The 123,234-nt window shown below is 48.7% G+C and overlaps 11 protein-coding genes across 19 annotated transcripts; 5 read left to right on the forward strand and 6 right to left on the reverse strand.

Annotated features, from left to right (window-relative positions):
- Nucleotides 1–8,433: 8,433 nt before the first annotated feature.
- LOC113176454 (sulfotransferase 1A1) lies at nt 8,434–12,289 on the reverse strand. Of its 3 annotated transcripts, none has more exons than XM_026380930.2 (10): nt 12,201–12,269; nt 11,725–11,826; nt 11,481–11,599; nt 10,785–10,976; nt 10,552–10,677; nt 10,374–10,471; nt 9,736–9,862; nt 9,408–9,502; nt 8,738–8,918; nt 8,434–8,647 (listed from the first exon to the last, which is right to left on the reverse strand). In XM_026380930.2, exons 4-10 carry the CDS (start codon nt 10,930–10,932, stop codon nt 8,535–8,537), a joined length of 888 nt encoding a protein of 295 aa, XP_026236715.2. In that variant the 5' UTR covers nt 10,933–10,976; nt 11,481–11,599; nt 11,725–11,826; nt 12,201–12,269; the 3' UTR covers nt 8,434–8,534. The 3 variants fall into 3 exon arrangements, with proteins under 3 accessions (XP_026236715.2, XP_026236716.2, XP_026236717.2); XM_026380931.2 differs by having other exon boundaries at nt 11,725–11,815; nt 12,201–12,251; XM_026380932.2 differs by lacking the exon at nt 11,725–11,826 and having other exon boundaries at nt 12,201–12,289.
- A 1,899-nt stretch (nt 12,290–14,188) lies between these two features.
- Nucleotides 14,189–17,485, reverse strand: Slx1a (structure-specific endonuclease subunit SLX1A). The gene is made up of 6 exons (XM_026380943.2): nt 16,953–17,485; nt 16,248–16,299; nt 15,807–16,145; nt 14,652–14,779; nt 14,399–14,486; nt 14,189–14,317 (listed from the first exon to the last, which is right to left on the reverse strand). Exons 1-6 carry the CDS (start codon nt 17,138–17,140, stop codon nt 14,288–14,290), a joined length of 825 nt encoding a protein of 274 aa, XP_026236728.2. The 5' UTR covers nt 17,141–17,485; the 3' UTR covers nt 14,189–14,287.
- Nucleotides 17,486–17,512: 27 nt separating this feature from the next.
- Bola2b (bolA family member 2B) lies at nt 17,513–18,155 on the forward strand. Its single transcript, XM_026380944.2, has 3 exons — nt 17,513–17,660; nt 17,748–17,845; nt 18,014–18,155. Exons 1-3 carry the CDS (start codon nt 17,598–17,600, stop codon nt 18,111–18,113), a joined length of 261 nt encoding a protein of 86 aa, XP_026236729.1. The 5' UTR covers nt 17,513–17,597; the 3' UTR covers nt 18,114–18,155.
- Nucleotides 18,156–18,157: 2 nt separating this feature from the next.
- On the reverse strand, nt 18,158–85,720 carry Coro1a (coronin 1A). Of its 2 annotated transcripts, XM_026380941.2 has the most exons (12): nt 85,576–85,720; nt 26,341–26,437; nt 24,607–24,805; nt 23,386–23,508; nt 23,161–23,290; nt 22,869–23,053; nt 22,590–22,709; nt 22,256–22,360; nt 21,998–22,143; nt 21,850–21,907; nt 21,523–21,738; nt 18,158–20,997 (listed from the first exon to the last, which is right to left on the reverse strand). In XM_026380941.2, the coding sequence occupies exons 1-12, from the start codon at nt 85,718–85,720 to the stop codon at nt 20,893–20,895; spliced, it is 1,629 nt and encodes a 542-aa protein (XP_026236726.2). In that variant the 3' UTR covers nt 18,158–20,892. The 2 variants fall into 2 exon arrangements, with proteins under 2 accessions (XP_026236726.2, XP_026236727.2); XM_026380942.2 differs by lacking the exons at nt 26,341–26,437; nt 85,576–85,720 and adding an exon at nt 25,729–25,777.
- Mapk3 (mitogen-activated protein kinase 3) lies at nt 70,122–76,542 on the forward strand. Its single transcript, XM_077802537.1, has 9 exons — nt 70,122–70,294; nt 71,333–71,515; nt 73,270–73,459; nt 73,622–73,738; nt 73,964–74,078; nt 74,447–74,578; nt 74,744–74,853; nt 74,952–75,106; nt 75,943–76,542. Exons 1-8 carry the CDS (start codon nt 70,122–70,124, stop codon nt 75,072–75,074), a joined length of 1,143 nt encoding a protein of 380 aa, XP_077658663.1. The 3' UTR covers nt 75,075–75,106; nt 75,943–76,542.
- Nucleotides 77,205–83,885, forward strand: Gdpd3 (glycerophosphodiester phosphodiesterase domain containing 3). Its single transcript, XM_026380927.2, has 10 exons — nt 77,205–77,343; nt 77,624–77,666; nt 77,936–78,071; nt 78,148–78,193; nt 78,305–78,423; nt 78,506–78,595; nt 78,928–79,061; nt 80,767–80,826; nt 80,931–80,982; nt 83,616–83,885. The coding sequence occupies exons 1-10, from the start codon at nt 77,205–77,207 to the stop codon at nt 83,751–83,753; spliced, it is 957 nt and encodes a 318-aa protein (XP_026236712.2). The 3' UTR covers nt 83,754–83,885.
- Nucleotides 84,959–88,272, forward strand: Ypel3 (yippee like 3). 3 transcript variants are annotated; one of them, XM_026380929.2, is made up of 5 exons: nt 84,959–85,123; nt 85,787–85,969; nt 86,073–86,116; nt 86,328–86,436; nt 87,788–88,272. In XM_026380929.2, exons 2-5 carry the CDS (start codon nt 85,853–85,855, stop codon nt 87,875–87,877), a joined length of 360 nt encoding a protein of 119 aa, XP_026236714.1. In that variant the 5' UTR covers nt 84,959–85,123; nt 85,787–85,852; the 3' UTR covers nt 87,878–88,272. The 3 variants fall into 3 exon arrangements, with proteins under 3 accessions (XP_026236714.1, XP_026236713.1, XP_077659189.1); XM_026380928.2 differs by lacking the exon at nt 84,959–85,123 and having other exon boundaries at nt 85,724–85,969; XM_077803063.1 differs by lacking the exons at nt 84,959–85,123; nt 86,073–86,116 and having other exon boundaries at nt 85,798–85,969.
- Nucleotides 88,273–88,641: 369 nt separating this feature from the next.
- On the forward strand, nt 88,642–93,437 carry Tbx6 (T-box transcription factor 6). Of its 2 annotated transcripts, none has more exons than XM_026380955.2 (8): nt 88,642–88,805; nt 89,554–89,788; nt 90,677–90,944; nt 91,050–91,196; nt 91,273–91,343; nt 92,468–92,541; nt 92,622–92,805; nt 92,890–93,437. In XM_026380955.2, exons 1-8 carry the CDS (start codon nt 88,757–88,759, stop codon nt 93,101–93,103), a joined length of 1,242 nt encoding a protein of 413 aa, XP_026236740.1. In that variant the 5' UTR covers nt 88,642–88,756; the 3' UTR covers nt 93,104–93,437. The 2 variants fall into 2 exon arrangements, with proteins under 2 accessions (XP_026236740.1, XP_026236739.1); XM_026380954.2 differs by lacking the exon at nt 88,642–88,805 and adding an exon at nt 89,354–89,471.
- Nucleotides 93,438–93,925: 488 nt separating this feature from the next.
- Ppp4c (protein phosphatase 4 catalytic subunit) lies at nt 93,926–102,039 on the reverse strand. Its single transcript, XM_026380936.2, has 9 exons — nt 101,932–102,039; nt 101,559–101,721; nt 97,283–97,334; nt 96,679–96,729; nt 96,369–96,470; nt 95,638–95,811; nt 95,420–95,546; nt 94,412–94,601; nt 93,926–94,328 (listed from the first exon to the last, which is right to left on the reverse strand). Exons 2-9 carry the CDS (start codon nt 101,654–101,656, stop codon nt 94,199–94,201), a joined length of 924 nt encoding a protein of 307 aa, XP_026236721.1. The 5' UTR covers nt 101,657–101,721; nt 101,932–102,039; the 3' UTR covers nt 93,926–94,198.
- A 2,069-nt stretch (nt 102,040–104,108) lies between these two features.
- Aldoa (aldolase, fructose-bisphosphate A) lies at nt 104,109–109,838 on the reverse strand. 3 transcript variants are annotated; one of them, XM_026380935.2, is made up of 9 exons: nt 109,743–109,838; nt 106,816–106,948; nt 106,511–106,722; nt 105,806–105,860; nt 105,550–105,710; nt 105,124–105,207; nt 104,843–105,017; nt 104,495–104,694; nt 104,109–104,400 (listed from the first exon to the last, which is right to left on the reverse strand). In XM_026380935.2, exons 2-9 carry the CDS (start codon nt 106,925–106,927, stop codon nt 104,305–104,307), a joined length of 1,095 nt encoding a protein of 364 aa, XP_026236720.1. In that variant the 5' UTR covers nt 106,928–106,948; nt 109,743–109,838; the 3' UTR covers nt 104,109–104,304. The 3 variants fall into 3 exon arrangements, with proteins under 3 accessions (XP_026236720.1, XP_026236718.2, XP_026236719.1); XM_026380933.2 differs by lacking the exon at nt 109,743–109,838 and adding an exon at nt 109,459–109,542; XM_026380934.2 differs by lacking the exon at nt 109,743–109,838 and adding an exon at nt 108,325–108,430.
- LOC113176459 (uncharacterized) lies at nt 109,743–116,799 on the reverse strand. The gene is made up of 6 exons (XM_026380940.2): nt 116,654–116,799; nt 116,378–116,413; nt 115,720–115,863; nt 115,302–115,451; nt 109,986–110,481; nt 109,743–109,828 (listed from the first exon to the last, which is right to left on the reverse strand). Exons 2-5 carry the CDS (start codon nt 116,381–116,383, stop codon nt 110,368–110,370), a joined length of 414 nt encoding a protein of 137 aa, XP_026236725.2. The 5' UTR covers nt 116,384–116,413; nt 116,654–116,799; the 3' UTR covers nt 109,743–109,828; nt 109,986–110,367.
- Between the last annotated feature and the right edge of the window lie 6,435 nt (nt 116,800–123,234).

The following is a 123,234-nucleotide window of genomic DNA, read 5'->3' on the forward strand; positions in this document are numbered from 1 at the left end:
ACAAAGGTCAAAAAATCCACCACCCTAGGTGAAGGAGGAGTTGAACACATGATCGGCAAAAAGTACAGAAGGTGGTCTCCAGCTCTCCCAGTAAATTGTAATAATATTGGGGACAGCATTACCTCCTTTGTTGTTTTCTGCTTGGAGATGACCCACTCTCTTCCTTGAGAGTGGTTTTTGCTTAAGCCTCACTTTGACCTCACTTACGCTTCATTTTTGCTTCTAATAAAGATCTCTCTTGCTTAACTTTTGGTATCTGACTTTAAATCTTCTTTCCATGGAACACAGGAACCAAGGTTTGGCGTTTCAGCTCCCTGATTTCCTGTGAGAGAAGGGTGTCTGTTTGCCTTGCCCGTCAACAAACACCTTGATCTCAAGTCATCTTAACACAAGCTACTACCTGATATGGATCTCACCTGGAACGCCTTGGCACATGGGCTCAAAAGGACCAGTATATGGGTCAGTTTTCTACTTGCTGTGTGCAACTGGTCCTGCCTGGCATTTTGAGGCCCTACCCAGAGTGGCTTTGATAAGAAAGCCAGCCGCACGTGGGGCAGTGGCATCCACTAGAGATCCTTGCTGAAGCTGTACCCAGCCACTGTGAGCAGGGGGTGAGCATCAGCATCAGCACTCCAAGGTGGAAGGCTAAGGCAGCCTCATCCAGCCCATTCAAACCGCGGGCAGGGAGAACAAGAGCATTGGGGAGGCCAAGGCAGAGGACAACTCCTAGGTCGCTAATCCCATCATGTTTATTACCGGAGGGGCAAGTTCCATATCCTGGAAAGACAAGGGAGAGCCCTGTGAGAACCCAAACCACGATTGCCCCACGTAAACACGACTCCCCTAACCATCCTTTGCCTCCGGTTCCACCAACTGCTACCCACCTAACAGCTTCAAGCCATACCACGAGGTTTCACCGGCTTGGTTCAGCTAGTTCCCCTGACCCTTGCCACCTCCGGGCCCCACCACCAGTCTCATCCACCTCCTCCAGGCCTGGCTCTTCCTATAATCCGGCCTCCACCCCACTGGGCCTGCCTCCTCCCTGAAGGAACTGAGACCCAGGCAAGAGGCCCTTTCCTACTGGGGCCCTTTTCGGCTGCTCCGCCAGACCCAGCCTTTCTCGCAACAGCCAGTGTGCTGCTGGACCCGGACAGCGGGTCAGATGGTGGACCCCATTGAGAGCAGTCCTGATGCAGAGAGTTCAGGCAGTAGACCAAGTAGATGCCCTAGAAATGTCACCGCCTCTCTTCATCCCCCACGGGGCCTGTGGGACATTTGGAGTCAGGGGCCACATACTGGGAACATGATATCTGTGACCAAGGACCCTGGGCAGGGGCTGGTTGCTAGGACTACAAGAGCTTGATTCCCGAAAAAGTGCCCCACAGGCGAAGGTGAGGCACCCTGCATCCCGCAGCAGGTGCAGCTCAGCGCATCTTCTCCAGGCCCGAGCCAGAGGTCCAAGCCCCGCCCCAGAACTCCGGAGGCGGAACACGTGGCCAGCGCCAACCAATTAGCGAGCTTTGGGGCGGGGTCAGTCCTCACGCGGGCTCTGATTGGCTAGCTGATGGCCCGCGCCAAACTCTTGACTGTTGGAATCGCTTTCTCACCTGAGGGAGGCGGTGCTGCACTGATGACGCCCCAGTGAGTCGCGAGTAGATGTCCCAACGGAAGTAGCTTCACGAAGGACCATGGCCGAGTCCCAGGGGGCTTCTGCCTCTTCTGGGTCGCCTCCCCCTCTGGGCTGCTGCGACAGCGCAGACTGCCTCTGGGAGGAGCTGCAGCGGGACTTGGAGGACGAGTAAGCAGTGAGTGGAGCGACCTGGGTCCTCCCTAGGAGGGAAGAGGGCTCCTGGGGCCGGGTAGGACCTGCTTCCCATCCTTCTGCCCCCAAGGAGGTGGGGAGTATAGTATTTAGCCTTCATTGGGAGGTAAGATCCAGTTGTAGCCATTTTAAGTATAGCCCTTCCCTTACCCTGCACCAGTTTTGACATAGATACTCCTCCTGTCAGAGCCCCAGGGCAACGCTGTGTTAGGGGAAAATGGAGGCAGACTTCCCACCCAGGTGCTTGCCAACCAGGTTTGGGAGCACATCCTTGTAGCAGAAGTAAAGTTTGCCTTTCCAACCCACTTCCTAGGAGGTGTTTGATTTCTTATGGCACCACCGTATTTCTAATATTAGAGAGTAGGTTCAGGGGAAGCCACCCAGGGTAGTACACCCCTAGGGGACTACCACTAATTACCCTATCCCCAGATATCTGGGGCTTTCTGTTTGCTGTCAGCTTTTAAAATGGAGAGATGAGAAAATGTTCTCATCTAGCACGTGCGAAGCCCTGGGTTTCAGAGCCCTTACCCGATGAAAACCCTGTCCCTCTCTCCAAAATTACTCCAATATACAAGCATGATAGGGAATTCCCCTGCAAGTCCCCCCAGTCATTCACAAGCCTCGGGGCACCTGGGGCCCAAGCAAGGGCCCCTTGCCAGCTTGAATGCTGATGTTTTCTGATTCCCAGGAGAAGGCCCAGTGGCTACAAAACCTTAGGCTTGATGTGGCCACTGGTGCGCTTGTGAAGACTATGGGTTTTTCAGCAACATAAGTTGTGAGGAGAACATGGGGTTAGGGATAGAGCAGGAAAATAAGGCTGACCTGGGGCAGAAACTGGGACAGATGGTACATCTATGTCAGTATTTGACCTGGGGCAGAAAACTGGGACAGATGGTACATCTATGTCAGTATTTAACTACCTAGACTGGACTCATTTCAGGAGTTCAAGTGATCCTTGATGAACCCAGCCTAATTCCATCTTAAGATTGGGAGCCATCTTATCACAAAGTCATGAAAAGTTAATTTCTGTTTTACTATAAATTACTGCGATTTCTAAACCTGCTTGGAATGCCTGCCTGTGCCTTGAACTCACCCATGCCTGGCTTTCCCTGACCAGATAACAACCCTCTCTGAAACCTTAGCAGCGCCTCTTAAATTCTGGTGTTGGGATCTAAATTTATTCTCTAACTTGAAATGTTGAACCATTTAATTTTTTTAATATTTATTTTTTAGAAGTAGTTGGATACAATACCTTTATTTATTTATTTTTATGTGGTGCTGAGGATCGAACCCAGGGCCTCGCACATGCTAGACGAGCGCTCTACCACTGAGCCACAATCCCAGCCCCTGTTGAACCATCTAGATCATTAATCTACTATCTGCCTTTGTATTATGCTTGTCAAAATCCTGTTATCTGTAAGTTCCCAAGACACCCCCGCCCTTTTGCAACTTTTTGTGCTATAAAACCATGCTCCTAGAGAGCTAGAGTATTGTTCTCTAATTCAAGGATTTTGATAGAGACAGTCCCGGCCAGCCGGAATTACAAGCTTGCTTTAATTTGATTTAAAATTGGAGTCAGTGATCTTTTCTTTGTTTCATGGTTTAACAATCCTGCCCTCTCAGCCTCCTAATAGCTGGGAATGCAGGTGTTCCCCTCCATACCTAGCTCTCCTCTGTATTTTATTTATTTATTTATTTATTATTTGGTACTAGAGATTGAACCCAGGGAACTTAACCACTGAGCCACATCCCTAGCCTATTTAATTTTTTAGTTTGAGATGGGCCTTGCTAAGTTGCTGAGGCTGGCTTTGAACTTATGGTCATCCTGCCTCTACTTCCCGAGCCTCTGGGATTACATGCATGCCCCAACACACCTGGTTCTCTCTCATTTTAAAAGCCAGTTTCTCAGTCCCTGAATTATCTTCACCGCTACTGCCCTCTCTTGTTTCCATCCTATAGAATGGGCTGGTGAAGCTGGGAGTCTTGATGGTTGTTACAGCTTTACCCTTCTGGTCCCAGGGATCATTTTCTGACCTCTTTAGTTCCCCTGAACCAGTAGGAGAACTAGTGGGTGAGTCTACTAATGAGGACTCCGGAAAAGCCGATGGTCCCCACAGTACAGGAGAAATGGAGAAAAGGAGCATCACTCCTTTAAGAGGCTCAGCCTGCATCCCCCTAGCACCAACTATTGCATTCACCAAATGGTGAGGAGAGCCCTCCCTATTGTATAGAGGAGACATAGAGGAGACGTGACTTGCCTACAGTCACATGGCTTGCAGAGAGGGTGAGACCAAATGGGTAGACAAGGAGATTTGTACATCTTCCCTGGCATTACCTATCCAGGTAGATAATAAGGAAAGGGCAAGGAATGGGGCTTTGATCATCCCTGTACGGTATGAACCAAGCCCTGCTGTGGCCCAGACACCCATCCCAAAGAGCCCTGTGTTGTCCCAGCTCAGGGAGTCACTCCTAAATTGGGCAGCAAAACCGACTCCCAAGACCCCTCTTCACAGGACCTATTTTTTTTTTAATTTTAATATTTATTTTTTAGTTTTCGGCGGACACAACATCTTTGTTGGTATGTGGTGCTGAGGATCGAACCTGGGGCCGCACGCATGCCAGGTGAGCGCGCTACCGCTTGAGCCACATCCCCAGCCCTTCACAGGACCTATTCCTGCCAGGTCCTTCTCTCCCAGAGGCCAGGCCCAGGCAGGACCCCCAGAGGCAGCAGCACAATGCAGTGGACAATTAGCCATGATCCAAGATCTGCCCTTCTGGGAGCCTGTCTCCTGCTTGTGCCTCACTTTGCTCATCCTTAAACCAGGCCAGGCTGTTCCTTTGGTTCTAAGATTGTTCGTTTGTTTTTACAGAAGTTCCCATTCTTATTTTTATCCTTCAGGTCTGCAGTCCTATCCACTAGTCCTGTTTTTTGGTCCCCAGAACCTTCAAGAAAAGACTAAATGTAGAGTCGTGGGTCACTAAATCTTCTTAGATGTGCATCACTAAACAGTCTTGTAATTGTGAGAGCATTACAGAGAACTTACACAAACCTAGATGCTATAAGTCACACTCCATGTTACCTCTTCTATTATTATTATTATTATTATTACTATTACTATTATTGGGATTTAACCCAGGGATGCTTTACCATTAAGCCCTATCTCCAGCCCTTTTTATTTCTTATTTGAGACAGGGTCTCGTTAAGTTGTTCAGGGCCTCACTAAGTTGCTGAGGCTGGCTTTTGAGCTTACGCTCCTCCTACCTTTGCCTCCCAAGTCGCTGGGATTATAGGCATGTGTCACTTTGCCCAGCTCTATGTTGCCTCTTTTTTTTTTTTTTTAATTAATTTATTTATTTATTTATTTATTTATTTATTTATTTATTTATTCATTCATTTATTTATTTTAGTTCTCGGCGGACACAACATCTTTGTTGGTATGTGGTGCTGAGGATCGAACCCGGGCCACACGCATGCCAGGCGAGCGCGCTACCGCTTGAGCCACATCCCCAGCCCATCTATGTTGCCTCTTGATGGACACAAAAGATGCAGTAAAGGTGGGTTGTGGTGGGGCTGCTCCTGGTGTCACAAGGCAAATTGCTTTTCAGTATATTTTTTTTATAAGGTAAAAAGGCTACACTCTAATGATCAAAAGTGAAGCGTAGTAAATATCTAAATAGTAGCACAGTTGCTCACTATTCATTGAGTATTGATGTACTCACAACTGCACATGTTCTACTTTTACACCACTGGCCATGGCAGGTTTATTTACACTAGCACTGCCATGCATGCGTAGTGTGTTGCACTAGCATGTTGAACCATTAGGCGATAGGTTTCCAGATCCCTTTTGTGCATTCTGTGTGACCATGCTTGAGTGATCTGTGTGGCCATGCTTATGTGGCCCACAGATGTTCTCAGGGTCTCTAGTTTGCAGCAGTAGGGTTGGTCTGAAGAACCCAGCCTGGCCAGGCACAGTGGCACCTGCCGTATTGACAGATGCCAGGCAACTCAGGAGGCTGAGTCAAGAGGATTGCAAGTTTGAGGCCAGCCTCAGCAACTTTTATTAAGCCCTAAGCAATCACTAAAACCCTGTCTCAAAATGGGGATGTGGCTCAGTGGTTTAGCACCCCTGGGTTCAATCCCTGGTTCCAAAAACAAAAACAATCCCAGCCTCCTGGCATAAGCAGAAAAGGATGCCTATACTGTGCCCCACCTCAACCTGTTCTCTGCCTTCCTTTCCCTCAGCCTCCTCCACAAAACCCTGGATAAGATGCTGAGATCAAGTCTCTGTTGAAAGAGAGGTGAATTGTTGAGTGGGAGGAGATGGGCATTTCCTGAGCAGGCAAAGTGGGGGCTCCTGAGGACAACTGTCAGCATCCCCCTGGGGAGCCTGTGACACACCTGGTGGTCACTGCACAGGGTTTCCAACGTGGCCTCAGGAAGGGTTTTTCTAGTTCTTCTCTAAGGCAAAGGGATTCTGGCACCTCCCATTTCTCTCACTCTCCCTCTGTGGCCCTGGCCTGTAGCCTTCCTCCTCCTTCCAATGCCAGCTCAGCCTCTTGCTGTGGTGGAAACCTGGAGGGTTTGGCCAAGCCCACCCTGTGTCTCAAAGCAAGCCACACAGCTGGCTCTCACCCAGGTGCAGCTTTCCAGAACCTATTAAATGCCATTTCCTGCCCATTCTGCCAGTCTTGCCAGGGTTGGCAGGTTTCCTCAGGCCCTCATTGTTGTCTCATTGCCAGTTTGGTCTTCCTTGTGTTGAATAGCCATGACCTGCTTGTGTGGATTGTGAAATCTAGTGACAAATGAGGAAGGAAAAGGCTGGTGTTCAGGACCTGCCTAACACTCCCTCCGCTCACAAGCCCCCACCCCTCTAAGGGGCCACTTCAGGCTCAGGGGACTATGTAGACAAACCTGGAGACAAGGTGTGGGTCAAGGCTGTGCATGGGGCTGAGCAGTGGACCCTGGTGAAGGTAGTCATCTACAGCCACGTCACCAGCAAGTGGGTGGCCACGCCCACCCCCAGGCTGTGCTCTCCTCACCACACCCACTTCAGCTGCCACCTTTCCACCAGTGTACAAAATGGGACAAGAGCTTCCCCAGAGAGTGGCAGCAGGGTAGTGCTGGAGGCACCAGGCCCCTGCAGCCACTTTGCCACTCCTGGATCTCCTCCTCCTCTTGCCGGCTACCTGGCCTGCAGTGGACACCTGGCTACCTTCAGAGTTCTCCTCCTGCTCCCTTGCGGGTGTGATATAGATGGCATTGATGAAGAAAGCAGAGAGTCTACGAGGGAGTTGGCAACCAGGCTCTTGGCAAAGAAAAAAGTTCTCTCACCCACCATGAACTGATTGGGTTGATCCCTGGGAGACTCACCCTGAGCCACCACTACATCATCCCACTGCCCCGGCAGAAAGGTAACCCTGAGATGGACTCCAAGGACTTACCCAAAGGAACGGCTGGTGCTGGCCCTGCATCCCCTGACCACCTACTTGTACTGTGCCCTGATTCACACACCCCCTTCAGAGGGTACGGCAGCCTCCACCAAAAGGGTGTTCGTGACACAGGGACACCAGATAGAGTATGGGGTCATCTTCCCAAGTCCTTCCCTTTTCTCCTGTCATGGTCTCAGAGCTTGAACAACCCACATCTGCCCACTGATCTCCTCCTGCCCAGCCTGGGCGCCTTAGCAGTCCCAAGGGAGCAGGCTGCTCTGCTCTCCTGTCCATCCTCACTTTGACAGCTAGAGCTGGACACATGTCCCGTTGTCTCCTGACTCCCATTCCCCCACCCCCAACTCTTGTTCACCCTGACATATGTGACCAGGGTCAATTGTAACCTAATGCAGCCTAAAGGCTGTTCCCCACTATACCTCCAAGTCACCTGCCTGCTGCCCTCTGAGTTCTTTTATCTTCTTAACACAGGGATCCTGAATGGAATCAGACCCCTTGCCCTTTCTAGTCTGACCCTGTGCGAAATGAGTCTCCCTTCTTCTTCCTGCTCTTTGTTCCCTGTCCTAAGCCCCCTTCATTACTGAGGACCAGCTCTAGAGCAATACAGACCTCTTGACTCCAGAGTAGAAGACGAGGACAGGAGAGGCTGGGAGCTTGGGGGTTCCTGCTGCTCTAGTGCTCCAGACCAGGAGGATAATGGCCCTCTTCCCTTTCCTTAATGTGGCCCAGAGGTACATGGTGACTTGTAAGGAACCCAAGAAAATGTGAAGCTACCAGGCATGATGGCACATGCTAGTAAGCCCAGCCACTCACAAAGATAAGGCAGGAGGATTGCAAGTTTGGATCCAGCCTTAGCAACTTAGCAAGAACGTGTTTCAAAATAAAAGGGCTGAGGGGTAGAGCACTCCTGAGTTCAATCCCCAGTACAAAAATAAGTGAAGCTGGCTGGCAGACGGGAGGTCTGCTGTTGCTAGCCTCATGGGAGAAAGCAACAGGATTTTCTATGATCAAATAAATATTCTTCCCCCTTATCCATGTCTCTGGGCCTTCCTTCTGTAGACCTCCTTTCCCTGCCCAGACAGGGCATGTGGGTGCTGAGGGTGCCAGGGGCAGGGCCCTACTTGGCCCCAGTGGGATTTAGTTAGTGTCAGGTGTCCTCCTGCTTCCAGCAGAGCCTCTTGTTGGACACATCATATTTTATTCTTGAGGTCATGGGTCAGGCTTATGCCCACGCTCCCCCTGCAGTGGCTCCCCACGACACCACTCAGAGCTGCCAGCAGAAGTTGAGCTTGCAACCTGCCATCTTCTCAGCATAGTGGGCATCAAAGCGTTCATTCTGGGCCACAGTGAAGATGGATTTCCAGTCCCCTGTCACGCCTAGGGAAAGAAAGAAGGAGGCCTGAGTCACACCCACACAGGTGACCCCAAATAGAGGCTGTTTCCACACTCCCTTCTCCAGACACATACCTTTCCTCATGAAGGCAGAAATACTGTGGTCCATTATCTCAGTTGGTATGGTGCTGTAGTTAGTCATGGGATTCTTCTTCATCTCCTTGAAGGATGTGTGCTGGACGATGTGATCCACCGTCTCCTCTGACAGGGAGCGCCCCAGAAACTCCAGGATCTTTCTAATCTCCCTTTTGGGGTTCTGAAGCAAGATACAGGTTCTTCAGAGGGGGTTTGGATTACTTATGGTGTAAACACAAGGGAAGTCCCCTCTCTGGTGTCACAAGGGGGGAGCTGGCCCCTTCCACGTGGAAACCTCCCAGCCCTAACTCTTCACTCTGGGCCTCTTTCCCTGGAGCAAAAAGACTAGCTCTCAGCCTTAGGGTCCTGGAGTGAGCCCTGCTTGGTACCTTAGGAGAGAGGGCAGGGACAGTCTTTTAGAACTGTGGCCCCAGGTGTGGCGCAGCCCTGGACAGGGAGACATGAAAACAACAAACAGCTCATCTGATCCAGGCACTAGGAGAGAGGGCTGAGCTGGGCTGGCTCTGTGGTTCCAGGCCAGAAAGGCAGTGTGGGCAATCCTGGGCTGGGTGGGCCAGCCAAAGGGGAGGGTCCTGGGCCTTGTCAGGTCCCCTGAGGTTCCTGCCCCCTGGGTGGGACATAGATGGAGTGGTAGCGGGGAGAATCTCACCTCCTTCAGGTCTTCATAGAAGAGGTAGAGCACCGGGTGGGTGCGGCTCAGCTCCCACCACTCCTGCACGTGCTGGTACCACGACCCATAGGACACTGGGAAAGGGGATGCCACCCAATTGGTCTGAGCTTTTTTAAATATTTTTAGTTGTAGATGGACACAAGACCTTTATTTTATTTATTTTTTATGTGGTGCTAAGAATCAAATCCAGTGTCTCACATGTGCTAGGCAAGTACTCTACCACTGAGCCACAACTCCAGCCCTGTTATAAGTTTTAGGTGGGCTTCCTAAACTCCAGCCCTCTCCTTCCTCCAGGTTGGGGGCCCACCTTGTCCGTCCATGAACTTCTCTAAGAAGCTGTCCCAGGTGCCAGGGTCAGGGTGCACCTTGGCCATTTTGTAGAAGTTGTAATAGGAGACAGCCACGTCCTTTGCATTGCGGGCAACATAGATCATCTGCAGGGACACACGACACCCACTGCCAGCTACACCACCCCACACACACACCCCAGGACTGCCTGCCCCCCTGGTGCCTGTCCCCCTCACAGCACCCCTGTGGGGGGTCCCCTATCAGCTTGACAAGGGAACAAGCTGAGGCCTTGAGGCCAACTTGCTGGAGACCTCAGGGATGGCTATGGCAGCTGGGATCTGAACTCAGCTTTGATGGGAGACTCCTGGCTGGTCCATGGAGCTGTACTTCATCCTAATCTGACCCCTGGGATTCCACCACACACCCTGATGGAGAACAAGGCAGGCAGGGACCCTCCAGCCCCTCTGTGAGCCTCTGAGCACCAGGTTCCCCTGCCCTCGGGTCTGCACTGAAGAGTCTCGCTCTCCTCCTCGTCTTGGCTCTGCCACAGTAAGAGCAGGTGGCCTTCCCACTTGTGCAGAGACAAAGCTTGAAGAGACTTTCCCTGCAGAACAGGACCAAAGCTGGAATGGCCTAGTGGCCTCCACTGCCACTCACCTTGACCTTCTGATCCAACAGACTCTGGGGAATCAGGCCTACGGGCAAGTGTGTCTTGAGGAGCCGAGGGGCAGGTGTATCTTTCAAAGTTTCCAGACCTAAGGTGTGGGCAAGGGAACTTGTGGTGAGCTGGAGCCCAGTCTTCCTAATACCACTGCCCCAGCACCCTGCTACTCACCTGAGGGAACCCCTGGGCCCTTGAACTCAAGGAAGGGCACCCGTACAAAGATGGGGGCCCGATGACACTTCTCTAGGTCACCACTCTGGTAGATCATGTCCACTATCTCGCTTACCCATGTGGTACCTGTAAGAGGGAAGAAAACCCTGTGATCAGGGTGGAGGGCCTGGTCCTGCTGACCAAGGTCAGGGATGCAGCCCCAATGGGGGAGCAGGGTGGCCCTCCTCACTTACCAGACTTGGGGTAGGTGCTGATGAGCAAGTCATCGGGCCAGGCCTGGAAGCTCTGAAGTGGCCCCACCATCTCTGCAAAGTACTTGATGAGCGGGACCCCCTTCACACTGACTAGTGGAGGGCGGGAGGTGTCCTGGACCAGCTCCATGCTGCTGAGTCAGGGGCCAGCACCTGCTCTGCTTCTCTGAATCCCTTCACAAAACAGCATTTGCTGAATGGTTACTTTGAGATACTGAAGCTTCAGGAGGTCCTATGATTTGCCCAAGCTCATTAAGCTAGTAAGTGGCAGTTGGGACTGGAAATGAGGTGTAACTCCAATACAGTGGTTCACAGGTCATGCTACACCTTCTTCTTACCTGCAGAACTTTCCATAACCCCAGTGCCCAGCCACAGCCCAGAACAATGTAAGCAATTCTAGGGCTGAAGTCCTGATACTTGAGTTTGGAAGCATTCCAGCATGCATTTCGAAATACTATTGTGGCCTGCCCATTCTAACTTCTTACCCGTAGGCTTTTTCTGTTAGTACATCCTGCCTAAATCTAATGGGCTCCTCTTCATGCTACTCCCCTTTTTTGAGCTCCTTGGGCCCTTCATATTCAAAAACACCCCAGGCCAGTTGACCTGGGATCCCACTTGCCCACCCAAGCTCCATCTTGCTTCCAGAACCAACCCAGGTAATCGGGTAACAGAACTTGCCTCAGGGCCAGTCTTTTATGAAAATGAGTAAAATTCAATGACTCCGCAGATGAGGGCAGGGAGACTGTCCAGGCTGGAGTTCCCCTCTTGAGGTGGAAAGAACAGGGAGGCAGAGGTTTCTGTCGAGTGATAAAAGAGGTGCCTAATCAAGCACTAAGAACTGGCCAGCACTTGGAAGATGTTGGAGTCAACACCTGGGCAGGGCAAGGGTGGTCTGGCCCAGTCAACCCCAATCTGGACTTACTTGATCTCTCAGTCTCCTGGCCTTGTGGCTTCCTGGGCATGCAGTGGCTCTGTGTTGGTGCTATGTGGGGATCACAGAGCTTCTCTCTGAGCTAAAGGTTTTCTAGTTTCAAAATGAGGAGCAAACGCTGGGACTGGCTGTCCTCCCAGAATTCAGGGTGAGGTTTCAGGCAGGGGGAAGTCAGTGTTACCCTGTTAGCATCAAGCTGGAACTGGCTGTCCTCCAGAGAGGAAAGGGTGAGGTCTGGGATGAGGGACCTCTTGCTAAGAACTATCTGAAACTCAAGATGTGGGTTTACCATATAGCAAACAAACAAAGTGAAATGAGGAGAAAGGGCCCCCTGGGATGGATGTTTTTTCAGCTGTAATCTGGTCCTAACCTCCTTCCCTTCACAGTTGGGCAACAGTCAGCTTTTTCTAACTGACCAAGTCAAGGGAGGAAAGGGGAGAGAAAAGATGGGGTGCAGGGCCACTCACCTTTCTTCCGGCTCCAGGCCAATCTCAAGACACCACAGGCTCAGACCAGAGCAGCCACAGGCATTCCAGAACTGCAGGCTCTAACAACAGGGCAAGTCTAGAATACTGGGTGGGCAGGGCCAAAGGACTGGGGGCGGAGCAGAGCAAGGAGGGCTGTTTTTGAGGCAGCATGAGATAGGAAAGACAAGGACGCCAGAGCCTACTAGTTCTGGAGGGAACCCCTGCTTCATGGCTCCTGTGGGACCTCAGGAACATGGCTCATGGCTGATGGAGCTTGAAGGGGGCTCCAGGGACAGATGGACATGAAGAGATTAGGCTAGAGAGCCACAGAGATCCGTGTAAGGGAACTCCCCACCTCCTCCTCAGCCTTTCTCTTGCTGTTTGCATTAAAATCCAGGGCTTACTCACTAAAGATGCATCGCCTAAAGCATAAAGTGATTTCCTAGTAGCATACTACTTAAACCAGGAGCAAGAAGAGCCGCTTGCTCAGTGTGATCTTGAAGAACATGGTTTTGAAAGTAACTTCTCTGTTCAAATCCCTGTAATCTCACAAGTCTCCTTGACACAGAATTGAGAAAGCACTGTACCTTTGGGGTCTCTTGGAAGATTGCCAGAAAAGGAGGAAGAAGTATCAGAGCAGCCAAAGACCAGTGCTTGTACTGAGGCTACCAGAGATGACCGCCCCACCCCACAAAAAAAAAAAAAAAAAAAAATCAGAGCTGTCTTCTAAAACTATTGTGTAATTTTGTGATTTGGCTTCATTTTGGTTTTTGGAAAGTACCAGTGCTTGGTCTTGTACATTTAAAGTTAATTTTTTTAACAAGAAAGAGTTTGAGAAAGAACTTTTCATTTCATAAGCCCTGTGACTAATGTTTTATTTTTCATAACTGAGAGATTGCTTCTGTAAGTACACAGCCATGTTGAAAATGTTCACCATGATGTTGAAATAGTATAGGAACTATAAGACTTAAGGAGAACCAGTTGATTTAAAATATATACCAGTTTTCCCTTCTATTGTTAAAAGTAGGCTGACAACAGATCATTAGGTAAAGAAGAAATCAGATGACTATGGACTTTCCTGAGATAAAAGGATCCTTGAGAAACAAATTACTACATAGAATTTGACAAATGGCTCAAGTGAATGTTTACTTCTAAACACAGGATGTTCTAAAGCCTATTGTTTGGAGTATTTATGTTAAGCTTTCTCAAAAATTATTATCTTTTGAAATCCAGCATACTCTTTTTTTTAAGCTTTGTTGTTTCAATTTTTTTTGCTTTATTTTTACTATTTTTTTGTTTTATTTCTTAACTTGTTCTAATTAGTTATACATGACAGTAGAATGCATTTTGACATATTGAAGCTTCGTCATTTCTATTATGATTTTTCATGGTGAAAATCTGGTATTAGGTAGGCATTCTCTGTACCTGTATAGAACCACTCCAAAGGCAAAGAACCATGACTAAGAAAAGTTAGATATCAGGAATGTAGACTGAAGCATGTAAATCCCCATATCATAGAAACTATTTTGATACTGCTTTTCTAATTAAAATTCATGTCTGCCTGGTTTTTGAATGTTAATGCCTGGCTCACTAGTCATTGCCTCAATCAGTTTCCTTCTTGCCTCATCAACAATACTTTCTGTTGCATACACTGGTATGCTACCATATAGAGGGAAAAATATATTAGAGATAGTCTATGTTTTATATATAGGTTTATGTGTTAGTGGGGATGTTTCTACTGTGCTGTTTATACAAAATAAAGAATTCTATGTTGAGGCAAAAAAAAAAAAATTCAGTCTATCTGGACACGGGAGGTCAGGAGGCTCGGAGTCGTGGATGTGAATGTGCGCTGTATGTTCTCTGTGCCAAGCCGGGCAAAGTCTCCAAGCAGGAGAGACGCTGGACACATGGTTGAGCCAACAGGCTCTCCTCCCATTTCTGTTCCCCTCACCCAGACCTCCCCACAGACATCAGAAGTTACCCTTAACTCAAAATATTTTATTGTATTCAAATAAAAATTGTCCAGTATGGTTGGTGGCCACTGGGGGACAGAAAAATCATAGGATCAGGGTTGGGGAGGCTGAGGATCAGGTGTCCAGCATGTCTGTCCAGTGTTCCTATGGAGATAAGAGCTTAGTCAAAGGCAGCCTAGGGGATGGAGGTGGATGAAGCGAGTGGGGGCCAGAATCACCTCTCACCTCTTCTAATTCTGAGCCATCCTCTTCCTCCTCAGTGCCCATCCGGCACAGCCGGATCAGGTCTCCCCAAAGCAGTGAGTTCTCACAGCTGCCAAGGGTGCAGTTGGTAGGAGATGATACAGAGTCAAGCCTCGCAAGCCCCCTGCAGCCCTGGCCCTGGGTCGCCAAGGAATCATCTGCCCCAGCCTGGACTGGACCACTGGGCACCCTCTCCCCAGAGCTAGGCCAGGCTGAGAAACAGGACAGCACTCACCTAGGACATTGGCCCTCTAGGGGCAGAAGCTGCCCTGGCTCTTCCTGAAGGAACTCCTCTGCCAGGCAGATCACATGGGTCTTTAGGGGACAGCCAGGGTGAGGGCAGCACAGGGGACTGTCTTCGTCCTGTCAGAGGTAGCAATGGAAGGAAAGGAAGACTGGAAATAAGCTATTTATTATTGAGAGATCAGAAGCCAGGCCTCCATCTGTTAACTTGTTAAGTATTGATTGATCACCTACTCTGTGCTAAGTGAGTGAATAAGAGTTGCCCTCCTGGAGTTTAGTGTGAAGAGTGGGGAAGCTGATTAGGAAATAATAAAATATAGCATGTGAGACAATAATAAGAATTAAGGGCAAAAGTAGGCCCTACAAGGTGGCCAACACCTGTAATCCAAGTAACTAGGAGGCTGAGGTAGGGGGACAGATCACATGTACTTAGCCCATCTAGACAACTTTGGGAGACTGTGTCTCCCACAATTAAAAAAAAAAAAAAAAAAAAACAGAAAGGGCTGGGGATGTATTGGGTTTAATCCACTATACCATAACAAATAAATAAAAAGGGGGGAAAAAAGGACTTAAGAGCTTTTTTTGTTTGTTTCTGGTTTTGGTACCAGGGATTGAACCCAGAGGGGCTTAATACTGAGCCACATCCCTAGCCTTTTTTTTTTATCTTTATTTTTATTTATTTACTTTTATGTGGTGCTGAGGATCGAACCCAGGGCTTCATGCATGAAAGGTAAGCACTCTACCACTGAGCCACAACCCCAGCCCCCTAGCCCTTTTTAAGACAGAGTCTTGCTAAATTGCTGAGGCTAGTTTTAACTTGCAATCCTCCTGCCTCAGCCTCCGGAGCTGCTGGGATTACAGGTGTGCACCATTGCGTCCAGCTCAGAAAAAGCTATAATTTTAGATGGAGAGGAAAGGCCTCACTGAGTTGGTGGCACATGGTCAACTCTGAAGGTCTAGAACTGCACTTTCCACTCAAAGGGAAATGACCAGGGCCCTAGATTAGTAGTGAGGGGTCCAAGAACCATGCACATACTTTGCGTGGCAGAGCTGCCAATCAACACATCAGTTGCGTGACTGTTCAACAAACGTCTTGACCTCAAACCTTCTGAACCCTAGTCCTGCCCCTACTTGGCACGGATCTCACCTCAAGGGTGCGGGCGCAGAGAGTGCAACAGGATTGTGCGCCCGGGTCCTTTTCACGCTCCCTGTCTACAACAGGCCCAGCGCAGCGCTTCGGAAGCTGGGCCCGGGGAGGCGGCGGGCCGAAGGCCAGTGGCACATGTGGTGGCGGGGGAGGGCAGAGATCCTGGCGGAAGTCCTGGCGCAACCAGCGCAGTGTGAGCGGGAGACGCGCCCAGGGTGGCGCGCGCAGCATGTGCGCAAGCACTCGAAGGTGGAAGGCGAAGGTTGCCTCGCCTCGCAAGCGCGGCCCCACGTGTGACAGGCGACGCGAGGCTTGCGGGTGCTGCCAGGCCCACTCGAACTGCGGGCGGGAAAGACAAGAGCGTTGGGGCGGCCGAGACTGCAGTCGCATAGTGACATTGAGAGCTCACTCATCTGTCCACCACCCAACTGTCTTTCTTACCCGAAGGGCGGCCACCGCAGATGGGAAGCCGTGCACGATAAGCACCATCTCCCTGGGGAGGAAAACAAGCGCGCGGCCTGTGAGCCCCCAACCCACACACACCCCACGTGATGCCGAATCCCTAACCACTGTACGCTTCCAGTCCCACCAAGGGTCATCCTCACAGGAGCTTCAAGCCTAGCGACGAGGCTCCCCTCCCTTCGTGCAGATACGTGCCCTCACACCTGCCAACCTCAGGCCCCTCTGCCAGTCGCAAGGACTTAACAGTCCTACAGTCCTTGGGTCCTCTCTCTCTCTCTCTCTCTCTCTCTCTCTCTCTCTCTCTCTTTCTATCTCTCTCTTCTCTCTCTCTTCTCTCTTCTCTCTCTCTCTCTCTCTCTCTCTCTCTCTCTCTCTCTCTTTCTATCTATCTCTCTCTCTCTCTCTCTCTCTCTCTCTCTCTCTCTCTCTCTCTCTCTCTCTCTCTCTCTCTCTCCCGATCTGTTCTGTCTCAGAACTTGCTCACCAAGTCCCGGACCACTTAGCAGCCAAGCCCTTGACCCCCAGATGCACCGGGCTCGGTCTCCCGGCCCCTCCCTTCGGGGTAGCCCCACCCAGTTACTGGGCCTGCCCGCCACCACAGGCCTGCCCCGCCCCTATTATCCTGCCTCTGCCCAGCCGGGTCTTCTTCCTCCCAGGAGCCAGCCCTGGGACCCGCCGCCCTACCAGGGCCCTCTCCCGCTGGTCCTCCAGGCCCCGCCTTTTTTGCGACCGCCGTTATGCTGCAGGACCCGACGAGCGGGGTTGACCGTGAACCCCACGTAGACGCGGCCCCGATGCCGAGGGTTCAGGCAGTAGAGCAGGTAGACACCGAAGAAACGCTCCGGCCTTGCTTCGCTCCCCGTGGGACCCATCGGGACGTTGTAGGTCAGGGGCCGAAGCTGGGGGTGAGTTCTGTAACCGCGAACCACGGGGAGGGCTGGGTAGCTAGGACTACAACATGATTGTTTCGGCGACAGCGAGGCACCTTTGAGCCCGCCAACAGTATGGGTTCGTGCACCGTCTCCGAGCTGGAGCTCGGTGCCAACACCTGGCTACAAAACCCAGACCTCTTTGCAGACTGCTAGAGCCAACCAATGAGCGTGCGCTCAGGGAGGGTCGGTCGTCCCGCAGACTCTGATTGGCTAACAGATGGTAAGCGCGAAAACCCTTGACTGTTGGCATTTCACCCGAGTCTGAGGGCGGAAGTGCTGCGTTTAAGGACGCCCTAGTGGGGGCGGAAGTAGATTTCTTACCGGAAGTGGCTCCACTAAGGGCGGAAGGCACCGAGGCCGGTCCTAGGGGGGTTTCTGTCCCCGCCGGGCTGCCGCGATGGAACTCAGCGCAGACTACCTCCGGGAGAAGCTGCAGCGGGACCTGGAGGCGGAGCACGTGGTGAGTTGAGTCGTCTGAACCCTCCCCAAGAGAGAAAAGGAGGCCTGGAAGCGGGTTGGGCATGAACCCCATCCTTCTGCCCGGTAGGAGGTGGAGGACACGACTCCTGGCCGTTGCGCGACCAGCTTCCGAGTCCTGGTGGTGTCGGCTAAGTTCGAAGGGAAGCCACTGCTTCATAGACATCGGTAAGTGCAGAAACTGTTCCTTGAGCGCGGCCCCAGTTCCAGGACCACAACCCTAGCCACTCCCCCATTCCCATTTATCTAACCCCTACCCCAGCAACGTGGCCCATGACCCCTGGAGCTCCTCGGGGACCGCCACCCAGGCGTCAGCCTGCCGTTTCTCAACTCCAGGCTGGTGAATGCGTCCCTAGCAGAAGAGCTCCCGCACATCCATGCCTTTGAGCAGAAAACTTTGACTCCAGACCAGTGGGCTCGTGAGCAGCAGAAATGAGGGACCGATGCCTGCGCAGCATTAAATGACAAATCAGGGCCAGCTTCTGTGTCTGTGTGTTGTGTGTGGCAGGGGCACTGAAGCTGAGTGTACTGCTTGGCTTCTGTCTGCCTTGCTTCGATTCAAGTTCCGCTCCCCATGTAGCCTCTGTGTCCAGCTTGTAAAATGAAATTCTGTCCTTAGGTCCCTTCCAGAGTCTGCCTTGCAAACCTTTCTTGTAGACCCCTAAGAATCTGTATTGCCACTCCCCACCCAATCATGCCTGGGAATTCTACCTGCTGAGGAGACTGAAGCAGGATAATTACAAGTTCAGGGGCAGCCTGGTCCACTTAGTAAGACCCTATTTCAAAATAAAATAAAAGCTGGGCATATGCTCAGTGCCTACCTAGCGTTGTGGAAGGCCCTAGGTTCAATCCCTAGTTCTGCAAATATTAGTAAAAATTCAGAGATGAGAAAGTGTTCAGGATTTGAGAACCCTGATGAGCTGAACAAAATGGTCTTTCTCCCCAGCTTCACCGCAATATCTGAAGCATCCCCCTCAGACCCCCTCAGCCCTTCACAAACCTCAAGGGAAGTGAGGCTAAGCTGGGGGCTCTTCACCAGCTGGTGTGCTGATATTTTGTGGCCCCCTTCTGGAAGAAGTCCCACCAGCTTCATAGCCCTGGACTTGAGTATCCACAGGTAACCTGTGAGAACCATGAATTTTTCAGGAATGTGGGATGTGCTTAGGACATAGGGATAGAGCAGGAAAATAGGGCACAAAACTGGGGAAGGTACATCTGTAAAAGTCTTAACCATGGGTTGGCAGGACCTTGTACAGTGTTTTCTGAGACTCAGGAGAAACACCAAGTGAACCATTTGGACCCAAGTCTCTTTAAGAGTGAGAAATGAGATGTTTCACACATCTCACCCACTTTGTTACCTGTGTTTTTGAAGCTAGTTTTTTAGTCCGTCAATTTCCTCTATCCCCTATGTTCCTCTCTTGCTTCTCTCTGGGAGAGAATGGGCTGGTAGAGCTGAGTCATGATGGTTACAGACAACCTTTCTGGATCCAAAGGATCATTTCCTGAAAATTTTTAAGTTCTCCTGAACCAAAACTAGTGAGTCTACTCATGAGAACTCCAGAAGGGCCCATCATCCCCATAGTGCAACAGAAATGCAGAGAAGGAGTGTCACTCCTTTAAGAGGCCCAGCCTCCAGCCATGCTGGGATCTACCATTACATTCGCCCAGCTGTGATGGTTGCCCTTCCATGATTCCCCCCTAAGGCCTGGAGAGGTGACTTGTGCAGGGTCACGCGGCTTACATAGACTGAAGACCTGAGTATGCAGACAGGAACATTTGTACATTGGTACCCAGCAGTCTCTACCCTGATAGCTTTCTTCTGTGACATGCTGATGACATGGGGGCTGGGAATGAGCTTTTGTTGTCTTTGCAGGATATGAACCAAGTTCTGTTGTGGCCAAGACACCCATTCCAAACAGCCCTGTGTCATCCTGGTTCAGTGGGCATCATCCACTAAATTGAATTGGGCATCAAAACCTATTCCCAAGTCCTCTCTTTATATTTGTATTTGTTTGCATGCTAGGGATTGAACCCAGGGACACTTTACCACTGAGCTTCATTCCCAGGCCTTCTTATTTTTTGTTTTTGGTAAGTTGCCCAGACTGGCCTTGAACTTGCAGTCTTCCTGCCTCAGCCTCCCAAGTGGCTGGGATTATAGTCGTGTACTTCTGCACCTGGCCCCAAACCTTTTTTTTTTTTTTTTTTTTTTGTACCAGGAATTGAACCCAGGGGTGCTTTACCACTGAGCCACATTCCCAGCAATTTATTTATTTTTGAGACAGGGTTTCACTAAGTTGCTTAGAGCCTTACTAAGTTGCCGAGGCTGGTCTCAAACTTGCAATCCTCCTGCTTCTAGCATTCCAAGTTGCTGGGATTACAGGCATGCACCACCATGCCCAGCCCTAAGCCCCCTCTTGGTAGGGTCCTACAGACCTATTCCTGCCAGGTCCCCCTTTCACAGAAGCCACACCCCAACAGAACCCACAGAAAGGGCCTCAAGAGGTAGTAGTGCTATAAGGGGAATTTCTGAACAAAAATGGAGATTTAGATTGTCACAATCTGATATCTAAACTCTTTCCTTACAGAAAGCCTTGCTATTTTTATCCTTTGAGTTTGCAGTTTGAAAGATGACCAGTGCACAGTGCTCACTGGATCATGTCCCCACAAGCAGCAGTGTCAGTACAGTCCTGAGCAACCTGGTGTTTTGGTTGACTAGGCACAGCAGAATTGAGGTAAACATGGGAATTTCTGATGTCGGGAGCCGCTCTGGAAATACATACCCTTAAGTCCTGAGCAAGAGATACTGAACAATTATTGTGCCCCACAATAACTTGGGCTTTACCTCCGCTCAGATACCCCCAGCAAGGGCCTGCCAGTTCTGAGAAGGAATTGGGAAACAAAGAGCAAGCTCCCAACCCACATCAACATGGGTGGGTTCTCCAACAGCCTGTGCTGTAGGGTATTCAGAGAGGGACCCCCGCCCCCCCCCCCCACAGCCCTGATGGGGACAGTTCCATCAGGGATGCTAAGGGGGAAGCTCAAAGGTAGGTTAGTTTATCAGGCCCAGCATCCCAGGTAAGCAGTCATCAGAGTCTGGAGAAGTACAAGAAAATAAAGCCATTTTATTATTGTTTCTTCTTTGCCATGATAGCCTGAGGCCTGGGTGGGAATGGAGGGCTGTGAGTGGCCTCCCCCGGCTGAAGGCCTTGTGCCCTCTACTTGGCCTGGACTGTCTCCTCCAGCCTGTCCAGGCGCTTCTGCAGCTCCTGCACTGTGGTCTGCAGCTTCTTTATCTCCTCCTCCAGCCGGGACACAGCATCCTGGGTAATCCAGGCTAGATTAGGCTTAGCTCCTTCTGGTGTCCCCCATTAACCTGGCATCTGCTAAACCCCCTTCCAAGAATCCCAGAATTTGGGCCCTTCTGTCTGTCAGCCAGCTCCTGCCCAGAGAGTTGTAGGTCTGTAAACCCAAATCCTGTTTTTGTTTTGGTACCAGGGATTGAACACCGGGATGCTTAACCACATCCCAGCCCTTTTTTGTGTTTTATTTAGAGTCAGGGTCTTGCTGAGTTGTGCAGAGCCTCTCTAAATTGCTGAGGCTGGCTTTGAACTTGTAGTCCTCTTGCCTTAGCCTCTGAGCTGCTGAGATTACAGGTGTGTACCACCACACCCGGCTCCAAGTCCTGTTTTTTGAGGCCTCTGGATTACCCACTCCAAGCTGCCCCACCATTGTGACCTTGGAAAGCTCCAGACACCAACCTGCTTCCCCTGGAGTACTGAGCACCTCCATGCAGCCCCTTCCCCACTTCACCATCTTCCCGTTCTGCCTCCCTGCCCGCCTCTCACCGAGCTGGGAGTGCCACTGGCCTCCGGCGCTGCCCTCCTGCGTGTACTGTCCAGGCCCCGATTGACCCGCAGCTCCCGACTTTTGGGGGGTACATAGCCGTCCTTGAGGGAAATGAGGAGGGGCCCAGCATCCTGACCCCCCAGCCACTCCTCAGCTGTGAGGGCAGGGTCAGGCCCTGCTGTGGGTGGGTACAGATCCTCCTGGAACAGGTCCGACTGTGGGCAAGGCCAGGGATGGTTATGGGAGTGCTAATGTCACCATACCACCCTCAAGCCCAAGAGGTCAGTGCCCAGTCTGGAGCCCAGGAAGGGACACGGGACCATCACCTTTCTAGGCACTGTCATGGCGATGGGCTCACACTTCCGCTCGTGCAGCTTGTAGAATCTGTGGAAACAGGAAGGTGAGCAGCGCCTGGAGCCTGCAAGTCAGCACTGCCCTGGGAGCAAGCCCCGATCAGGGGTGAGGGTCAGTCACCTGGCAATCTCACACTTGTTCACTTCCAGGCCACGTTTGGGCATGTAGCCCATGCCACGCTGGGACTCCTTGGAACTGAACATGGAAAGATAGTGCAGGAATGGGGCCTCAGAGGTGATCTCGAAGTAGCGGATAGAGCTGTCACCCTGCAGGTGGTACGTGCAAAGGGAGGGTCAGCGCCAACAGATGCCTCCAGTCCAGCTCCTCCAGGTCCTTCCTGCCCATCTGTCTGCCCCCAACCCCTCCTGGCTGAGCCACCTTGCCACAGAGGTAGACAATGTTGGTGTCAGGATCAAAGAAGGGCAGCAGGACTCCACTGCTTGTGTCCAGTTCCTGCAGGGACAGTGGCTCCTCCAAGTGCTTCTGTAGAGACAGGTGGGAGATAAGAACAGGCTGGGCCATGTCCGGTCCTGTGATGGTGATCCTCACTGGGCAGTGACCAGGTGAGGACCCTCCCAGACCAACTATTGGAAATTCCCATCTCAATTGGGTAAACTGAGGCCCAGGGCCATCTGGCCAGGCAAGTGGTAGGACAGGGACTCCAGCCTCGATTCCCAGCCCAGGTGCACGCTACTTCCCATCACGCACTTACTGTGTCCCACAGCGCCACCTGCCGCTCGCTCATGCGGCTGAAGCCCGTGGTCAGTATCTTTCCCTCTGATACAAACACGGCGTGCACAGGCCGAGTCCCCTCATGGGGACGGTCCTTCTCCTGCAGGGAGAGGATGGTGGTAGGTCAGACACCCATCCACACACCCTAGCGAGCAGACTTAGGTGGGGACAGGGGAGTACAGTACCCTGGGGGGTACTGTGGATGGGGGTAGTGGGCTAATGGTCGCATGGTCAAGGGTCAGGGTTCATGGCAACTCACAGCTATGACAGTGCCTTTGCGTGGCTCAATGATGCGCACATGCTTGTCACGGCAGGAGGTGCAGATGAGGGCACCATCGCGGCTCCAGTCCACGCTGTAGATTGTGTCCGGGTGCACATCTGGGCCCAGCGTCAGCACAGCTGCCCCAGTGCCCACATCCCACACCAGGATCACGTTGTCACAACCTGCATAATCCCGCCACCCCTGTGTCAGAAGCCATGAGCTTCCCACCACCTCTATGTCAGCCACCAGCCCCGCCCCCCATTTTCCCCTTTCTCCCAGCCCACGGCACCTGCACTGAGCAGTATATTCTGGGCTGTTGGGTGCCAGGCCACGATGCCCACACGCTTGGTGTGGCCCTCCAGAGTGACAACAGGCTCCCGCAAGGGCAGCGTCAGGCCACCATCAGGGATCTCCCATACCTGCAAAGAAGCGGTAAGTGAGTCTTTGGGGCTCCGAATGTTGGCTCCATCCTAGAGTCTTACCCAGCACCTGAGCACCCCCCACCGGCACTCACCATGACAGTGCAGTCCTCAGAACCACTGGCAATGACGTTGTCATTGTGTGGGCACCAGGCAATGTCCAGCACAGGGGCTGTGTGGCCACAGACTGTGGGCACGTTCTTGTCCACACGTCCAGTCTAGAGGGCACAGCAGAGCCTTTGGTGGAGGCATTCTGACCCTCCAAACCCAGTCCAACCTCTTCACACCCCTGCAGAGGAACAGGCTGTGGGATTCCCGGGAGGTGGGCCAGGGCCTGGGGTCTGCTCTCCTTGCCCCAGTCCCAGGAGGGCTGGCCGCAAATAGCATAGGGTGTGGGGAGCCATGCTATGTGAGATCCTGGCCATGGCCTTCCTGGCTCTGTCCCTACCCTATGCTGGCTCTGAGGGCCAGCATCCCCACCCCCGCTTCCCTGAGTGAGGTCTCCAGGGGCACATCAGGCTAAGGGTCTAGACCAGTCAGGGGTCAGGTTGGGGTTCTCCAGGGAATTGTGCCCATGGTGGAGCTGTTAGGATGTGTCCTTCCAGATGAAGAGGGACCAAGGAAGTCTGCCATCAGTGGCCCCCCAGGCAGGAGCAGAGGTTTGGAAATGGCCTCTTCCGGGGCCAGCTGCTTCAGCAGGGCTTCCTGTGTGGAGAGTCGCGCAGGGCGCGGGCCCAGCTCTCACCCCGACAACCACTTCCTCTTGTGTTTGCTTCCATCAGCCCTTTTAAGGTAACAACTGAGAACACATCTCCCCTTCCTGTCTCACCCATCAAAAAACACAGGAGTGTGCTGGGGTGGAGGTCACACACAGCGGGGGAAGGGGCATGGCTTCGAGAGAGAAGGGAGGCCTCTTCCATCACCAGAGGCTCAGCGGGTTGCTCAGACCCAGACCTGGAGTCCCCAGCCCCAATACTACTTCTCACCAAGTCTCAGGTGCTATCCCAGCCCTCCCTATGTTTCCAGGAGGACAAAGCCCTAGGCTGAGACTTGGGAGACCTGGCCCTGGGTCTGCAGGTCTCCATGCGGCCCTCTCTTGGTGCCCCATGAGCTTCAGGTTCCACACAACCCATGCACACAGGAGCTGGAGAGATCGGGAGCCATATCTGGCCCGGCTCTGTTTCATAGGTGACAACACTGAGGTCCAGGAAGGCTAAGTGACAATCACCTATTCAGTCCCCCCACCCACCCAGTGCCACGGGTGACAGAGGCCTTCCCAGGAGGACATCTGCTGTCCCAAGATTCCAGCGGCTCACCTTACCCAGGGGCAGCACCAGGAAGGCCCCTCCCCCACTGGCCTCACAGATCAGGGCCACAAACTTGGGGTTGACAGCACAGAAACCACTGTCCCAGGTGGTCTGTGAGACGCGCACATCCTCGTAGCATTGGTCCGCTTTGGCTGGCTGTCCGAACACGTGGCGGAACTTGCTGGAGCGGACCACCTGCCGGCTCATCCTAGGGGCACGGGTTGAGAATTTTCCCCCTTCAGGTGAACTCTGACCTTACAGTGGTCCCTGCCTCCCCCTCAGTCCGGCTTTTAGGATCCTGGCATCACTCCATGGCCAACAGCATGCTGCCCATCACGCCACTCATGCTTCTCAGCCCATCCTCACTCCTGTCTAACCCACGGCCCACCTGCTGCACCCTCGGGACACTCAGCCCCCTCTCAAGCCTGTACCCTCAGCCCTACAGCAGCCAGGTGCGTGGGGCACCAGGTGCGTGCCGTTGGCTCAGGATGCAGAGTGCTTCCTTTCCCATGGTGTCAATGCTGGGGCACCAGCCCCGGTGCCCGCAGGGTGGGTTCTTTCCTACTGTGTCAGAGCCCACTTCTCTCACACCCACATGGGGACCCTCCTAAAGGCAGGGGCAAGGTTGGTCTCCCCAGCCTCAGGACCCAGGGCTGGCACACAGGAGGAAGTGGTGTGTGGGCTTGCCAGGCAGCAGGATGGCGTCCCCAATAGGTCTCTGGGCACCAGAAGCAGTGATGGCTCGAGTCCCAGCCTCTCCTCCTCCCCACACCTCTGCCTCTCGCCTCCGCTCAGAAAGAGCGAAGGAGCAGGTGCCCCTGAGTGCCATCTCCACCCCCACTGGAACCACACACAGGAAGGGAGAGGCCCACTCTGACTTCTCTGAGGTCCAGCTGGGATGGTTTGCCAATGCTTCCCTGGGCTCCAGGGTGCCGTCCTGGTGCCCGATCACACCACCTTTCTGCTTGGTGAGGGGGCTTATGCTGCCATGCTGAGGGCACCCTGCCCAGAGCTCCTGTCCACCTCCCCAGTCTCACCATTTGCTCTGCCTTGGGGCCTGGCCCCTTCTTTGGGGGCCACAGCCCCCTTGCCTTAGCTGAGATCCCTCAGGAGACTCCCAGGTCTGCCTACCGGAAAGCAGGTGAGAAGCATGAGCGAAGAGCCCCAGGTTCAAATAAGGGACAGGAATCCCAAGTGAGCAGCGTGGGGAGAGGGCAGCCCCATAGGTTGGGGCACAGGAAGCCATGGCCCCACCCTGCCGCCTCCCCCACCGCAGGTACCAGGCCCAGAAGCCACGGAAAGGGGAACTTGGTCTTTTCTTGTTTTGCTGTCAAGCCCTTCCTGTCTCCAAGCTCGGGGCAGCAGCTCCTCTCACCCCACCCTGGCGCCCACCCCGCCGCCCAGACCCTCGCATTCTGAGCAGGTCGGCGCTGGGCATCCTCTGCCCGCCCCCCGCGCGCCGCGGCCCCTCCCGGCGTGCCCACCTCCATCTTGGCCGCGGTGGCCCTTCACCCTCACCTCAGAGCACTCTGGGACCCTCGGCTGGCCCCTCGCAGTCCTCAAGCCCGGGGGCCTCCCTGAGAGCCGAGGGGCCGGTTCCCTGTCCCCCGGCTGAGCCAGGTGCGGCTGACAGCCCGACAGCCCGCTGCTCCCACGCTCACGCCGGCCCCACAGGTGGCCCAAGGCAGCGAAGCCGGGTCCCTGCAGCCGGTCACCCCCGCGCCCCAGGGACCCCAGCCTCACCTGCGGCAGAGAGATGAGCTAGACCCCCCCAATGGAGGAGGAAGAGGAGGAGGAGGAAGGCGCTGCGGGAGCCCGAGACTGGCCGGTTGAGGATGCTCTGTCAAGACAATGAATGAGAAGCGGCCGTCGCCCGCCTCCTCCGGTGGCAGCGCCCCTTTGGGGCGGAGCTCGGAGAGGCTGGCCCTGCCCTCCGCGGAGGCGGCCGCCGGCGCGGGACCCGCAGCAGCGCTGGCCTCTTAGCGCAAGCAGCTCGCTGTGCGCTGCCAGCTCCGAACAGATGCCCTGGGCCTCGGCTCTGCGCTTCTTTGAACGTCAAATGCAAAAATACTCCGCTCCTCCTTCCCTCCTGCAGCCGCCCCCAGCCTCCTCGCCATCCTTCCCCGGCTCGTGAAAGCTCCCAAGGCCCGCGCTCTCGCCAGCCAGTCTGCGTCGCCATCCTCTCCCCCGCACGGATGGGACCCAAGGAGCCGGGGCCGGACGAGGGACAGCCCTGCGCGGACCAGACTCAAGGGGAGCTGGGCTCTGGTCGCGACTCCTAATGGACTAATGGGTAGCCTGGGGAGTCGCTGGGCCTTTCTGGGTCTCAGGTCTTCACCCGGGGCACCCTGCCCTCCTGCTGCACAGGGCTGGGGCGAGGGACAAATGAAGTAGCTGGGCGTCATGGAGCGCCTGCTTTGAGCCAGGGGCCACCCGGGCGAATGAGTCGGGCTCCCGCGGTTAAGAGCTCTTCACCAGGTGGAAGAGAAAAGCCCGCGATGGCTCTAAGGGCGCCAAGCAGAGGTAGGCGCCCAGCGTCTCGCTCAAGAGGAGAGAGCCCATGCCCTTCCTTGGATTCCCAGGGACACACGGAAGAAGCGTCACGGAAGGCAAGAAAGGCCTAGAATCAGGCTGTTGTACCAGTGTGGCTCCTGGCTGTCACTACTTTTGAGTGACCTTGGGCAGGATACTAACCTCTCTCAGCCTGTTTCCTGTCTGTAGCTGAGCCACACGTGCCTCACAAGGTTATGGGGATGATTTCCCAAAATAACCAAAGGAGAGTCTGAAGCACCTCCCTGCCCAGTGCTAAAAAAAAAAAAATAGCAAGTGCTAAGTAAATGTTAGCGCTTCTCATTGTCACGTAGAGAACTGGGGCTGGACCTGAGAGGATGAGGAAGAGCCAGTAGGCGTGGCCAGAAGACTATCTGGTAGGCCCAACAGTAACCAGAGTTGAGGCCAAGGCCCCCGTGGTAGGAAGTTCAAGGAACAGCAAGAAATCCTACCTCACCACTGATGGGCTGTGTGATTTGGGGCAGGAGGCTTAACCTCTCAAACTCAGTTTCCTCAGTTATGAGATTCAGATGAGATAATGTATGTGGAAGAGTTCTGCAGTTATTCAATTGTAAAAACCTAAGGGTTGTATTGAACCCAAGAACCTGCCACTGAACAAGAGTAAGACAGGGCCTGTGATGTACAATCTGCAGCTGAAGTGACAAGGATAACAGCTGGTGTTTATTGAGCGACTACTATGTGCTGGGTACTGTTCTAAACACTATATTTTGCTCACTTTTTTTTACCCCTTTCTCTGTGTGTGTGTGTTCATGTGTGTGTTACTAGGACCTGAATCCAGGGGCACTTTACCACTGGGTTACGTCCCCAGTCCTTTTTATTTTTTTTATTTTGAGATAGGGTCTTGCTAAGTTGCCCATGCTGGCCTTGAATTTGTCATCCTCCTGCCTCAGTCTCCCGAGTCACTGGGATTACAGGCCAGGACTACTGCACCTGGCTATACCATGCTCATTTAATCCCTACAACAGCCCCTAAGTGGCAGATACAGTGAGGCACACTGTATCTGTCTTTAGCTCTGCAGGGTCTTGTGCCCACACAGAGCACAAGCACATACTGAAGGACCTGAAAGACCTGCCCTAGAGGTTGTGAGTCTGGGGAGAGAGACTGAAGAGAGAAAGCTGGGACGGATTCAGGCTGCTTTCAAATGCCAGTTGGTCCTCAGCGTGGGAAGGGGGCGGCCAGCACAGGGCTGCTGCCGAGGACAGAAGCAAGGCCAGTGGGAGGAAGTTCTGGGAAGCAGATGTCCACAGAACACAAGATCCTCTGTAGGCGGCGAGGACCGTGCCACGAAGCTCACCCTGTGTTTGGGTAGAGACCAATGCCTCCATATGAGGGCACTGAACTGGCATTTGCCTGTCTGGCTGCTGCCAACCTAGCATCTCACCATCGCTCCATTCCTGGTGGCAGCTCCTGGATTTTCCTTGGGGGAATCACCTTTCCTCAGTGACTGTCCATGAGGTTCAGGAAGGGGGTCTCGGGGGAGCCCATGGTCCCTGCTTCCCCAGCCACAGCAAGCCTTTTGCTCTGTCTCAGGGCTGGATGCTTGATTCCAGCCTGTGCAGTCCAAAACAGAGGCATCTTGGAGCTGCTGGGAAAAAAGCAGCTCTCTTTCCACGTGGGTTAGTAAGCTGTAAGGATGTAATCACAGCACTAGTAGCAACCATCTTGTCACCACATAAGAAAAGCTGGCCAGGGAAAGCCCACGCAGAGAACTGCAGAAGCAAGACATGAGGACATATTCTAGACATCATTTGACTATCTGGATCAAGCTGTGCCTGAACCCCTTAAATTTGCTGTTATATAAAGCAATAACTTTTCCATATAAGCCAAGAAGTTTCAGTTAACTTTCTGGCACTTGCAGGTGTCATTTCTGACCCGTCTACCTGCTCTGTAGGCAGACAGGAGCAGAGGCCCTTCCAAGGAACCAGATACACTGAAAAGATGTACAGACCGAAATGAAGAGCAAAGTTCAAACTCCTTAGCAAGGTTCCCAGTGCATTCTCTGTTCTGTCTGGCTCTAAAGAGACTGCGGAGCAGGGTGGGGTCAGAGGACCTTGGGGGACCCTAGCTTCCATCTCACTTTATACAGTCTGAGGATGAGTTGATACAATGTATAGTGAATGCCAGGCGCTGTGCAGGTGAGCGCCGCGTGAGCACTGGCATCCTGCCCCTCTACCCTGGCCTTCCTAATGGAGACTGCGATGGCCATAGTGCCCCCAAGTGCCGTGGTCTCCTCCAACTTCCTGGGAGTTTTCTGCTCATCTGCAGAGCTCTCTGTGTACACAAGAAAGGACTGGTATTTTCCATACTTTCCTCATCTATCCATCCACCCATCCACCCAGTTGTGTCCCAGGCAGTGTGCTGGGTGTAGGGGACTCAGAGGCTAATGAGACACACCCTGATTTTAGAGAGATAAACGAAGATGACCTGTGCCAGGCCAACAGTGCCCTGCAACAAATTCCAGGTCTTTAATTGAGCTTCCTGCTGGGTGGCTCAGAGTAGAAGTCTAAGAGGTGCTAATAGTCATGTCACCTTCAACTGAAGCAAGCTAAGAATAGAACCAATCTAGAGGCCATTAGGGCCAAGAAATGGAGAGAAGAAACCAGAGCCCCAAGGACACTATCTGAGACCTGGATCCACCTATACCTGAAGCAAGTCTTTGTTATGTGAAGTAACAAATTTCCTTTCTTGCTCGATTTTGCTCTTTTTTTTTTTTTAACTAAATTTTAGTTAGATTTTTTTCTTTAAAAAAAAAAACTTCTGGGAGAAATAAGGTTTTATCTTACCTATTTTTAAAACTTTGAGTCATTTACACTTTTAAACTTTCATTATAGAAAATTCCAAATATATATAAAATCAAAAGAATTATATAATAAACTCTCTTGTACCCCTCATTCAGCTTCAACAATTCTCAGCATAGGATAAATATTGATTTCTTCATTTCTTCTTTCACATTATTTTCTTTGAACATATTAAGCCAAATACCAAACATTATGCCATTTCAATTTAAATACTTCAGTATTTATTAGTAACAGATACCAACTTAAAAAACTCTGCTCTTTCAACAAAACTACATTTAATTTATAGAGTAATTTGGGAAGACCATTGAGTCATCTGCCCATGAACACTGTCCATTATCTGTATATGTAGTTCTTCTCCTTTGTCTTGAATATAATTTTATCTGTAGTCACATATTACTAGTTTCCCCTCAGAGGCATATTACAGTTTTGTGGCTATTAGAATGAATTATTTTTATTCTAGTTGTAATTTTATTTCCTTTTAAAATCAACTTTATTCACAAACATCAAAATACACCTTAATTTTCATACAATAAAACATTCATTTTAAATGCATGATTCAATTAGTTTTGACAGCTGTACATATCCATGCAATCACCACCACATTCAAAATACAAAATGTTTCCATCACCCTCAAAATTCCTCCACAGTCAGTCTCCAGCCTCCACCATTGCTGAGGCAACCCGTGCTGTGTTTTTCGTCACTTATAGATTAATTTTGCTTGCTCCAGAATGTTCCATATAAATGAAATCAATAAGTATGGATCTGGATTTGGTTGTGTTTTGTTTTGTTTTGTTTTCACTCAGCATGTTTTGAAATTCAACCATGTTGTATGTCAGACAAGGAATTTTATTTTACCCAACCACAATACCATAATATAATATATAATTACACCCAAAATAATAATTTAGCAACAATTTCTTACCTTCATAATACCCTGATTATGTTTAAACTTCCATGATTTCCAGGAAAAGAAATATTCCCTCAATCAAAAAAAAATTTTTTTTTTTTGTACAGGATATTGAACCCAGGGAGGCTTAACCACCAAACCACATCCCCATCCATTTAATATTTTATTTAGGGTCTCAATGAGTTGCTTAAGGCCTTGTTGCTGAGGCTGACTTTGAACTTGCCATTCTCCTGCCTCAGCCTCACAAGCCAGTGAGATTATAGGCATGTGCCATTGAGCATCTGGCACCATCAATCAATTTTACCATCACCAAAAGTAGGACTAGACCTTCTGTATCTCCTGCTATGACACAGTATATATGCAGCACCACCTTCACCCTGTTCTTGCCAGAATCATTGTGATCACTGTCATCTTGAATGTAGTCATCCAAACTTAATTATTAGTTTATAGGAATTAAAAGGGATAGAAGAACAGGTTAAATAACACCATCAGGAAGCAATTACTTAAATCTAGAATGCAGAAAAATTTATAGGAATGAATGACCATCAAAATAGACCATACTAGCTGGGCATGGTGGTGCATACCTATAATCCCAGCGGTTTGGGAGGCTGAGTCAGGAGGATCGCAAGTTCAGAGCCAGCCTCAGCAATGGCAAGGTCCTAAGCAACTCAGTGAGACCCTGTCTATAAATAAAATACAAAATAGGGATGGGGACATGGCTCAGTGGTCGAGTGCTCCTGAGTTCAATCCCTGATACCCCCCCTCCCAAAAAAAAAAATAGACCATACTAAAAGGGCTGGGATGTAGCTTAGAGGCAGAGTACTTGTCTAAAATCCATGGTCCTACGTTCCTGCATTGTCAAAAATTAAAATAAAATTAAGTTAAAAAATTAAATAAAGTAAATGGCACTAAAATGAGATAAAAGAAAAATATATGGAGTCTTAAGTACTGTGCTCACCAACTGTAACATGTAGACTCTCTTTGGATCCTCATCCAAACCAGCTAAGTATAAAAGAAAACTTTTAAATTAGGTTCTTATAGTGAAGCATCCTGACAGGTCCAGGCCACACTACTTCAAGGTGCCACACCAAGGAACAACCCCTCATGGGGTTGTTCACAGAGCCCTGTGAGATATTTGTTTATCTCCATTTTAGGGATAAAGTAATCAATGCAGAGAGGAGATAAATGACCTGCCCAAGGTCACATGAAGTAGGATTCACATCCAAGCCTGCCTGACCCAGACCTGTGAGTCTGGCTGCAGCGTCCTGGGACCTCTTACAGCTCCTGTGTTCACAAAAAGGGGGAGGAGCCAAGTCAGGAGGGCAATCGGGAATGAAGTGGAGGAGACCATGAGAGATGGTGGTGGGACGGATGGATGGATGGCATGCCATAAACAAGTGATCCTCCTGCCTTGGCCTCCCAAGTTGTTGGGATTACAGGAGTGTGCCACCACACCTGGTTTAAACTGGGTCTTTTTTTGTGTGTGTGTACCAGGGATTGAACTCAGGGGCGCTTAACACTGAGCCACATCCCCAGCCCTTTCTATATTTTATTTTGAGACAGGGTCTCACTGAGTCACTTAGTACCTCGCTAAATTGCTGAGGCTGACTTTGAACTCAAGATCTCCCAAGCAGCTGAGGTCACAGGCGTGCACCACTGTACCCGGCTTAAACTTGAGAGTGTGCCGAGCAGAGAAGGGAGGGGGAAGAGAAAAGCCTTTCAGATAAAGGCAGAAACAGTTATGGCACTTTAGGGAAAAGTGAGACCTGCCCCACAGTTGGCGCCTCAGGGACTTGGGATGATGGGGAGGGCCACCAAGCCAGAAAGGTCAGCAGGACCCAGATCACGAGGGACCTCAACCAGGGCCTTCTCAAGAAGTTTGCTGATGTAGGCAATAAAACCCACACCAGTCTCCAAGTGAAGCAACGGTCTCCTGTGTGAGTGGTCACTCTGGTGGCCTGGCCCTGCTACCGAACCAGGCCTGTTTTGCCTGCCATGCACGATGCCAATGGCCAAAATGATGAGGTCTGGTGCTGGGGACTGAACCCAGGGCTTGTGCCCACTGGGCTTACCCTCAGCCTGAGCTCCAGCCCCAGAAATGATGAGTTGTGCACCACCGAAGGAGTTAATTAACAAGGTGGCCTTGTGTGGAGACAGCAGAGCAAGTCTCAAAGCTGCCTCCACAGTAATAGATTCTGGGGACATCTGCGGCATGGGCGATCGCAGGCTAAGAGCAGATGAAGTGGGCTAAGCCTGGGGGGCCTATTCAGGTTTTCCAGCTCCGGGGCCCCCAGGCCTCCTCATTTCTATGGTCTTCCTTGACCTGCAGGTTCAGCGTTGACTGTCACATCCAGAAGCCAGTTGTGGCCCTCAGCAGGAGGCACGGAAGGATGTCAAAGTCTCCAGGCTGGAGCCCAAGTCCACCTCAATGGCCGCTTCCACCAGCCCTCTGCTGCAGATGCCTTCCTCGCTGTCACCAGATCATGGCGGCTCCTATTTTATGGAGAAGCGAAATGAGAACTGTGCCAGCCGCTCTGTCCTCACCAGCTCTCACCTCCGGCTTCTCTAACTGCCACGGGCCATCACCCCAGAGGCAGAGGCCGACCCGGGCCCAGGCTGACTCCTGCGCCCTCATGGACAGTCCTTCCCATTTCCTCTTGACCTGTTCCATGGCGTCGCCCCTCTCCTGCACCGACAACTGCCCTGTCCAAGGATCCCCTCTGTTCAGTGTTTAAAAACACACTAGGTCTCCCACGGGGCAGGGACCTGCCAACCTCGGACCACTTCCTCTTCGCTCCTGCAGTTCACGCTCAAGTTTCTTGAAAGAGCTGTTGACACCCAGTCTGACTTCCCCCTCCACTGCTTCTTCACCTACTTGTCTGCTGCCACAGAGACTCGCCATGGCCAAGGCCACCAACCATCTCCTGATCACACATCAAACACATTTTGGCGGCCACCTGAAGCTGCTGACCGCTCCCTCCCTCTGAACACCTCTCCTTTGGAATCTAACAGGGACCTGCTCTCCCCGTCCTCTTCCTCTCTCCAGCTTTCTCTCTTGATCCCCTTCAGGGTATCTCTTCCCTTGCTGGACATGTCAAGGGTCAAGTCGCCCCTTCCCCAGGCACCCCCACCAGCCACCCTGTCTCATCCACGTCTGCTGAACAACTCCCCGCCTGCCTCTGGGGCCCAGATCTGCCCCTGTACTTCTGGCTTCTGACCCACATGCCCCATTGGTGGCTCCCAAGGTGGACACTCTCCCAGCCCTATTCTGGGGTTTGAGGGGTGCCCCACCAGCAATTGTCACAGCCTAACTATTTCTATCACTCTTGTCACATTCTGTTGGCAAAACACTTGCAGGACTGTCCTCGAGTCCATGGGGAGGGGACCGTTGTTGTGGACAGTTGCAAAGACTTTGAAGCTGTCTCTGACCCACCACGGAGGACAGGCAGGTGATGTGGTCGTCTGATACAGAGTGACCTTCGTCGCCATGCAGGAATGTCAAACCTGATTTCTCAAGATAAATTAAAACTCTGGATTTTCATGTGAAAGCTCCAGATCTTTCAATGTTGGCAGCTAATTCTAAAACTTCTAAAAATGTCGTGTGAGCAAAACTAAAAATGTCTTTGGTTTGGATGTGGATTTTTCTGGCCAATTTTTTTTTTTTTTTTTTTTTTTGGACGGCTTTTCCTATGTTGCCCAGCCTGGCTTTGAACTCTTGGGCTCAAGTGACCCTCCTGCCTCTGCCTCCAGGTGGCTGGTCCCCAGGCCTGCCACCACACTGGCTCCATTTTTGTTGTTGTTGTTGTTGTTGTTTTGGTTTTGGTTTACTTATTCTTTGCCCCTGGCATGGGCCTGAGATCCCTTCCTCCTCGTTTACCACTAAACTTCTGTGCCTCCCACCCATCCTTTAAGATGCAGATCAGGATGTCCCTCTCGGTGAAGCCTTCCCTGACACCAGCTGCACATACTACCACTCCTCAAATGGTTCCTTACAGTCTGGATATGGCTTGTCTTCCAAAGGTTCATGCACTGGAAGCTCAATCCCCAGCATGGTCATATGGAAACATAGCAGGACCTTTCAAAGGTGAGGCCCAGTGGGAGGTCATCGGAGGTGCTGCCCTACAAAGAGATTAAGTTAGTTCTAGTGACAGGATCACTATAAAAGAACAAGCCTGGTCATTCCCCAGTCACCCCTGCTTCCTGCCCCACCAGGTGGCTGCTGCCTCCCTCCCACGAATACTCCCACCATGATGCCATCTGCCATCCGATAAAGCAGTCAGAGAGGCCCTTGCCAGAGCAAGGGCCATGCTTTTTTTGACTTCCCTCCTCCAAATTGTGAATTTAAATAGACCTTTTGTCTCCACAAATTACCCAGCCTCTGGGATTTTGTTATACCAAAGGAAAACTACCATTGTCACTTACAAATCAGATTATAATTGTCTATGTGTCCAGATCTCCTATCAGACTGTTTCATTTTCCCATCCCAGGACCCAATATGTGGTTGGCATTCAATAAAAATCAATCCTCTCCTTTCCAGCATGGTTAAGAAACAGTTAACTTGTGCACACTCTGCTTTCACCATTTTGTTTCATGGCTATTCCATCCTCTGTCCCCATGGCCATTAATTTCCTGGCCATTGAAAACACACTATCACCTCCTCCTGCCCATTGTCATTAATTTAGAGAAGGATTTATGGCCCGTTATAAACTGAGGAAAGTTTTCCCAAGACCACCAGGAGCTGGAACTACTGGGAAAGAGATTTCTTTCTGCTCTGGTTGACAAAATGGCAGAAGGAGGGGCCCCCCTGAAAATGAAACTAACGCAGCCAAGGTCTTGGTAAGACAAATTCCTCATGACATTATTTGAACACCTTTGTTCAGGTTTTGCTGAAGCCCTCTAGGCCAGGACTTTTCTTTTTTATCAGTCAATAAATGTATTTTTATGCCTATCACTGGCTATCCTAGTAATTGAAGAGGAGAGGGTGACTTCGTAATTGTCACATTGTTATAGAACCCAAAGAAGTGGGCTTCTCTACAAGCACAGATTTCACAAGCAACTGTAGCTATCTCAGAAATGCCAACTGTGGTCAGCATTCTAAGCCATACTCTCTCCCTTTACAAACTTGGATACATTCCCATCAATCTCGCAACAAACATTCCCATCAATCTTGCAACAAATTAAACTTTCCCTTGCAACTTCTTTTTAGTTATATTGTTTCCAATAGAATTGCCTGATTTTAAGAGCTGGGAGATAGTATTGTTTCCCATTTTGCAACTCTATTAGCACCTTAGAGGGGTTTGATGTTGTCACATCATTGTCCACAAATTTTTTTTTTTTTTTTGTACCTGAGATTGAACGCAGGGGTGCTTAGCCACCAAGCCCTTTTTATATTTTATTTACAGACAGTCTCCCTAAGTTATTTAGGCCCTCAGTAAGTTGCTGAGACTAGCCTGGAACTTGCGATTCTCCTGCCTCAGCCTCCCAAGCAGCTGGGATTACAGGCATGCACAACTACGCCTGGCTTGCCAACACATTTTATCATCTAACTTTCAAATTAGATTAAGTTATACAGCCACCCTAGTGGATTTAAAATGGTTTCTCATTCTGTTACTTATTCACATTTCCCTAATGACTGAATGTTGAGCATCTTTTCAGGCATTTATTAGCCATTTGTGTATTTTAGAAGAAATGTCCATACAGATTCTTTGCCCATTTTTTATTGAATTATGCCTTTTATTATTGGGATGTCAGTGTTACTTATATGTTTTGGATACAAATTTAATATCAGATATATTACTTTCAAATATTCTCTCCTGTTCTATAGGTTGTATTTTACTTTCTCAATGGTGTCCTTGAAAACACAAAATTCAAAAATTTGATCAAGTCCAATTTATTTTTTTCTTTTATTGCTTGTGCTTTTTGGTGAGATATTGAAGAAAATATTACCAAATTCAAGGACATAAAGACTTACCTGTAAATTGTCTTCTAAGATTTTTATATTTCAGTTTTTATATTTGACTTTTAAAAATCTATTTTGAGTTAATTTTTGGATATGGTGTGAGGTAGGGATTCCAAATTCATTGTTTTATATTGTGTATACTGTGTATGTGTATATCCTAGCATCACTTGTTCAAAGTTATTCTTCAATTCTTTTTTTTTTTAATTTTTAATATTTATTTTTTAGATCTCGGCGGACACAACATCTTTGTTGGTATGTGGTGCTGAGGATCGAACCCGGGCCGCACGCATGCCAGGCGAGCTCGCTACGGCTTGAGCCACATCCCCAGCCCTCAATTCTTTTTTTATTTTTTAGTTATAAATGGACATAATATCTTTATTCTATTTATTTATTTATTTTTATGTGGTGCTGAAGATCAAACCCAGGGCCTCACACTTGCTAGGTGAGTGGTCTACTGCTGAGCCAAAACCCTAGCCCCTCAATTCTTCCTTTCTTTCCTTTTCTTCTTCTTTTTGCTCCTCCATGGTAGAGATTGAACCCAGGGCCTTCCACATACTGGGCAAGTGCTCTACCACTAAGCTACTTACCCAGACCTTTTTATTTTCTGTGGAGACAGAGTCTCACTAAATTGCCCTAGCTGGCCTTGAACTTACAATCATCCTGCCTTGGCCCCCTACACCCAGCTCAAAGACTATTGTTTCCCTCATTGAATTGCCTTGCACCCTTGTCCAGAATTAATTTATCATAGATGCATAAGTTCATTTCTGAACTCCAGATTCTACTCCATTAATCTGAGTCTGTCCTTAAACCAGTCCCACACTGTAGCTTTGTAGTAAGTTTTTAAGTGAGAGTCCCTCAATTTTGTTTTTCTTTTTAAAGACTCATTTAGCTCTTCTCGGTCCCCTGAGTTTTCATATGAATTTAAGACCCAATTGTCAATTTCTACAAAGAAGCCACTGATTCTGATAGGAATTGTGTTTTATTCATTTATTTATTTGTAACAAGGATTGAACCCAGGAGTAGTTAACCACATCCACAGTCCTTTCGTATCTTTCATTTTGAGACAGGTTTTTCACTAAGGTGATTAGGGCCTCACTAAATTGCTGAGGCTGACTTTGAACTTGTGATCCCCCTGCCTCAATCTCCCAAGCCACTGGGATTATAGGCATATGCCACTGCACCCAGCAAAATTATATTTATAGATCTATTTAATAATATTAAATCTTCCATTTCTTTAGATTTTGATGTATTTCAACAATTATTTGACATTTTCAGAGTATACATTTTGTACTTATTTTGTTAAATTTATTCTTAAGTATCTTATTTTGGGAAGTGCTATTGTAAATGGAGTTATTAATTTCCATTTAGGTTGCTCATTGCAAGTATGTGGAAATACAATTGATTTTTCCATATTGACCTGCATATTGTATGCTGCAACTTTTTCTGTTCTCATTAATTAATTCCATTTTTATTATAGTAAAATATACAGCATAATTTCCCCCTTTTAGTTGGGTGAGTGGTACACACCTGTAATCCTAACTACTTGGGAGGCTAAGAGGGATCACAAGTTTGAAGCCAGCCTCAGCAATTTAGCAAGACACTGCCTCAAAATTAAAAATCAACAAGTAAATAAAAGGACCAGGGATGTGGCCCATTGGTAAAACACCCCAGAGTTCAATCCCCAGTATCACAGGGGGAGAAAATTATCTACCTTTTAACATGTTTTTAAATGTACAGTACAGTACTAACTATAAGCACAATGTTATTCGGTTGATCTCTAGAACTGTTTCATCTTGCACAGCTGAAACTCTGTACCTTCTGAACATCAACTCCTCATTTGTCCCTCCCCCCATCTCCTGGAAACCACAAATCTATTTTCTATCTCTGAGTCTGACTAGTTTAGTAAGTGAAATCATGCAGCATTTGTTCTCCTGGGTCTTGTAGCATGTTTTCAAGGTTCATCCACATTGTGGAATATGACAGGATTTCCTTCTTTTATGGCTGAATAGTCCACCATAAGTATATGCCACATTTTCTTTATCCATCTGTCATTAGACAGATGTTTAGTCTGTTTCCACCTTTTGCCTATTTTTAACAATTTTGAAATAAACATGAGAATGCAAATATCTCTTTGAGATTCTGATTTCAGTCATTCTGGACAAATCCCTAAAGTGGGTTTGCTGGATCACATAGTAGTTGTAGTTTTGATTTTTCAAGGAACCATAATACTGTTTTCCATAGCAACTGTGCCATTTTAAACTTATAACCATGCATGAGGTTTCCAATTTGTCCACATTCTTACCAACACTTGTTAATTTCTGGTTTTGTTTTGTTTTTATAATGATCATCCTGGTAGGTATGAGTTGATAACTTCACTGTGGTAAAGTATCTTTGCTTTTCTGTAATGATTAGTGCTAGAGTTCTGACTTTTCAGTGGAATTCTTAGGATTTTCTATATACAAGATCATGTCATCTGCAAATAGATATAGTTTTGCTTCTTCCTTTTCATTCTAGATTTGATTTATTTCATTTTCTTGTTTAATTAACCTTGACTCTTCAGTACAATGTAGAACAGGGTAGACACTGTCATCTTCTTCCTGATCTTTCAGAAACTCACTATTAACTCTGACATTATCTGTGGGCTCTTCATAGATGCCCTGTATCAGGTAGGGGAAACTCCTACTTTGTTGCATGTTTTTTTTTTATGAAAGGATATTAGACTTTGTCAAAAGGTTTTCCTGCATCTACTGAGGCAATGATGTGTTTTCCTTTCTTCTAATATGCTGTATTTTAAAAAAATATTTATGTTTTAGTTTTAGGTGGACACAATATCTTTATGTTATTTTTATATTATGCTGAGATTAAACCCAGTGCCTCACGCATGTCAGGCAAGCACGCTACCACTTGAGCCACATCCTGAACCCTAATACGCTATATTAAATTAATTCATTATCAAATGTTAAATCAACCTTCCTTCTATAATTTAGGTATGAAATACCCCCAAAGGCCCAGGTGATGATGAATCAGTCCCCACCTGTGGTACTGCGGGGAGGTGGGGGAACCTTTAGTGGGTGGGGCCTAATGGAAGGAAATTAGGTCATTGGGGGTGTGGCTTGAAGGGGATGTGGGGCTCTAGTCCCTTTCTGTCTCTCTGCTTCCTGGCCTCCATGAGGTGAACAATCCTTCTCCACCATGTGCTCCCACCATGATGTACTGTGCAGGCACAGGCCCAAAGCAATAGGGTTAAGCAACCATGGACTAAAACCATGAGCCCAAATAAACTTTTCTGCCTTTTTGATTTTGTCCTAGTGATGGAAAGCTAACACTGTGCTTTCCTATGATAAATCTTGATTGTGGTGTATTGCCCTTTATGTGTTGCTAGTTCCTGTTTACTAGAATTTGAGGATTTTTGCCTCTACATTCTTAAGAGATATTGATTTATACTTTTCTTATCATATCTTTGTCTGGTTTTGGTATCAGAATAATACTGGTGTCATAGAGATGGCAAAAGTTGCTTCCTCTTTTACTTTTTGGAAGAGTTTATGAAGAAAAGGTATTGAATTTGTAAATATTTGGTCAAATTCCCCAGTGAAGCCATCTGGGATGGACCTTTTCTTTTAGGGAATTTTTTTAACTTTTTAGTTCCATCTCTCTGTTCATTGTAGTTTATTCAGATTTTCATTTTTTTCTGTAAATTTAATAGTTTTTATAGAACTCTGTACATTTCATCTAGGTTATCTCATTTATTGTCAATTATTCACTGCATTCCTAATTCTTTTAATTTTTCTAATGCTAGAAATAATGTCCCCAAGATGTCTAATAAGAGATCAACTTTAGTTAAAGAAAAGCTAAAATAAATCACTTGAGCCTAAAATAACTTTTCGTGGGAGTCAGGTACTATGTTTTAAATCTCTTTCATTTTTGCTGACGTGATAAGCTATCCATCCATCAAAAATAGAACCTATAGGGAAGCTGGGGATATAACTCAGTTGTAGAGTACTTGCTTTTCAAGCACAAGGCCCTGGGTTCAATCCCCATCATCACTCGCGCGCGCGCGCGCGCGCACACACACACACACACACACACACACACACAAGAAACTATAGAGTAGGGGATGTATCTCAGCAATAGAGTGCTTAGCATGCATCAGGTCCTAGGTTCCATCTCCAGACCCACAAAGAAAGAGAAAATTTATATATATATATATATATATATATATATATATATATATATATATATATATAAACTAATCTATTTAAGCCAAAACTTCATATGTCAATGTAGCCTGTCCAAAAGAAATGAATCCTTAGAGACAAAAATTAGATTACTGTTAGTCCGAGACTAGAAGATTGGAGAGAGGAATGAGGAGTGGCTATTAATGAGTATAGGATTTCTCTTCTTCTTTCTTACTTTCTTTTTTTGTTTGTTTTTGGCATGGTACTGGGGATTGAACCCAGGGGTTCTCTACCACTGAGCTACATCCCCAGATATTTTTTTTATTATTATTTTGTATTTTGAGATAAGTTGCCAAGGCTAGCCTCAAACTTGCGATCCTCCTGTCTCAGCCTCCCAAGCAGCTGGGATTACAGGTGTACACCACTGTGCCCAGCTGAGTACAGGGTTTCTCCTTGGGGTAATGGAAATATTCTGGAAATAGATAGTGGTGAACAGTGCATAATTTTGTGAACATACTAAAAACCCAAATCACTGAATTTTATACTTTAAAAGGTAAATTTAATGTTATTATATATTATATTGCAATACAGCCATTATTTTAAAGAAGATTATATGTAGCTTTGCTCTATTCCTAAGTTTAGATTCCGCTGCATGTTTCTCCACTTCCATGAAAAAGTGCTTCTTGTTCACAGCTTTTGATTACCCTTCAAAAATATGAGCTTGTTTGTTTGTCATGAACTATGAAGTACATTTTAATAATTATGAGAAATTGTTTGCCATGACTAGTGTAGGAGTTTAATGATACCCATTAATTTTACTTGTCAATCACTTCAGTAGAACCTTATTTACAATGAAATTTATGAGACTTCCTATTCAAATTTTCTTTTAATCCTTCAAACTGTAAAAAGCCAGTATAGCTCTTCTTTTTTTTTTTTTAAGTTTCCTTTCTTTAATAACATTTTTAAAAAGTTGTTTTGTACTTGTAGATGGACAGAAAGCCTTTATTTGACTTGTTTATTTGTATGTGGTGCTGAGGATGGAACCCGGTGCCTCACACGTGCTAGGCAAGCGCTCTGCCACTGAGCTACAACCCCAGCCCCCGTACAGCCTTTCAGTTTTGAGATCCCAACACAATCTTCTATCTTCCTTCTTCAGAAGTTAAAAAACAAACTTAAGGGTCAGGGTTGTGGCTCAGTGGTAGAGCACTTGCCTAGCACACATGGGACATTGGGTTCAATCCCCGGCACCACATACAAATAAACAAATAAAATAAAGGTATTGGGTCCATCTACAACTAAAAAAAAAAATATATATATATATATATTTTAAGAGAGAGTGAGAGAGGGGGGAGAGAGAGAGAGACAGAGAGAGAATTTTTAATATTTATTTTTTAGTTCTCGGAGGACACAACATCTTTGTTGGTATGTGGTGCTGAGGATCGAACCCGGGCCGCACGCATGCCAGGCGAGCGCGCTACCGCTGAGCCACATCTCCAGCCCCCCCCCCCCAAAAAAAAAAAAAAAAAAAAAAAAAAAAAATATATATATATATATATATATATATATATATATATATTTAAAAAGAAAAGGGCTGGGGAGGTGGCTCAGTAGTTGAGTGCCCCTGAGTTCAATCCCCAGTACCTCAAAAATTTAAAAAAAAAAAAAAAACTTAAATATAAAAAAACAAAAACAGTACTTCTGGCAGTTTCTAGATCTAAATATAACTTGAAACTTTGTTAATGTTTCACAGCCACTACATTACAATATTTTGTATTGGCCTTGCCAACATTCCTAGACCTGGTTTCCTCTTGAAGTTTCTATTCCAAAGACAGAACTGAGAAAACAATATGTTGACAAGTCTGACCCCAACCCTCCAAAGTCAGGACCTGGATGTGGCGTGAACATCAGGGAAGGTAGCCCTCAGGGGCACAGCGGGATGGAGAGAAGGATAATGAGAGGCCTTGGCATTGGCCTGGGTCTAAATGGTCTTTCATAAAACATCCAGATGGTATTGCTTCTTGGCACTTGAAATATCTCTTTCATTGTTACACAATTGTGTTTATTGCACAATAATAAAGAATGGCTTCTTCAAATGTTTTTCTCATTAAGAATTTTTATTTTGCTGGGCACAGTGGCACACACTTGTAATCCCAGTGGCTCAGGAGGCTGAGGCAGGAGGATCACAAGTTCAAAGTCAGCCTCAGCATTTAGCAAGGCCCTGGTGGGGATGTAGCTTGGTGGTAGAGTATCCCTGGGTTTAATCCCCAGTACTGGGAAAAAAAAGTACAAGCCCATTGTATATTAAGTACTGAAAGACATTTTTTAAAAGTTAATGATTTCACCATCAACCCTCCGTTCCACTCCTCTGATGAAACCAACATAAATAACCTGGTGTGTGTTCTTGCATTTCCCAGGTACAGATTGAATCTTTTTTTTTTTTTTGAATATTTATTTTTTAGTTTTTGGCGGACACAACATCTTTGTTTGTATGTGGTGCTGAGGATCGAACCCGGGCCGCACGCATGCCAGGCGAGCAGGCTACTGCTTGAGCCACATCCCCAGCCCCAGATTGAATCTTTATGTCCCCTCCACAAAATAATTTGTTGAAACTCTAACCCTCAATATGAGACTATTAAGAGATGGGACCTTTAGCAGGTAATTGAGTCCCAGGAAGAAGGCCCTCATCAGAATCCAACAATGCTGGCCCTCTGATCTCAGAAAAATAAATGCCTATTGCTTAAGCCACCTAATCTGTGGTATTTTATTATAGCAGCCCACATAGACTAAGACACCTTTAAGGAATATCCTAAATATGGGTATTTCCCAGAGAGTTAAAGTGAGCCCTGGACAATATTAATATTAAAAAGAATCACAGACTTCAAAAAGAATAAATAGGAATAGAAAATTGACTACAAATCTTTTGGGGGCTGATGGGAAAATTCTAGAACCAGATTAGGGTAATGGTTGCACAACTTCATAAATTGAGTAAAAATCACTGAATTGTATATTGTATAGTCTGCAGAATAATCCAGCAGCCGGGATGTCCCCACCTAACTCCTGTAACCTGTACATATGCCACCTCACATATAAAATGACTCTAGAAATGTAATTAAAGTTACAGAGATCATCCTGGATTAGTCAGATGAGCTCAGTCTAATCACACAAGCCTTTAAAAGCAGAAGACTTTCTGTAACTGAAAGCTACAGAGAAGGGGAAGTCAAAGAGGGTCCACATGTGTTCTGGCTTTGAGACCCAGAGGCCATGCACAAGCCCAGAAAGAAAGCTCTGGAAGCCAACGATAGCTTCCTGCTCGGAGTAGCAGGGACATTAGTCCTACAACCACCAAGAACTAGATTCTGCCACTGACCTGAAGAAGCAAATTCCTTCCAAAGCCTCCCCTTTAGAATCCAGCCCACCAGTGTCCTAACTTCAGCCTCCTGAATCCTGGAACAGAGAATCCAGTTGAGCCAGTTGGACTTTTGAACAGCAGACTGTGAGATAATAAATTTGTGTTAAGTTTCTACATCTGTAGTAACTGATGAGAGCAGCAACAGAAAACCAACACTCTACCTAAAGTGTACATCTACCTCGGAACTCAATTTTCAAGCTGGGCCTGGTGGCACGTGTCTGTAATCCTAGCAGCTCAGGAGGCTGGGGCAGGAGGATCTCAAGTGCCAGGCCAAACTCAGCAATGGAGTGAGGCCCTAAGCAACTTAGCAAGATCCTGTCTAAAAATAAAATATGAAAAGGGCTGGGGATGTGGCTCAGTAGTTAAGTGCCCCTGGGTTCAATCTCTCCAAAAAGAACTCACTTTTCAATCCTTCTAATTAATGACTTTTTATTGCCTGAAACTCTTTAATATGGCACTTCTGACCCTCCATGCCCTAATCCCCAGATCCTTCACTACCTGCTGCCCGCCTCCTCCGTCTCTCTCCCTGGTAAGTCTTTCTGATTCTTTTGGCTACCCTCAGGCACTGCCTACCCCAGGAAGACTCTCCTGGTAAGTACTCCTCTGTGTTCCATAGCACCCTCTGGACAGTTCCCTGTTCTCATACAGGATTATTATAATAATTATAGAGAGTACAATCACACAAAGTATTAAAGTCATCCATTTAGGAGTGTGTGTTCTCTGATCTGTAAACTCTTTGAGAACAGGATCGATTCTTATTCATCTTTGCCTCCCCAGTTCCCTATAGGCAGTCGATGTTCAATAAAAATCACTTACATGTCCCATTTGGAAAAAATGATTGGTAGCTAATAAAGAAGCTCATTCATCTACAAATAGGTTAGACCCCAAAGGGCTGCTCATATGTTCCTTCATTTGCATGGCTTGCAGCTCCTGTTTTATTTCTATGAGTTCAGGCTCTCTGCTGATCCTCAGGCTCTAAGACGAACGCCTTTGATCCTTATGGAACTCTACCATTGACGCGGCAGAAAGGGCCTCCTTCCTTGACAGTCTCAGTGGCAGTGGGAACTCCTTCACAGCCACCTACGCCCACACTTGCCACCTGGTCACTCACTCTGATGTTTTTGAGGTTGGAAGGGACTAAACGCATGAAATTCCCATCTTGGGACTAAACTTGCAGCACAGCACATGCACCAAGCTTAGCTGTAACTTTTCCTACGTAATATCAAGCTAATGGGCCATGGCAACATTTGTCAATCCCTTTTCCTTTCCTCTTGGTTAAGATCAATGACACATCCTGACAGATTGCACAATTAGCTCTTTATTCTTCAGGATGGCTTTCTTTTGGGGAAAAAACATTCATCTGACACATGCATGATGGTTCACCATTTCCTTATAACTTACAATTATACATTTCTACTATAACACTGTTTTTTTTTTTTGGGGGGGGGGTACAGGTATTGAAACCAGGGGTCCTTTCTTACTGAGCCACATCCTCAGCCCTTTTTATTTTTTATTTTGACACAGGGCCTCACAAAATTGCTGAAGCTGGCCTTGAACTTATGGTCCTCCTGCCTCAGCCTCCCAAGTTGCTGGGTTACAGGTATGCACCATCACTACTATACATTTTGTATCCTGTACTTTTAACATTAATGAGGCAATGGTAGGATTAACTGTGTGTGTAAAATGCCTAAAAACCAAGCACAAGCACAGGAAATACAGCAATGAGAAGAAATAATGATGATGCTGAAGAATGCTAGTATGTTCACACGTGGCCCCTAATTTCACCCACTGGTGTCACGAAGAATTAGTACATCCTTTTTTTTTTTTCCTTTTAAAATATTTTTAGTTATAGATGAACACAGTACCTTTATTTTATTTATTTATTTGTTTTTTACACGGTGCTGAGGATTGAACCCAGTGCCCCCCTGCTAGGCACGTGCTCTACCACTGAGCCACAACCCCAGCCCTGCACGTCCTTTTTCATGAATACCACTTTATTTTTCCTATAAAGGTTTATGAGTTTAACAAGTACAGAAAATACAGTACTTTAACTTGAACTTAAAATGGTTATGATATGATATCTATTTATTTTTGGCACTGGGGATTGAACACAAGGGTGCTCTACCACTGAGCTACATCACAAAGTTTTTTTGTTTTGTTTTGTTTTGGTACCGGGGATTGAACCCAGGGGTGCTCAACCACTGAGCCACATCCCCAGCCCTTTTTATTTTGAGACAGGCTCTGGCTACATTGCTTAGGGCCTAAATCGCTGAGGCTGGCATAGAACTTGCAATCCTCCTGCCTCAGCCTCCTGAGTTTCTGGCATTATAGGCATGAGCCTCCAAGCCTGGCAGGGTTTTTTTATTTTTTATTTTGAGATGGCCTCACTTTGTTGCTAAGGCTCTCCCTGTGATCCTCCTACCTCAGCCTCCCAAGTTGCTGGGATTATAGGCATGTGCCACTGTGCCTGGTTTAGCAGGCCTATTTATAGGCAAATGTTCAAAATATTCACCATTCATCAGCTTCCATAGATTGCTGAAGAGTGATGAAACCTGAACTGACAAGTTCAAGTTCTCTGTACTTTGCCTTCTTGATCCCGTCTTTTCAATAAATGAGTACCCTCATACACTCTCTATTTTAGTTCTCTTATGTCATTTCCAGGCTAGTAAATGAGTCTCACATTCCTGCCGCCAGCCTCACTAAGCCAGGATCAGGCTCAGTCTTGATACCCTACTTCCCCCCCACACCTGTAGCTGGTGTGATCAGATGACATCACTAACACCCTCTGGGGATCTTATCAAGAAACAGCACAAATTATCACATTTCATCTATATTTGTGAATGTCTTCATCAGCATTCCAATGTGTAAATGTTTGGCTGCAACACTCTGAAACTGAGTAACATCATAAAATGTTCTCATTCTTTCTAGCAGAAAATCTGATCTTCTGTTCTATCCATCAGGAGTTTTTATTGTTGTTTGTTTTGTTTTGTGGGGGGTGGGGGTGGCGGTTGCTTGTTTCATTAAACATTTCTTCAGGGTTTCTTAATGTTCTGCCCTCCATAGTCTTCTCCCTCCACTCTTGTTCTTCACCCCTTCATTTCTGGCAAGTTTAGTGTGTCCCACTTTTGAAATTTCTCTTGTCTCCCTTTTATCTATCTAAACCAGCCCATGTCAATATTTTCTTGGAGCTACTCCTTCTTTCTCTGAAGTTCTAAACAGCTTATTAGGAAGCAAACAATTTAGGCATAAACAAATTTGATGTCTCCATGTTTTACTTCAAATAAAGCTTACTTAAAAGAAAAAAGAAAAACTGGATTTGGATAGTGGTGCACATCTGTAATCCCAGCAGCTTGGGAGGCCAAAGCAGGAGGATAGCAAGTTGGAGGCTTAGTAATTTAATGAGGCACTGACTCAAAAGAAAAAATAAAAAGGCCTGGAGATGTATCTCAGTGATGAAGCACCCTTGTGTTAAATCTTCAGTACAAAAACAAAAAAGAAACTGGACTGTATTAGATTAAAGATGGTAGGTTAATCATATATAGTTCCTGCCCGAACCATAATAAAATGTCAGTGAGAAGATATTTCTAAGGCCACAACCCCACAATAACCACAGAAAGGCAGATAAGACAATAGGAACATTATTTTTTTTTAAGTCAGGTAGTAGATGAACATGTGGTAACTTATTTACTAGAACTAGTAAAGCAGAACCTTGAGCTGGCATTGGAAAAACTGAGACATCGACAGATTTTATTTACAGAAGTCTCCCCTCCTCTCTCTCTCTCTCTCTCTCTCTCTCTCTCTCTCTCTCTCTCACACACACACACACACACACACACACACACACACACACACGCACAAAAAAAAACACACAATTGACATCTTCAGGTAAAAGATTAGAAAAACCTTCTCTAGGGAATGTGACCAACCCAAGAGGAAATACCCAAAGGCACCAACATCAGGAGCTCTCTGAGAGCTCACCCTACAGCCTGGGCCACAGTGGATCCACCTTCCACAGGTGGAGATTTTTCAATCAGCTTCCAGTAGCCTCATGCTTAAGTGTTAATGGACACGCAAGAGTCACCGGAGCCAGGCACAGAGGTGCACGCCTGTCATCCCAGTGGCTCAGGAGGCTGAGGCAGGAGGACCACAAGTTCAAAGCCAGCCTCAGCAAAAGCAAGGCTCTAAGCAACTCAGTGAGACCCTGTCTCTAAATAAAATACAAAAGAAGGCTGGGGATGGGGCTCAGTGGCCAAAGACCCCCTTAGTTCAATCCCTGGTACCAAAAGAAATAAAATTAATAAGAGTCACCAGACATTAGAGGAAAGCACCCAATGTCAAATTTCTATGTACAGTTTAACAAAATCTCCGTTTCATCCCCATCCCTCTGTTTGAGAGGTGGGGCTTAGTGAAAGGTCACTGGTGGCATTGCCACCAAAAGGGATTAATGCAGTTCTCTTGGGACATTGGGATCCTATTAGAGTGGATCTTGTTATGAAAATAGCAAGATTGGCTGGTCCCTGGTCTCTGTCTGGCTCCCCATCTTGCCACGTGATCTCTCCTCTCATACAAGCTTCTGCCATTGTGATGTCACCCACCATGAGGTCCTCACCAGATGCTGAATAGATTGTGCTGGACCCTGGCCTTTTGGCCACTAAAACTCAAAAAAAAAAAAAAAAAAAAAAAAACTTTTCTTTGTAATATATCTACCATCAGAAAATGGATTAATATTTCAGCATGATGGGCCCCATGCTTGTAGTCCTAGCACCGTGGGAGGCTAAGGCAGGAGGATCTCAAGTTTGAAGTCAGTCTTGGCAACTTAGCAAGGCCCTGTCTCAAAATTTTTTAAAAAATAAATTAATTAAAAGGATGGAGAGTGAAGAGCTGGGGTTGTGGCTCAGTGGTAGAGCACTCGCCTCGCACATGGGAGGCCCCGGGTTCGATCCTCAGCAGCACATAAAAATAAATAAGTGAAATAAAAGTGTTGTTTCCAACTACAACTAATGAATAAATATTTTTTTAAAAAAGGGATGGAGGAAAAAAAAAAGGGATGGAGAATGAATACAGCTCAGGAGTAGAGCCCCTGGGTTCAACCCTCAGTACTGACTCACCTAATATTTTCATGGTTGTGACCAAAATATCTGACACAACAACTTAAAGGAGGAACGATTTATGTCGGCTCATGGTTTCAGAGATTTCAGTCCATGGCTGGCCACCTCCATTTCTCCAAGCCTGAGGTGAGGCAAAACGTCATGCTGGGCATGGAGTGGCAGAAGAAAGCTACCCAGCTCATGGCAACTGGGATTCAGAAAGAGAGAGAGAGGAGGGGGTCAGGGCGAAGGCACAGTCCTCCAGGACACATCCCAGGGACCTGCTTCCTCCAATCACGTCCACCTGCTTACGGTTCCCACCTCCTCTCATGAGTTCATCCAAATCATTAATCCATCCAATGGATGAAGCCACTGATGAGGTTTCCTCCCTCTTAACCCAATCATTCTCTAAAAGTCCCACCTCTGGACATTGCTACTTGGGCACCAAGTCTTCAACACACAAGATTCTGGGGAACACTGCAGATCCCAACGGTAACAAGGAGACTCTTATGAAGACAACCATGCAGCAGGCCTAAAAAAGAACCATTCTAGAAGGAAGCAGGCCAGAAGGCTACAGAGAAGTGTCTTTAAAAAAATAAAACCATGCCAGGCACAGTGGTGCCAACCTGTAATTCCAGCGGCTACGGAAGCCGAGGCAGGAGGATCATGAGTTCAAGTCCAGCCTCAGCAAAAAGCAAGACTCTAAGCAACTCAGTGAGACCCTGTCTCTAAATAAAATACAAAAAAGGGCTGAGGATGTGGCTCAGTGGTCAAGTGCCCCTGATCTCAATCTGGCACCAAAAAATAAAAATAAAACCAGGGCTGGGGTTATAGCTCAGGGGTAGAGCACTTGCCTAGCATGTGTGGGGCACTAGGTTTGATTCTCAGCATATAAAAATAAAGGTCCATGAAAACTAAAAAACATATTTTAAAAAGAAAATAAAAGCAGCTAGGTGCAGTGGTATATGTCTATAACCCAGGAACTTGGGAGGCTGAGGCATGAGGATCACAAGTTCAAGGCCAGCCGCAGCAACTTAGTAAGGCCCTAAGCAACTTAGCAAGACCCTGACTCAAAATAGAAAAATGAAAAAGGGCTAGGGATGTGGCTCTGTGGTTAAGCACCCTTGGGTTCAATCCCCAATAATTAAAAAAAAAAAAATCTTCAGCTTTCAAAATGACAATAGATACACACATGAAGCCTTGGATTCCAGCCCCAGCACTGCAACTCCCCTGACACACACACACACACACACACACACACACACACACACACACACACAGTAGAGAATGCTTGAAACCAAAAAAATGAAGAAGTAACGGTATGAGCATGCTAGAGATACAAGGGTAAGTACAAAAGAATCAGCTCAAGAGGTTGAATGCAGTGGCCTCTGGGGAACAGGAAATGGTGATAGGGGAGCCCATTTTTCATAATAAACCTCAGAGATTTCCTAACATGTGCATTTGTAAGTGTGAAAAAAAAAACACAAATAAAACCCCAACTGAGATGAGAAATTTTCCCACTTTGATGTGTGAAGTATTTTAAGATGTGTATTTTTATATAAAAAGATATTTTGATGGATGAAAAGGAAAAAATTTTTTCCTAACACTGGCTTGGTAGCCTTCCAGGGCTCATACTTCACCTTTATAAACAATCATTTGTAAAGCCAGGGAAATTTTATTTTATTTTTGGTACAAGGGATTGAGCCCAGGAGCATTTAACTGCTGAGCTATGTCCCCAGCCCTTTTTATTTTTATTGAGACAGGGTTTTACTGAGTTGCTTAGGGCCTTACTAAGTTGCTGAGGTTGGCCTCAAACTTTTTTTTTTTTTTGGTGCTGGTGGTGGGGTGGGTAACCAGGGATTGAACTCAGAGGCACTCAACCACTGAGCCATACCCCCAGCCCTATTTTGTATTTTATTTAAAGATAAGGTCACATTGAGTTGCTTAGCAACTCACTATTGCTGAGGCTGGCTTTGAACTTGCGATCCTCCTGTCTCAGCCTCCCAAGCAGCTGGGATTACAGGTGTGTGCCACCGTACCTGACTCAGGCAATTTTAAAGTGGAGTCCTTTTTTTTTTTTTTCTGAGAATTGAACCTGGGGGGCTCTTTACCACTTAGGTACATCCCTAGTCCTTTTATTTTGAAACAGAGTGTTACTAAGTTGCTGAGACTGTCTTGAATTTGTAATCCTCCTGCTTCAGCCTCCCAAATTGCTGAGATTACAGATGTGCACCATGTACTTAGTATATATAATTTTTAAAAAAAATATTTCTTAATTGTAGATGGACACAATACCTTTATGTATTTATATGGTGCTGAGAATCAAACCCAGGGCCTCACACATGCTAGGCAAGTGCTCTACCACTTAGCCACAATCTCAGCCCAATTTTTTAATGGCTTAAAGAAATAATCACAGGGCTGGGGTTTCAGCTCAGTGGTAGAGCACTTGCCTAGCACATGTGAAACACTGGGTTCAATCCTCAGTCCCACATAAAAAAGAAATAAACAAAGGCATTGTATTCATCTACAACTAAAAAATATTTTTTTAAAAAAATCAAGAGCTGGGATTGTGGCTCAGCGGTATAGCACTCACCTAGCATGGGGGAGACCCCAGTTCGATTCTCAGCATCACATAAAAATGAAGGCATTGTGTTATGTCCATCTACGCCTAAAAAATAAATATTAAAAAAAAAGAAAAAATCATTTTGTTGAGCTTACTAACCTGTGGGAAGACTGAACAATTCTGGGCCATAAGTTGTTTTTTTTTAAAGAGAGAATTTTAAACTTTATTTCTTTATTTATTTATTTTAGTTATCAGCAGACACAACATCTTTTTTTTTGTATGTGGTGCTGAGGATCAAACCCAGGCCGCACGCATGCCAGGCGAGCGCACTACCACTTGAGCCACATCCCCAGCCCTTGCTATGCCCTTTCTTTCTTTCTTTCTTTGGTGTGTGTGTGTGTGTGTGTGTGTGTGTATGTGGTGCTGGGGATTGAACCCATGGCCTTGTGCATTCAAGTCAAGCACTCTACCAACTGAGCTATATCCCCAGCCCTCTTGCTATGCCCTTTCTAAATCCCACCCACAGAATCAGTGGGCATTTAAAATAAGTTATTGTTGTTTCATACCATTTAATTTGGGGATAATATTTTTACATAGTAACAGATAACTAAAAAAAAAAAAAAAATAGCTAAAGGAAAAAGCAGGGGCTGGGGATGTGGCTCAAGCGGTAGCGCGCTCGCCTGGCATGCGTGCGGCCCGGGTTCGATCCTCAGCACCACATACCAACAAAGATGTTGTGTCTGCCGAGAACTAAAATAAATATTAAAAATTTTTTAAAAAAAGGAAAAAGCAGTTTGTAATTGTGGATTAGTGTACTCAGAGCAAACAAGAGAATGTCTATGCTACTACCATGTAAATTAATCATAGGACGATAAGTTGATAATGCACAAATTAACCACTGGATGATAAATTAATGAACAACCATCTCATTGCATGTGCTGAATATTTATGTGCTCTAATATTGAACTAAAATATATCATTTTTTTTTTCAGCTAAAACAGAAGGGATGATTTATTGTACACGCGTTACACTGGCCACAACTGAGAAATGAGTTAGTCCAGAATGCCAAAGGTCCCGGGCAAAGGACCAACAGGGGATGAAAAAAGCAAGGTGGGTCTTCTCTCAGTGGTGATCTTGGCGACGAGGTGGCGATGTAAGTTCTTAAATCCACAGAAACAAAATGTGGACAGTAGGAGGCAGTCCAACTTGTACCAACGTGCCCGGCCCCTGGCATTCCGTATCTCTACTCCTTTGGCCTCCACGGTGCACAAGCTAGTTTACTTGGACCTCTGCCTCATCTTTCTTCTTTTGCGCTTCAGCCTGCGCATTCGCTTCTTCCTCCACTTGGCTCTCATGGCGCAGAGGTTTCCAAGAAGATGGCGCTAAGGCCGAGAGCTAAAATATATCATTTTAGTTATCATTTCAAGAATATCTAATGATGGGGGAGAAAACCACTTGTTTCCTTATTCCTTTTGAATCCTGATGAAGAAGCAGAGGGAAGAGCATCCGAAGGCCCTGAAGGGCCTGCACAGGAAGTGCTGTGATTAAAAAAAAAATGTACCAAGAGCCACCTAAGCCAGGAACAAATGCAAAAGACTAGTATAAACCTATAAAAATAGTGTGCGGATGACTGTAACTTGGAATGAGCTGAGATTACGAAACATGTTATCAACAAGAAGGGAGAAGGGCTTTGATAGCTATATTTGGAGCAAGAAGAAGGAAGAAATTGGCTCATTGCTTAGGGTAGATGGTGTAATATTAACAGATGACCAAGAGAAAGCAGAACCTCTCAGCTTGCATCTGGTTTGTCTTGTCTTTTCTCTCTTGTTTCTTTCTCCTCCACCTCCTCCTCTGCCTCCTCCTTCTCTTTCTTTTTCTTTTTTATCTCTCCCTCCCCTCCTTCAGTACTGGGGATCAAATTCAGGTCATCACACTTACTAGGCAAGCACTCTACCACTAAGCTATGTCCCCAGTCTATTTGTTTGTTTATTTGTTTGTTTTGAAGCATGGTCTAAGTTGCTGAGGCTGACCTCAAACTTGAGATCTTCCTCCTTCAGCCTACTGATAGTTACAGGCACACCCCACCCCACCCACCCCAGGGTTTCTCTTGAAGCCCAAGATTGAAATGCTTCAATGTTGGAGTTAAGAGATGACCAAAACCCCCCAAGAGGTAAAGAATAAGAGGACATCAACTCAACTGAAATGTTCTAGACCCCCAATCTGGATTTAGTCCATCCTCAAGAGCTTGAAAGAAACTGTACTTGTAGTTTTAGAACCATGGTAGACAACCTTTGAAATATTTTAGAAGGTTGGAGAAGTACTGGGGATTGGCAAATATTGTTCATGCTTTCAACAAATTCTGAAAAAAAGGAGTTTATAAAAGGATTTACCAATGATATTGGCATTAGTCTTCCTAACAAAATTCTAAGCCCCATATTCTTCAGATAATCTGTGAGCAACCCTGGGAACCACACATGCTAAATAAACCTCACTTCCTGTTTTCACAGCATCACAGTAGGATTACCACAACTGTTAGGATGACCTTTAGGTCTTGACTTGCTTTCTGCCTTGACATGAAGGAAGAGACAAAGCCTTTCAGGAAAACTTTGCAGATGATACAAGAAACATGAGCACTGGAATAGTAATTTGGAGGGCTATGATAGTCTGAGTATTTATATTGATTAAAATAGCATACACAAAAATCTCAGAGTAAGGACCTATGAACATTCATTCACTCTTTCCTAAAAGCAAAGCAAAAAAAAAAAAAAAAAAAAAAAAAAAAAAAGCACAAAAAATGGTCAGACCCCACTTTTTTAAAACTCTGGAAGTTAACCAAAGGCTTGTAACAACCTGAGGAATACTTATTCAAGAAAAGCAGCTGCATCTTGGTAAAAACAGGGAACTTTGTGACATTTAAAATTATCCCAGACCCATCTCTATTCTTCAGTTCTGTCGTAACCCTGAAAAAAAAAAAAAAAAAATACCAGCCCACATTCTCAGTGTGACCTGGCAGCCACTAGAGGGAACAGGAAAGAGTTGGAGCTCTTTCAAAGTCTTATTCCAAAAAAATTGTCATTATTGCAGCTGTACTGAGGTCCCCTGGGAGGCCTCACTTGTAAGACTGTCCAGTTGAGCTCACTTGGAGCATGCAGAGTGCAAAAAGCCCTCTCCTCAATGGGGATTTGTCAAAAATATTTACAGGCACCTGTTTTAATTTTGCAGCCACCTGAATTGGTGGTTAAGACAAAAAACAGACGAACCAAAAGGCTTCAAAGGAAAAGGTGGGGGAGGTAAGTTCTGAGATGACACTGTGGCGAGCTCTGGGGATTCACAGCAAAACAAGTGAAACTGCTGAAGACGAACTTTTAAAAAAATAAACAAAATTTCTGGAATTGTCTTAATGGCATGTAACAAATGAAGGTACTTTTTTTTTTAGAGAAAAATACTAAAAATCAGTTTTCAGGGAGATTCTGGGATTTGAAACAAGATCAACTCTCTCCTAAACTCCCTCTCCCACAGCTCAGCTTGGAGGAAGCTCCACCCTAAGTGGGTGGGGCCAAGAAACAGCCAGGCTCCTCCCCTCAGCTGTCAATCCAGGCTTACCACATCTCACCAGGCGCCCCAGGTTGCTTCCCTTCCTCTAACCCCAAACTAAAGAAGCTATATTTCTGGAGAGTATGACAGAAAGGTAAAGATGCCTTTCCTTCACCCAGGCACCTGACCCATAGGTTGGAGGTTCTACTTCAAGTGTGAGTCAGGCGTGCGGGGACCCTGATCACCTTCATTCAGTTTGCTTGTGGAGCAGAGATGCCTTGCTGGGAGAGGCAAGCCAAAAGAAGCTCTGTTCCAGGAGGTGCTCAGAGTGGTGACTCAGAGACTTTTCCCAAGGCCAGGATGTGGTGCACTCTTGTAATCCCAGCAATTTGGGAGGCCAAGGCAGGAGGATCATGAATTCAAGGATAGCCTTAGCTATTTAGTGAGACCCGGATGTGGTTCTGTGCTTCTAGGTTCAATCCCCAGTACCGAGGAGGAGGGGGAGGAAGGAGAGGAAGGAGGGAACAGAGAAGAAGGGGGGGAGGGTGTTGGGGAAGAGGAGATGGAGACCCAAGTCAAGCCCCAAAGGAACTGACTTTATTTGAAACATTGTGGGAAAGTTCACTGAGAAAACCAATGGTTCCTCTTATTTAAGAGCAATAAGACTAAACTATAGGCCACCGAACTCCCCAGAGAGAACCATGGCAGAGACAGCTAAGAAGAGCCATCTGGGGGTCAGAACAAACCTCAAAACCTCCCCTGGTCCAAATTTAATTGGACCAAACCACAGAGAAATATATGCCCCGGGGCATTGTCAAAAACAATACAGCAATCAGCCAATAATTAGTGGAGCCCAACGGGCACTTTGCCAAGTGAAGCAAAAGCTTAATCCAGAAATTAGAGAAAGAGTCCAAGGAGCAGCCAAAGACCTCATGTGGAGGGAAGCTGACTTACCTAAAATAGCCTACTCATAAAACAAAAAGCAGACAACAAAACAACCTCAAGATAGGGAGACAAAATGATACCTAAAATGCACTGTTTCTGACAAAAATTAGGAGACACGCAAAGATACAGGAACATGTGATCCGTGCACAGGCGGAAAGAAATCAGACAACAGAAACTGTAAGAGGGTCCAGATGTCAGACTTAACAGAGACTTGAGCATGCCCATGATGCATATGTTCAGGGAACTAAAGGAATCCCTTCTAAACAAATAAAAGAAGGCATGATGATGGTGTTTCATCAAAGAGATAATATCAATAAAGAGATAGGAAAGTATATATAGAGAGAGAGAAATTCTGGAGTTGAAAATATATTATCATTTGGGGCATAGTGGCACAAACCTGTAATCACAGAGGCTGGGGAGGCTGAGGCAAGAGGATCACAAGTTCAAGGCCAGGCTCAGCAATTTAGCAAGACCCTGTCTCAAAAGAAAAAAAAATTTTTTTTTTAAAAAGGGCTGGGGATGTGGCTCAGTGGTTAAGAATCCCTGGTATCAAAAAAAAAAAATGAAAGAAAGAAAGAAAATACATTATCTTGGGCCAGGGGTGAAGCATGGTGATGGAGAACATGCCTAGTGAACATGAAGCCCTGGAATTAATCCTTAGCACAGGAAGGAAGGAAGGAGAAAAGAAAGAAAAAAGGAAAAGCATATTATATAAGAAGAAAATTTTAATATAGTAACTGAACTGTTTATTTGAAATAGCAGAAGAAAAATCAGGAAATTTGAAGGTGGATGGAGAGAAGACAATCCAGAGAAGACAGGGAGATCTGGGATGCAGCTCGGTGATAGAGCGCTTACCTAGTGTGTGTGAGGCTCTGGGTTCAACCCTCAGCATTGAAAAAAGAAAATAAAGAATAGAAGAAAAATGGAATGAAGGAAATGAGAAATGTGGCACATATGTACCAACGTGTATATAGTAGGCATTCCAGAAGAGAGCACAGAAAAAAATAATGGTTAAAAATGCCCACGTTTGTTGAAAAAAATATTATTCTCTACATCTAAAAAATTCAGTGAGGGGCTGGGGATGTGGCTCAAGCGGTAGCGCGCTCGCCTGGCATGCGTGCGGCCGGGGTTCCATCCTCAGCACCACATACCAACAAAGATGTTGTGTCCGCCGAGAACTAAGAAAATAAATATTAAAAATTCTCTCTCTCTCTCTCTCTCTCTCTCTCTCTCTCTCTCTCTCTCTCAAAAAAAAAAAAAAAAGAAAGAAAGAAAGAAAAAGAAAAATTGCTGGGATTACAGGTGTGAACCACCACACCCAACCACGGTGGTCATCTTCTACAAACACCAAATTAGCAAATATTGAACATTGCTCCTGGGGAAATACATGGTTAAGTTCATGTCAGCCTATGATCTACGACACTTTTGTCAATGGATCACTTGTTTTATGTGTGTTTCTACTGAAAGAAACCTTCTCTAATGTATATTACTGATTCATTATTACTGAACTTATGGTTAACAATATCAAACCTACACCTGAATGAAACTTATGAACTAATAGGTGTTTTGCCTGTTTGCTTGTTTTGCAGTACTGGAGGTTAAACCTGGCTGGGGCCTCAGCATGCTAGGCAAAGGCTCCACCACTGACCTATAACCCCAGCCCCTAAACCCGGGTATTTTCTCCATAAGCACACCACAGCCTTCCTGAGCCAAGGAACACTACACAGCACATCAGCACTATACTTGCAGATCATATTAAACAATGAAAGCACCAACGACAAGGGACAAAACTGTGACATTAGACCATGAAAAAGACACTTGTTTATAGTATGAGAGCTGAAACAAAACGGCAGACCATGATCTGTTGAACCTCAACGGTGACTATGTACCTAGTGACCTAAATATTTTATGACCTGCACATGTCCATGAATGACCATGAAAGCACCATGAGCCAGGTGCAGTGTTGTACAGCTGTAATCCCAGCAACTCCAGAGCCTGAGGCAGGAGGTTTGCAAGTTCAAAACCAGCCTGGGCAACTTAGCAAGACCCAGTCTCAAAATAAAAGTAAAAGGGCTGGGGATGTAGCTCTGTTGGTAGAGCACTCCTGGGCTCAAATCCCAGTATCAAAAAGACAGACAAAGAAAGAAAGAGAGCGGGGGGAAGTAACAAAGAGAAAAAGAAGGGAAGAAAGCAACATGAGTATTGATTCTGAAGTTTCAGATAAATTTTAGCAGGTAAGTGAATTCACAAATATATAAATCTTTGAAGAGATTAAGATCAACTTTAGGGCTGGGGATGTGGCTCAAGCAGTAGCGTGCTCGCCTGGCATGCGTGCAGCCCGGGTTCGACCCTCAGCACCACATACAGAACAAAGATGTTGTATCCGCCGATGACTAAAAAATAAATATTAAAAAAATTCTCTCTCTCTCTCTCTCCTCTCTCTCTTTTAAAAAAAAGATCAACTTTAGAGAAGGAATAAGATAGTCAACCAAGAAATCTTTTTTTTTTCTATTTCTACATCCCCAGCCCTTTTTATTTTTTATTTTGAGACAGGTCTAATTGCTGAGTGAAGCTGGCCTCAAACTTGTGATCCTCTTACCTCAGCCTCCCAAGTAATCTTACATCCAGCAAAACTCTCTTTCACAAAAAGACATACGTTCTCAAAGGGCTGTGGACGTAGCTCACTAGTAGAATGCTTGCCTGGCAATGCATGAATCCCTGAGTTTGATCCCTAGCAGAGGATGAAAGAGAAAGACAGACAGACATTCCCAGATAAACAAAAACTGAGAGAGCTCACTGCCAGCAGACCAGACTTATAAGAAATACTAAAATTAGTTCTTCCAGGTGAGAGCAAGAAATCCTAAATAGAAATCTGAATCCACTTGAAAAACAAAGAGCATCAATACAGGTGATTATGTTGTACAAAAGACAATATAAATGTATATTTTCCTTTTCTTCCCTTAAATGATTTTAATGCAAGTATAGGTGTATATAATAATTGTACATACATATGTTTACATTATATATATATATATATATATTACATATATAATATATATACTTATATTGCTGAGTCTATAATATATATGAATATAATGCATTTGACAATGGCACAGGTGGGTGGGACCAAAGTATAGGAAGTAAACAAATGATACAGATGGCAATAACTTGAACTACAGAAACAAATTATGAAAACCAGAAATTATGAGACAAATAAGAAAAACTATGCATAGACAATCACCCCCCCTTTTTTTTCCCCTCAGTTTACAGACAGAAATTTAGCAGCTAGACATGATGAACCACACCTGTAATCCCAGTGGTTCAGAAAGCTGAGGCAGGAGGTTCACAAGTTCACAAGTTCAAGGCCAACCCCAGCAAGTTAGCAAGACCTAATGTGTCAGGGCAGTTAACCAGAGGAAATGTCCACCAGACACTTGTTTACAGTATGAGATCCATTCCTATTCACTAGGCTCAATGGACAGTGGCCCACACACAGCCCATGGAGAGCTCACGACAGATGGCAATGACTTGAATCACAAATGATGAGACAAATAAGAAAAACTATGCATACTCAATCTCTCCCCTTTTTTATCCCTCAGTTTACAGACAGAAACTTATCCGTCGAACATGGTGATCCACGCCTGTAATCCCAGTGATTCAGGAAGCTGAGGCAGGAGGATCACAAGTTCAAGGCCAGCCCCAGCAAGTTAGCAAGACGCTGCCTCAAAATAAAAACAAGAAAGGGCTGAGAATGTAGCTCGGGAGTAAAATACCCCTGGGTTCAATCTCTACTACCACCAAAAAAATAAAAAAACTAAAGCAACAATTATAACAATGTTATATATTCTGGGGCTTGTAACATGTAACAATATATGTAACAATAGCACAGAGTTGGGGAAGAGAGAAGGAGGGATATTCTACATCTCAATGGAATTAAGTTAGTATAAATTGGAAGTAGATTCTGAAATAGATAAATAACCCTAAAACACCTGTTAAAGAAATAACTAAAATACATTTTTAAAAATAATTAAGGGGCTAGGGCTGGGGCTCAGTGGTAGAGTGCTTGTCTAGCATGGGTTCAATCCTTAGCACCACATACAAAACTAAGCAAATACAATATAGGCATGCTGTCCATATACAACTACAAATTTTTTTAAACAACAATTTTTTTTTAATTTTAAAATGATAATTTAAAGAATTTAAAGGTTACACAAGAAAATATTCATTTAATGCAAAATAAAGCAGTAAAGGAGGAATAGAGAAACAAAAAAGACATGAGACATATAAAAATAAAACAAAAAACAGCGCTTATTAATCCGACCATATCAATAATATTACATGTAAATGGATTAAGCAATCAAAAAGCAAATATTGTCAGACTGGATAATCTACAGGGGACACACCTCAGTCTCAAAGATCTAAATAGGTTGAAAGTAAAAGGAGGAAAAGTAAATACCATGCAAAAGCAACCCAAGAAAGTTGTGGTAGCACTACTAATATCAGCCGGGCATGGTGGCTCATGCCTGTAATCCCAGTGGCTCAGGAGGCTGAGGCAGGAGGATCTTGAGTTCAAAGCCAGCCACAGCAACAGTGAGACCCTGTTTCTAAATAAAATCAAAACAGGGCTCGGGATGTGGCTCAGTAGTTGAGTCCCTGAATTCAACCCCCGGTACCCCCCCAAAAATTACATAGATATAGATATAGATAGATAGATATAGATATAGATATATAAAATACTAATATTAGACAAACAGAGTTTTCAAATAAAAATATTACTACAGCCAAAGAAGGATGTTTTACAGTGATAGAAATGTCACTCTATCAGGGAGGGGAAAATGTAATTATGGGCTGGGGCTGGGGCTCAGTGGCAAAGCACTTGCCTGGCAGGTGTGAGGCACTGGATTCTATCCTCAACACCACATAAAAATATAAAATAAAGGTATTGTGTCCATCTACAACTAAAAAATATTTTTAAATATAATTGTATGTATCTAACTATAGAACACCAAAATATGTGAAGCACAATCTGACAGAATTGTGTGGGGGTTGAAAATTCAATAATAGTAAGAGATTTCAATAGCCCACTTTTATTACTAGACAGAAGGACAAGGCAGTAAAAGAACAGGGAAACAGAAGACTTGGACAATAATGTCTACAAATTGGACCTAAGAGGCGTCCAGAGATTGTTCTACCCAACAATAGCAGATACATGTTCTTTCAAATTCTCAGGGAACGTTCTCCAGGACAGACCATATGCTAAGCCATAGTAAGCCTCAATAAATTCAAAAGGATCAAAACCATATAAAGTATGTTTTTTAATCACAAGAAATAAAAATTGATATTAATAATACAAAGAAATGTGGGGAATTCATGAACATGTGGAAATTAAACAACACTATTAAATAACCAATGAGTCAAAAGGAAATCACAAACAGTGTGGCTGTGCACTGTTATAATCCCAGCAGCTTGGGAGGCTGAGGCAGGAGGATCGCAAGTTCAAGGCCAACCTCAGCAACTTAGTGAAACACTATCCCAAAATAAAAAATTAAAAAAAAATGAATAGGCTGGGGGTGTGGCTCAGTGGTAGAGTACCTCTGGGTTTCATTCCCAGGACCAGGAAAGAGAGAGAGAGGAGAGAGAGAGAGACTGAGACAGAAACAAGGAAGGGACTAGATAGACATCTCTCCAAAAAAGGTATTCAAGTGGCCAATAAGCATACCCCTTCACATCTACTAGAAAGAATATAACAAAAAAGCCAGATAATAATAAGAGTTGATAGAGACTTAGGAAAATTGAAACTCCCATATCCTGCTGGTAGTGGTGTAAAACAGTGCAGCTGGTATAGAAAACAGTTTGGCAGCTCCTTAAAAAATTAAACATAGAGTTAGCATACGATCCAGCAATTTCACTTGTAGATATACATCCAAGAGAACTCTAGATATATTTGCACAAAAATGCTTATACAAACGTTCATAACAGGATCTGGGTTTGTGGCTTAGTGGTAGAGGTTTGCCTGGCACGTGTGAGGCACTGGGTTCAATTATCTGCACCACATATAAATAAATAAATTAAACAAAGACCCATCAACAACTTAAAAAAAAAAAAAAAACACAATGTTCATAGCAGAGCCAGGTGCAATGGTGCACACCCATAACTTCAGCAATTTGGAAAGCTGAGGTGGAAAGGTTGCAAGTCCCAGGCCAGCCTCAGCAATTAGTGAGGCCCGAAGCAATTTAGTGAGATCCTGTCTCAAAAAAAAAAAAAAAAGTGGTAGAATGCTCCTGGGTTTAATATGGCTTGCCCATGCAACAGGATATTGTTCCAATGTAAAAAGAAACAAAGTAGTGATAAATGTCACAACTGGGATTAACTCCGAAAACATCATGTTAAGTGAAGTAAGCCAGATTCAAAAGAATAGACAGAGGCAAATTAGTAGTGGTCAGAAGCTGAAGGACAGGGCATGGGCAGTGACCACTGACGGGTATGTAAGTTAATTTAGGGAGTGATGAAAATGTTCTGGAATTAGACAGTGGTGCTAATTGTACAGTCTTGTGAATGGCATATAAACTACTGATCCGTACATTTTAAATAGTGAATTTGGAAACTGGGGGTGTAGCTAAGTGGTAGAACATGTGCTTAGCATGCATGAGACCCTGAGTTCTATCCCCAGCACCAAATAAACAAGGGGTAAATTTTATGGCATGCAATTTATTTTTTATTATTATTTATTTATTCTAATTTGTTATACATGATGGCAGAATACAATTCATTTCATTCATATATAGAGCACAATTTTTCAAGTCACTGATTGTACACAAAGTATGTTCACACCACTTGTGTCTTCATACATGTACTTAGGGTAATGATGTTTAACTCATTCATGGTATGCAATTTACACCTCAATAAAAAAGTTGATTTCAAGAAATGAAGTATTAAGCCAGGCACAATGGCACGTGCCTATAATCCCAGCAACTCAGGAGGCCAAGACAGGAGGATCAAGAATTTAAAGCCAGGCTCAGCAATGGCGAGGCACTAAGCAACTCAGTGAGACCCTGTCTCTAAATAAAATACAAAATAGGGCTGGGGATGTGCTCCAGTGGTCGAGTGTCCCTGAGTTCAATCCCTGGTACCAAAATAAGAAAGAAAGAAATGAAGTATTAAGGTATGTGACATAGACGAATCTCAAAAATGTTATATTAATTGTAAAAATCAATCACAAACATTACATACCATATAAAATCTGGAAAAGCAAAATAGAGCTGAATATGGGCTGAAGTCTCCTACTTACAGCCTCTGTTTTTTTTTTAATTTAGTTATAGATGGATATAATATCTTTTTTTATTTATTTATGTGGTGCTGAGGATTGAATTCAGTGCCTTATACATGCAAGGCAAGCGCTCAACCACTGAGCCACAACCTCAGCCCTACAGCCTCTGTTTTATAGTCAGACAGACGTGGTTTGAGTCCAAGACCTGAGGCTTATCAATTATATGGACTTTAGACAAAGGGAGATGAAGGGAAGGGATGGGAAATGGGAATAGCAGACAGTAGAATGAATCAGACATAACTTTCCTGTGTTCATATATAAATACACAACCAGTGAAACTCCACATCATGTACAACCACAAAAATAGGAAGCTATACTCCATGTATGTATAATACATCAAAATATATTCTACTGTCATATATATCTAAAAAGAACTAATAAAAAAACTTTTAAAAAAATATGTGGACTAGAGTGCAAGTCACTCAAATTTCCCACTTTAATTCCTTGTTAAAAGAGGATATCTATTTCAAATTTAATTTCAAATTAAAAATTTCAAGTAAAGCCAGGTGTGGTGGCACATTCCTTTAATTCCAGCAGCCCAGGAGTCTGAGGCAAGAGGATCGCAAGTTTAAAACCAGTTCCAGCAACTTAGGGAGGCCCTAAGAAACTTCTTAGTGAGATCCTGTCTCAAAAATTTTAAAAAACCCTCATCTTTCAAGTACTGGCTTTTGAGTGGCGAATGGCCCAGTAACATGAGCTTATTCAGAAAGGGATTCCCATATGAAGGGTATGAAGACCATGCCATAAATATTCAATCCACTCATGGAACAAAATACTACTTGATGGGACTGGGTTGTGGCTCAGTGGTAGAGCGTTCACCTAGCATGTACAAGGCCCTGGGTTCGATCCTCAGCACCACATAAAAACAAGTAAATAAAATAAAGGTATTGTGTCCAACTACAACTAAAAAATAAATATTTTTTTAAAAATACTACTTGATATTGAAGAGGTTTTAAAAGAAAAGACACCAGCTTTATGGCCTTCAAGAAATTGTACAATCTAGCCAGCTGCAGTGGGGCACACCAATAATCCCAGCGACTCAGGAAGCGGAGGCAGGAGGATTGCAAGTGTGAGGCCTGGAAAACTTAGCAAGACCCTATCTCAAAATTTAAAAAATAAAATAAAAAGGGCCAGGGGTACAGCTCAGTGGTAAAGGACCCCAGGTTTAATCCCCAGTACCACACCCCCACAAAAAATACATTCTAATAGGGAGGGCAGAATGAGTACATAAGTAAATATAGTACAAATTTGCTGCTTGTCCTACAGCATGAAATAGGTGCAGAAATTGGGAGGATATCAGGAAATGCTTCAGGAGGAAGTGGCATTTGAGCTAATCCTACCAATGCAAAGGATTCCATTACTTGAGATGCTCCTGCATAAGGAATCCAAAATAACAGAAACAGAATGATCAAAGGAGCAGAAACAGGAACCAGTATGATATGCAAGCTCTTGAGCAGTGACTCTGTTGGGCTACAGGAAAAGTTTCATCTAGGAAATGAGCCTGAAAAGATCTGGATCCAAGTCATTGGGCCTTGAATGATAATAAAGGAATTTGGACTTCATTTCATAGTCAACTGGAGGAATTAAAATTTTCTAAACAGAAAAATGTTGTAACAGACACTACTATGTCATCTGACCAAGACTTTATGGGAACAATGTCCCAATTTTCCATGGGTCTGTAGAGGAAACCACCAAGCCCACACTGATCCAGATTCAAGGATTTGCCCAGGCTCCAAACAACTAGTAGCTAGGCAGAAATAAATCCGGGACTTTAGTTACAAGAAGACAGAGAGACAGAAGGAAAGAGTCAAAGAAAGAAGAGTTTTCCCCCTGCTGAGTTCCTGAAAAATAATCATGCATGGATCTGAAAGGTGCTGACAGCCATCTTGTCAGAGAGAGAGGAGGGGCTACCTGAAAAGGAATCGGTTCAGAAAAGGAAGCTAAGAGAGACACCAAAGTCCTAAAGACATTGTTTGAATCCTTGAGGCCAACAGTGCCTTCATATTTACCCCTGACCTTTTCAGTAAATGAGCTGACAAATTTCCTTTCTTGCTTATGTCAATTTGAACTGGATCTTTGACCACTTGTTACTGAAAGATTCCTGCCTAGTACAAACCTAATCAGGGCTGTGTTTTAGGCTTGTCTGAGGAGACTGAAGGAGAGGAGTTGACTAATACTAAATAGTACAAAGCTGGGCATGGTGATGTGTACCCGTAGTTCCAAATACTCTGGAGGTTGAGGCAGGAGGAATTCAAGACCAGCCAAGCAACATAGCACGACCCCATCTCTTAAAAAAAAAAAAACAATGATAAGGGGAAATGAAGTAGAAAAATTACAAGGAAACAGACAAAACCAAACTGAGGCATATTCTACAAAATAACTAGCTTGTAATCTTCAAAAGTGTCAAGTTCATAAGCAATAAAAAAAAAATAAAAAAGATGAAGCCTATAACCCCAGTGACTCAGGAGGCTGAGGCAGAAGGATCAAAGTTCAAGACCAGCCTCAGTAACCCAGTAAGACCCTGTCTTGAAGTAAAAATTAAAAAGGTCTGTGGTGGTGGTGTATACCTGTAATCCCAGAAGCTCGGGCAGCTGAGGCAGGAGGATAGCAAGTTCAAAGTCAGCCTCAGCAATTTAGCAGGTCCTAAGCAACTTAGACCCTGTCTCTAAATAAAAAATAAAAATGGTTGGGGATGTAGCTCAGTGGGAAAGTGCCCCTGGGTTCAACCCCCAGTACCAAAAAAAAAAAAAAAAAAAAAAACCCTGTTACATTTTTCTTGTAACACTTCTTCACATATTAAAGAATATAAGAAGACTGGGTGTGTATCTCAGTGGTAAAGCATGTGCAAGGACCTGGCTTTGAACCTCAGCACTGAAAAACAAAAAGTTATTCTTTCCTCCCCAAACTGTATTTTTCCTGCCTGAACTCTTTAGGTTAATATTACTATTATTCTCTTAGCATCATTCATTCTCTTCTTCAACCTGCCAGACCTCCAAATCATAAAAAGATAAGTAGTTTAAGATTTAGTCTAAGCCAGGAGCTAGGGAGGCCGAAGCAGGAGGTTTGCAAGTCCAAAGCCAACCTCAGCAAAAATTGAGGCACTAAGCAACTTAATGAGGCCCTGTCTCTAAATAAAATACAAAATAAGGCTGGGGATGTGGCTCAGTGGTTGAGTGCACCTGAGTTCAATTCCTAATACCACCCCCCTCAAAAAAAAAAAAAAAAGGAAAGATTTAGTCTAAGTTTATCCAAATGACAAAGGAGAAGAGAAGAGAGAAGGCCAAACAGGACCTGTTACAAAAACTTTGAACAATGCAGTGAGCTGTGAGATAACGAACCACCTGGTGAAAAATTGATTCCCAAGACCCTTCCATCTCTAGTTCATTAAGTGGCTGCTATTTCCCACTAAAAGGTGATAGCATCTGCTTCCTATGGCCACTGTGAGGATTATAGGAGGTAATGTACATAAAGTCACCTGGCACAGAACTGGTTGAATATGAAGTAGAAATCCCAATCCCCTAAGGAAATACCAACCTCAGCCACTAGAGGGGAATCTCGGTCACACTCCTTTAAAGAGGCCCTGGCAGCATGAGGTGGCAGGCTGCCTGCTGCCCGACATACCAGCCTTTCCCATGCCGGTAAACTCACTCCCACTCAGGAAGCCTGGCTCCAAGCTGAACTCCATGGTGCTTTCTCTGAGTCACTATATTCTCCCCCCGTTGCAAAATGATCTGGCAAAAATCCCTCAAGGGCTTTTACTGCTTACTGAGTAACATCTAAACTCTGCCAAAACCCAAGGCCTTCCTCAATCTGGCCCCAGCCTACCTCTCCAGCCTGATACTCCCCTAAATCTTTTTTTGTGCAGCTACTCTGGACAAGTTACACTCTTGACTTTGTATCTCAGCATGTGCTGTTTCTTGTCTTTGATGTTCTTCCTCTATTCCAACCTCCTGCAACCTAATTTATCTTTCAGTGGTTCAAAGGCCACCTCCCTCCAACCAGACACAATGGTGCATGCCTGTAATCCCAATGATTTGGGAGGCTGAGGCAGGAGGATAGAAAGTTCAAGGCCACCCTCAGCAATTTAAGGAGACCCTGTCTCAAAATAAAAAATAAAAAGGGCTGGGGATGGAGTTCAATGGTAGAGCATTCCTGGGCTCAATCCCTAGTATCACACACACACACACACACACACACACACAAAGCCACCTCCCCATTACCCTCCTCACTTCTCCAGAAAGAACAATCTTGCCTATCCCTGAATTCACATATTATGTATTTACTATATTCATTCATCCACCATTAACTTGATTTATGTATGTGCATCTTAAATAGATTAGAAGCTCCATGAGTACGGAATCTGGTAGGTAATTTGTCCAGGGCCACACAGCAAATAAGTGGCAAAAATGAGATTTTAATCCAGGCAATCTGTCTCCAGTGAGCTCTTCCTTTTAGCAATAAATCCACACTACAGTAGTCTTCATCAGCCATAGTGCCTAGCTCAGAGCTTGTTTATAGGGCCATTTAATGGTTTATGAAGTAGCCGGGTGCAGTGGCCAATGCCTGTCATCCGAGCCGCTTGCTCGGGAGGTTGAGGCAAGAGGATAGGGAGTTCAAAGCTAACCTCAGCAACTTAAAGAGGCTGAGGTTAGCAACTTAAGTAACTTAGTGAGACCCTGTCTCAAAATAAAATATAAAAAAGGGCTGAAGATGTGGCTCAGTGATTGAGTTCCCCGGGGGTTCAACACCCAGTACAAAAAAATAAGTTTATCAAGTGAATAACTAAAAACATCACTGATCTAATTAGTACTTTTTAAACCTTTAGTGAGTTATAAGCTACTGGGAATCAGCAACTCAGTCTCATTAATCTGAGTTAGAGTGCCTAGCCATGGATCTAATTATGAGCAATTTCAGAATCATAATTACTGTTCCATTTTGTCTCTTGATCTGTAATGTGTACAAGGACCTACTCCCAGCTTCCCAGGGAGAAAAAACAATGTGATTACTTACTAAAACAAGGATTTGTGTTAGTGAAGCCTCCAGCTCATGTCTTCATTGGGAAATCATAGGGATGGACTCGGTGGTCTCTGAGTTCCCCTTTTCCAGTTTGAACTATCTGATCCTGAGACAGTATGGAATTAGAAAGGGCCTCTATCTCTGTGTCAGAAAACATCATTTTGAGTCTCAGCTCTGTCACTATTACAGTGGCCTTACTCCAGTAAGTCAACCTAAATCTCAGATTTCCGGTCTATAAATCAATTCATTCATTCAAAAGAAGATTTTGAACATCGGAGTCCCAGGCACCGCAGGTACAGTACCAAGACCATGAAAAAGACTAGGCCTCTGCTCTTGCAGCCACAACAATCAGATGAGACCTGTATTGTTGGGTTGTCTAAGTTACAGAAAAAAAAAAAAATGATGATCTTAATAGGACCCCAGTTTTGTCAAATCCAACACAAACTCTGAATTTTTTTTTTTTTTTTTAAGACTGAGAGCATGTTTTAATTAAATGCAGCCAACATCGCAGCTTCCGCATTTCTCAGGTGAGGTGGGCTGGAATTCTGGCCTCCAGGCAAAAAGACAGAGGACCTGTGTGGCAGAGTGGTTGGCAAGATTAGGTTCCGTATCCCACTTCTGCAGGCCTCTTGTCCGAAATACACTAGGCTGGGAGTCCGGACCCCTGGGTTCACCAGCTCTCAGTAGAGCCGAGTGACTTCAAGTCATCAGCCACCCCCCAGGCTTGGCTCATCTACAAGAGGTCAGAAGCAGGTCTTCCAGGGCCACTGTGAAACAGGGATGAGGTCACTTATCACTAGAGCAGAGCTGGCTCAGGGAGGTAAACTACAAAGACCGTGTGGAACCGCTGGGCGGCTGCCCCTGGGGCTGCAGCCCTCGCTCCACAGGCCAGGCTCCGTCTGGTTCTGTCCTGGCTCCAGACACTTTCGCTGGGTGGCTCTGGCATAATCGACTGCCTCGCCATCTAGGGGAGGATGTGGATAGGCTCCCGGGCCGCCTGGCCGAGCCTCCCTCCCCTCCGAATGGAGCACAGCGAGCGGGCGGGGGACGCGGACCCGGGCACCGCGGCGGGAAAGCCGGGCGCGCGCGGGGCGGGTCGCGTGACGGCCGCGAGCCTGCGCGGGGGCGGGGGCGGGGGCGGGGCCTGGCGCGCGCGGCCCCGCGGGTGACAGGGCGGGCGGGAAGGGGCGGGGCCTCGGGCGGGGCCGCCGGGGAGGGAGGGGAGGAGTGGAGATGGCGGCGGCGGCGGCGGCTCAGGGGGGCGGGGGCGGGGAGCCCCGGGGAGCCGATGGGGTCGGCCCGGGGGTCCCGGGGGAAGTCGAGATCGTGAAGGGGCAGCCGTTCGACGTGGGCCCGCGCTACACGCAGCTGCAGTACATCGGCGAGGGCGCGTACGGCATGGTCAGGTGAGGGGGCGTTCCGGGGGAGGGGGCCGTATGGGGAGGGGGCTTCAAAGGAGGGGAAAAACACGTCCCTGTGTTTTCTGGGACATGGAGGCTCCAGGCGTCCCGAAGAGACAGGGGACTCTGGGGGCTTGGGGAGTGTCCCAGGGAGGGGGCCTTGGAGTGCTTGGGGGGGGGGGGCGTCGCCTACATCCCCCCCTGTAGGGGCTTGGAGGCTTTGAACCAGCCCTTCTATAATGAAGTGAGGGGCATCTAAGTGACGTGGGGGAGTTGTGAGCACCTTGGGGACCTTAGGGACACGGGATGAGGCTAAGAGCATAAGTATTGGCGAAGGGAGAGTGAAGGACCGTTTTTTGGGGGGCAGAGATGCCTTGGGTTCTTGTAGTGAGGCTGGGCCAGGGAGTCTGGGAGAGAAGAGCAGGGCTCAGGGTGGGGCATGGCTTTGCACCCCCCTCCATCCTGTCCCACCAGGGGCCTGATGAAGGATGAGGGTGTCAGCAGTGCCTTCCTGCATCTTTTGGTTGGGGTCTGTGACTTCTCCCTGCCAGGCTGTGTGCTCTAGGCCTTTTGTTCCTATGAGAACAGCTCTGCTGTCCAGCTACCCCACCCTGAAACCCACCCCTTCTTATCCTTTCTTTCTGCCCCCCACCAACTGCCTCCTCCTCACAGTTTTTGCCTCATCTATCTCCTCCACTCATCTCCCACCCCTGGACTACCCCTATCTAGAGTTGAGGGAGCCCAACTTGGGAAGGGCAGAGAAAGGGTCAGGGCAACTAGAATGGAAGCGGGTAGAGGAGAGGGGAAGTCAGTGAGTGGTCAGTCTCTTCCTCTGTTTGTGAAGTCACTGAAAGGCCGCCTGGCTGGTCCCCAGCTTTCTCCCTAGAGATCCCAGGCTTTCACAGCAGGAAGGAACCAGCATTGTTTATGATTTGGCCAGAGCCCTCTCCTGCTCCCTCGCCTCCCTGCCAAGGCTTGGGTGGAGCCACCAGGCCTGGATTCCCCCTTTGTAAGTCCAGCAACATCTCCCTGACCCCTTTTCAGCTCAGCTTATGACCATGTGCGCAAGACTCGAGTGGCCATCAAGAAGATCAGCCCCTTCGAGCATCAGACCTACTGCCAGCGCACACTACGAGAGATCCAGATCTTGCTGCGCTTCCGCCATGAGAATGTCATAGGCATCCGAGACATTCTTCGGGCACCTACACTGGAAGCCATGAGAGATGTGTATCCTTCACCTTGGCCAGCCTGGCCAGGCACAGCCTCAAAGCTGGGCTGGGGAACATTGGCTTTCTTTCTTTTTCCATCTTCCCTACCACCCTCCAAAACAAACCCAGCAAAAGAAACTTTTCAGCAGAGGAGAGGCCATAGAGCAGAAGAGGGCTCAGGTCACTCCTGGCCTGCTATAGCCTGGCAGGGTGGCCTTGGACAAGTCCTTCTCTGCCCACTGCCCCAGTGGGGTGGAGGGTGGCTGGGCAAGATGGTCTCTATGGGAGCTTTGTCTTCTGACATCTATAATTCTGTGATATGACCCAGCCTCTGCCCACAGTCAGTTCTTGCTTAACAGACTGATGATTCTTTCCAGTCTGGGTCCCCAGACTGGAAGGAAGGCAGTAGGAAAGAAAACTGCCTTTTCTGCTGGCCTACTCTGTGACAGGTACTGTGTGTGGCAAGTGTTTTGACAACTTTTATTCTATCTCCCAGCTGCCTTAGGAGACGGACCTTATCAGTTCCATTTCAAAGATGAGGAAACTGAGGCCCCAAAAGCCTAGAATCAGGTGTTTCTGTTGCTGCCTTCTTCCCTCCCCCAGATGGGAACTGGTCCTTCTTTCCCTGAGACTTCCCGCTCAGAGCCCCACCTTAGTCACCTGTGGACTTGCACCTTGCCCTGGGAGCTACAGCCCAGCCTTTGTTACCCTCCCTCAGTATTGCCCAGCTAGTCTACTTCCTGCCTGGCTTGGTTGTTAGCAACTTGTAACACCCATCACCTCTTCCCCACCCACCCCTGCCAGTCCCAGGCCTCCACCCGAAAGTAAGGATTTGTTTCACAGCCTCTGCAGCCCTCTACCGTGTAGACAGAAAATCTCCACATCCCAGGTTGCTTTGTGACCTTGAGCAAGTCCCTGCATCTCTCTGGACCTCCCCATCTATAAAACAGCAGGATTGGTCTAGATGTTCTCTCTCAAAGAAAGTTCTGACTTATTCTCCCAGAGGCAAGCCAAGTGGCATTTATTTCTTTATTTATGTTTAATCTTTGTTTTATCTTCAAGTATAAAAGGACATTTACTCCTCCATCTTCTGATGTATGGCCAGGCACTCTTATTTGAGTAGGAGCACGCTGTTGGGAGTGTCTTCTCGTTTTTCTGGCACAAACCATTCCCATAAGGCAGGCATTTATTTTTAAGCAAACATTTATTGCATGCCAGATGGTGTTCATACATTATCTCATTTAACCCCCTCAACAGCCATGTGGCTCAGGCTTTTATATTAACAATAAGAGTTGATGTTTGCTGAGCACTTCCAGTGTGCCAAGCTCTGGACTGACTGCTCTAGAGAGGTCATCTCCTCTAATATTCACATCTACCCTCTAAAGAACAGTTACTTCCTCTACTCGCCAGGTAAGGAAACCAAGGCACAGACAGGCAAAGATCATAAAGCCAGCAAGGAGCAGAATGGGGATTTTGGACATCAGTGGGTTAATTCCTGAGCTGCTGCTCTTTACAGTTCAAGCTCTTCTGCCTCCTGCAGTTTATTAGTATCCTCACTTCCCCATTAGGGAAACTGAGGCCACAGAACAGAAATGCCTTGCTCAGGGTCACCAGCTGAGATGCAATAGAGGCTCTGAGCCTTGCCCAGCTGGTGAGTCCAAGGGGCCAAGGGTCCCCTGCAGGATGGGATGTGTGGCCTACTCACCAGAGCATGCTTTCCTTAACAAGTGCCTCCTGCCACCCCCCACCTGGGGGTCTCTGGAGCCATCTCAGCTATATTGTGCAGGACCTGATGGAGACAGACCTGTACAAGTTGCTCAAAAGCCAGCAGCTGAGCAATGACCATATCTGCTACTTCCTCTACCAGATCCTGCGGGGCCTCAAGTATATCCACTCAGCCAATGTGCTCCACCGGGATCTAAAGCCCTCCAACCTGCTTATCAACACCACCTGCGACCTTAAGGTCAGAGGGCTGAGTGCCTTCCCTCCTCCCCTGGGGCTGCCAGGTGACCAGAAGCTTTGGAGCATGGCAGGCAAGGGAACAGCATAGATGAGGCGTAGCGGGGTGACTGCTTGGGCCGTGGCAGTCTCATACCCAAGCTTAATAGCCTGGGTTTGATTCCAGATCTGCGATTTTGGCCTGGCCAGGATTGCTGATCCTGAACATGACCACACTGGCTTTCTGACGGAGTATGTGGCTACACGCTGGTACCGGGCTCCAGAGATCATGCTTAACTCCAAGGTAGGAGAGCTCCTGACCTGTGAAGGGAAGCCCTGGAGCCATCTCTGACCCAGGCACTGGCCCCTGGCCCCTGTGACACAGGACACCTACCCTCTGGGCCTTGGCCTCCAGAAAGAGCAGAGTGGTTCCTCCAGGTCTCTGCACTCTGCCCTCTGCCTGGTATTTGACCCAGACAACAGGGCCTTGCTGAGGGCAGCCCAGGAGCCCACTACTTTCCCTCCCCAGGGCTACACCAAGTCCATCGACATCTGGTCTGTGGGCTGCATTCTGGCTGAGATGCTCTCCAATCGGCCCATCTTCCCCGGCAAGCACTACCTGGACCAGCTCAACCACATTCTGGGTGAGGGAGCCCTGGCTAGCTGAGGGGGATTAACTTATCAGAAGTGAGATTTCTGGAGGGATCGGGGTCAGAGGTGTCACAATGTGTGGAGTCCCTCCAGCATCTAACATTGTTTCAGCAAGGTATCCCCATTTGACAGATGGGAAAAGCAAGGCTAAACCCAACACCCAAGAAAGTGTGGGAGCCAGGATTTGAACCTAGGGCTGCATGAGTCCCAACCCCTTGCGCTTCTCCACCATACTGTTGGCTGGGAGGTGACTCTGAGGAGTTGGGGCAGGGGGGTGGGCTGGGGCTCTTATCCTGCTTCCTTGGCCTGTTCATTCCCAGGAGAAGGAGGTTTCTCATCAAGACCCCCATCTTACCCACAGGTATCCTGGGCTCCCCTTCTCAAGAGGACCTGAATTGTATTATCAACATGAAAGCCCGAAACTACCTACAGTCTCTGCCCTCCAAGACCAAGGTGGCCTGGGCCAAGCTTTTTCCCAAGTCAGACTCAAAAGGTGAGAGAGACTCAGGTGCTGGAGTGGGCTAAAGCCTGGATGTGGAGAAGAGTGGGTGATCCCTACAGCTGTCTGAGTTGACAGGCTTCTGGGAACTGGGCAAAGTGATGCTTCTGGGAGCTCCTCCAGCCTTTCTTTTGACCCCTGCCTCCTGTGCTTCCTTAGCTCTTGACCTGCTGGACCGGATGTTAACCTTCAACCCCAACAAACGTATCACAGTGGAAGAAGCACTGGCTCACCCCTACCTGGAACAGTACTATGATCCCACGGATGAGGTGCGCCAGCCACCAGCAGCAGGGCAGGCAGGCAGGCAGGCGAGGGAATAGCTATCCCCTAGTGCCTGTGCTAAGCTTTACTGTCTTTGCTACCCCAGCCAGTAGCCGAGGAGCCCTTCACTTTTGACATGGAGCTGGATGATCTACCCAAGGAGAGGCTGAAAGAGCTCATCTTCCAGGAGACAGCCCGCTTCCAGCCAGGGGCCCCAGAGGCCCCATAACCTGGACAGATGTCCTTACCCCCTGGGGCCTGGTGAGTGGCCTCACTGCCCATACACAGCCTCACCTTAACACAAGGGTGCCCAGCATGCCTCAGAAAAGTCACAAATGTGCTTTACACTATGATCTATATGTATGGTGGTAACAGAAGGCCTATGAGGCCCGCCTGGGCCCTGACTCGTGGCCCACCAGTCCTTCATGACCCAGCCCTGTTCTCCAACCCTATATGTTTCCCACTTGTTAACACCCAACCCAGAAACCACTTCAGACCCCCATAAGTCACTTGGCTCTGAGGAGCCAAGGCAGCCTTTGACTCTCCCTGTGTGGGCAAAGAAGCAAGTGATGCCATGATTGCTTTGGGAGGAGCCCCACAGCACCTGGCTAGCCCAGATGCCAGGCTTCCTCACACCTGTTTCTCAGGTCAGCAGTTCACACACCTGAGGGGAACCTGCTGGGACTACTCCCACCCACACTGCACTCCTTCCCTCCTCCAGCCTCTTCCTTGGCCAGCTATGGCTGATGGAAGGAAGGCAGACACACCGGGGCCCAGGCCTCATCTCTTGCACTGAACAAAAACTGTGAGATGTCGTGCAAGACACCTTACCTCTCTATGCCTCAGTTCTCGGAGGCCATCTGATTATGAGAGCCAGCCCCACAGAACCCTAACCACTGTACTGAGAGGTTAATGAGCACCCACTTATGCACTTAGCCCTAGCACCCTGTGATGGGTGCTGGTGGTATTCCCACCTACAGACAGGGAAGCAGACACATTGCACCAGATGTGAGGGTGAAATGGGAGGTGCCTGGGTCAGGGTGCACTGGGTTCTCTCCCAGCACTAACAGCTCTTTCCTGCCTGCTTCCTCCTCCAGGCCCTGCCTCCTGCCTGCCCCTTCCCCGCTGGACTGTTAGAAAATGGACACTGTGCTCAGCCCAGACCCCTGCAACCCAGGCCAAGGGTGGGCCTGGCTACCTTCTCTCACTCTGCTGGGGTCTCCTGCTTCAGGCAGGCCGAGGTTCCCTCTCACCTCTATCCCTGTTCCCTTTCCCCACCCCACCCCACCCCATCCCACCCAGCCGTGGGCCTAAGGGGCTCAGTGGCCCCAGAGCAAATCTCTCTGCTGCTCTGCCTCCATCTTGCCCAGTCTCTGGAAGTTCTGGAATAGAAAGGCCCTGGCTGCCCCAGGATCTACCCAGGGGCAGGGGCACTAAGTAGGGCAAGCCCTGTCCCAGTCACCTCATTAAAACTCCACCCGTTTTCCCTGAAGGAACATTCCTAAGTCTCAAGGGCTAGTATCCCTGAGGAGCCAAGCCCAGGCCTAAACCCCCTCCCCCCTCAAAGCTGCCACATTTAACGCCCTTGCTGCTTCTGTGTGTGGGTGAGTGGAACTGGAGGCGGGGGCACGTGGAGAGTCCCGTGCCCCTGCCCACCTCCCCGTGCCTGTATCTAATATATAAATATAGAGATGTGTTTATGGATCACCCTGGTCTGTCTGTGTGCGCCGCCGCCCTCTCCTAACCAACACTGCCTGAAGACTGAGAGCTGCAACCCAGCTGCTTCCCAGCTGTGCCTTTACATGGCCCTGGTGACCTTTGGTACCAGTGGCCAGGGTTGAGGATGGGTTGGGTATAAGGAGCTCCAGACTCCTAGAAAGAGTGGGGTCAATTTTCCCCTTAGTCACTGTCCTCTCCCTCTCTAATGGCTTCCTGTCTAACTGGCTGGGGGGTGATTCGGGGGTGACTCAGTGACCCTACACACCCCCAGATTCTCTAGAAATGGCAAGGGCCAGTGTGTTGTGTACCCTGGCCACAAGTACCCATGAAAGGGGGGACACTCGTAACAGACCCTGAGGTGTGGGGACATGTTATTCCCCTCCCGGCTAAGGACAGAGGGGTGCCTGGGGCTATAAGGCCTGGGCTGCCTGGACTCTTACCTCTACCCCAGCCCCAGGGAGTCCTGCAGCCTGGCTGCCTGCCAGCTACACAGCAGCAGGCTCAGCAAGTCCCAGGGGCGTGGTGTCGGCCAGTAGCAGAGCCGGCCTACACCAGCCAGGCAGGCAGCAAGGCTGCAGTCCATTGGGACAGCCGCAGTCCATTGGGACAGAGCATCGGGAAGGCAGACAGGAGTGTGGCCATGAGCCCTCTGCTGTACTATGCCCTGCCTGCCCTGGGCGGCTATATCACACTGTCCATCTTCTTCCTGCGCCGGCCCCGCCTGCTGCACACACCCCATGCCCCAGTCTTCTGTCCCCGCCTGGTGGCCCACCGAGGAGGTGAGCTGGGAGAAGAGCTGGCAGCTACTGGGGGTGGAGTGAAGCTAGCAAGACAGGTGCCACCACAGTGGGCAGCACAGAGGGGCAGGATGCTGGAGGCAGGGCCAAGACTCTGGTAGGAAGAGAGCTGGGGCAGGGCCGAGCAGGGAATGGGGAAGGAGAGGCCAGCAAACCTGGGCTGGCGGTAGACGAGACTGAGGCCGAAAGGAGGCCAGCAACTGGGAAGGTGGCTGATAAGGTCGGGCCAGGACCAGGGACCCATCCCAGCCACCCCCCGCAGGCTCCGGAGAGCTGCTGGAGAACACCATGGAGGCCATGAGGAAGTAAGTCCACCTCCCGGCCACGTGGCCACGTAAGGTTGTCACAGTTGTGTACTGTGGGACACTCAAGAGTGCCATTCGTGTCCTAATCTGGGTGTCTGGAGCCCCCTAGAGGTGTGCAGGTGTGCACAGGAGCAGATAGATCCCTCTTCTCACTTCTGTCCTGGCCTCCCCAGAGCCCTGAGATTCCTGCCATGAATTCTGCCCACATGTGCCCACATCTAGTGTGGCCTGTCCCTGTCCCTGCACCCCTCTGATCTTTGCTCCCATAGCGCCATGACCCAGCGAGCAGATCTCCTGGAACTCGATTGCCATCTGACAAGGGATGGTGTGGTGGTAGTGTCACACGACAAGAACCTGTCCCGCCAGTCAGGCCTAAATAAGGATGTGAGCAGCCTGGACTTTGAGGTAGGCCACGCCCCCACGCCCAGAGTTGCCATTTCTCCAGTGTGCGCCCCTGACCACATGTTGCCTGTTCTCCCAGGAGCTGCCCCTCTACAAGGAGGAGCTGGAGGTTTACTTCTCACCAGGTAAGAGCAGGTGCTAGGCGAGCTGGGGCCACCTTCTTGGGTCCTCCTTGGACTCCTGCCCCCATCCCACCAATGCTTTTCTGATCCTGCTTCCCATGTCCTCATTTCTAGGCCACTTTGCCCATGGGTCAGACCGGCACATGGTGAGTCTGGAGGACATGTTCCAGAGGTTTCCACAGGTGCCCATGAGTGTAGAGATCAAGGAGAAGGATGAGGAGCTCATTTACAAGGTAAAAATGTAGTCGGGGTAGGGGCATAGCCCAGGCCCGAGAGAGAAACCTGGCTCTGTCATCCTCCCTCTCCTCCTCCTAGATAGCAGACCTGGTGAGGCGCTTTGACCGCAATGAGATCACCATCTGGGCCTCGGAGAAGAGCTCGATCATGAAGAAGTGCAAGGCTGCCGTGGGTCCCTCTTCTTCCCTGCTCCATGGCTCCTCCTCCCAGAAGCTGGAATCCAACCTACCCAGGAGGCTCTAAGCTGGAGGGGTCTGGGAAGCTCCTTAAAAACTTAAAAAGGGGACTCCTTAACAGGATTTGGAGAGGTGGGGCAGTGGGATTGTGAGCCCTGGACTAGTAGTAGCAATGAAGAGGGCACCTTCAGGCCTCCAGCATTGGCCAAGAGGTGATTAGGGCCTCCTGAATGTCCAGCATAGTTCCCCTGCAGCCCATGCCTCCCCTCTGCTCCCCCAGAAGCAGATAGATCCCCCTTCTCACTTCTGTCCTGGCCTCCCCAGAACCCTGAGATGCCACTGTCCTTCACGATAAGCCGAGGATTCTGGGTGCTGCTACTCTATTATCTGGGGCTGCTGCCCTTCATCCGGATCCCTGAGAAGTTCCTCTTCTGCTTCCTGCCAACCATCATCAACAGGTACCAGTGGTGGACCTGGGCCCCAGAAAAACAGGCCCCATTCAAGCCACATTTGCAACCCTGAACCCAACCAGCTCAGAGTCTGCTATGGAGGAAGAGCCCCAAGCTCCTTTGATGGTTCCTTGGATACCATTCATTCATCCAAATTCATCCAAAATATTTCTGGACAGCCTTTTCTGGTCCTGTAGCAGTTAAGCTAGTAAATAAGAATCATGGGTAGGTCAGGCCTTCAGTGAACTTATAGTCTGGCTTATTCAACATCTTGGTATTCAGATTCTCAGAAGGAAAAAGTAAGGAGCTTCCTCAGGCTGGAGTCAGGATTAACAAAGGAGCAATTGGGCATAGTATCCGGAATAGGGTACTTCCCTGGCTCCCAGGCCTGGCCCCTCCCTTTGCTTTTTTTTTTTTTTTTTTTTTTGTACCAGGGATTGAACCCAGGGGTGTTTAACCACATCCCCAACCCTTTTTGTGTTTTGAGACAGGGTCTTGCTGAGTTGCTTAAGGCTCAGTAAATTGCTGAGGCTGGCTTTGAACTCACAGTCCTCCTGCCTCAGCCTCCCCAGCCAGTGGGAATACAGGCCTGTACCACCACACCTGGTTTTTCCTTTGCTTTCTAACCACTATGGTGGTTCCCCAGTGCTCTCTGCTACCCTCCATTACGCTCAGCCAACCCCACAATCCCTTGCTACAAAGCTTTGTAAATGTAACTTTTTATACAGGATTTGCAAAATGTTTCCACATCTTTTGGTGTATTTGATGCTTACTTTGCAATGCCTCTAGGAGGTATAGGAGTCATGGCCCCCATAGTATCCATAGAGAATCAGAGGCTCAGAGAGTTTGTCCAGGGTCACACAGCTGTTAAGTACAGATCCCAGGTGCGTCCTAGGTCTTACTCCATAGCTTGCCTTGGAATGCTGTAAAACCCTCTAACTCTAAAGTCACCTCTGGAGTGGGATAATTAGCGACAAGTAGTCAACCCATTAAGCACTATCTGGCCTCAAGAAGCTCACCAGATACCACCAGGAGGACCTCCAAGTGGGTTGTCCAGCTTTGGAATCCAGCTGTACCCCAGCCCTGGCGTCAGCCCCACCACTGATTTGCTTCGTGATCTCCAGCAAATCCCTTTAGTTTGCTAAGGCTCAATTTCCTTGTCTATAAGACAGTAGAACTAGGCGTCATGGCACATGTCTGTGATCCCAGCAACTCAGGAGGCTAAGGCAAGAAGATTGCCAAGTTCAAGACCAACCTTAGCAAATTAGTGAAGCCCTAAGCAACTTAGCAAGACCCTGTCTCAAAATAAAAAATAAAGCTGGGCACAGTGGTACATGCCTGTAATTCCAGAGGCTTGGGAGGCTGAGGCAAGGAGACCATTAGTTCAAAGCCTCAGTGACTTAGTGAGGCCCTAAGCAACTTAGCATGACTCTGTCTCTTAAAAAATAAAAGAATTTAAAAAAAAAAAAAGGATTGGGGATATGGCTCAGTGGTTAGGTGCCCCTGGGTTCAATCCCCATATCAAAAAAAAAAAAAAGTGAGATGGGGGGCTTACCCTTGAAGCATGGATTTGGGGATCTGGGAGTAGCATCTTGCTGAACAATGGGTGATTATTCCTTTGGGCAACTGCAAAAGTTCTTCTGCAGGGACAGGGCTGTACCCCCATGACAGAGGGAGATCCAATGGGCTGACCCCATCCACCTTCTCTTCACAGGACCTACTTCCCATTTTCCTGCTCTGGGCTGAACCAGTTGGCAGCTGTGGTTTTAAAATGGTGAGATGGGCAAGAAGACTGGGTGGAATGTCCCAGTAGCAACCTGCTACCACCCTCTCCTTTGTCCTGTCTCATCATCACCTTTGCCATGCCCCCATCCCCAGGATCATCATGAGAAAGAGTCTGATCCAACACTTGCAAGAGCGAGGGGTGCAGGTGAGAATATGAGCACCACTTTGGCACAGGCCTGGCATCAGGGTCCCAATCTCTGCTGCTGATGGTGGCATCACTTGGGCAAGCCATATTATCTTCAGAGTCTGTTTCTTTATCCACAAAATGGGGAGAATGGTATACATAACCCTCCTGGGTATGTAACTGGTAATAGGAGACGCACTGTGAAGATGATGCATGGGAAGATGACCATACTGTCCTGATCCCTGAGGATCAGCTTTAACCAGGTCACTTAATTAGCAAACCTTGTTGAGCATGTTCCAGACTGGGGATGAGAGCTTCCCATCAAGCGCAGGGGAAGGAAACAAGCAGGCCAGACCTGCTTTACATCACCTGTTGAAAAACGGAAGCAGAGGGCTGTGGGCTGTGAGATCTTGAAGAAGAGAGGTGTGAGCAGCCTAGGAAGTATGGGAGGAAGCTGGCTCTCAGGGAGCAGGAAGGCCTGCAGGTGTGAAGGGTGGAGAGGCAGAAGACCAGGCTGGCAGAGACACTGGGAAAGCTCCCAGGCCACAGCCTGGAGGAGGTGACCAAGAGTGGCCCAGGCTCAAGCAGGCCTGCTAAGCCCAGAAAGGAGTGTGGACTCCAGTCATAGGGAAGGGAAGCTTTGGGGGTCTTCTAAGTAGAGAGGGCTGATCCAGTTTTGGTTTTCTGAGTTTTGCCTCCATATGAAGAAGATGTTGTGGCGGGGTGGAGTGGAAGCAAAGTATCATAGGAATCTGATGCTACTCTGGACAGGTCTCAGGCTTAGGTGGCAGTAATGGAGACAGGTGGAAGAGGACTTGGCTAGTGACTGGATGTGGGGTGAGTGAGGCCCTGGGATAACAAGGCTCTTTCTGATCAGCCCTCTTATGTCTCTCATCTTCACTATCACTTTGTGAGTTTGGACCATCACCCTCGTTTGTCAAATTAAGAAATCAACAGCCAGGCGCAGTGGTGCACGCCTGTAATCCCAGCAGCTAAAGAGGCTGAGGCAGGAAGATCACGAGTTCAAAGCCAGCCTCAGCAACAGCAAGGTGCTAAGCAACTCAGTGAGACCCTGTCTCTAAATAAAATACAAAAAATAGGACCGGGGATGTGGCTCAGTGATCAAGTCCCCCTGAGTTCAATCCCTAGTACAAAAAAAAAAAAAAAAAAAAATCAACAGCTGGGCATGGTGGCACGCACTTGTAATCTGAGTTACTTGGGAGTTTGAGGCAGAAGGATTGACAGTTGGTCAACCTGGACAGGGGCTGGGGATGTGGCTCAAGCGGTAGCGCGCTTGACTGGCATGCGTGCGGCCTGGGTTCGATCCTCAGCACCACATACCAACAAAGATGTTGTGTCCGCCCAGAACTAAAAAATAAATATTAAAATTTCTCTCTTAAAAAAAAAAAAACCTGGACAATTTAGGAGACCCTGCTCAAAATAAAAAATTTAAAGAGCCAGTGATGTAGGTCAGTGGCAGAATGCCTCTGGGTTCAATCCCCAGTACCTAAAGAGAAGGAGGAGGAAGAAGAGGAGGAGGAGGAAGGAAAGGGAAGAGGAGGGAGAAAAGGAAGGAGGAGGACTAGAAAAGAAAAGGAGGAGGAAAAGGAAGCAGGAGGACTAGAAAAGAAAAGGAGGGGGAGCAAGGAGGAGGGAGAGGAGGGGAGGAGGGGGAGGAGGAAAAGGAAGAAGAAATCAAGATATTCAGTGACTTCCTTGGAATAAAAATGCTGTCTGCACCTGCCTTTAGACCCACAGAAAGGCAGGGAAGGTTCAACATCAAGGGAGGGGGCAGGCTGGAGGCCCTGGTGAGCTGCCAAGTGTTCAACAACTGGCTCCCTAAGAGGAAAGATTAAAAACCTGATTTGAATATTACTTTCTCTGATTTAAGTAATCTCACAATGGCCAATGTCAGGCTACCAATGCAAAGTCATTAAATGTAAAATTAAGAAGAGATGTGCAATAGCACACCATTGTACAGTAGTCCCATCTTATAGATTCAGCAGATACCGATGACCTCAAGAACACAGGAAACAGAGCTGGCTGTGTGGTCCACAGCTGTAATCCCAGTGACTTGGAAGGATTAGGCAGGAAGATCACAAATTCAAGGCCAGCCTTAGCTACTTAGCGAGATCTTTTCTCAAAAATAAAAAATAAGGCTGGGGATATAGCTTAGTTGGTAGAGTGCTTGCCTCACATGCACAAGGCCCTGGGTTCAATCCCTAGCACCACAAAAATAAATAAATAAATAAATAATTTTAAAAATAAAAAATAAAGCACTGAGGATATAGTCAGTGATAAAGCACCCCTGGTTTCTAACCCTAGGATCCCCCCCAAAAAATAAAAGAACATAGGAAATAGTAAAATAATAAGTAGTAAGTATTGATAATTGATTGCCTTTGTTTTAAATATTTTTTTTAATTGTGAACTTATACAGTTTAGCTTTTAATAATGGCTATACTTAAGAACAAGTTTGCAAAATTCTTGAAAGTTAATCAGCTTCAGCACCACTGCTAGGCCGTCTGCAGAGGAGAAGGAAAGCTCCTCCCATAGACTCCAAGATATCAGTAGGGGGTAAGGGGAAGTGTGAGGCATAAGAGGAAGTTCTGTGTAAAGTTATTTGGAAACTAATAAACCCCTCCCTCCACATTCAGGTAGTGTTTTGGTGCCTTAATGAAGAGTCGGATTTTGAAGTGGCCTTCAGTCTGGGGGCTACTGGTGTCATAACAGATTATCCCACAGCCCTGAGGCGCTACCTGGACAACCATGGACCCGTGGCCCCAGCCTCCTAAGTCTGAGTTCCTCTCCTCTGTTTCTCTTCCTGAAAAATAAATATTTTCTTTTCACTCACATAGTGGTACATGGAGTGAGGGGTGGAGGATGGCTTCTGGAACACTGTCAAGACTGCAGAGAGGGACAGAGCCTGGGGCCGCAGCCTGGGGCCCTAACCAGCCCAGCCACTGGTTCCACTACATTCCAGATCCAGAGTAATGCCACACCCAGTGCCAGCTTGGCCTCCACTCTCAAGAATGTCCCTTACAGGGTCAACTCGGGTGCCCTGGCCCCTGGCCATGGCTAATGGTTCCATTCTCCTTTAAGAGCCCCAAGCACACAGCAAGGCACTTGACTTCCCCCAAGTTTTGCCCCTGTGGGCCTCAACAGGCTGCAGAGGATGAACATGGGTGAGTTCATAGGTCTGTCTGTACCGCCATCTTACCAAGTTCCCATGCCCAGGTCTCCTCCAGTCCTGAAACCTTATTCATTCAATGAAGGGAGACTCCCACTGCACAAATACTGAGTGTGAACAAGTCAAAGCAAGGCAGACACATGACTTAAACAGACATTTTCACTAGAGGCGCCCTAACCCAGCCTGAGGGGTAGGGAGCACCCCAGGAGGCTGCCTGGATGGAGGAGGTGAAGTTCATCAGTAGGACATGGCTTCTTCCAGGGCCTGTGCTCCCAGGAGCCCAACAGCAAAGGATAACTTTAGCTCTTCCCTTCTAAGAGATAGTTCATCTCTTAGAAGTCTGTTCCTGGTGGTATGGCAAAGGCCAAGGAGTTGGCCAAAGTGAGTTGTTTTGCCTCTTACCAGCTGATCAGCTCGAGAGAGATGCTAGACCTCTCTGGGCCACAGTCTCTGGTAAAAGGGAGACAATAGGAGAGACTGCCTTAAAGGATTGCTGCAGAGATTACGGGTGAGGCGCCGGCCGTGGAGAAACGCAGATATGACTATTATTTCCCGGGACCGGACGTGCTGGGACCCTTCTCCTAACCCTGCGCAGGGTCAGGACCCTCAGATCCTTGCCTCTTCAAACACCGCGGGATGCCAAGGAGGTGACCAGGCCGTGGCCGCCGAGGGCCGCAGCCGCATTTCCGGGCCGGCAGCAGCCGGGAGCAGGGGGAAGGGCAGCGCAGGCCTGCGCTGGCCGCCGTGTGACGCGCCCCCTCATTTGCATACGGCACGCCGATTGGCCACGGAGGCCGCCGGGACTGGAGGCCGGCCCCCTCCCCCTCCCGCCGCAGCCGCGGCAGCAGCTGGTCTCGGTGTAAACAAGTCGAGGCGGCTGCGAACCCGGGCCGGGGGGGACGGCGCCCACCAGGAGCGCCCCCCACTCCCAGGCCAGGCCACCCCGCGGACCGGGGCCCCGCGCGCCCAGGCGAGGTGAGGCCCGCACCATCAGGGCTGCGCGTCACCCCGCGCCCCCGCCCCGCCAGCGAGGACTGCCCCTTTCCCCCGGCGCCCGCCCCCCACCCCCCGCGCCCCAGGTGAGCCCCGGGGTCTCAGGTAAGGCTCCGCGATACAGGTAAGATTCCCTCGGTGGAGATGAGGTCTCAGCGCCCCCAGGTGAGAGCCCCTCCGCTATTAGGTAACCCTCCACCTTCAGCAGGGCCTCCTGCCTCCTCCAGGTGAGGGACCTTCTCTCCAGGTGAACTCCCTGGACCCCAGAGTAGCCCCACCCGCAGTCCAAATGAAGTCTTAAGGATCTGCCAGTTCCTAACTCCCTGTGCTCCCCCCTGATCTGGGACTGACAGTCCATCCACTCTAAAGCCCCTTCCTCCAGCTTCAACTGCCAGGTCAACAGGGGTGAAGCTGGAAGCAGGTGGGTGACTCACCTTGAGCTCCTCCTAGCCTCAGTTTCCCTGCTGATGCAACCTGAGGCCTCCTCACTGAGTCAAAACTGAAACGACTCTGGTCCCTGGCGAGGCTGCTGGCTCTGGGGAAAGGAGAGAGCAGCCAAGTGTGACAGAGAGTCCCCATGGCTCTGGGTGTGCCTGCATGTGTGTGGCCTGGGTCCTGACAGTCCACCTACTCCCTCCCTGGCAGGCACTGGGCTCCCTCTGCTCCCCGTGGGCCGCTCCCCGCGTGGGGCCACTGCCCCTGGCCCCCGCCATGGTGCGGATTTCAAAGCCCAAGACGTTTCAGGCCTACTTGGATGATTGTCACCGGAGGTATAGCTGTGCCCACTGCCGCGCTCACCTGGCCAACCACGACGACCTCATCTCCAAGGTAACCAGGATACAGTTGAGGCTGGAATGGGAGGCTAGATGGGCTGTCTGGCAGCTCCCCACCAGTAACCCTGACCCCCTCCTCTCCCCTTCCCACCCTTTAGTCCTTCCAGGGCAGTCAGGGGCGTGCCTACCTCTTCAATTCTGTGTGAGTATCTGGCCCCCTCCTTTCTTTTTCCTGACCTCTGTTGTGACCTATGACCCCTGGTATCATGCTGAGACTCCCAGAGTCCCCTGGGTCAGGCAGGATACCTTGATCACCCCTCTCTTGGAATATAAGGCCAGATGCAGTGGATACAAGCTGGAGGAGGGCTCTGCGATGGTGGGACACTTCCTGAAACTGCCCCATGTCCCTGCAGGGTGAATGTGGGCTGCGGGCCAGCCGAGGAGCGGGTGCTGCTGACAGGCCTCCATGCTGTCGCTGACATCCACTGCGAGAACTGCAAGACCACTTTGGGCTGGAAATATGTGAGTCAGTTATTTTTGACCCCATGGTAACCTTTGACCTGACCTCACATCACCTGTTTCTCACAAGTGGTCAACTAGCAACTTTTCAGAGTGCATAGGCCCTCAGAGAGAAGCCAAACTGTCTTTTCAGCCCCTGACCATGTTTTCTTCTTTTGCATCCTACAGGCACTTGTAGAATTTTTCTCATAACCCACCCCTTCCTTCAAAGGCATCAGCATCTCTGTTTTAGAGATGAGGAAATAAGCCGAGTTACCATTTATTGAATGCTTATACACTGTGCACTTTTATGTGCCTGGCATATATTTCCCAGAGATGTTAGGTAATTTGCCCAAGACATAAAACTGATCAGAATAGGAATCAGAATCCTATTCGGTTCTTTTTTGTTCTTTCTTCTTAACTCCAAATCCTTGCCCACTGGCTTATATTATCATTCAGAAGATCAAAGAAGTTGCTCAAGATCCCAGAGCAACATGGAACTTGGGTCCACAGGCCTTCTCTTCCATTGCCACATTGCCACTGCTGCTGTCCAGGATCTGATTTCACTGCCCTGAGTCTCATTTCCTTATCTGATATTGGAGGATAAAGCCACCACCTGGCACCCAAGATTGTAACAGGGATCAGATTAGACGTAGCAAAGGAAGATGCTCTTGGGAATCTGTAAGGTACTGAATTGGGCAGGCATTGTTTGGAGTTCCTCTGTGAAGTGGGTACCCCAGATAAAACAGTCTGACCTGAGTTCAGCTCTTGTCCCTGCCACACATTTGCTGTGTGTCTCTAGACAAGTGGCTTGGCTTCTCTGGACCTCTGAAAAAAAAAAAAAAAAAAGAGGTAGCCTAGGCTAAAGATTAAAAACTCAAGTTTTTGAGGCCAAGCAGATAATGTGGATTTGCAAAAGGAATAACAGAGAGGAAGAGCAGGCTAGGATAAATGGGAGTAAGCGTGTGCGCCTATAGTATATTAAAGTTTTGGGGATTTTGTTTGTTTGTTTGTTTTGAGGCACAGGGATCAAGCCTCTCACATTCTAAAGTTATTTTCATGAAATTCTGTTATCCAAATAAAACCATGTGTAGGCTGAAATGGCCCTCAAGCCACCAGTTTGCTTGAGGACTATGAAATCTTTTAAATATTTCCATGTCTTCTCTGTTGAGACTGTCAGTGCTTTAAAAGTACCCATGATTCAGAGTTCTGTCTACTCCTTATTAGTGAGGAACAGCTCTGTGTCTGCGGGCAGGTAGCTTGGCTTCTTTGGGACAGTTTCCTCATATGTAAAATGGGGCCAATCAGATCCATTCCCCAGCCCTGTGTCTATGGTAAAGCTCTTGCTTCCCTTGCTTCCCGCCTCCTTTTTCAGGAGCAAGCCTTTGAGAGCAGCCAGAAGTACAAAGAGGGGAAGTACATCATTGAACTCAACCACATGATCAAAGACAACGGCTGGGACTGACCCCCGCTCCTGACGCATGTGGCTCCAGCCTGGCCTGGCCGCCAGGGGGCGCCACTGGCTTCCCTCCACCTGAAGGGAGCTCTGGACCTTCAGGGCCCCGCAGAGGAAGAATCCAGCTCCTGTACATATATTTTATTGCATGCACTGTGACCTTGGGGGGAGATCAGAAGGGGGGACGACACCCCCGCATTTCCCTGCGATCTGGCTGGCTTGGATCTCGTTTTTAACCCCTTCCAGTCCCGCCTGCCCCATAGATATGGCCTGTGTGCTGCTCTCTTGGCCCCAGTACACCGTCTGCCCTGTGAACTTCTCCCACCGAGCCCCTCTTACCCCACGCACGTCTGTTCCCCTCGTTCTGTAGCGTTTGTATATAATAAAACAATGAAGTGGCGACAGCCCCAGGCTCACGTGGAATCCGGGAGGGGGAAACTGGAGTAAAGACTCCTGCCCCTATAGACCTGTTCCGTTCCGGACCCCCGCGGGGCATGGTTCAGGCATGGCCTTCCAAGCTGGTCTCCACTACCTGTGGGATCATTGAGCCCACACTGGCCCTAGGCCTTGACCTCGAGTGATCTACATCTTCTTGCGCTAGTGCTTGGCCGCCGCCTAGAGGCAGGTCTCCTGGGAGGATGCCAAGCTGCCCGCTTCACCGCCCCCCTCGTCCAGCCTACAACTCCCAGAGGCCCCAGCGCAGTCTACTTATCTCCTTAACGCGCGCCTTCGCACAGAGTCTGCTGGGAAGTGTAGTTCCGAGTGTGCCGAGGTTGGACCTTACGGGCAACCCTGCGCTAGAAGTCGAGACTGTAGAGCTACGTGCGTCCCTCAACTTTTGAGACTTGGTGAAGGGTAGAGGTTTTTCAGAATGGGAACCAGGAAGGAATGGGTTCAGTCCTCTGCTGCGGACTCGTCGAGGTCTCCAGTGTCCCACGTAATTATTAGCTCAGGCCGCTTCCCTCCAACCCGGCACTTTCCCTCCAATTACGCTCCTTTCCTCCAAACCCAGTTCTCCCAAGTGAGGGCGTGGAGATTACTAGCAAGAAAATCTGGGACGCCAGGGTCTGCCTCAGGACTAAGGGCTAGGTCCCAGGGTCCAAGCCCCGCCCCCCGTAGCTTGTCCCTAGCCGGGGCTCCCCCCGTGGGAACGGGGACCAGCTGTCCGGAAGCGCCAAACTGCGTCCCTGTCCGAGCCCTGGGGATCAATCAGGCCGAGGAGTTAATTATGTAATGAGGGGGCAGGGGGTCGGGGCTAATGAAGCCGCCCATGGGGGAGGGGAAGGGGAAGGTACAGGTATCCGGCCCCCTCTTGGACCCCTTCGAGGCCCCAGGGGTTTCCACTCCAGCCCACCTCCAGGGCCTCAAAGAGGGGAGGGGCTGTGATCCCGGGTCTGGAAGGGGCTGAGCTGTGAGCTATAAAGGGGGCATCTCTCAGCACCGGGGACTATAGGCAGCGTGACCTGAAGCCAGAGGGACTACAACATGTACCATCCACGAGAGTTGTACCCCTCCTTGGGGACCGGCTATCGTCTGGGGCCCCCCCAACCCGGTGGGGACTCCAGCTTCCCTCCTGCCCTGGCAGAGGGCTACCGCTACCCCGGTGAGCGGTGGGACCTGCTGCTGGTTAGGGGTTTTGGTGGCTGTGACCCTCGGCTGGTTTCTCATTCTCCCCACATCTCCAGATCTGGATACCCCTAAACTGGATTGCTTCCTGTCCGGGATTGAGGCTGGTCCCCGCACCCTAGCTGCAGCCCCACCTCTGCCCCTACTGCCCCCTACCCTGGGTACTGAGCCAGCCCCACCAGCTGCAGAAGCCCTTCACTCCCTCCCTGGGGTCAGCCTGAGCCTGGAGAACCAGGAGCTGTGGAAGGAGTTCAGCGCTGTGGGGACAGAGATGATCATCACCAAAGCCGGCAGGTGAGGGCTGGCCAGATCAATTTCTTCTGGGGTCTCTTGGGAAAGATAGATCCTGGACACCAGACTGGGTTTGGGAATTTCTTCAGGGCTGGAGTTCAGCTCAAGTTCAGAATTTGACTATGGCCTGGGACATGAGTGAATGTGGATGGAATCAGGACTATGGCAAGTGTCAAGGGTCAATTTTGGAGTCTGTGGTTGGGTTTGGGGGCCAATCTATTAAGGGTCACAGATCAGTCTGAACCAAGGTCAGGAAGTCTGACTGGTTTATAGGTTAGTGTGTGGCCTAGATCAGGAGTGGGTCTGTGGCTGGAATCAGGATTTAGACTATGTCTGGGATCTATCAAGCTGGTGGCCAGTCTCAGGGAAACCTGGATCAGCTCCATGTTTAATTTGAATAGGAATCAATATGTGACTAGGTAAGGGCTGACCTTTGAGGCTCAAGTGATCAGTGTGTGGCCTGTGACAAGATCTTTATCTGGACAGGAGCTCAGGCCCTAGCATGGTAAATCCTCTCCTCTCTGAAGGTAGGGTCTTATTTTTTCTGAAGCAAATTAACAGCTGTAGGGACTGGTGATAGAGATCAGATAAGGAAACCAAGGTGGGGAGCATGAGACTCCTGGCAATATTGCAGGGAGAAAAGTTAGCCACAACTCCTTCAGCAAGTAGGCTCTGCTTCTAAACTGCTTTGTGATCTGGTCAGATTACCTATTTCTCCATCTGTAAAATGGAGTCAGTCTTCCAACTCTGTGATTCTGCCTTTGGGTTCTAATTCCACCTCCCTTGATGTTTCTCTGCCAGAACTGACTACCTGATGTTCCCTTACTGGTGGTAGGCCGGCCTCTGGCCAGTAGGCAGCTCCCGGCCTCTCCCTTCTCTTGCCTTGTGCAGGCGCATGTTTCCTGCTTGCCGAGTGTCAGTCACTGGCCTGGACCCTGAGGCCCGCTACCTGTTTCTTCTGGATGTGGTTCCAGTGGATGGGGCTCGCTACCGCTGGCAGGGCCGGCGCTGGGAGCCCAGCGGCAAGGCAGAGCCCCGCCTGCCTGATCGTGTCTATATTCACCCTGATTCTCCTGCCACTGGTGCCCACTGGATGCGGCAGCCTGTGTCCTTCCATCGTGTCAAGCTCACCAATAGCACATTGGACCCCCATGGCCACGTGAGGCCCAAGCTGGAACTCCAGGATAGGGGTTAGGGGTGGTGCTAGGTAGAGGCTAAGGCTGGGTCCCCAGACAAGGAATCACTCCCATTTCTTCCCTTCCAGCTGATCTTGCACTCCATGCACAAGTATCAGCCCCGCATACACCTTGTGCGGGCCGCCCAGCTTTGCAGCCAGCACTGGGGGGGTGTGGCCTCTTTTCGCTTCCCTGAGACCACGTTCATCTCTGTGACAGCCTACCAGAACCCACGGGTGAGTGACTCTGCTTGAGGGGGTAATAGCACCCTGCCCAGGCTGCAGGAGCTTTGACCTGGATTTGTGCCCCCAGATCACACAACTCAAGATTGCAGCCAATCCCTTTGCCAAAGGCTTCCGAGAGAATGGCAGAAACTGCAAGAGGTGAGCATTGTCCATTCGCCGATCCGTTCAACGATATTTATTAACTGCTCACTAATGTGCCCAGCATTGTGTCAGATGTCAGGAATGCAATGGTAAATAAAAACATTTATTCACTCATTGAGTCAACGAATATGCTTATTTAGCACCTGCCAGCCACTGTTCTAGGCATGGGGGACACATAAGTAAACAAAGCAAATCAAAGCCCGTGTCCTCATGATGCTGATAATGCTAATGGGTAAGTAAACAAAATAAATAAATAAAATATAAGTTAGCATTACGTTCTAAAGAGAAATAAATCAGGGAAGGGATAGGAAGGCTGGGGTGAGGAGGTGGATAAATGGCCTAGGAAGGCCTCCCCAAGGAAAGAACATTTAAGAAAAGACCTGAAGGAAGTAGAGGAAGCTGTGTGGTAAGTGGGAAAAAGCATGCTTGGGAGTGGGAGCTGTGTGTGCAAGGGTCCTGAGGCAGGACATACCTACCATGTGAGTGGAGTGGAGTCGGTGAGAAGGCAAGTCAGGGAGGTGATGGGAAGCTAGGTTAGGCTCCATAGCAAGGACTTGGGAATCTGAGTACAGCCCCCTCCAGGTGGACCCCTACCCTCAAGGAGCTTACCCTCTGTCAGAAGAGATAGACATGACCCACAGGATCATTCCATCAAATGTAAAAGTGTGACTGTGATAAACAGCATGAGGAAGGGTCTGTGGTACTGTGGGAGGACAGGGAGGTCTTTCTTGAGGAAGTTTTGCTTGACCTAAGACAAAAGGGATGAGTTCAGTAGGCGAAGAGGGGGTAGGAGATGGCAGCTGATGGAGATTGGGGCAGAGGGGAATGGGCTGGGGTCAGGCCATGTCTTAGATTTGCAGCTTGGGAGAGTTTCCACTGATTCTAAAAACAGCAGGGCTCTGAAAGTTCAAGTGGGGAATAAGTCCCAGTTCTGCTTTCTAATCCCTTAATTCTCTGGCCTTTAGTTTCTTCATCTGTAAAATGGGTATAATAATGGCACCTGCCTGATAGGGTCCCTGGGAGGGTGAAATGCCTGGCACCTGGTAAGTACTAATAGTGCCATCATCATCATTACTATCATCATCATTATCATCATCATCATCATCACCACTGTTCCTCAGGGAGCGGGATGCCCGTGTGAAGAGGAAACTTCGAGGCCCAGAGCCAGTAGCCACAGAGGCCTATGGGAGTGGAGGTGAGTTGTCCTAATAGTGATGGGGCCAGGCCTACAACACTGATCCTCCCTGGCTCAACCTGCCCCTTCTGTCTCCCCAGATACACCAGGGGGTCCCTGTGACTCCACCCTGGGTGGGGACGTGCGTGAGTCAGATCCAGAGCAGGCCTCAGCTCCCCAGGAAGCTGTTCCTGCCCCAGCTCCTCCATGTGGTGGCCCCAGTGCTGAGGCCTATCTCCTGCACCCTGCAGCTTTCCATGGGGCTCCCAATCACCTACCAACCAGGTGAGTGGGACAAGGACACAGGGTTGGAATGCTCCTTCCAGGTGTCCCTTCTCTCCTGTTCTGACAGCTGTCTTTCTACTTCAGGAACCCTACCTTCCCTGAGGCTCCAGACTCTGGGCGCCCAGCCCCCTACTCAGCTGCATTTTTGGAGCTGCAGCCTGGGCCCGGGGGCTCAGGGTACCCAGCAGCTCCACCCGGAGCATCCTTTGCTCCACACTTCCTTCAAGGGGGCCCCTTCCCCTTGCCATACCCAGGCCCTGGGGGATACCTGGACGTGGGTTCCAAACCAATGTACTGAGCCATCACAGGGCCCCTCTGCCTCATCTTCCATCACAATCTCCAGTTCCCTTCCCCCAGCACTGTAGCCCCCTCATTCCACTGTCCCCATCCCCCACACCAAATGGCTGCCTTGGGCCTGTCCCCCACCCCACTTCACACCTTGATTTCACTCCCACCCCCTCTGGCTTCAAAGCCCAAGCCAGGCTGCTGGGAGTCCAGCTGGGGCCAGCTTCCCCTTCCCGGCTCTCACCTCCGTGTGAATGGAAGGAGGCTCTGCCTGGCCAAATGGGGACAGCCCAGCATCTCCACCTCCTGTGGCCCCACTTGCCACCACTGCAAGCCACACCAGTCTGTTCTCAGGACCAGAGTATTTTTGTTAATAAAACTCAAAAAGACATCAGTGCTCAGGAAACATTGGGCTTGTGGTGTTGGCCCTGGGCAGCGCTGGGCCAGTGAAGGCTTTGTGGGGTAACCCAGGCAGATCCAGAACTGCCTGTTTCCAGCTCTATGACCTTGTGCTCACGAATCAACCTGCTCTGGGCCACTTTCCTCTTTAGGAAAATGGAGGAAATCTGAATTTCCAAACACTAGCTGTTTTGAGAATTAAACAAGGCTGCTCCTTTACCCGGCATGTAGGAGGCCTCTGGGAGTGGTCACTGGAGGCTCTGGGCAAGTGGACTGATCGGAGAGCTGCCTTCCTGGCAGGATTAGGGCCAAGGAGCGAAGGTCCTGATGCCCACCCAGGTCCCAGGCCATCATCTCTGCTCACCCCCAATCAAAACTGACATAAACCCAACAACCATTTTTTTTCTTTTATTAGAATTTTTTTCTTTTTTTCTCAAAACTTTTATCTAAAAACAAACAAACAAAAAAAAGGAAAAAAGAAAAACAAAAAATTACTGGAAACTTCATGGTTCAAGTGGGGAGAAAGGAGAGGAGGAGCATGGAGCTAAGGCTCCAAACCTCTCCAGAGAAAGTCCTCACCCTTGAAACGCCCTCTTGGGGGAAGAGCAGAGCTGGGGACAGCCCCTCCTTGCCCAGCCTCCGACTGGGGAGAGGGCAGAGTCACAGTGGTCCAAGGGCCAGAAAGGCTGGAGGGGGCAGGGCCGAAGGGTCACAGGAAGTAGTCGGCCACCGGCTTCTTGGAGGGGATGCCCCGTGTCTCCTGGGGAGCAGCCTCAAAGATGATAAAATCTTTCTGGAGATGCTCATCCAGCTCCAGGATGGCTGCCACATTGCCACAGCTGGAAATAGGGGGCAGCAGAGTTAGGAACGGGTCAGCCTAGGTTCCCCATCACCACCCGACCTCCCGGTCCCACCAGCTCACCGGTAGCAGTAGTTGGGTGCTGACCACACAGTGAGCACGGTCTCATTGAAGTGCCACTTGTAACCTTCCATCACTAGTTGGTGGGCACGGCAGATCATATCAATGTCATTGGCTGCGTTGAACTGGGCCACCACGTCACTGCCAAACAGGTAGCCGGCTCCACGGGGGCTCACACCCCAGCCTGTTGTATCTGAGGCAAATAAGGTAGAGATGGGGAGAGGAGGTCCTCAAGGCTTCTCTGGTTGCCCACTGCCCCTTAAAGGTGAATATCCTGTCACCTTCCTCCAATCAACCAGAGTCCCGGGCAGCAAGATTCCCCTGGAATATATATGTTCCAGGGGATTCTGAGGGAGAGGACTGCAAATGTTGGAGCGGATGAGCTGGAGAAAGAATGCTGGGGTCTGGTTCCACCTCCTAATCACAGTGACCATTCAATGGACTGTCCAAACAGGTATGCAAGCAAGTGAGAGGAGGTGCTCGTGAGAGCCACCAGCAATATCAGCGCGAATAAGCACTGTCGTGGCCCAGGAGGAGTGAAAGGTCGGTCACCCTAGACCTGGCAGGGCAGTCTGAGTGGCAGTGACAAAGGGGAGGCTGGGCCCTCGGCTGGTACTCAAGAGTCCTGACTGTAACTCTCAGCTCTACTCCACAGCAGCAGGGACTCCCACAACACGAGGGGTCCTTGGGGAGCTTTCATTCCGAGGTCTGACCTACGAAGAAGCTGCTGTCAGGTCCTGAAGCCCCTTGCCATGCAGGGAGCCAGTGATTTTGTCCTAAACAGCCTTCTGACCATGACCCCCTCTCTGGGATCCAGCATACCCCCCTTGCTCCCCATGGAGGGTCCAGCCAGCCCACAGGTGGAGGACAGAAGGCAGTGTGGACCAGCCCTGCCCTGCTCCTCCCTAGACCCTTCCCGTCTAGCCTGTCCCGTCAAGGTCCTTGCTTTAACCAGTCTCAACTAATGAAGGTACCTCCAGACTAGCCCTGCCCCACCTGCCCACCCCTCACCTTCAGGGTCAGACCAGAGGAGGTCACACATGGGTCCATCATGTGGCACTTCCTGCTTTCGATCAATTGTCCGGATCTGGTCCAGAGTCTGGATGGAGGGGGAGAGGCCCCCGTGCACACAGAAGATCTAGAGGGGAGATCGAGACCAGGAGGAAGAAGGCACAGGTCCAGAGTCTCCCCTATCACTCCCGCCCCAAGGAGTCTCGTGGCCAGCCTACCTTGCCATCGATGATGGCTGACAGGCTGAGGTAGTCAAAGATCTCAGTGCAGTAGCGCCACACAGTCACCGAACCATATTTGCGTAGGCACTCATCATAGAAGCCATAGACCTGTGTGATCTGCCGGCTCTCATGGTTGCCCCGGATCAGGGTGATGCGGTCAGGATAGCGAACCTAGGGGTGGCCACCAAACCAGGGCTGGGATCCAAGCTCTGTTTCTCCACACGTCTGACAGCCTCACTCTGTGTTCATAACCTTTGTCCTGGACTAGACTCATGTCATTTCTTGCATAAATCATACAGTGTCATCTGCCTCACAGGTCCCTAGCTCCTCTTTCAGAGGAAGTAAACAGACCCCTCCCCACTTCAGCTACAAACCCAATGGCTACTCTTCTACCTGCCAGACCCGGGTCCTCCGTGATGCTCAAGGCTCTCTGGCCCCTCCATCTCTTTCCACCAATGGACACTATATCCAGCCATCCTCAGTGACTGCCACCTTCTCAACAAAGCCAGCCTCTCTTTCTCCCAGAGTGCTGCCCCATTAGCCTCACTGTCCAAGGCTGGGTCAGATGGCCCTGAGTCAAGGCAACAGCCCACCAAACAGAATCAGTCCAGAGCCAGCAGCACAGCTCCAAAGTGGAAAAATGGAAGGGAAAAATGATGGTGGCCAGGATACAGAAAGGCTGGCCTGAGATGGCCCAGGCATGGGCTCTAGAAGCCAGGGGCTCCCACCTTAAGTGCCAGGAGTAGAAGGAAGGTTTCAACACTGTAGAAGCCACGGTCCACAAAGTCCCCCATAAAGAGGTAGTTGGTCTCAGGGACATCGCCACCCACCTGTGGGGAGGAAGAAGGTTCTGCTTGGTCTTTTGGACCATTGCAGCGGCCCATGTTCCTATCCAGCTGAGGCCCTTCTTTCACAAAAGGTCCATCCAACTAGAAGCTTCCTGCTCCCCTTCATGCCACCAAAGGAAGGACTTCCCTGTCAATAAGTGGAGCCTCCAGTCACTCCCAGCTCACAAGCCCCAGTTTCCCCTACACTCACTCTGAATAGCTCCTTGAGGTCATAGAATTGTCCATGGATGTCGCCGCACACCTGAAAAGTATGAAGGTGGGTTGGCACTCACTTAGTGGTCAGAGGGATAGCCCCTCTGTTCCCAAAACATTTCATGCTTTCAAGAGACTCATGGCTCTTGAGGCTGCCACAACTCCAGGCTGGACATCTACTATTTGCCCAGAGTCAGCCTGCTGTAGTGTCACCCGCCATCCCACCCTGAGTGCCAACTGCCCCACTGGCAGGAGCCAGAACTGTTTTTTTTTTGTTTTTTTGTTTTTTTTTTTCCCAATGCTACTGACTGCTCCTGGAGGACTTGGCCCCTCCCTCCCTCCAAGTACTCAGAATAAGACTACAGATGCAGAGCCACAGAAATGTGACCACAGTCACTCACCAAACTGGACTCCCTCTGCCCTAGCCAAGAGCATCCCCAACAAATCAAAATTCCCAAAACATGCATTTCTTAGAGTGGGGCACCCATGAAGAAAGGAGAGGAGACAGACACCGGGCTCCCTGGGACCCCAGAAATGAGGGGTGGACTTAAGGTCTTGTTTCAAAAGATCAAGCCAGGGCTTCAGGGACAGAGTATACTCACGGTGACTGGGGAGTCCACCCTCTGCACATTGCTCTCCTCTACCAAGATCTCTCTGGAGACAGGAGAAGACCAGGGTCACCACAGCCAGGACAGCCCAGCCCAATTCCTGACCTTTTTTTGGGGGGGAGGGGAGGACATGAGGTGGTCCTTGAACCGCCAGGGGGCAGGAGTGAAGTGTTCCAATTTCCCCAGGATCAGCTGACCATGGCCCTCCACTGTTCAACCCCTTCCAAAGCTCCCAGCTGCCAACAGGACAAAGTCCCAGCTCTCATCCCAGCATCCAAGCCCTTCCATGCAGACGGTGACTTCCAGCCTTGACTCCCCTGCTACTCCCTCTCAGGTATCCAGTACTTACTCCTGGGAGACAGAGCCCCTTGTTCCCTTAGAGCTCTCCCTAACTGTCCCATAACTGAAATCTGATATCAGTCTACCAGTCCCAAGACCCTTCTCCCAGACTGTCCAAAGACAAGGGTGGCATCCCCGGCAGGTCAACCATCAGATGCACCTTCAAAGGGAAGATGCACTGTTCCTACATTTTCAACATTTATTTCAATGTTGTCCATGGATGTCCCCGCACACCTGAGAAGGTGTGGACTTTATTTCTGGAAATGCAGTCTACTTCCACTTGAGTGAGGATGACATAAATCACTTTGGCAGTTATAGGTGCCAAGCTTAAGTAGCACCTATATTTCCAAATTTTGCTCCTGATAAGAATAGCATTGAACACTGGGGCTCACACCACGGGCCACAACTGTTTATAAGGAGCTATGCACAGATGCCCCCCATCAGTCACCCTCAAAGGCCAAGACAGATGTTTCACAGAGAGGATGTAAAAGCTGAAACATGGGAGGCTGCTGGGTGGGTGGCAGAAGCAAAGGTGGGATTTGAACCAGAGAAGCCTGGCTCCAGACCTTTTTTTTTTTTTTTTTTTTTTTTGTGGGAAGGGTTAAAGGAGGGGGCCTGACTCTTTTTATGGAGCTATTCTGATGGGGGGTGGCCCCAGGCTGCTCCTCCTCCACCCCACTGTTTCTGCTAGTCTCTTCCCACTAAGGGAGTTCCCCAGGTACAGGGAATGGGAGGATTCACATCTGTCCCTCAGGGGACTCTCTGAGCACAAGGCAGGTATGCCTTAGCTTTCTCGAACAGGAGGCCGCACTGACGGTGGTCCAGGAGGCCAGAAGAGCAACTGGGCTCTCCCACCTGTACTGAATCTTGGGATGAATATCCTTCCATAGCAACTGTTTATAATGACCCTTCCGAGAGACTGGGTGAGGGGGTTCTTTTCATTCTCATCTAATGGATAAACAAAGCAAGGCTTAAAGTGGTAGAGTGGAGGCCACAAAGCTGGAGAGTGGCTGAACTGGAACTTGGGAGCTCAATCTCGTGAGAATTTATGCCAGCCTCTTCAACTAAACCCAAGACACACCTGAAACCCAGCAAGGTCAAATGCAGGAGTCTTCCTCTCTGCAAAACCATAACTCAGGGGCAGCACAGCACTGGTGCACTCAAGGAACAAGAACCAGGTTCACTGACACCAGCTATCACTTGCAGCACATCACTATCCCTACAGTGACTCACAACTGTTCCCCATTATTTCCACAACTAACAAACCTTCTGTAAGTTCCTAATAATGTGCTAGGCCCTGTTCCTGGATAGGCAGAATCTCATTCAGGACTCACAATGACTCGAAAAACTTATATAGATAAAGTGACTTGACTAGGGTCACACTGCTGAGATTCACACTGAAGAGTGCCCAATTCAAAAACTTTTCAGTTCAGACTACTGCAGGCCTCTGTGGTTCCAAGGGTTTAATTTTTTTTATGTACCCTCTCAGTAAACTGAAGCATTTGAAACTACTGGCTTCAGCCAGTCTCTGATGGGTCCCCAGGCCATGGCCAAGTGCTAAAATTGGTCCCCATTCTGACTAAGCCTAAGATAACAGAGGCCACCTCAAACCTCAACCTAGTATCTTCTAGCTACATTTCAGTCTCAATTAAGCAGGGTCCTCCCACCCCTCAGTCTTCCAGAGCTCCCTGCTGCCTATCATAACCCATATCGAAATGTCTCTGCCTGGCTATCAATGATCATGGAGCACAGTCAAGGACCTGGGCTCAAAACTCATTTCCTCTCGAACTTGCTAACTTACTGTGTGACAAAGTGTAAGATTAGATATCTACACTAAGGTTCAATTTGATCTTCTATAAAATAGAGTAAATGCTTCCTCCTGTCCTGCATATTCCATAGGGCTGCTGGAATGGAGACTGCACACATAAATTTGCTTATTCTGAAAACTCCAGCATGCTATCCCAGCATTAGCTATAATCATTACCACATTGATCCAAGTCCTGTGGGGGAAGATAAAATTTATGTGGAAAAAAGGTTTAAGTTCCTAAAAATGCCAATCAGAATCGAGGGAAGGAGAACTGAAAACATCCTAGAGCTGGTTTGGTCAGGGAGATTTTCTTGTTTCTTCTTTCTTTTCTTTTTGAGACGGGGTCTCACTTTGTTGCCACGCTGACCTTGAACTCCTGGGCCCAAGCAATCCTCTGCCTCAGCCTCCTGAGTAGCTGGGATTATAGGTGTGCACTCCTGCACCCAGCAAACAGATTTTCTTGAGCTGTCAAAAGAGTAAAGCTCCATACAGGCATTTCAAAAGGGGCCTAGTCTGTTTATCAATCCCACACAGGTCCTGTCTGACTGCTAAGAGTCTGTCTTGAGTGGAGAAGAGCCAAACAAATAATATCAGGGGCATAAATTTAGAACCCAGCTCTGTTACTTCCTCACTAGGTGATCTCAGTCAAGTCACTAGGCCTCTAACTGTGCCTTTCTGTTCTTATGTAAAATGGAGCAAATTAGATTCCATCCTTATAGGTTTGTTGGATGGGAGGATGATGGGGAACCAGGTTACTAGTGGATCTATTGTTCAATAAATAGGTAATTCTCCAGCTCTTCTATAATTCTCCAGTCAAACAGTTCGCTAAAGAAAGCAGGAAAACCGTCTCCTCAATTGCTGCCCACACATCTTTAGTCCTTTGCTCCTCTCATCCTACTTGGAATGCCTTTTCTCACTGGCCCTGCCCCTATCAGATAACCAAAATTATCTTTATCCTTTGTGCCCGTCTTCTCTTAGAAGCCTTTACTGATAGTTTCAGCCCATATGATTCTTGCCTTTTCAAATAGTAATAATACCACCTAGTGTTTGTCAAGCCATTTACACTGGACCAAAAGTTTACCTCAAGCACCAGTTCACTGAATGTAGCTTCACAACCATCTTACTAAGCATGATCATCTCCACTTTACAAATAAAGAAACTTGCCCTTGTGGGTGTACTGATGCATGCATGTAATCCCAGCAGCTTGGGAGGCTGAGGCAGGAGAATCACAAATTCAAAGCCAGCCTCAGCAACTTAGCAAGGTCCTAAGCAACTCAGTGAGATTGTCTCAAAATAAAAAAATAAAAAAGGGGCTGGAGATGTGGCTCAGTGGCTAAGTGCACCTTGGTTCAATCTCTGGTACGAAAAACAAAAATTAAAAAAAAAAAAAAAAAAACTTTTTTCCTTGAGGTACCAGATCACCAACATTTGTAAGAGGCAGAGTTCAGATTCAAACCTAGAGTCACCGCATTCCAAAACCTGGACCCTAAATCATTACATCATTCTACTTCCCATAGAACTCTTAAGTGGGTGTCCATCTAGATCATGCTTAATTCTACTCTGGCTTATTTACCTCCTAGATTAAGCATGAGACTGATCCAACTCCACCTTACTGCATATGGCCTGAAAAATGTCAGGACACAAAATAGCTTCAGACTCCATTCCACACTTCCTGGAAACTCTGAACATCAAAGTCTTCACTTGTAAAATGGGGACAAAAACACCTCTTTTAAAGGGTTGTTGTTGGGATTAAGATCATTTCATAAGTCAATGCCTTTAACTTCTGTTCTTGCAAACACTCCTTTTACACCTCTTTGTATTCTTTTCCTGAGCTCAGTCCCTTCAAGAAGCTGCTTCTGTTCTCCCCAATGTTGTTTCCCTGAGTTTTCTAAGTACTTTCTGTAACTCTCCTTTATTCCACTCAAAGCATAAAATCTAATATTTTCAAGTTTTTACCCACATCTACCTTCCCCTGGCAGACTAGGTAGTTCCTGAAGGAAAGCGGACCTATTCTGCTCCTCTCAGAAAAGCTTCCAGCATGGGACAAGCCCAAAGTTCTGAGCTGGGTCTGCCCCAGGCCGGAACCCCTGGGTGGCAGCTTGGCTTCACTTTTCTGGGACTCACCTGGCCTTAGCACACAGGGCCTTGACTTCGCTCTCCTTGATGAGCTCGCAGCGCCGTAGCTGCTCGATCTGCCGGTCCAGGTCGCTGATCTCCGCCATGGCCCACCCCCCCGGCGCGGGTCAGAGTCGGGGCCACCGCCCCCTCCGCACCGCACAGGGGTCTCCTGGGAAAGAAGACCAGCCCGCGGATGAGAGTGTCCGTGCGGGGCACGGGGGGGGGACTAGATTCTGGGGCTGGCCCCCCCGCCTCCCCTCACATCAGCCCCGGGATCCCCAGCGTCCCACCGCTCAGGCCGCACCCCCCCCACTAACTCCCGTCGAACCCCGCGGTCCCGCGCTAAGGACGGTGGCCTAGAGGGGCTTCAGACTATTACCGCCGCTGCGACTCCGGCTCGGGCTCTCGGACTCGCTTGCTTCCCTCCTTCCCTCCGCTTTGGGCCGCCGCCACCGCCGCTTCTACTTCCGGCCCCGCCGCGGAAGCAAAGGGAGGCCAGTTCCGGCGCGCGCCGGATGTGGCGTCATACACACGCCTCCCCTCTCCCTTGCCGCGCCCTGATCGCCACCGCTGGAGGCGGAGAATGGGAGAGCTGAAGGAAGTGGGCGGCTGCGGATGCGGACTGGGCACCTGGGCGCTGCGAGGTGTTAGAGACGCAGACCAACCCCCTACCGTTACAGTAAGAAAACCAAGATGAAGCTGGGCTCTCGCTAGGCTGAATCACTTCATATTACAAATTTTTGTTTACCTATTTCATCGTGCCTCCCCTTCTACAATCCTGGGGGCTGTTCGCTATTGCAGCTCCAGTGCTTAGGGTAAGTCTTGGCCCAGTAGACATTTATAAATATTCAGTGAAGGAAGAAATCCCAACCCATGTCTCTTCCCACTGCCCCAGAGAAATCTTTGTCAGGGAGGAGCTCCAAAGTTTGGGGCAGAAAGGATCGCGCCCTTCCCGCTCTAAGCCTGTGCCTCAGTCAGCACGACGTCCCTATTCCAAAATCAACCCCTGACACCATTCTATTGCCTGAACATTTTATTCCTTTTTTAAGAGGAGGAAACTAATTCAGAGAAGTTAAGTAACTTGGTTGTGGTTGCAGAGCTAAAAATTTGGAATCCAGAAAAGCTGTGTTCTCAGTTCTAGGTTTTTTTTTTTTTTTTCTCCTTTTTTTCCTTAACTGCTTCTGGAACTCACATTGTTATAAAGATTAAAAAGACCAACACTCTCCAAACTGGCATTAAAACTCCTCTGCTTCCCTAGTCTTTTGCTGCAGGAAGAGGTAACTATTGATCTTTAAACAGTCTTTCCAGTCCCCTTGCCTTTATACATCATGCTGTCCTTAGTGTCAGTAGAATCCTTAGTGTCATCTTCTACTGACCTTGTTTTCACTTGCTTTACTTCAGATTTTGTTTTCCTCAGTTGAGTGAGGCCAAGAAGAGAAATGGCCCAAAGTTTTGAAGAGATGGATTTTGTTTTTTTTTTTTGGCGGGGTGGGAATGACAGGGAGTACTGAGGATCAGGCCCAGGGACATACACGTTAGGCAAGTGCTTTCCCACTGGGTAACACTTCCAGCCCAGGATTGGTTTGGTTTTGGATAAGCAGACAGAAGGGAGGGACTAAGTTTTTAGATTCCTAGAAGGTGGTAGATATCCAGTCAGTGCTATGTAGATCACTGTCGGAATTTTGTAGGATCAGGGAGATCAGAAAGGTCAAGACTTTTTTCTTGAGGGAAGCTTGGAATGGAAAGGATCTGCACCAGGAAAGGGTGGAAGTGAGGAGGTTGCAAGAAATATGTGAAGTGGCAGGACTACTCAGTTCTGTAGTTATGGCTAAGATCTGCAGCAGCTAGGAACTGGTCTAGTTTCTGCTACACCCAAGACTGGGTGATAGGACAGGATTCACAGCACAGCCTGGGGCTGAATGTGGGGCCCTCATTATGGCTTCTTGGAATGCAGCAGCTCAGTTCTTAACCTGGAACCTGAGCTCTGTAGTTCATTGTGTGTGTATCTGCATCCTCAAAGCACGGGTATGTAGGAGATTCCAGGTTTTTCAAGGCATTCTGTGGTCCAGAGAGGCCTAAGAAGCTATTTCTAAACCCATCTCCTGTTAAAATGAGGAAATAGAGCTCGATAGCATTGATTAGGAGATGGACATTAGATGTGTCCAACAGTGCATCTTGGGCAAGATAAGCATAAATTGGGAATATCAGCACCCATTTTCATAGTGGTGGCTACTTTTGTCATGGGGTCTTCTGTACCCTTGAGTCCAAGACTGTAGCCTTATAAGACTTAAGTGGTGACACCTGTAGTCCCCAACTCTGAACCTTATCATATACTGCTAGTTAGACAGGAAGGAGCCTAGAAGAAAATTTGACAAGCTCTCAGCCTTTCTCAAAGCCCTGAGTAAGTAAAAAACAGAGGAAGGCCCTACCCCACCCCTTCTACCCTTTTCCTGCCCAGGACAGATCAACACAAAACTAGGGCTCTTTCCTCTTCTGTGCTCAGCCACCTCCCCTGGCCCACCCTGCCTTAGATGCCACAAGACACGGACAACAGACTCCCCCTTAAATAGTTGTTTATTGGCAGTGGGCTGGAAGGGGCGATGGAGTTAGCGCACACAAACACCACACACCAAAGTCACGAGGGAGGCAAGAGTGATGGGAAAGAGCCTGGAGCCCCATGTGGCCCCCTCTTGGAGAGTGAGTGTGAGCAGGGGCCTGGAGTGTTGAGGGGGCAGCCTGAGAATGCCTCAGCTTAGTAGGCATGGTTAGAGACGAAGAGGGACTCGCTGGCTGCAGCCCCGGCCTGACCACTTGGGGTGTACTTTCCTTGACAGGCGAGGCTGTTGGCCTAAGAGGGGAGAGGAGCCAGTGTGAGAAGGTCTCTTCTCAGAGTCCCTCCCATCCACCCAGACACACCCTGCCACCATCTGCCCCTGCCTTACCAGGGCTCGCTTGATGTACTCCTCCTGGGCGGTCTTCATGTTCTCCTTCTTCCCACCCCAGGCCTTCAGAGCAGAGGCCTGCAAGGCTCGGCCATAGGAGAAGGTCAGAGCCCATGGCTTCAGGAGGGGACACTTGTTGATGGCATTGAGATTGATAGACGCCTCCTCCTCACTCTGCCCTCCAGACAGAAAGGTGATTCCTGTAGAACAAGGGCCAAAATAGGGGTGGGGCTTTAGCCAGAGACCCAGGAAACAGGAAGAAGCCCTTAGACACTGCCCTAAAAAGCAGACCAGTTGGGCTCCAGGGTTGTAGGCACAGTTCATCTACCTCTGGGAGGTAGGCCTCACCGGGGACGGCAGGGGGCACTGTGCGGCGCAGTGCTGTGACAGTTGCCATGGCAATCTCTTCATGGGAGTACTTCTGGGTGCAGGCATGGCCTGGGGTGACCATGTTGGGCTTCAGCAAGGTGCCTTCCAGGTAAATGTGGTGGTCACTCAGAGCCTTGTAGACAGCAGCCAGAACCTAGAGGAGGGCAAAGTCAAAGTGGACAGGTAAGGTGTGAGCCCAAGGTTTGGGCTCTGCTGCCCATTCCACCACACCATCCCAGCTGAGCAGACAGGCAACCTACCTTCTCAGTCACATACTGACAGCGCTTTAAGTCATGGTCCCCATCAGGAAGGATCTCAGGTTCCACAATGGGCACGATGCCATTCTGTCAGGGGAGGGACAGAGTAGCCACAAGGCCTCATCACCTAGAACCCCACCCACAGGTCCTCACAGCCACTGGCCAGGATCTTATCTTGATGATGATAGGAATGCATGGCATCAAAGCCCTCAGTGGATTACTGCTGACAGGCATCTCAGATCCACCCAGGCAATCCCTATTCTGCCCCTCTGCCTTACAGCATGTCCTCCCAGGGCCCAGCCTCATGTTCAGTGCATATTGGGAACAGCAACTTTGGGGGAGGTAGGTATCTGGCAGATGGGGGGCAAGCTAGCCCATACTGGGACCAAATAAGGTGGGAGGTGGCCTTTTGGGGACCTGCAGTCCCACCTGCTGGCAGATGCTGGCATAACGGGCCAGAACATTGGCATTTTCCATGATGGCAAGAGACGAGGGGGTGTGTTCCCCAATCTTCAGCACACAGCGCCACTTGGCAAAGTCAGCTCCATCCTTCTTATACTGGGCACAGCGCTCAGACAGCCCATCCAGCCCTGAAGAGAAAACGAAGGAGTCAGAGCATGGTGGGAGAGGGAGGGATGCATCTCCACTCGCTGGCTGGCAGGGGAAAGATCCAAACAGTTCTCACCTTGGGTGGTGGTCTCGCCGTTTGTTCCCGCCAGGGGCACCACACCCTTGTCTACCTGTTGGGGTGGATGAGGGTAATGATCTCTAGTATCTTTTCCTCCTCCCTCAACCCCAACCTCACTTAATCTCTCACTGACCTCTCCAAGCTTGCCCATATTTTTACTTAGTTATAGCACCCAGACCTGTGAGGTGTGATGCATTGGAATATTTTTTTCCACAAGAATATTAACTGGATTGAGTGTCAGGACACCTGGGCTCTACCACTCACTAATGCCGAGCAAATGATTTTACCTCCCTGAACGTCTGGCTTTTCGCCTGTAATGCCTTGCTCTTAGAATTATAAGGATTAAGAATGCCAGGGCTGGGGTTGTGGCTCAGTGGTAGAGCACTCGCCTAGCACATGCGAGGCCCTGGGTTCGATTCTCAGCATTACATAAAAATAAACAGTACAACTAAAAAAAAAAAAGAAAAAAGAATGCCACTGTGGCTATAGTATCTGCCTAGCGTGCAGAAAACTATGGGTTTGATCCCCAGCACCACACACACACAAACAAGTCCGAGTACACCATACCATAAAGTCTGTAACCAAGGCTCCACCCTAGTCTTTAGACCCCCCAACTCAATATTCATCCCCTGTCCTATTAATCTGGATTCCTTTCCCTCACATTCATTCCCAAACTTAAATCCTGAGGCCCTGCTCCCTCACCTTGATGCCCACGACACCACCCTTGGATTTGATGACTTGGGGGAAGGAACGCCCATCATCCGCCTTCTGGTAGAGTGTCTCATGGAAGAGGATGACACCCCCAATGCAGGGATTCACACGGTCATCAGCAGTCAGCAGCAGCTGGCGGTAGAAGCGCCGATTCTCCTCGGTGTTCTCAGTGCCAATGGACTGCAGCCGCTTGGCAATGCTTCCTGGAAGGGAGCATCACATGGGAGAATAAAGAGATTGACCTGTCACTTCCAACCCTGGGCCCTCCTCCCACTCGTCTTGGGCCAGCACCGTACCCGTGGACTCATCTGCTGCCAGGATGCCCTTGCCCGGAGCCACAATGCGGCGAGCTATCTCAGACAGCTCCTTCTTCTGCTCCGGGGTCAGTGCTGGGTATTGGTAGGGCATGGTGCTGGTGGTAGCAGGTTCCTGGGTAAAGGAGACAGATGGAGGTTGAGTAGTTAGCTGGGACTTCTCATGGTCGCCCAGTGAAACAGGCCCCTTTCTTGGAAGTCAGGGGAATCGATCCCTACCTCCCCTGCCCCACACCCTGGCAGGTCCTGGGGCACTTCCTGTCCCCAACTCTCCCCTACACCCGACTTCCCTATACTAGGCCTGCCTCCTCCTGTACCTTTCCTAACTCTGTCTGTTGCTGGGTTTGTTGCTGGGTTTGCTCCTGAGTTTGTTGCTGGGTGTTTCCCAGCTGAGAGTGGGGTTGCCCACTGGCAACTGGGGGAAAGGAAAAAGCCATAGCCAGGGACAGGCGGGTCATGTTGAAGCCGGCCCCTTCTGGCTTGCGCCTTGCCATGGGGTCACCTTGCCTAGAAACAAAACCGAACCGAAGTATTTTAGAATTTAAAGGTCATGAGTAGGGCAGAGGGCCCCAAATCTCATGTGAAAGGTCCCAGAGAAGGTAAAGATCTGTGCATCCAGCCACACCACAACGGAGGGTGGGGGTGGGGGGGTGGTGTCTGAGATTAGAACCCAGATCTCCTGACTGCTATTAGGGTATTCCTTCCAATCCGCCCAAGATCCCAGGGCTGGCCCAGGCTCCAAGGCTCCAAGGACATCCCAAGGTCAGGCTTCTCCCCCCAGGGTGAGGGGAGGGTGTTAGGGAAAAAAGTAGGAGGCAATCGAAAGCCCAGGGAAGGGCAGCCCAGCAAGCCCAGTCGGAGGTGGAGGGAAGGGTAAGGTTCGCCCGTGCTCACTGCTCATACAGGGAAAGAGAATGTTGAGGGGAGGCAAGCGCCCCACCCCTTCCCTGAAAAATGCTCCTGTTTGCACGGCTGCAGCTGTTCCAGGCTTAGAATCAAGATCTCAAGGAAAGATAGGGAAAGTGTTAATGGGTCATCAGGCCCAGCTGAGGAGTTTTCCCCCAATACCAGGGGCTCAGGGTCTCCAGGGGCAGGAATCACCCGCCACCCAGTTGTGCAAATCCTGAGGCAAGTATAAGCTGCGTCCACCCCTCTTTGCCTTTCGGGATCTCTATCGAGGCAAAGGGACCCTACGACTTTGTACCGGGGGTCCCTGCAAAGATAGGGATTGGGGTAATGGTCCTTCATCTCGTCCTGCTTCCTCCCCCGCCATGACTCAGCGTGGTGCTGCTGCGTTGCGCAGCTGACCGAGGGAGCTAGAGCTGGAGAGGGTTGGGGAGTAGCGGCCTGGAGAGCAAGTCTGTGGGGTGGTAGTGGGAAGATACTGGCCACAATCCCCGGGTGGGGGCTCCGCGAAGGCGCCCGACCCGCCACTGCCCCAGGATCCTTCTCCATGGTTCCAGACCCTCGCACGTGGCTAGGGGCGCTCACCTGGCACAGAAGGGGGCGGGTTTGTGGGGTGCGGCGGCGGAGGGCGGTGGGCTGGCGGGTGGACTGAGATGCGAACGCTGCAGTCGTCACCGGAACCGGGTTCTGCGGCGCGTTCCGAGAGGAACGAAGCCTATTCAGATCCCGAGGGGGCGGCGCAGGGGGCGGGCAGGAGGAGGCGACTCTGGTCTTTTAAAGACACCGCTCCGCCCTCCACTGGGTTTTTTCCTTTACCGGGGACTGGAGGCGTCCAATTGCAGGCGAGGGACAGTGCGCAAGGCCGCCCAGAAAGGCGAAGCCAGGAGGCGGCTCTTGGGAGGGGACAAGGCAGCTAGAATACGATCCCTCCCCCATCCCCCCAGGACGTGACTCGGGCCACATCCCGCGGGTCGCCAGGGCCCTCCCCTCCCTTGTACTTCCCCCCCACTCAGTCTGGCGCGCTCTGGAGTGCCGTGACTCAGCCGGAATTTTGGCACGGGATGGGATGGGGATGGGGAGGTGGGGGAAAAGCGATAGAAGAATCAAAAGATACGAAGGCTGGCTTCTCTCCTCCCAGGTACCATCCCCGCGCCAGGGCAGCCCCAGCTTCCGGCCAGCGTGGTTGCATTGCATGTCACATCATAACCAAATCAAGAGGTCGGGCGTCTGCCTGCCTCGCCCGTGGGCTGTCCTGCTCGGTGCGGAGCTGATCCCTCCCAGTCCTTAACTCAGGCGCAAGAGAGGTGGGGAGAAGGGCGGCGAACGGAAGCACTGGGAGCGAAAGAGAGCGGCCTGGGCTTGCAGAGAGCCGTAGCGAGGCCTTCCCCTAGGTGTGGGGTCCCGCCCTGGCAAGGGGTTCCCGCGTCAGCGTAGAGTCGGGCTCCGGGCCGGGAAGGCCAGCCTGGCCTGCTCTGGCGCATGCGCTTTCGCCCGCTGCTGGTGCAGACTTGAAAACCAGACTGTGCGGAACTAACCGGCTAGGACTTGGCCTAAACAAGTGTCCCTGAACCTGAATTCCTTCTCCAATACAAAATCCACCCCCGCGCTGATCCGTTCCGATTTCCGCGCTCCCAGATATTTACTGAGCTTCCCGAATCCTTCCCCCATTCCGACCCCTTCGGCCCACCCCCACCCCACAGAGTTCGGCTAGCTGCCCACCTGCTGTGAGGCTGAAAGGGAGGCGCAGGCAGAGCGTGGTCGGCGGCGAGAGAGCCAGGCGGACACTGGGTTATAAGGCAGCTCCTGCCCTCCCCCCACACACAAATGTCCCCGACCTTCTCGGTAACCCCTGCCCTTTCGCCGCCACGGATCCCTGGCAAAGGACCTATATTTAGGGAAACCTGAAGCCCCTGACATTCAAGCCAGCGTGGGGCCCTCCGTGGGGGAAGGAGGAGGAAGCCTTGGGTCTGCCCTAGGGGGAGGAGGGGTCCCCTCCCACTCACCGGTACTTCAGAGGAAATTTCTTCCTTGGAGACCTAGACTGAAGAAGCTCTTGGTTGTCAAGAGAAATCAATCTTAGACCCGAGGTCTGTGGGGAGGGAAAGGAGTACAGGCAGTTAGATGGGGTGGCCACCCTGCCTCCTCCCATGCCTCCTCTGATTCCCTCCTCCCCGTGGCTCTGGGACTCATGGTGGCTCCTTTTTTTTTTTTTTTTAGAGGGAGAGCAGATGCAGGCAAATACTCACCTCCTAAAATAACCAAGAGTCCATGAACAGGGTGTGGTTGGGCACCCCTAAATCCTGACACTCAAGGCCAGCTGAGTCCCACCCATCATGCATCTGTGGTGAGCAATGCTCCCCGCATCCTCCAAATCAAATACAATAGTTTACTTGGGGAGGGAAAGAGGGGCAGCCTCTCTCCCTCCCACCCTCCAAAGGAGCTGCAGTCCAGCTGCCCAAGGGCTCTCTGAGCCCTGCCTTGCAGGGAACCCGGCCCTCCAGTTGCCAGAGTGGTGAGCCATTTGTGGTTCCAATGGCCTGGAGAAAAAGTGTCTTGGGGGCCCTGAGGGAGGGGAGCATGTGGGCCCTGGGGGCTGGCTGCTCCCCAAAGGGTAGGGATCCTGGGTCCTCATCGGAGCTTGATCTCAAAGCAGAGACAGTTGAGGCTCTGGCATTCAGGAAGTTGGCAGGAACAGGCACAGTCGCAGAGCGGGCAGCAGCGGGGGCACTGAGGAGCCCAACCCTAAGGAGAGGAGAGAGTGGTGAGGCAGGACCAGAACCGCAGTCTGTTTCCCTCCAAGGGGAGAAGGAAACAGAGGGGCTGTGGAAGTTGCAATTGCTAGTGGTATAGAGAGTACCATCCACCCTGTAATCCCAGAGATCGGGAGGCTGAGACAGGAGAATCGTGAGTTCAAAGCCAGCCTCAGCTAAAGGGAGCTGCTAAGCAACTCAGTGAGACTGGTCTTTAAATAAATATAAAATAGGCAGTTAGATGGGGATGCGGCTCTTTTTTTTTTTTTTGAGATCCCTGAATTCAATCCCCAGTGCCAAAATAAAGTACTATCCACCATTCCTGAGAATAAAGCTATTCCCTGTGCTGCTGGGAAATCAGCAATGAGGCAGTGTTCTAGCATTTCAGCTCAGGAGCTGGAGCCATTACATAAGGGTTCTCTCCTTCTTCCCATTGCTTATATAAGGAGGCTGAGCACCAGTGGGTCCTTGGTCTATGCTAGAATTGAGGTGTCCCAGTGACGGTGGTTCTGCTACAACCTCATGGCCTTGTGCAATTGAGAGGCGATAGGAAGAGAAAGCATGCGTGTTTTTCTGTCCATCATGAAAAGAATTGCAGTGGTTATATGGACTTCTTTCTTGGCATGAGACCCAACTGCAGGATGTCATTCATTGTTGAGCCCAACTTTGTGTAGGGCACAGACTACATTCATGAATGATTTTTATTTTTTATTTTATTTTTTAATATTTATTTTTTAGTTCTCGGCGGACACAACATCTTTGTATGTGGTGCTGAGGATCGAACCCGGGCCGCACGCATGCCAGGCAAGCGCACTACCGCTTGAGCCACATCCCCAGCCCCACTATTGATTTTTAAAACTTTCTAGTTTTCTTTGAAAAATGAAAATTTCAATTTTTTTAAATTTAAGATTATATCTTTTAATTATCACAGTCCTGAAGAGTGGGCCTCTTAATAAAACGGAAATAGAGGCTCAGAGAAGGGAGTGACCTGCCCAAGAGAAACAGTAAAGCTGGGATGGACCAGGGTCAGCTAGTCTTTAGGCCTACGATGCCCCAGTCTCCACTATCTCCCAGGACTAAGCATGTCAACTTAATTCTGGGGTACAAAGGCAGGCCAGTTTTTCTCCTGTCCTCCACTGGGCCAGTGTAGGGAACTTGGCAGGTGTCCAATATGCAGAAAAATGTTGAATGAATGGATGAATCTAAACACTTCATTTTTCCCTCTTTATGCAAAAATAAGAGGGCTTCTAAGCTCCAGGAAAACAAGGTCTGTTGGTCAGGGAAAAGGAACATCATGTCCTTACAGATAGGGAGACCTGACTCCTCCACTTACTGCTCCTCTGCCTGGGACAAGGATGATCTGCAACTGCCCCAGGCATGGACTGGAGGCAGGCCAAATGGCTGGAGTGGGACACACCCAGGATGGCTGTATGACAGAAGATTGGCTCCTTGAGGAGTAGCAGTCACAGTTGCACTGTTCAATCAGAGACTGGGCCAAGCCAGGAATAGGGGAATGACCTTTTCAACAGCTGAGGTTTCGGGGTGCGGTGTCAGATGACTGGTGAGATCAGTGTCACTAGGGTTCCAGCAAGGGGAGGGGATTCGCCAACGGCAGGCAGAGGGGTCTGAATTGGGCTGTGCTAATGTCTACAGAGGGAGAGGGCTAGAGGTGTCACGGTGGAAGGGAGAAATGGTTTTTGTGTGTTTGATGAGGGTGTGGTTTGGGGGTGTCTCTGGGGAGTCCCAGTTTGGGGATGATGTTGGCTCTGTGGGTTTTGAGGACCACACCATCATTCTGTACACAGAGCTGGTGGCTGAGAGCAACTATACTGCCCTTACCTCAGAAACAGGGTATTAAAAGCATTTCTTGGCTCTGTGCACTGAAGGGTTTAGATCCAGTCATTAATAACTGGCTAATGGGTTTCTTGACTCTCATAAGCAGCCATGTGGCTTCTGGAAGGAATCTGCTGTTTAAGTACATTAAACAAGGACTCCACAAGACTGTTAACCCTTGCATTTCTAGAACTAGGCTCTTTCACTTTGGAATTTCCCTTGATCTTCGTGAGGACCAGTCATCATTTTACAGATTACAGCTCAGGCTCAAAATTCAGAAAGGCCCAGGCTTCAATCTCAGCTTGGCTAATTCATGTTCTGAACCTCAGTTTCTCCATCTCTAAATCAACACAGCACCTGCTTCACAGGGTCACTTGGAGAGTCAGTGGGAAGCACTGAGCCTACACCTGATAGGAGCATTCTCACCACTGTAGTTCCAGTTCCCCTTAACAGTAATTCTCAACACTGGTGTGAATCAAAATCATGTGAGAGCTCATTAGAAGGTCACAAACTACAGTCCCACCCCACACCTACTGAGTGAGTGGCTTTCCCTTTAACTCCCCCACCTGCTTCTGATCACACACATGGCTGTCAATCAACCCACGATATACCCTCCTTACATTCTACAATAATTGCCTATTTCTCTCTGTCCATGTAAGCCCTGGGAGGGCCAGGACCTTGTCTGTGTTGTTTCTGCTGAGCCCCTGGGGTCCAGCACAAAGCCTCAACAGTGACTTCATAAATATTTTGATGAATTTTTAAATGAAAGGATGAGATCCTCACCATTTGCCAGTGAAAGCAACATGGCAGGCAGGTTTTTTCCTGAGAAAGGAAAAGAGCCCTGGGTTTGTGGTCTGGCTGGCCCAGTTGTGTGACCTCGGGCAAGTCACTTAGCCTCTGTGAGCTTAAATGTCCACAACTTTAATACAGGCAGAGCTCTGTCACCTTTGTGACTGTCATTGTTACTATAAGGAAACTAGCGAACACAGGGACTGCAGTGTACTTTGAGGAAAGAGCTTAAGGACAGAATGACCCTGCCTGCCCTTGGCTCTCTACATCCCTTCCTGCCCAGTTCCAGCAGAAGCCGGAGAGGTTCAGGCCCTAAAGTCTCCAGGTCTGGAGCCTTGCCAATCCTATAGCCTTGAATTGGCAGGTGGGGGGACCCAGTCTTTTTTTACAGTACATCTCACCCCACCCTCTCTCCTAAGGAAGAGATGCTTCCCTGTCAGTTTACCTCATGCATACAGACAGGCAAGGGGACTGTGTCCCCAGGACAGGGGGCCACAACTCACTTTGTAATTGGGCATCTCCTATAAGATAGGAATTTCTAGATAGAACCCAAGGTCGTCTTTTTTCTTCCCTTTTCCCTCTCATCAGTAATGCTGGGGCCCTACTCCTGGCTATCCCTGGGGAATCAGAAGCAGATTATTTGAAAGAGGAGAGCTCCTTGTCCCACAGTTTATTTTGAAACTCAAAACATCTGCCAGGAATTTGCAGCAAGCCCAGTTAGCCCAAGTTTTGACTTTGCTGGGGCTTGTTCTTTTATCCCCCACTTCCTCCTAGGGAGGTCACGGCTCCAAGGGCAGAAGCTTTGCTGTCTAATTCTCTGAGCTCAAAATATCACTGTTTAGAAAGGTGGTCGATCACTAAACATCTTTAAACCCACAAATGTAAAAATGGCTTGTCTTCGGTGAGCCAGACTTCTCCCCTGAGGATTCTGCCGCTGCTAGGACTGTGGAGCAATTTTCTAAGCAAGGCTTCGCTGGATAACACTGAAAAGCCATTAAACTTTCCCAAGCCAGTTTACCCCCCTGCAGAAAGGGCATAATAATACTTATCCACCTACATGTTCAGGCATGGAGAGGCGGCCAAGGTATCATGTCAAGTTTAAAGGAGAGGTAGCAGTTGTGGTGATATGGTCTATATGGTATGACTCCATTTTTGCCAAATAATAGTAAGGTGCAGCAGTAATAGTACTGGATATTAGCATATGAGGGACATACACAAAATGTAGCCACTTTGGATTTGAGAATTGGTTTATAAAGTGATTTATATTTTGTGGTTTTACATGTGTGCTTTGTAAATAATACTTTTTGTAATGCTTTTTGAAATATTTTGTAAACATATATATAAGTTTTTTAAAATACCCAACTAGCCAGGTATGGCGGCACATGCCTGTAATCCCATTGGCTTGGGAGGCTGAGGCAGGAGGACCACAAGTTCAAAGCCACCCTCAGTAACTTAGCAAGGCCCTAAGCAACTCAATGAGACCCTGTCTCAAAATATAGTATAAAAGGGTTGGGGACATGGTTCAGTGGTTAAGAACTCCTTGGTTCAATGCCTCTACAATAAATAAATAAATAAATACCCAATTCACATAACTAGTATGTATCAATTAAAAGTTAAAAGTGAAATAAATACCTAGATCACAGGGTTTCTAGGAAAAATAATAATGCCAATAAAGTGGTGTTCTCTGGGACATAATATTCACTTAATGACTCTCAGGTGCTCTGTGAGCTATTTTTCCTTTTTTTGTGTTTTTTCAGTCCCCATGAGTGCTCTACCACTGAGTTCCCAGACCCTTTTAAAAAACTTTTTGAAATGGATCTCGCTAAGTTCTTGAGGCTGGCCTCAAACTTACAATCCACCTTCCTCAACCTCCTGAGTTGCTGGGATTACAGGCATGTGCCACTGTGCCTGGCTTAGCTATTTTCCTTTTAACTACCATTTTCAGAAGTGTTGATTACATGCTGTGCATGTTGCACAGATCACCTTTCCCTGGCGGTTGCCCTATTTTCCTCAGGTAGCCGTCATCGTTAGACAGGACCTGATGTGTTGTTATGTTGTCTTCACATAGCTCAATACCTGAACCGTGCCTCACCTAGAGTTGGTGCTCAGTAACAAATGTGATTGAACAGAGGCAATAAAGGCACAGATCATCCCTAGATCAGAGCTCTGCGGGGCAGGGTGAGAACTCACAGCTTCGCTGGGTTGGGGGCAGCAGGCATCCAGGTAGCGGCCAGGGCTGGGCAGAGGGAAGTCACAGGCTTCTGCACAGGTCCAGCAACAGTCTTGTAAGGCACCTTTCTTCCTGCAGGGGGAGCTGCAGTCTACGCAGCAGCCCTGGGCCTAGGAGATGGGAGGGCTCACGATCCAGTCAGCAGCAGAGCAGGTAGGTAGGGACGCAGGTAGGTAGGGACGGCTGAAACTCCCTTTAGGGAGGGGGCGAGATAAGGATGGCCTGGGGACAGGGAGGAGGGACTCTTGGTCCCACGAAAAGGATCCATGCAGGGACTATAGGGTGAAGGTGCCTCATAGTAACAGTCTGAGATGAGGGGCAGATTGACTGGCATCCCGTTTTCCAGAACCCACCCTTTATTCCCCACGGCCCCCTCACCAGCAGGAAGTGCCTAGTCAGCAGCACTAGGCCCAGCAGCAACAAATAGATGCCCACGGCAATGAAGACGATGGCAGGAATGGGCAGCAGCAGGGGAGGGCTGCTGGCAGAAGCCTGGGTTGGATCCCATGGGCTAGAGGAGGCCTGGACAAGCAGAGGAGGGGGGGGGGGTGACAAGGAGGTGGGGGGGCAGCAGGAACACAGGAGGACACAGGGGTGGCTGGGGGAGGAGCAACCACTAGATCAGGGAGAAAGAGTCAATTGGATGACCCCTGACTCACCATCTTGTCCCCCAAACCTGCCTTTTCCCCTGTCGTCCCCATTTCACCGCCATCCAATACTTCTAGAATCTCCCAGGACTTAAAAACTCTTCTCTTCAGTTCGCTTCTCCAAACAGACCCCATCTCTAACCCCACTGCCACCACTTCACCCTCGCTCCCTGATGACTTGGTAGACTCTTTATCTTGCCGGGAACACCGGAAATGTGCCCTCCAGCTGTTAGTCCATCCAGGACCCTGTTTTTCTCCCAGCTCTTGTCCTAAGCTGGAAGGGCTGGGTAAAAAGCTCCTTCCCCAGCCTTAGCTGGAGGCGAGCAAAGTCAAGGGGAGCTGAGGCGCGGAGGGGGCCGCAGCAGGGTAGGGAAGGGGCCTGGACTCACGTCCATGGGGCAGGGCTGCGCTAGTCACTCCAGGAGCTGCAGAGAAAAAGAAGGTCCTGGGCTCAGAGACTGAGAGGGGCCGCTGGCCCGGATGCCCTCTCCTCCTCCCATTTCCCGTGTGGGGAAACTGAGGCCCACTAACGGCTCTGGTCTGGACCGTGGTGGGTGGTCCTGGGATGCAGGGGCGGCGCCTTCCTCCCAGGTCCCAGCCGGGCCCAGGTCACGCCCCTCCGCGGTCCCACACCCGGGCTCCCTCGGTCCACGCATCCACATCACCTGCACCCTCGGAGCCGCCGGCAGTTCACAGATTCCGCGCCCGCGCTGGGTCCAATCCGCCGTGGCGCCAGCACCGCCCGGGACCTTGCGTTGCTTCTTGCTGTTGCCATAGGGACCAGAGTGCCGCGCCTACGGCGGCCGCCGAGACTCAAACACCCTCTTCCCGCCTAGCTTTTCCCGCCTGATTTTCTGCCGAGGGTTCTGAACCGCCATCCTTTGGGCTTTCCCGCTGGAACTGAACCGGAATAGCGAACTGTCACCTGCCTAGGTCGGATCTCCTTCAGGCGCTGGCCGTTGGAGGTGCCGCCCTGGATTCTGGGTGCTGCAAAGGAAGGACTGAAACCCTGGGCTACTGAACCAATTTGCTGTGTGACTTGGCCCAAGTTAATGAGACTGAGTCTATTTCCTCATCTACAAAAAGGGGAGCCACCTGATTCACAGGAATATTGTGCAAATCAAAACTACTTGTTAATTGCGCGGAATTATTGAAAGACCCTAGCCCAGTTAGCCCAGTTACCTAAGGCCAAGATATGAAACCAAGATATCAGGCAGGCCATAAACAGGTTCAGGCGCCAGGCATGCTTTCCGGACAACCGGTTGAAGAACAGAGCACCCGCATCCTGAGGCATGAATGAATAAACCGGAACAGATAAGCAGGAACAGAAAGAATAGAATGCAGACCTGTGGTTTTTGGAATGCAGACCTGTACCCCCTAGGTGGCCTATATGCTAGATTTAAACAAACCAATAAGAAACCTGTTGCTTCCCCGCGCGCAAAACCTGTCCCAAACCCTATAAAAATCTCTGTATCCCCAAGCCCGGTGTGCCAGTTCACCAAGGCTCCGGCTGAGGTTCTACTGGGCACCCGCAGGCGCCTGTGTCCCAATAAACCCCCTCGTGCTTTTGCAGCCAGTGTTTCGTGTGATTCTCCTTGGACAGGGAAACGGGGGTCTTTCATAAACGGGGTGTTTTTCATTATCAATATTTTACCAACCTGACCTCATTTCTCCATTTTTTTTTTCAAAGAGAGAGTGAGAGAGGAGAGAGAGAGAGAATTTTTAATATTTATTTTTTAGTTCTCGGCGGACACAACATCTTTGTTGGTATGTGGTGCTGAGGATCGAACCCCGGCCGCACGCATGCCAGGCGAGCGCGCTACCGCTTGAGCCACATCCCCAGCCCCTCATTTCTCCATTCTTACACCTATTTTTTTTTTCAGCATTCACATCATTGTCAAAGTTATTTCCTACCACACACATCAGATCTTGTTCCTTTTCTGCTTTCAATCTTCCAAAGGCTTCCTACTAGATCCAGGATAAAGCCACCACTGTGGGTCCTGGAGCTCTGACAATGAGGCCAATTTCCTGTCTTCACGTTGCTGGCATTCTACTGCAGGAGGGGAATCAGATAATATGTGTAAAACAAATCAGATTTGATGCCCAGTCCCTTCTTTTAAAGCTCCACATAAGATCTGTTGAAGGTTCCTGAGTTAGTGCTCAGGGTCTTACAGCTCTGCGGCTTTGCAGATGCTGTTCCCTTTGCCTATCACACCCTTCCCTTCATTTCCTCATGACAAACCTCAAGCCTGTTCTCAGTTGTGCCTCAGTGGGTTCTTGCTGCCAACCTCAGGCAGAGGTGGATACTTTGGGCTCTGAGTTCCCACAGCCCTAGTTAGGCACTGCTAGTCAAGCATCACCTTGAGGTATTTGACTTCTCCACTTCAGTGTCTGGCTTCCTAGGTAGACTGTGGGCTGGGGTCTAGTCTGATTCATCTCTGTAGCTCAAGCACTTGGCCTAGCCTCGGGGATCCCACAGTAATTAATACTCAGATTCTATGAATGACCCGAATCCAACTCTGTCCATGAAGGAAGAAGTGTTGGTGCTGTCATCCAGGTGCCAGTGCTGCCCTGGCTGGCAAGGCCCTCAAGGATCCCCCTCTCACTCCTGGCCTTTGATTGCACACACATAAGCGCACCTCCCATGGAGACCCCTGACTCCCTGTGCGATGCTGCAGCCTGGTGTTTCCCCCCAATTGCAATGCCACACCATTCCCCCTTTTGCTCTTCACCCTGATGTACCTCCTGGTCACAGCTGCTGTCCCAGGAGGTTTCCTGTGCCATCAGGCAGCCACAGAAATTGCCAGGCACTGCGTCCCTGGCTTCCAAATTGCCCCTCCTACCTTCAACCACACCAAGGGGGTTCCCAACCACTCCCTCTACCACCCTAGACCCCTGGGGGGGTTGAGCCCAGAAAACAGGACTCTCCCCATGTCACCATTGTTGATTGGAAGGCAGGGTCTGATTGCCTTCTCGGGGCTGTCTTCTTACTTGATAGAGTCCCCGAGGATCAGGATGAGGCCAGTTCCCACCTTGGCCACAGGAAAGGCCTCTGGTGATACATATCCCCACCCTCTCTTCAGCCGGAGCCAACTGACACGTCAGCTTTGGCGAGGGTTCTGGACACAGCCATGGTCTGCAGTGGTCAGACTCACTGCTAATGGTGTTCTGTTCCTACTGTTGGCTCATACATTATGCAGGAAGGTGGACAGTGCACCAGGCCTTGTTGCCAGGCAGGCTAGTGGGAGGGGTGACGTATGCACCCCACTCTGCCAAAGCCCCACTTCTACCCACATCATACCATTTGTGGGAGGCAGCGAGAAACTGACTTCACAATAGCTGGATAAACATCAGTGTCCCTCTCCCTGAAGGTTAAAACTGGGGATGTTGGATAGTATCACAGGTTTTTTGTGCTGCCCTTAGGGAAGGGAGACATGCTCTGGATGATCCTGGGCCAGGTGGGAGACTGGCCACAGAGAAGGCCAGAGATGAAAGAAGCCTGTTCAGACTTGGGCCTGGGCCTGGGAAGAGCATCCACAGATCTGATTTTGATCTAACCCTTCAGACCCCTCCTATGGCTAGCAGGCAGCATTGTCTCCTAGAGATTAAGCTCACCAGCCTCCTGATTATAAAAATGAAAGGCCTGTGCCTCGGTAATTACCCTGGAGGACCAAAGAGCTGAGCCAGCTTCAATAGAGGCCTCTCCGCAGACCTTATCTTATTTAATCCTCCCTGTAGACCTGGGTGACAGCAGCCATTATATCCACTTTATAGATGGGAAAGAATGAGGCCCACTTGGGAAAACAGACACTTTAGAATCAAGCAAGATCTGGCTATTGGAAATCTAGTTCTGACATTGTGCCTGTGTGACCTCAGGCAGATCAACTGACCTCACTGAGCCTCAGTCTTCCTCACCTGGAAAGTGGGGACTTCCACAAGAAGCTGGCAGAATTTGTGATGGTTAGAGAAAGGGTTTGTAAAGTACCTAGCATGGAACAAGAGACCATTAAAAAATATCAAGAGAGCTCAGTGGTAGAGTACTTGCCTAATATGAGCAAGGCCCTGGGTTTGATCCCTAGAACTGCAAAACAACAACAAAACAATTAATGGAGATCACAATGGATACCTAGGAACTATGCTTTATGCATATCTTCTCACTTAATCATCTCGGCAGCCCTTTGTAGCAGCTCTGTTATTGTCCCCATTTATAGATAAGAAGCCCAAGGGACTCAAAGAAGGTGAGTCACTTATATAAGAACTCTTGGCTAGTGAGAGGGCAGAACCAGGATCCAGGTCCAGGCAATGGGACTTTGTATATATACACAACAGGGGCTCAGAAAGGCACTGCAACTTGGCCAAGATTACACAGCCAACATATGGGGACTTGGGCCCTTGCTGTCTGTCTCCTTCTCCTCTGTTGTGCTTTTTTTGGACTGGAATCTCCTGGAATTGTACCTCACCTGGGACAGGTACAAACAAAAGTACTAAATAATAAATACCCAGGCACCCGGGCCAAGACTCTCCCCAGAGCACGAGTGGGGGGAATTGGGCCTTCTCTTGGTGTCAGGTGGGGAACAGGCCACTCTGACTGCTTATTGTTTACTTATTCACAGCCTGTGATGATATCACAGCTGTGCGCCCGCAGGCAGAGGCCCGCTGTGCCCAGGTAAAGAGGGTGAGCACAGCAGCCTGAAGCAACAGGGACCCAGGTAAACCGGTGGCGGGTCTGCCAGGACAGGATGAGGGGAGAGACTGGTGTGGGGAGCTGGGGGGAGCGGGGAGAGGGCAGTGCCACCCTACACTGCCCCTTTACATGCAGTGGTGGCCAAAAGCTTTCTGGCTGCACTCCCAGGCCAGGACTGGCTGGTACCATCTCCCTTTCTTCACAGGGGAGCCCACACACTTCTAGAACACCCGACAAGGTGCAGTGTGCACAGTGCATCCCATCTTGGTTTATTTTAGGTGGTACAAACAATTTGGCATCCACTTCCCTTTTAACACTTCTAAGATGGCTCCAGGAGAAAGTCTCCTTCTGCTGCCAGAGCCTCTTAACACCTTTTTATCTGTGCTTATCTTTTTCTCTTTCTTTTAACCAAGAGACAGCAGCCTCCAGCTCAGAATGTGCAGTGGGGACATCTTCTGGATAGAAGGTTATGGCCTGTCCAATTTATATATGTATATATGTTATTTGTCTATTTACAAGCGTTCTATTTCTTATCGTGATTAAAAACTCTCCTTTTAGTTAGACCCGGTGACAGTGATGCACCCCTGTGATCTCCAGCACCCAGAGAAGTCCTGGGAAGAGAATCGGAAGTTCAAGGCCAGCCAGGACAACCTAGTGAGACCCTGTCTCAAATAAAATAAGAAAAGGTGAGTGTGTATCTTAGAAGTAAAGTACCTGTGGGGTTCCACCCCAATTTAAAAAAAAAAGTATCCTTTTAGAGTACATGGTTAAAAGTGGGAACCCAAGAATTCAGACTACTAGGTTCAAGTCCTGTCTCTGCCACTAACTACTACTTATGTGACCTTGGGCAAGTCACATAGCCTCTCTGTGCCTCAATTTGTTCATCTGTACAGGGAAGGTATTTCTAAAGTTATTATGATTAGATAATATATTATTATTATTAGATAATACATGTAAAGGGCTTAGATTGGTGCCTGGCATCTGTCAATGTTGTATAATTATTTGCTATTATTAGGTCAAATAGTACAAAAACCAAAACAAAACCATTAACTGAGGTTCGGGAAACACTTCTTTGAATCCATTCCATCATTCTGCACATCAGGGAACAAAGGTTTGGAGAAGATAAGAAGCTAAGCGAGGACATTGGTAAGTTTTCGATTCCCAGTCTCATGATCAGTCATTTCAATAATGAATAAAAATACCTTTGAGTCTCGACTTATGCATTTGAAAAATGGAAACATCTCATTGGAGATTGGGATAGTGTGTGTAAGGGGGACTCAAAATGTTTGTCAGTGTGTTGTTGCTCCTGAATTCTCAACTGGGGTACATTGCCCCTCAGAGGGCACAAACTGGTTCTTGGGTCAGGCACCATGGTGCATGCCTGTAATCCCAGCAACTCAGGAGGCTGAGGTAGGAGGATCCCAAGTTCAAGGCCAGCCTCGGCAACTAGCAAGGCCCTATGTAACTTAGTGAGATCCTGTCTCAAAACAAGAAGGGCTGAGGATGTGGCTCAATGATAAAGTGCCCCTGTGTTCAATCCCTAGTACCCCTTAAAAATTGTTCTTGGGGCAAAAAATTCTTACTCTTTAACATATGAAGCACAGATATACATAAACAGATGTACAGTACATCTGTGTTATTAAAATTTCATGATGGGGGCTGGGAATGTGACTCAGTGGTAGAGTGCTCCCCTTGCATATGTGAAGAACTGGGCTCAATCCTCAGTGCCTAAAACAAAAAAAAAAAAAATCACAATGGGCAGCAGTTAGGAGGAAAAAATACACACACACACACACACACACACACACACACATTCAAGTTTTCTTAAAAGAGCAGTAATGGGGGGGAAAAAAGTTGAGAAACACTGCTTTCAACCCAAGGCTGACCTACATGGGTTGTGACCCACTAGTGGGCTGTGAAATCATGACCAGCATTTGGGGGAACCACACAAAAGGCTGCACATAAGGACCAGGCAGTACTGAGAGAAAGTTCCCCAGGTGGAGGGAATTTTCCACTCTCAGTGGTAGAGCATATCTTAGCATACTCAAGGCCCTGGATTTGATCCCCAGAACTAATAATAATAATAATAATAATAATAATAATAATGATAGTAGTAGTAGTAGTAGTAGTAGTGGTAAAGTTTGCTTTCAGTTCAGTTCATAAAATAAAAGGTAATTCTGGGGGGGGGGGAGTCACTTTAAAAAAGTTGAAAGCCATTACTCTAAACCACTCTTTCTCCCAGATGCAGTGGTACATGCCTGAAATCCAGTGGCTCAGGAGGCTGAGGCAGGAGGAACTCGAGTTCAAGGCCAGCCTGAACAACTTAGTGAGGCCCTAAGCAACTTAGTGAGACCCTGTTTCAAATAAAAATAAAAGGGGCTGAGGATGTGCTCAGTGGTTAAGCACCCCTGGGTTCAATTCCCAGTACCTAATAATAACAATAAACGAATAAATAAGATTAAAATCAGGCTGTTGGTAGAGTGCTTGCCTCACATGCACAAGGCCCTGGGTTCAATCCCCAGCACCACACACACAAAAAAAAAAAGAAAAGAAAAAGAAAAA

The sequence above is a fragment of the Urocitellus parryii genome, chromosome 9 (assembly GCF_045843805.1).
Source record: "Urocitellus parryii isolate mUroPar1 chromosome 9, mUroPar1.hap1, whole genome shotgun sequence".
NCBI classification, from domain to species: domain Eukaryota; kingdom Metazoa; phylum Chordata; class Mammalia; order Rodentia; family Sciuridae; genus Urocitellus; species Urocitellus parryii.

What these genes read in the sequence shown, in the direction of transcription:
- LOC113176454 (XM_026380932.2), bottom strand. Translation starts at nt 10,932, where the DNA reads ATGGAGCTGGTCCAGGACACCTCCCGCCCTCCACTAGTCAGTGTGAAG. An exon ending in GGGCCCAGGGGTTCCCTCAG is followed by an intron (nt 10,472 to 10,551) that starts GTGAGTAGCAGG and finishes CCCACACCTTAG; the next exon opens with GTCTGGAAACTTTGAAAGAT. An exon ending in TTCTGCCTTCATGAGGAAAG is followed by an intron (nt 8,648 to 8,737) that starts GTATGTGTCTGG and finishes TTCTTTCCCTAG; the next exon opens with GCGTGACAGGGGACTGGAAA.
- Slx1a (XM_026380943.2), bottom strand. Translation starts at nt 17,140, where the DNA reads ATGGGTCCCACGGGGAGCGAAGCAAGGCCGGAGCGTTTCTTCGGTGTC. An exon ending in CTGCGGTGGCCGCCCTTCGG is followed by an intron (nt 16,146 to 16,247) that starts GTAAGAAAGACA and finishes TCCCGCCCGCAG; the next exon opens with TTCGAGTGGGCCTGGCAGCA. An exon ending in TCTGCGCCCGCACCCTTGAG is followed by an intron (nt 14,780 to 15,806) that starts GTGAGATCCGTG and finishes TACCTCTGACAG; the next exon opens with GACGAAGACAGTCCCCTGTG.
- Bola2b (XM_026380944.2), top strand. Translation starts at nt 17,598, where the DNA reads ATGGAACTCAGCGCAGACTACCTCCGGGAGAAGCTGCAGCGGGACCTG. An exon ending in ACCTGGAGGCGGAGCACGTG is followed by an intron (nt 17,661 to 17,747) that starts GTGAGTTGAGTC and finishes TCTGCCCGGTAG; the next exon opens with GAGGTGGAGGACACGACTCC. An exon ending in CCACTGCTTCATAGACATCG is followed by an intron (nt 17,846 to 18,013) that starts GTAAGTGCAGAA and finishes TCTCAACTCCAG; the next exon opens with GCTGGTGAATGCGTCCCTAG.
- Mapk3 (XM_077802537.1), top strand. Translation starts at nt 70,122, where the DNA reads ATGGCGGCGGCGGCGGCGGCTCAGGGGGGCGGGGGCGGGGAGCCCCGG. An exon ending in ACACCACCTGCGACCTTAAG is followed by an intron (nt 73,460 to 73,621) that starts GTCAGAGGGCTG and finishes GTTTGATTCCAG; the next exon opens with ATCTGCGATTTTGGCCTGGC. An exon ending in ACTATGATCCCACGGATGAG is followed by an intron (nt 74,854 to 74,951) that starts GTGCGCCAGCCA and finishes TTGCTACCCCAG; the next exon opens with CCAGTAGCCGAGGAGCCCTT.
- Gdpd3 (XM_026380927.2), top strand. Translation starts at nt 77,205, where the DNA reads ATGAGCCCTCTGCTGTACTATGCCCTGCCTGCCCTGGGCGGCTATATC. An exon ending in TGAAGAAGTGCAAGGCTGCC is followed by an intron (nt 78,596 to 78,927) that starts GTGGGTCCCTCT and finishes TGGCCTCCCCAG; the next exon opens with AACCCTGAGATGCCACTGTC. An exon ending in CTGCCAACCATCATCAACAG is followed by an intron (nt 79,062 to 80,766) that starts GTACCAGTGGTG and finishes TTCTCTTCACAG; the next exon opens with GACCTACTTCCCATTTTCCT.
- Coro1a (XM_026380941.2), bottom strand. Translation starts at nt 85,720, where the DNA reads ATGGGGACTCTCTGTCACACTTGGCTGCTCTCTCCTTTCCCCAGAGCC. An exon ending in AGCTCATCTCTCTGCCGCAG is followed by an intron (nt 24,806 to 26,340) that starts GTGAGGCTGGGG and finishes CCGTGCCCCTAG; the next exon opens with GATGAGCCGGCAGGTGGTCC. An exon ending in CCAGTGGCACTCCCAGCTCG is followed by an intron (nt 20,998 to 21,522) that starts GTGAGAGGCGGG and finishes TGGATTACCCAG; the next exon opens with GATGCTGTGTCCCGGCTGGA.
- Ypel3 (XM_026380928.2), top strand. Translation starts at nt 85,739, where the DNA reads ATGTGTGTGGCCTGGGTCCTGACAGTCCACCTACTCCCTCCCTGGCAG. An exon ending in ACGACGACCTCATCTCCAAG is followed by an intron (nt 85,970 to 86,072) that starts GTAACCAGGATA and finishes CCCACCCTTTAG; the next exon opens with TCCTTCCAGGGCAGTCAGGG. An exon ending in GCCTACCTCTTCAATTCTGT is followed by an intron (nt 86,117 to 86,327) that starts GTGAGTATCTGG and finishes ATGTCCCTGCAG; the next exon opens with GGTGAATGTGGGCTGCGGGC.
- Tbx6 (XM_026380954.2), top strand. Translation starts at nt 89,354, where the DNA reads ATGTACCATCCACGAGAGTTGTACCCCTCCTTGGGGACCGGCTATCGT. An exon ending in ATCATCACCAAAGCCGGCAG is followed by an intron (nt 89,789 to 90,676) that starts GTGAGGGCTGGC and finishes TGCCTTGTGCAG; the next exon opens with GCGCATGTTTCCTGCTTGCC. An exon ending in CATTGGACCCCCATGGCCAC is followed by an intron (nt 90,945 to 91,049) that starts GTGAGGCCCAAG and finishes CTTCCCTTCCAG; the next exon opens with CTGATCTTGCACTCCATGCA.
- Ppp4c (XM_026380936.2), bottom strand. Translation starts at nt 101,656, where the DNA reads ATGGCGGAGATCAGCGACCTGGACCGGCAGATCGAGCAGCTACGGCGC. An exon ending in GGGTGGACTCCCCAGTCACC is followed by an intron (nt 96,730 to 97,282) that starts GTGAGTATACTC and finishes CATACTTTTCAG; the next exon opens with GTGTGCGGCGACATCCATGG. An exon ending in ACCTCAAGGAGCTATTCAGA is followed by an intron (nt 96,471 to 96,678) that starts GTGAGTGTAGGG and finishes TCCTCCCCACAG; the next exon opens with GTGGGTGGCGATGTCCCTGA.
- Aldoa (XM_026380935.2), bottom strand. Translation starts at nt 106,927, where the DNA reads ATGCCCTACCAATACCCAGCACTGACCCCGGAGCAGAAGAAGGAGCTG. An exon ending in GGCAGCAGATGAGTCCACGG is followed by an intron (nt 106,723 to 106,815) that starts GTACGGTGCTGG and finishes GCTCCCTTCCAG; the next exon opens with GAAGCATTGCCAAGCGGCTG. An exon ending in GTCAGTATGTGACTGAGAAG is followed by an intron (nt 105,018 to 105,123) that starts GTAGGTTGCCTG and finishes GCCCTCCTCTAG; the next exon opens with GTTCTGGCTGCTGTCTACAA.
- LOC113176459 (XM_026380940.2), bottom strand. An exon ending in TGACTAGGCACTTCCTGCTG is followed by an intron (nt 115,452 to 115,719) that starts GTGAGGGGGCCG and finishes CCCATCTCCTAG; the next exon opens with GCCCAGGGCTGCTGCGTAGA. An exon ending in GCCCCCAACCCAGCGAAGCT is followed by an intron (nt 110,482 to 115,301) that starts GTGAGTTCTCAC and finishes TCCTCTCCTTAG; the next exon opens with GGTTGGGCTCCTCAGTGCCC.